We start from the raw sequence: 144179 nt of genomic DNA, 5'->3' as shown, positions 1-144179 counted from the left end.
TGTGGCTACCTTCAAACGAAAACTGGAGGCTTGTCATACTTGTGAGCGGTTGCAATGTATAAGCCGCTAAAACCCCCTTTGAAAATATTCGACAAGAAGAAGTTTGCATATTTTTAAAAATAGTTTATCGTCTCGAATTTGAAAATAGTCTAATTCGAACTTCTTGAAAAGTTGATTTGATAGGATAATTAACTTGATATCTATTTTAGAAAATCAGTAATTCAAATGGACTGATCGAAATACGAAATTATGATCTGTTATAATAACATAATACGCTTCTGCACTGACTTTAATTGACTATGTTGGCTTTGGTCACGTTACATATTGACGTCTATTCCCTATGTAACATATAAAACAATTAAAATTAAAATCTAATTTAATAATTTTATACATATTAAAGTTTACTGAACTTTCCTCGACTAATCAATTTTTATTTTTAACATGATATAACATTCAATGATGGTTTTAGTACCGAAGTTTTAATCAATAAAAAAAAAACTTTCAAAAGTTTTAAATGAACGAAAAATGAAAATACATTGACTTTTTAAATAACTTCATCTTGTTTAAAAAAATGTTATAAGAAATAAAGCCAGTCTCTGTGTGTATTTTAACAAATCTTTTTCTTGAGAATTTTCTCCAATGTTCTTTTATTCTCGTTCTTCTCGTTAAGAGGTTTTGCGAGAAACTGTACCGCGAAATGCGTATAACCAGAGACGCGGATTTAGCCAAACTGTAGTCTTTTACATCACGTATAACAATGTACAAATCCGCGTAAAGCTCTACAAGCTTTTTGGCCAAACGAAAGCTTTGGGTAACAGCAAAGCTTTGGTGATGAGTATATCAAAACAACCTAAAAATACGGGTCACAAGTTTGTAATATTTGTTATAAAGCAACGTTAATGAAAAGTTTTTCCGATACTAACAACTAACGTCAAACTTGCTTTGCGTGCAATTAGGAAGTACTGTCAGTACGCTCTACTTTGGTGCTCGATAAACGATTATGTGATAATTGAGAAGTTTCTAAATATTATTTGTCTACTTTTCATTTTAAAGTTTATTTTTAAAAATATTATCAAATTTTTGTTTTTCCTTCTATGTATACTTTTCTTTCTTTAGTTTCCTTTCATTCTCACACTTTAATATTTTGTATTTGCACTTTCTAAAAATCTTACAAATTTCATTTCTAAATATCGTAATTTTTTAAACTTATTAATATTAGTAACTGCTTACCAGTGCATTCATTACATGCATGTATTTAAAAAAAAGTATCAAAATCAATTTTTTGAAATATAGTTTTTGCTGTAAAATGGATTAAATGATTTTAGTATCGGCTTTATATATAAAAAAATTGTTAAAGAAGAAAAATTTTTGAAAATATTGAAAAAAAGTACCCTGCAATTTATTAGTTATATATAGTTATACAGTGCCGGTCAGCCACTTTTACCCCCCCACGGGCAAAATCAGTCTAACTTCAAAGTTTTATATCTCTGGTAGAAATTAACGTACAGAGACGCGCGTGGGTGCGTTTGAAAGGTCTTTCGGAGAGCTTTCAAATGATATGACTCACGGTTGCCATCGATTGTTTTTTTAAATTTTGCAACAATTATGCAAAATTGAAAATTCTGAAATTTTTTTATTATTTTTGACAATTAGCCAATTTTGGAAAAAAAATCGTACGAAAATTTGAAGTACACCATTTTTTAGCTATTACCAAGCCCTATCTGAATCACTCATCAAAAATTTATTTTCGTCAAATATGACGCGCGCACGGGCATTTTTTCCTGGAAGTGACAGTTTTTTTCAACATTTTTTATCTCCGTCAAATTGTAACAATCGAAAAAAATTTTATAGGGGAAAAAATGTTTGTTTTTTCACGTAGAATACTGCAATAATTTTTTTTTCGGTTTTTCGAAAAATTTTTTTTTTCGGTTTTTTTCAATTTTTTTTTCTCACAGTCGGTATGCTAAAAAGATGAGAAACCACAAAAAAAAATTTTTTTCCACCCATTCAATAATACTACATAACAAGTATCGTAAATTACATAAAAAAAAATCTTTTTTTTTTCGACCTTGAAAAATAATTTAAACCGAAAAAAAAAATTTTTCGAAAACCCGAAAAAAAAATTATTACAGTATTCTACGTGAAAAAACAAACATTTTTTCTCCTATAAATTTATTTCGATTGTTACAATTTGACGGAGATAAAAAATGTTGAAAAAAAACTGTCACTTCCAGGAAAAAATGCCTGTGCGCGCGTCATGTTTGACGAAAATAAATTTTTGATGAGTGATTCAGATAGGGCTTGGTAATAGCTAAAAAATGGTGTACTTCAAATTTTCGTACGATTTTTTTTCCAAAATTGGCTAATTGTCAAAAATAATAAAAAAATTTCAGAATTTTCAATTTTGCATAATTGTTGCAAAATTTAAAAAAACAATCGATGGCAACCGTGAGTCATATCATTTGAAAGCTCTCCGAAAGACCTTTCAAACGCACCCACGCGCGTCTCTGTACGTTAATTTCTACCAGAGATATAAAACTTTGAAGTTAGACTGATTTTGCCCGTGGGGGGGTAAAAGTGGCTGACCGGCACTGTATATTGTAATTTATTTTATTTCACAAATTATATTAGTTGAGTATCATAGCTATTACTAAATATATTATATAAAAATACATTTCATTTATTACATGGAATTCACTCAATAATAATAGCGTTTGTTAATATGTATTTTTGAACGTATACTTAAAAGATTTTGAAAAATACCTTTTCTGCAGTTTTCATAATAAAGATAGACATTTCTAAATTGTTATTATAAATAATAACTTTTGAAATACTGATATTATTCAATATAAAAAAAATTTATAATTAAAATAATTCTACTTAGATTATTTTCCAGAACTTTTTCTGTCTTGATTGATTTTGTAATTATCTTTCGTAAAGTAAATTAGCAGAGTTATTGTCAATCAATTGTCTTCAGCCACTTGCAAATTTTTTTGTAACTGTTTTTGCCCACCCAGTCAACAACTATCATAGAAAGTAGGACAAAACATGAGCTGGCTGCAATAAAAAAAAGACCATTTTGAAAGCACATGTTTATGCTCAGTGAAATTTTTACGACGTTGCGTCGAAGCCAGTCGCCAACCTATTTTATGTCCGTGCCAATGACAAATGGAGCGTATAATATAATTGAGAATTAATGCCGATCGAATTTGATGGTAATGCGTGAAGGTCATTGTGCTTAAAATAAATGCCTTGCCTATCCGTACTTGAGTAATTTTTTGATGCTTTAAATCAGGATTTTTCAGATTTGTATTTCAAAAGTTATATTTTATTCTAAACATCAAAATTTCAAAAATTTCAGTAATATGACTACAAACAGTGAATAGATTTTTTCTTTTAAACTCTATTAAATGAAAAAAGGTAGCTTGATCGATGGATTTTTCAAAACTTTTTTTCGACAATTGCTTTCTCGATATCCGAAGCTAAATGGGTAACCTTAATAGCGTTTCTTGAGATTGTCATGCTGAGTAATCACGGTTTCTTTAATCAAGCTTTGATTGGTTTTGTAAGATTCGACAAAGGCAGGATATTAAGAATATCGATTGCGATCTTTGACGCGTTATTGAGATTGACAATTCTGAATCAAATTCAATTTAGCGTACTGTAACAATAGTCATATATATGGCACACAATGCCTTATTTTAAATTTTAAATGCTTTCATTCCATGAAATATTTAAGTAAAATGATTTCAAAAATAGTTATCTAATCATGATAAAAATAAGACTATATCCAAATAAAAAGTAAGTATCGAAAATAACTTTCCTCAAAAGAACATAAAAAACGTATAAAAAATTATTACATCAAATAAGAAAGAAATGAAATTATGCAAATTATTATATAATAAAATTTCTTCAAGTCTATCATCTTCCGTATAAGATTGGTTAATTCACTGTCGAGCTTGGCCGCTCGTGCGTCGATGGAATATTAAGCCCGTGTTTTTTTAAGCTGTAGTAGGCGAAAATCATCCAGGTGCACGTATAGAGTTGGGGCTGCGTACAAGCATTAGCATAACGAGCGTACCGGGGCTTCGGAGCGTGCGCGCGCGCGCGCGAATTGTGTGTGCGCCAGCGCGATACGAGGCCCCAGAGGTGATAATGCAGCGAGCGTGACGATTCGTGGAACGTCATCGCGCTGCCACGATTAAGCGCAATAAAATGCAGTCGATGCATTCCCTGATAAATTATGCAAATGCCCAGCGCGCTCACGGCTCTCTCTGGTCCTGGGTTTATTTTGACATTGCTATCGTGCACAACCTATGTGTCCACTTTATCTTTATGCTAAAAGTTATTTATTTTCAGCCAGAAGATACCGAATTTTACGAGCATGACATGACGCTTCGTGTTTTCACTGTTAATTACAGTTTTCACAACGTCATGCTTATATTTAATCCGATAGTCACAAACAAATTCATATTCACTGGTATATTGATATCATTAGTTACATTATAAATAATTTTTCGTCTAAATAAAATTAATCTGTTGTTGAGAAAGCAAAAAATAAAACGTGAAAAAATAAAATAAATAATAAATAGTTGATTACTTTTTATTTTGTATGCTCACAGTGTTTTGTCAATTCAAACAATATGATCATTTTTCATAAAGATAGAAAAGACAATTTTTCACGTATTTCATTAATGTGAAATGATAATAACGGCAAAGTCAAGTTGTCTATGTGCTGTTTAATCAATATAATATTAGCATAAAAGCAGATTATATGCTATTAATTCATTAACTTGTATTTTTATGGTTGATAAAAAATATCATTTGAGTAAAAAATTAGTTATTATTGATAAATTTATTTAATAAAATATTATTAGATTTTTAAGTATAAATATGAAGTAGAAATTATCCAAAATTAACGGAAATTGAAAAAGAATTGATTCAGAGCAAATATATTTCGATTTTCGTACTATACAATGATACAAATGTTCCAGAAAGTCTATTTATAGTATAGATATTTAATGAAATTCACACTTTGCTTGATATATAAATACATAAGGTCATTTTTCACCGTTGCCACCACTTTAATGAATGGTTTTCAAGTTTTAACGAAAATAGAAAAGCGATCGACGAGGGCGGCCTTCCAATGTAAATTTGTTTACTTCACATTTATACCATAGCCTTATATCTCTTTGCGTATGAATATGTATTTACATACCTTTAATGTTTTCAAATCTATCATTTAAAGATTGTCAGTTGTAACTCTACTCTTCCATCATGATCTGTGTCTCACGTTCTTCAAATGAACGCACCAACATTTTTGCTGTTGCAGCTGGTGAAGGGGCACATAAGCAGGAAAAACACCAGTGGATAAACTCAGGTGTGGCGTGCTTGAAAATTGAACTGCATTCAATATCGCACCAAGAGGCTTCAATGGAAAATCCAAGCGTACGATAAGCGTGGCAAAACATGATGAAAAATCTTAGCTTGGCTGTCAGAGTGTGAAAGAAAATTCATCGAACTACGATGGGTTATGTGCAATCGCGTAAAATTATTTGATCCAGTCTCCGAGAACGTTCTACCATCACCACCACCGGCAGTTTTCGAAATCACATTTTCCATGCCACTAAATTCAATGGCTTCGAAAGACGAGATTATCGAGAAACTTGATTTTTTACGCCCATTTCACGTTTAGTGACGTGGCGCAATAAAAAAAATTTTCATGTACTGCTTTCTATTTGGACGGATTTCATTCACATTTTCATTCAGTTTACTATAAAGAAAGTGCCGTATAAAAGTGTAATATGAAAAAAAGTGACGCTTTATCGAAATATGATAACTACTTTCCAATTTCCATCATGTTTCAGTTAACGCAAATGAACATCAATTTTTAATGCTTTTTTTTATAAAGTCTATACAGGAACTACTGCATATTAGAAGAAAATACTGAAATCTAGTTAATCTGAAAATACGTTACAAAAAGCGTAAAATAGAGAGGAGCAAAGAGAAAGGACGTAGAAAATGCGTAATTGCATCATTAGACGTGCAAATTAAGCTGCTACAAAGGATAGTAAGGGAAAATTGGAAAATGAGAGGCGCGTTTAATTTTCCAGGCTAGCAGATAAAGGTTCAAGGCTCGCATTAATCATCCGTCGGGTACTGTAGTTAGGTCATAACGCAGACGCTATAAAAGCTAGGCGACGTTCGTCGGCTGCGTCCAATGATGAACCGTCCGAAACGTGTGTGTGTGTGTGTTATTTCAGGATTCAAGCTGACGGCATATATAGCGCTGAGTATTTATGCCGGATCCATCTCCAGCAGCAGCCGGCGAAAAATTCGGCAGAACGCGCGCACTAGCGTTCGGCGTTGTACTGTATAAGCGCGACGGGAATGGGGTGGTATCGCTTGCGTGTTTGTTTGCTACACTACTCGCCTGGCACTGTACACGCGGTAAACTGCTCGATGATTGAGCCTCTCGCTCTCGCGAAAAATAAACCATATAGAAAAAATGGTTTTGAACGATGCTTCCCGGAGCAACTCACCCGTTTTTTTTTCTTCTCTTTGTTCGACGATTTTTTTGTCCTCTCGATGTGTTAATGGACGAGCCGTTTGTTACGAGCCGATAGCATATGAAAATCCTTTTTCACGTTTATTTTCTGACTCGATTTTTTTACCGTGGCTTTTCTCCTTTAATATTGGAAATGACTCATCCAATTTGAAAATATTCTCTTGTGATAAAAATCGCAATAACATGAGTCTTCAACCAAAGAGATAGTAGTGCAACTACTCACTGCGGCTATTCGCTACTAAGGGGTTTTTTCTAAATTGTTATTTATGTTCGTTTTTTATTATTTTTTTTTAATAAAATGTGTATTCTTTGATTGTTATGAATGAAATTGAATTTGAAAGCTTTCGATAATTGTCTCTCAAAAATTTAATGATATTTCATGATATTGAATCGTATGCGAGTAGGAACGAAGAAGCTATGAAATGAATGAAGGAATTCAGTGGGGAATTAACGAAAATCGATCTGAAAAATTTTAGAAAAACTGTGTATAATTGGCAAGGATAGCAAAACTTATAAAACTTATTATAATTACATCATACAATTGAGCGTTTCTTAATAAAAAAAATAAAAAAATTGAAGATTCCCATATCAATAGAAATTAAATATAGGTAGTGTTTTCATTTGATTTCATAGAAATGAATCTGTTGAATTGTTAAAAAAAATCAATGTGTATATGAATCGAACGGATGTTTAACCTATAAATACGCGAAGTCGAGGATCGGGGTTAAATCAACCGTTCTTTTCGTATAAAACATATGCAGGCATCTGTATGTGTGTGCGTATGTGTGTGTGTGTGTACACATCTCTAAATAGATGTTTATAACCTTAGACAGTGTATAAAATCTTTTTCCTTCAAAATATACCTTTTTAGAAAGATAAAACTTATGCGAATAAGCTGCAAAATCTAGTAAAATAAGTTTCTAATCACTTAGTATATATATAATTTTTACTACATTATTAAATTTGTAGCTGTATATAAGTGCATAGAAATTGTAATTTTAATTGCTAGTACCAAACGCAAATTTTCAATAATTTGTATCGAGGGACTCGACAGAAGCTTGGTGCTCCGTAGTAGCAATTAAAATTATAATTGTTATGCACTTACCTGCAGCTACAACAATAATGATTTTGAAACTATCTATATCATAGAATAAGCAACTTGAGTAAAAGTTAAAAAAATCTGTTTGATTAATAATATAAAATTTCTTCGATGCTTTGAAAGTTACAATTCGTATACACTTTTTAATTTACAAGGATATTCGTGTACCACATATTGTAAAACAGTCAGTGGAAATATTTTAACAATATTTATTCGATGTTTACGTTCTCACAACAGACAATGTAAATACATTTTGAAAAATATCCGTTGAAGAGCAAATTTGTAAGAAAGATAAACGATGAAGTCGTTTTTTTTCGTTTACCTCGTCGTTAGATACGCATGACTAAACTACCGCTTGAATTTATACATCAGCACGGGTTATATGCAAGAAACAGTATCGTCACAGGTGAGCGTTTTTCGTCATTTATTTTCGGAGCCTGCTGCGCAATGCTGGCTTACGACACTGATATTTTTGTCTGACAGCCAACAATTTTTTTTCCTGAATGCAAGCTATTGAGGCTGCGTTTTACTTGGAAAAATTTTACTTGCGTTTTACTTGGAATAATTGAAGTCTGAATTCATGATTACCGTGGTGCCTTGTATGATTTCTTTTAACTATTAAACTATTATAGTTACTTCTGAGTAGCTTATTGTGAATCGTATAATTATTAAAAAATTTATTTTCCATCAACGTAAATATCTACATAAACATTCACATAAAAAAAGAATTATACAAATTGAATAAGAGATCAACCATGTGAGCTGTACTAACATTATGAAAATTAATAATATCAATGGAAAAATTATTCTGTTAACTGGTCAGTATGTTATTTTTATACGGAGAAAACTTTTACTTTTCTGATAAGCATTTTTATGCTTAGCTAAATGTTTTAAAAATAGTAATCTTTTTATGCAGTATTATAATAATTATTCGTAATATATTATAGTAATTATTATATGTTATGTATATTATATATTATAGTAATTGTTCGTAAAGCATCGTCTGTTGACTTGACTTATCAGTTGTAGTTTTCAAAATCGTCAATATGCATAGCATTACAAGGAAGTATATTCGCAATGAATTACATCCTTTAACAATTCATGTAGTTCCGAAATACGCATGGACCATCAGTAAAGTGACAAGTGATCTAATAAGTGATTTTACAGTCCTGTCACGAGTTTCGGCGTTAAAGGTGACATTTTGCTGAGAATTATTTACTTTTCGAGACTGGTTCCTAGAATGTCCATTCTATTTTTCACTTTTCTCTCTTTCGCCACGATTCTCCTTTAACCGTCGGCGTCGGTACAGCATCATTTTCCCGTCGTTCTTTTTTCCATTGCTGAACGAGTTTCGCTGGGATATTGGCAATTGCATTTTCCTGTCATGGGATTTTTCTGTATTTTCGGACGTAGATATAGGGAGTGGTATCGTGTGCCCGTTGAAAAATCGATGCGTTTTCCGTGCTGTCGAAACTTTGTAAAAGCTAGTGGTCATGAGAATTGTTTGTCCCAAAAATAAATGTGCGTCCGCTCGAGTGATTTTCAATCTGCTACTTTTTCGGATTAAAGTAAATTGAAATAATGTAGCTCGCGATAGAACGAGAAAAACAGAGTCCCCAATTCGTTTACGTTTCCCATTTTTCTCTATTGTGACACTTGATGAGTTAACGTTGATTAATGACAAAAATATGTATATTTTATAGAATTCCTGAGAATGGTATTTATACTAAAGTATTCTGACCATTTAATTAAATGTATTTAAAGAAAACTTACGAAATCCAACAAGTTATAAAAAGACATGCTCATAAAAATTCAATAGTACAATAAATTCATAACATTTATGCAATAAAGGAATTGTAGTATTCATTTATTAATAAACGCATTCTACGAGCTTGAAATATCAATAAAGAATTACGTGTCAGCTTGCAAATAATGTTAGGCGATGTTCTAAATTAAAGTAGATCTGCAATTAATTGATTGAAGCTCTAAGAGCTTATAAATTCCACAATATTTCTATTCTAGAAAAAATATATTGAACGTACAACTTTTCAATTATACACGCAGAATAAATTTATTTCGTATACAATTAAAACGCAGTATTTGAATAAACTTATAGCTAAAAAAACTTATTCACAAACTTACAAGTACAAATCAAAAAACTATAAAAATGACAGAATAAGTTTGCACGGAAAAAATAGTAAAAGTTAGCGTCTCAAAATCGGATTTAATATTCTGTACATTATACGACGCATCTCGCTAGGTTATAATATATCGTCAGAGAGGCACAAAGAGATGGTGAAGATATAATGTAGAAAGCACTGTATGTACGATTCTGTAATGTATACGAAGTGCACTGTTGAGCAAGTATCGATTTATCTTTGGTAGTGGCAAAGGTACAACGGAAAGATACCGAGAGAATATAAAGGTAGGATAGAGAGAATAAAAAACGATAGAATCGAGTGACGTTCTGGCCTCGGAGCTTACTACTCATCGCCGTAACTGGCACTGTCTCCATCATGATCGTTTCCGCGGCTATTGTGCACAGTCGCGTGGAAGCCATCCTCGTCCGCGTGATATTTGACTGTTCTGATGTTGCCATCTGGCTCTCTCACCGTGTATTCACCTGCCACTGCCTTTCCTGCAACAATTACGTGACAGTTTATTTTCAAATTTGTCATGTTTCCAAGGAAAGTGCACATTTTTACCTCAGTTTGAGATAATCCAATTATATTTAAAATGCATGAAGCATCTTAGTATTTTACGTGAGTTCTGCATTATAATTTTGCCATTGGATTATAAAGTTTACTTGATTTAATATCAGTTCCGATGTTATCTTACGATTACGAATGACCGAATTTTCGTCGAGAATGAAAATGACCCATACCACTGCGGTCGCGCATAATTGAAAATCGATCGAACTCTCTCTCTCTCTCTCTCTCTCTCTCTCTCTCTCTCTCTCTCTCTCTCTCTCTCTCTCTCTCTCTCTACGGCTGAAAATTATTTGTTGGCCAGGACCAATGGCCAGCTTCAACACTTTACTGAAGGGTACTACATCTCACAATTTAATGAGAATACGTGTGATAATGGAAATCGATTATAAGTATGCATGATGTTATTTTAGTGCAGATATAAATAACATACTTATAGGCTGAAACTTTTGATTTTAACAAATAAAGCAAATTAAATAATGTTCCTGGCGTATAGTCAGACGGAAATAGCGATCATATGGACATTAATGAAGTTTTTTCAATACATGAGAATCTCAATGGTTAAACTACATAGTACCCAAGAAAACATAAGCAAACATTATTACCGTCTCGGTGTTCCTTTTGACCGTGGTAGTCGCCAGTGTGGCCGTCCTCGACGCCGTAGGCGAATTCGTAGTGCGCTGGTGCAGCATAGTCCTGGTGATGTTGGCCTCGTGTGTCCACCCAGTTTACCTCTTTGTCATCGCCAGCGACTGGTCCGTGAAAGTGCTGGAATGAATGAGCGTCACCGCCTTCGGCGCTACTGATTTTCTCTGCCAACAGTAGCGTGATTGCTAGGAACCCAATATACCTAACTACCTGCAAGTTCATATATTTGGTTATGTGTCTTTTTAAGACCTTGTAGGTGAATTATCGCAAGATGAATAACGAATTAGGCAAAAATAAGCAGTTTGATAGAAGTCAATATGATTTATAAACACCATTGCTTCCAAATTTAAACTGATATTTTTAATGGTTGGTGAAAAATCCATGCCATGTTAATAAATAGAAGTCACGATAATTGATTTCATTTTGACGACTGTTTATCAACTACAACATTTACTAAATTTTCAAACTCTAATTAAATTATAACCATTTTGCATTTCGCTTGCATTTGAATCGTTGATTTAATTGACCCTCAATAGATTTCCAATCATAATTCATTCAAATAAGTCTCGCAAGAAGCAAAATATAAATTCAATACAAAAATGAAAATGAATTCAGCAAAGAGACGAAGAAAAAAATTAAAAAAGGCAATCTCTTCATCAGGGAGAAGTACATTATCAGCGGAAATCGAATTCGCATATCGTAACCACCCTTTTATTCGAATAAAAGTTCGCGTCGACGAGAGGGAACGAATGAAAAATAGTAAAAAGAGGACGAACGATAGAATCGATTAACGATCGTAACGGCGAAATAAAAAGGCCAATTAAGGAAGCCCGAGCGCTTAACATTTATCTATTTTCACATCGTTCATAAAAGCTGTGTTTTGCACGCTCATTTCCTTCACTGCACGGGAGCCACTCACTTTAACGGCCATCTCATGCGACTACTCCGCTGCTGGTTCCTTCTCTCTCCTACTCTCGCGCTTGCACTTTACTCTTTTCGAGGCACCTCGAAACTGAACAATTCGCTGGGCTCAGACGCCTCTTTTATAGATCGTTAAAAAACGAAAGAGAAAGATAGAGAAGCCAGAAAGCCTGCCTCTCTCACTTCCTTTCGCTAGAAACCCCTCTGAATTTCTCAGTCAGTCTCTCTCTCTCTCTCTCTCTCTCTCTTTCACTCGCTCACGTTCTCTCGCTTCTGTCGAATGTGGAAGTTCTCGCTCGGATGTTGTCTTGTGGATCGCGAAAGGAGCATTGTTGCAGAACACAATTACTCAACCAAGCGAATGCTAGACTGTGGGCGAGTTAAAGGAAAAACTCACGGGCGCGCTCAAGCGCGCGATCATTGGTCAATCGCTTTGCTTCGCCGCTGCTGACTTAGTTGACAGACCTGCCGCAGTCTCAAAGTCGTTGTTACTACATTTTTTTGTGGCGTACTTTGCATTACTGATATTATCCAATAAACTGCGAGTCTCATGATCTTTATTAACTTTATATTCTATCATTTTCAAATACAATCAAGAGTTTTTTCTATTTTCTTTTCATTTTGTGGTTATCCGTTGGATGCAATTTAATGCACTCATAAATCTGGCTTATGTCATAGAAACGCTATTTTCACGCTTATTAAAAAAGTATATATCTTTTCGCATAGTCACCGCAAAATAAGAAATATACTGACTACCTTTCACCATTTCTTCTCAATAATCATTTATGACAGAATTTTTTGTCGGCGAACTGATAATGCGCGTTACGCTTTTTTTGCTCATTGTAGAGAACAGAGAAAATACAAGTGAAAAAAGAAAGTATTTATCATTAAATTTTAACTTACTGTAAAATTTGAAAATGTCGATTACTTTCAGTGTCAGCTTTTAGGTTTAACAAATGGATTCATTTTTTTTCTAATAAACGCTGCTAAATATACATTCGGATAGAAATTTATACTTACGTAAGATTTGTATCAGTAAACAAAATAATTTCTATCCATGAAGTGAAAATCAGAATAACTTTAGCACTTTGAAAATAATGAGAAAATTATTAAGGATCAAGATCGAAATAAGATAGTAAAAACAGCCTTTTATTCATAGGAAAAGTTTGAAGTACATCAGATATATTTCTAAGAAAAAAAGAGTAAGATTTATAAATTTTCAGCTTCTAAAATCTACATACGGCAATAAACAACCGCATAATATGATTTTCGATTTTTACAATAACTTAATTTTTTAATTAGAAAAAAAGAATTTACTTTACAAATTGTAGATTTTTCAAGCTCCATAAATTAAAGAAAGATAAAACAAATTTTCACGTTAAATTGAAATTTCTTTTTGCGTTCAAAACTTAAAAAATGAAGTATTTCGAAAACAAATACCGACTCATCTCTGGAAAAAATAAATTAAATATTATTACTTTTAAAATATCCCTGTATTTTTTATGAATTTTTAAGGATGGCGGAATGACTTTAAAAAAATAAAAACCACTTGATAACTAGATTTTTCTGTTCTAGAATTCTCTTATTATAAAAACAATATCATTATTGTGTTCTACGAAATAAATACATAATAAACACGTATTACATGTTTCAAAATAACGTCATTCTTAAAATTTCTAAGGAATAAATCTCTATACTGTAATATCTAGGTCCATTAGCTTTAGCTGCATCTGCTGCATTTGTTCATATTATTTGATGTTTTTTAAACATGTCTCAGATGTTTTGGATGTATTTTCTCACGTAAAATACAGTAATAGTTTTATCATAGAATTTACCTGGAGGGAGCTAGAATTCAGAAACCGATTTTTAAGCGGTTTCCAATTGTTCATATCTATGGCTTTTAGAGTATATTTTATAGTAAAACTTATCACAGAATCGATACGAAAAAAAAGTCCACCGAGAATATTTGTTGTACATCTGAAGAAAATTAAATAATATCCACAAATCAGTTCATTACACTATTAGAAAGCACAGTAGGCAATGTACGATTTATGTGATGTTTGATTTCACAGAGTGCGTGTTTGTCTACTTGTACTCTGGCGTATATGACTTTTCTGCACATCCTCGTAAAGTGTTATGCCCTCAGCAAGCGACACAGAACCACATTGATTGTCAAAAAGTAAAGTACCTCGTGTACACGCGATGCGTTGTTTTACTGCTCAAGCCGTCAGGCGAGAACGGGAAAGCCACAGTAGGCTATCCATGTGATTTTGTGCTCCCTGGAGTTGGATTGAAGTCGTGAAAATGCGGATTGGCGTAGTTATGTTGACGCGATGTGATTGTCACGAATGCCGTCGTAATACTGATAATTGTTTTTATCTTGAAATTATTATTACAAAATAAATATATAGTTTATTTAATTGTTTTTACACGTATAAAATAAATAAAAGTATTAACTACATTATCTAATTGTCATTAAATAAATCGTTGAAGTTATTAATTTTACTTCAAAAGTCGAATGAAAATTGAAAATTGACATAAATAAAAAAAGTTTAATTAATTTTGTATAGAAAAAAAAAGAAAATAAATGTACGATTATGGTCTAGTCAACAACGGTTTTTAAGACTTCTTTTGCTATATCTATTATAAATAATTGATCAGCAAATTATCATGCAGTGCATATATTTATAAATAATATCCATTTATATTTAAAATATAAAAAAATACAAAACCAAAAGTAATAAGTGTAATATGCAAGAAAAATATGACAGTGATTCCATGTATACACCTATACATATAGAATAATATATACGTACATATACGTATATATTATTAACTATATACATATATAGTTAAAGCATTTATGGTCGTTTATACTAAGGCATCTGCTAAATTTGATTTAATAAAAAATAATTATTTCAAAAGTATTTGAAATTACGTTTTGACATGAATCATCCATAAATTATACTCAAATATATATTATATCTTCTCATGGCGCATGCATCATAATGTGTGCTAATATTAATTAGGTCAGTGATTTAATGTGAATAATGAAAAGTGGTAGGTCCCCCATACTCATACATTTTAAATGGATCGAAAAAAATCTTTGAACATATTACATGGCTTTGGCTGACTTTTTCAATACTCCTTTTATTTTTATGAAAATAGTGCAAAGTTGATCTAATATTTTATATCTGCGCGCGCGTGCATGCGTGTAATGCGTGTAAATATTTTTAAATTATGTTTGTTGCAAGTAAGTAGAAAACTTTTGAACTCCAGTACGTTTGATAATGATAAATCGTAAAAGATAATCAACTTTTTTATTAATACGATAATCATATTTTGAGAGTGACATTCATAATAAAATGTATGTTACTGCTCCCTATTGAAAACTCGTTTGGCATAAAAATTTTACGCTATAAAATTGTACAGTGAGTGTAATAAAAACTGTAACCGAGCGAGTGTCAGTGAGCGAGATATTTTAAAGCTAGTAAAACATTAAATCAATACGCTGTATCACATAGGTGACACCTCAATCTTCTCCAGCTCCTTGTGTGACAAAGACTTTTGTCGGGTATATCTGGTCTGATGAATTTGGTATTGTGATATAGAAAAATATGTATCCAATAATTGGCGAAATAAATTAATAAAATACTAAGTCTTATCGATATTTGTAGTAATAATTGAATCCTTGGTCTCCAATTGTTCGTGCACCTTCTTATCGCCGCCGCAGACAAGGGAGAGTATTCACAAGCTGTAAAGAAATGAAGACGAGCATGAAATAGACATCAAAGAATGACACGAAATTATGGGAGACTTGGACGTAAAGTAAAAACTACGTACCTGTAGTCGAAGCTCAGTATACTTTTATTATCATTTCCGTATCGTGGTTAATCCACTTATGCGAATGTATCATCGCCAACAGTACTGCCCCGTCGGTAGACTTGAAATCAATATCATAAATTATAAAAATGATGTTATAATATGGGTAAGATATAGAGAGAGAAGGCGAGTGAAGGACGGGAGAGACATAGAATTGATTTTATTAATTTTATTGGAACCTTAGGATTTCACTCTCTATGAGCAAAGCATAGGTATGTACGAGTATATATGTGTGAGTATGTATATGTGCGTGTGCGCGCGCACACCTATTGTCCCTATACGTATATTATTGTAAAGGGACTGCTAAAAGTATCTTTTTCTCCCTTCCCCACGATTTTAGTCCCTTTTCTACTTCTCACCTTACAATGTTGTAATATTTTTAAAGGAAATCTAGAAATTCATCGTGTTTCACCGTTTAAATAAAATTGGATTCTCCTTTTCTTTTCCACATTTTTAGATATTTCCTGATCTCTCTCCATTTATAATTTATGTTTTAAAGGACTTCTTATATACATGGATGTAAGAAAAAAATGCGCAACAATTCTCCTCCACCCCTTCACTACCTCTTTACTTCTATAGGTAAAATTGTTCCATTTTCTATGTTATTTTGATATTTTATTTTTCTCTTAAATCATCGTTTAGCTCCTCTACCCTCCCATCAGCCTCCCCTCAACCCTTCAACACTATGTTGTCATGAACTTGGTATAATTAAATTTTTTAATGATGGGACAAAATTTCTATTATAATGTGTATAACTAATTTTGGTTCATCCCGGAATTATTCTGGTACTCATTATAAAAATTAATGAGTGTTCTCCTATCCACCTCCTGGGGAGGCGAGATCCGCAACCCGACACCGGTGTGTATTATGCTGTAAAAATTTAGTAGAGATTAGTATATATAAATATATATTGTATTTTTTTGGTCATCTTTAAATCCAAAATGAGTTGAAAATGTCGAATATGTCGACAACATTCATTATTGTGTGAATAACTGATTATATACGTATGACGGAATTGTCGAGTGTAGCGATTAGGGGGAAGTAACTTCAAAGCGGTAATATCGTTAGATGACAATAATCAATTTTTGTTTAATATGCGATGTATAATGTAATTCAAAACGCTGAAACTATACATTGCATTATATATCATACGGACTGTGGATACAAAACAATATAAAGAGCACTTAAATCAACAGAGGAAGTTCTTCATTACAAACAGAGTACAGCATGATTTACAACATTGTCTTAGGATATTGCGAATAGATTAAGATTGAAAGAATAGAAAAAAAACGTATAACGTCACATGAAGTTCAAATTACAAAGTACATACTTACAAGATAATTAACTAATAAAATAACGCAACTAAACCATTAAAAATTAAAGACGTATACATAATCCAGCATATTAAAAAAGTATCAAATCTAAAGATATAAAAAATAAGGAAAAGTAGTTAAAATAAATTGAAGAGGTGTGAAGATGAATTGAAAGAATAGTCAATTCGCGAAATTAGACGTATTCTAATAAGTGGGTGGTGCATGTGTGATGTCGCAAATAAAGTTCATCGATTTTGTTTCATTAATATATTTGATGAAACGAGGGGTTATAATTAGCCGGCATAGAAAACCCTAGTGATGTGTGGGGGAAAAGCCATTTAAGCGCAACCCTTACAAATAGCACTTAAAATATCGCAAAAATTTACAAATCAGACTTACACTTTACTACGCCGCTTACCTAGTGCTCGAAGCGCTTGCTGAGGCAATGCTCCAGCACAACACGTGCGAGAAGGGGGGGGGGGCGTCTCCTGAAACCGCGCAGTCTTGATCACGGGCAAAGCTCGTACTACGCATCTCCTAGTCGGAAGAGTGGGTCAAGTAACCGCTGATTGGGTTGCCCTAGAGTCGAAGACGTCCCTGAGGTTTTGGTTGGGGAAGAGTGGGGGAGGAGCAAACACGTGCGGCGACAAAGAAGCTAAGGAGTAATAAGGTGATTTGACGGGGTGAGGCGCGAGCCGAGTATCAAGAAGACCACCTATTTTCAAAGGTGATAAACCCGTCGAATGCCAGTACTGATACCGACGGAGTTGATCATCAAGCGACCGAACTTGCTCCCACAATTCCACAACCAAGAAGCGTAGGCCGTGCCTGTCAGCTCTCACTCGTCTACAGCGACCGTAGTTTTGTTTAATAAGTACGCACGCTGAGTGAATTCACTCGCATGATTCCTAATTGTCGCGATGCGGGTTGGGCTCACATACGTTGTTTGTTTGTTGTACGGTAAATTCAAGTGATTATGTTTTGTTGGCGTAATAAATGGGATCACCTTTTATACTTTATCTACGGGCAATTTCTTGTACCAACCTCTAATCTCTCTTAACTGGTGCGATCAGTCTTCTCTGTGGAAGTCAACGCCGGCTTCCTTAACCGAGATAGAACCCGCAAATAATCATTGCAGAACCTGGTCCTTGATGTACAGTGGCCTGGCAGTCTGGCAAGGTCATTAATGAACACCGCAAACAAAAGTGGGCTCAGCATATTATCTTGCGGCACATCAGATATCGCACAAAGCTATTAAGATACGATCTCATTCTCGTCAGTGACGACTTGGATGCGATTATAAAGATTAATGAAAAATTGTCTCAGTGGAAAGTCGGCTAGGTTGAAATCACATAATTTCTTGCTAAAAAGATTCCGAGATATGTAGTCAAAAGTCTTGGAGAAGTCAAAGAGGACAAGTATAGTAACCGGACTCTTCTCAATAGTACACTTAACATGATAAAATACACCTAAAAGATCTATCTCGGTAGAGTGTTCCTTGCGAAAACCCATTTGCCTTCGATCAAAAAGATTATGGCTTTCAATATATCTTAAAAGGTGACTGTGGTCAAGATGTTCTAGGAGTTTAGAAGTCTCGCAAAATTGAGCAATTAGTCTTATGTTAGAGAGAGACTTGGAGAAATTCACCTTCAGAATTGGTCTCAAAAGAGTGCCCTTCCAGAAGCTTATAAAGGAGGCGCTATCAATTGTATCAATTGTCAATAAGTTGAGGGGGAGCAGATTCAGCTGAGATTGTGATCACCCTCAGCGACAAGCTATCCAGACCTTTCTTCCTGGAGATGGTTTTGGACAAGATAAACTCGAAATCTTTCTAAGTAGTAAGATGAAGGATGAATGACTGAAAATAAAAGGTGTGAATAAGAGGAGCATTTAAGATTTCTACGAAAGTATCATAGGTGAGCGGAGATGACCCATTAGCTATATTATGGAAAGAGAGAGAGTGAGAGAGATAGAGATGATATCAAGTTCGACGTTGATAGACTTGCAGTTCAGGTAAATCTGGGTATTATCTGTAAAGATTATGTATTTAGCAAACTGCAATATACTAAACAAATCATTAATAAAAACTGCAAACTGAAGTGGACCCAGGACACTACCCTATGACATTTTAGAGGTACGAAGTCACCGTGAAATCCTTTCCTCGTCATAATTAACAATCCGTATATCATGCACTAGATAGCTGAAAACCCGCTTTAGTGCAGTGTAGGCAATATTAAGACCACGTAACTTGTCATAAGCTAGGAGTGCAATATGCAATCAAAAGCTTTAGAAATGTTAAAGAGGACAAGCAAAGTAACTTGTATCAATAGCATATCTAACATCATCCCAAAAGAGTGATCCTTGCTGAAACCAGTCTGCCTCGGATAGAGTAATTTATTTCTCTCAAACTACAGCCAGAACAATGCTCATTCGAGTTTAGTGATAAGTGTGTAATATTGTGAAGTACATTAATTGAATTATAATAGTTTGCTAGACTTGATAGTTTTTGATTATTAAATTTCAAGCGGACTATACAAATATATTTTTTGTTTCATTACTTTTATTTTTATTTTATTAGTTTTAAGTTTAAGTATGTCCAGACCAGCAAACAGGAATACTATTTCCTCTGCTGGATTACACAATTTATTAATTGTATAATGTATGTATGTTTATTGTTACTGTGTAATTAATGTATATATACTCTGATAATAAATAATAATAATAAATAATCTATGTTATAGATTTTTGTGAGATATTTAGCAAGATTTACTATGAGAGATGCATATGCTAAATAATAAATAACGGCAATCGCAAAAGAAGAGCAACCGATAGCATATTTACACAATATCGCTAAATTCTAACATAACTATTTTTGAATTTTCGAGTGTGAAAAATAATTTGAGTTTGGCGTAAAAATTTGCTTTATTCTTTATTAGCTCAAAGAGTTTGAAAAAGTCTACAATCTAAAAAATTTTTTTTCTTATTAAAAAATTAAGTTATTGTAAGAAATAGACAATCACGTTATGAAGTAGTTTAGGGCCCTAGGTGGGTTTTGGCATCTAAAAGTTTTGAAGTCTTACTTATTTTTTCCTAGAAGTATGATGTACTTTATATCTTTTCATTTAACTTGGTGGATTTTGCAATGCTACTTGGACCACCTATTTTTCTAAACCATTTGCTCTACTATGGAACAGTCGATATCTTACATAAATGAGTGAACTATAGATTTAGGACGAATGCATTGATAGCCTGATCTGCTAATTAAAGAAATGGATAAGTAAGCTATACGTTAGCATATTAATTTTCAATACAGATAAAGGGAAGCTCCACTTGAGTTTCCAATAGAGGTTTTATGTACAGACGCATCAATCTACATATTTCACGCGAATTATATGCAAGAGAAGTGGCGAGCTTTCTAGAAAACTCTTGACAAGCAAGCGAAGCTGCTGTTGCTGCTGTACATTCAAGAGACTGTCGGTGCCTGCACGACACAAGCCGACGTTAATCTTCAGATTTATCCCAGAGGATTTTTCTTTATCCTACGATATTACAGTTGGATTTGAGTATGAGCGTCGTCGTTGTCTCTCTTCTCTCTTCTTCTTGTTCTACTCGTGATCGACAGAAAGCGAAACTTTATATATATTTTACCTGAGCTTCCTTTACTAGGCGCTCTGGATGGCTTATCGCGTTTGTATTTTTATTCTCATCCTGCGTACGTACATATGGAGTCTAAACTATTGTAGTGCGCCCAACATTATTATCTTTTTGTCTTTTCTTCTACTCTAACTTGGATTTTCAGAAACGTATGATATTATAAGGCAAACTAGGGTATACTTTTGCATGTTTTCAAAATAAAGAATTTTGAGTATACACTGAAAGTGTGCTATAATTCTGCATTTTCAACGATACTACATAATATCGTCATAATTGGTTTATCACTAAACTTAAAGAATTTCATTTTATAATACCCGTGTTTTTTATTTTGCTATTTGCAATTGTTTATGAAAGTTATTTAAAGTAATTACCAAAAAAGTTATTGTTTTTAAATCTGGTCATATTAATTTTCCTATTAATTTTCCGCGGCAATTGATCCTACGGAAAAAAAATATGTATAACATTTTTTTGTCAAACTTCAATTTATCATGAAAAATAGCTATCAAACATTTAATTTCCGATTTTGCTTGGAATTTGGCGCAGACACTAACTGTCGGAGCTGCGATTATTTATTGCCGTTTTATACTAATAAATTGACATCTGACAAAAAAATGTTATACACATTTTTTTCCATATTTTTTTCCCGTAGAATCGATTACCGTAATTAGATTTAAAAAACAATAACTTTTTAGGTAATTTATTTAAATACATTTTTATAAATAATTGTAAATGGCAAAAGGAATAACATTGCTTTTTTTATCGATTTGCCTATGAATGTCACAGTTAGATTGGTGCTATCTTATTCAGTTTTGGCATGGGCCTTGATGGGTTCATGTCGTTAGCAAATTGTCCCTCGATGCGAGGATAAATACCACCTATAAATGATAAAATTTCCTATGAATGTCGCCTCGATATGCTACTTGATTAACTGGTGCTGCAATGCATGTGCTTCGCGTGGTTGAAAACGTGTGCGGAAAATCAAGCAAGAGCCAAATCGAATTAAATACATATTCTTAGAGTAAGCATTGATCAGGCAGATTTCAACAATAGGCAAATGTCAAACGTGATTTAAAAAAAACGAGAGTCGAGTTTATTGTATTTCGTAGTAATACAGCGATGTTAAGTGGCCGAAAGGAATGGTTGCGCACAAGGACAAACTCTTGATCGCGCCAACTGAACACAATAGAAAAAGTGAGACAAGAGAGAAAGGGAGAGAGAACGAAACAACGTATTACTATGTTCGCGGATTACGCAAATTAAACAGGACACTTAAACGAACGAAAACAATGTTCGCAATAAGTTAGCTGGCACCTTGCTGACGGGCACTGCCGTTGCAGCCGATAATGCCATTGATGAGGAATAAACAAGAGACTGGAGGTGCGCACCTCTGGAAGCCGGTTGCTGATGCCGTTGCTGCGCGTGGTCATCCTCTCCGCTCCAAGGAATGCCGCCCCAAAGTTGTTAACACTCGTCGTACCTGAAAGATGCCGAGCAATCAAGTTCCTTGCGACTGGCGACCACTGGCTAGGCACAAATCACGAGGTGCGCTCCGTGCAACCCGTCTCTCTTTCCCTCTCCCCCTCTCTCTCTCTCTCGTATTTTTTAACGCAGTCTCGTACTTACATACACGGTCACATTAACGAATCTCTATTTGTCACATTAGCTTTCAAAAACTAATGTGGATAGAAGAATTTCAGTTATGAAATAATATTAATAAAAATAATCAATGCATAATTTATACATCAAATTGTACTCTGGCTTATTTTGCATTTAAGAATGACATTCGTTCTTTCGCTCTTTCTCTCTAGCCTCTTTTACTTATTCCCTCGCTTTTCTCTGTGTTGTGGAAATGTCACAAACATTTTTATTGTTTATTTCAATCCTTCGATCTTCTATTGTTTCGCAGAGTTCAACTTCCCCATAATTCTTCGCAAATTACCTATTCCATAAACCATTACAGTTGCCCTTCAGACGAAAGTGAATAACCAACGAGTCGATAAATTCAAATCAGGAAAGGCTGATATAATTGTCATATTCGAGCATTCTGAACACAATGGAAAACTGAAAGTCAGAACATGTAAAAAGTGAAGCAAAGAAGTAGAAGCGACAAGGATTATCCAAATCAGAAAGAAGTCGCGCGACAGCGTTGGCGCCATCGGCGCCGCCAGGGGCGAGGGCGGGGGCGCTCGTGCGTGCAAAGCCTGCGCTCTCGGGTGCGAGGCGAAAATTTGTTCAGACCTATTTTGGATCCTCGTTCTCGCGCTTTCGCACTCAGAATATTCGCAGCATAGTGTCGGAGGAGCAGAAGAGAGTTTAAGCTCCTGCGCTATGATTTTTTTCTTCCTCATCCCTCGTTATATATTTTGCAGGTACTTTGTAATGTGTACTGTGCGCGTGAGACTGGAAATAAAGTAGATGGAGGCTTATAAGGAGGAGTTGATTTAAGATAGTTTGCTTTCGGAGAGGCTTTAGACTTTCTTTTCTGCGGAGAAGCTCCGGTTAATAACCAGATTAAACGAGGTGCGAGAGCCTGTGGAATACAGGTACTAAGTTACTTGCACGTGTGTGAGCCCGTTTGAGTTTAATCTTTCTTCTTCTCGTCAAATTTGTCAATGAAATATCAGTTTAGTGAATATGTATCATGCATTTATGCATAAGTTGAATTCATTTTGCATACATAGCTACCAGAATATTTTGTTTAACAGTTTTAGCTGAAGAATTTTATTTATAAAGAAGTTGAAGCAAAAATATATACCGAATTAATGCATAACACGGATATAAATGTGGAAGTATTATACAGAATATTCGTTCAATAATATAATATTAGTATCGCGTAGAGGATTTGTCGGTACTCGGAAAAATTTCAGAAAATATTTAGCTAGATAAAGACGAATAGTTTTGTTTGTCCACGAATTTCGTGCGAGGTTTGAAAAAAAGGACAGAGAGACAGATATAGAGGGAGAGAGAGAGAGAGAAAGAGAGAGAGGTGAGAGTAGCAGGGGAACTAGTATGTTGAAGAAGTAAGGACGTCTCTTTTCGTTTGGAAACCGTAGCTTGGCGAATTCATTTTATGGGTCACGATCTTTTCTCGGTGCTCTAAGACTGGTAAAGAAGGATAAAGATATATAGCAAAAGAGAGAGAGAGAGAGAGAGAGAGAGAGAGAGAGAGAGAGAGAGAGAGAGAGAGAGAGAGAGAGAGAGAGAGAGAGAGAGAGAGACTAAGGAGGAGTTGAAGCAAGAGAAATTTTTCTCCTTGCGTGATACTTAAACCAAGGCGCGACTGCTTCTTTATTCGTCTTGACACTCATACTTCAGATGGCTATCCCATTATAGTGCATAAATAGTATAGATTTTAGTATGTACTATATCTATACTTTAACTTGGGAATTTAAATTCCTTAAGTTACTATGAAAAAGTTTACTGTTGATGACCTCTATTTCCTTGAATATTCGGTTCAAAGATGTAAAATTTATCTATTAGTGCAGTTATCTCTTTATGTTAATAACTGGTTACTAATGAGTAGGTTGAACAAAAATGCTCGATTGAAAAACTGTTTGAGCCATAATTCAGCAGTATGTCTTAAATTTTGTTTTCCGGTTTAGTTTTACTATTTAATGATGCTATCGACGAAATGCTATTTTTTTCGTTTCCATGCGGCACAAAAATATATTAAACTTGAAGAAAAATATTGAGATCTAAAGAGAAGAAATGTTTTCAATTTAGAATTCTATAAAATTTCCTGCAATTCTCCAGAGCAGCTGCCGTAGTTTCCCGAAGAAAAGATTATAAATTGATTGCAAGTTGACGTAAAAAACCAGGCAGGCGTTTTCAATCTTAGTGTTTGACAATAATAGCATTAGTCGAGAAAACATCTACAAAATATAAACATGGTATATAAACTGAGGAACAGTAACCGTACATCATGCAATCCAAGCACTTCTTGCGTGTTTTTTGAAAGAAAAAAAAGGCAAACAAATAGTTCGGTTTTTCGCATCTCTTTTTCGCTTCGTTTGGTTCTGGCAACCTCTGTGCTCGCTACTTAAACTTTACTAGAACAAGGTAAAATAATAATAAGAAAATGCAAAAGCCTTAAAATTTAATGGAAAATCATACCATATTGGCTGATCTTGAAATATAATAAACTTGTAGTTAACATGATTGTTATATATTTTCAAAGCTTTCCAAACTAACGTTCTAGATTCTAACACCTTCTTATGCAAATACTTGATAAAATCAGCAACATAACAAATTGAAAGTATTTTTTACCAAGCTATAGTACAAAAAATTTTTTTAAAGTTTGTATAATCTTGTAAATGCCTTAATCTTATTGTAGTTGTACATGAATAGTATATTTTGTGCTAGTGTATGATATCCTAAATTTCATAAAGTATACAGAAAAAATTAAAATAAAGATAAATATCTATCTTAAAGTATTCAGTATACGTCTGGCAAGTCTAAAAATTTAATAATTTATCCAGACACGTAACAGAGAGACGCTCGATAAAAATATTATTTTGTTAATCTTCTTCACTTCTCTCAGTAGTGTTGAAACAAAGTTAGGATAAGCCAATGAGAATGCGCAGGTGGATACAATGAAGATAAAAGAGAAAGAGGAAGAAACTCTGGCGACGTAGACAATTGGAGTCTCATCCTGCTTTTGGGAGAAGTAGTAGGTGCATCCTTGACGCTCGGAGCGTCGTCGTCGTCGCCGCCGCACCAAGCGTTGTCCGCAACTACTGAAACGCTTAGTGGGCCGGTCGCGCGAAGCGAATCGTCCTCACCCTCGTTCATCTCCAATTCATATGCAAATGAGCAAGCGTCTATTGTTCCTGGGCCTCGCCAATGTCCCCAGACTTGACTTACTATTCGAATTTCCTGGAAAACTCGACGCCCTTCGCCGCCGGGTGTCCTTCTCTCGAGGAACAGCCGTGTAATTGATACTTAGCCCTCGAGTCGCAAGCGCTCTCTCCTTCCCTTCGCGTTTTTTTTTTGTTTTCAACTCTTTTTTTTCCCTTTTCATTCTTCTTACACTCATCCGGTTCGAGAACAATGAAGGACTTCTGTAGTATGACGAGGCAAAAAAGTCCGGAAGCAAGTCCAGGGATGGTTAGAGAAGAAGGGTTGAGAAAATGAATTTCTTCCTTGTGTGCTAATGACGTTTTTAGATGCAGGCGTCTTTCTTTGAGTGCCGGATAAATTAGATGCAATTTATTTTAAGTTTGCGGCCTTTCATTAACTACTGATGTTATGTTATTTCTCTTCCTTTCTCTCTTTCTTTTTTGTCTTTATTTCAACGCTAGGTGTCCACTTACATTGTTTAAGTGGTTGCAGCACGCTTCTCGAGATACCCTTTCGAAAGACCGGGCTAAAAAGTGAAGAGGTCGTTTTTGTCGTGCACTCTGCCAGGCGGCGTTTTAATTTCCGGCATTCTTCGCATTTTTTTTGCTACGTCGGTCTTGTGCGAGATAAATACTTCGAATTCTTTTAAAAGACAGTTTGACCTACTTTGCTTATGTTTGAACAATTTCAACTCCATTGCAATAAATGAATTTTCATTTTTGTTCTAGATACGTCCACACTGGTATTGATGTTTTGAACTAATCGAATACTAATAGACTTTTTTATCATTTTACATTCGAAAATAACAGTAATTATTATTATTACGTATGTGTAAAAGAAGCATGAAAAACTCGTTTAATAACATTTTAATCTATAGACGAAAGAATAGAAATTCTTAACAAGTGAAATTTATTCCAAGTTTTATTTACGTAACTGTTCTAATGCTTTTCTTTTTGTTCTTATTAAATTTTGGATGTTATTAAATTTAATAAATTCATGAATTGCGTCTAAAAAAACACACTAACTCAATTAATTGTAACTGTCGCATACTCGCTTACTCTTAAAAAAGGTAAAGAAATTCCAAGTTATGATTATATGCGTGCCCATTGGTAATATGACGATTTTCGGTATAGAATGCTTAATTTCCAAAGGGCATACCATTCCCGACGGTCTAATTAATTTCACACCTGCATAACTGTACATTAATTTCACAGGTATGCCAATGATAGTCCTTAATGAAATTGCTTTACATTCAGCAGGGTGTATTAATTATATTGCAGAGTTCATTGTTTGTTGTCCTGTACGTCGTCTGCCACTTGACCTCAACCGAAATCCGTGACTTTAATAATTTTTCCTCTATATGTAGCCATTCATTTGTCTTGAAACTTTGTGAATAGAATTACGATACAATTAATTATACAAAAAATTCCCGAGTGAATTCACCGATTGCAATTTTTCTATATAATTGCTGGGGGTTTAAAAAAAATAGATATTTTGAAAAATAACACTTCTTGATTAGAAATAAGTCTACACATTCTTTGTCAGCACTTTTATTGTGCCTTTATTTCTGTATATTCTGTCAAAGCGTCAAAGGAAGTGCCTCCTCGTTAGTTATTAACTTGATCAAAAGATCTTAGCCAACGACTAAAGATGACATAAGAAAAAGTAGTGAAAATGATGCACTGGTAGACAAGTTCAGCCTGTTTATTTTTCTACTAATAGTTTTTCAGAATTCTTACTCAATATCTTTTGTCTTTTGCTTAATAACGATACTCTTCACTGTTATTTTTTATTTATTTGTACTAAACGAGAACAACGAATAAATCGTTCTGCTTGTGAATTCAAAAACTTCGATATAATGTGCTCAATAATAGTTGTCTCAAAGAAACATTCAGAATCTCGCTCCTATTTGTTGAGAAGTTACTCAAATTAGGTGAATAAAAATCAAATGATTGTTGAAAATAAGTAGATCATAAATTGAATTTAGTAAAACTACACTCAATCAACTAATAGTGCTCAAACGAAGTAAGGAATGAAAAAAGTAATGTCACAGAAGCAATAAAGCTTTTTATTGTGTAATCATTGGAATACATAGCGCGGTTAATAGTGTATTATCAAATGTACAAAAAAAACTCTCGGATAGAAAATATATAAAAGCTACATAAAGCGTGTGTTAAGCTGGTGACAAGAAAAATAATTTTTTTGGTTTTCACAAATGAAAGTGCGTACATATCGCGCGGCTTCTTACAGGCAGAATTCTGAAATACTTTCGTGAATAAAAAAAAAAATAAACAAAAAAAAAGAAAAGAAATGTGAACGAGCCGCTATTTGGTGAGTCAGGACCAAACCACTTTGGCACATGAAATATATGCTTCAAAGAATTTTTCTCGACTGCAAATATAATACCGTTGAGAATGTGCATTTTTCCGAGTGAGTTTCCATGTACGAATAAGACCGATGATAGAGCGGGAATTTTATCAAGCTGCGCCACCCCGCACGCACATATGCTCGTTATATGCTTTTTCTTTATATTGTTTTAAAAAATGTAATATCAAATGACAAAACTCTCAGAGAAAAATTTATAATTGTTATTATTGAATAAAATACAGTGGTTTGACATTTGTTTGTCATTTTCTGCTGATATCAAATTTTATTGTAAATGTCATATATACAATTTCATGATTTTACTGACAGAATTAAATTATGATTTATTTTCAGTTCTGATATTGGGATATTATAAAGAATTAAGATTAATATCGTCTTATAAAAAATCGATTTTTTATGTATAACAAAATAAAAGAATAATATTAATTTATACATAATATAAGATAACATACATGTAATTAAAAGCAAATACACATGACCGGAAAAATGGTGTAACGCTTTTATAAAAAAAGAAGATCAGAATCTGATACACGCCGAATTAATCGATACGCTCACTATCGGAAGCAGAAAAATTGCACAAAGTCTGACAATAATTCACCAAGTAAAAGCATGCGCTAAAGCAAACAACTCGCTTTTAGTATCGATAAATAACTCGCGACAATGTAGGACAGGAGCATAAAAATAAAGTTTTATGCGAACGCGAGCGCGCGGGCGCACGAGCCTGAGCGGCCGAGTTTAAGTGGTGGGGGGGGGGGGGGGGGGGGGAGAGGCTACCGCTGGTGCGAGCGTCACATTCCGTAAAAACCTTTCTTTATATCTTGCTGTCATCTGGTTGGCTATATGTGTATATGCGCGGGGTTTCCAAATGCAACGACCTATACACACACTTGTAACGACAGCAGAGTAGTTAAGGTGGCTTTTCGTCTATCGCGCGCGCGAGTTCACGAGGGAAAGAAAAAAAAAAATAAAATAAAATTTAGCAATCTACCTGGGCCCTCTTTTTCCGTCCGGCCTGATAAAAGCAAGCCTCGCTTATCGCCCGCGACTCTCCTCTCCTCGTCTTAACGATCGACTTTGCTAATGAGTCCGCACCGCGCGCCACATTGCTTACGGTCACGCAATTTCCTCGCGCGCGCTGTCTCACTGACACTCGCAACTCCTTTTCTCCTCGCACCTTTTATGCACGCGCACACACAAGGGCACGTTATACCTACATATTGCTGCTTATAGTTGGCTCATCGGTCTGTCTCTGCTTTTCCTCATTTTTAGTGTAGTACGAGGCAGCACAAATTTATGCTGTGCTTTTTATCTCTGCAGCATTAGTCTTAACGTGATTTTCATTTTGTTTGCGCACTGCTAAATGATTGCATCTCATTCTGTTTTTTATGGTTCCCATTCACCTCCTCGTCCTACGCCTCCGTTGAAACACTGGTATAATTTTGTGTTACTCCGATTATTCAAATTTCACTGCTCGGCGTTGTGATTGATTGCCTCGTAAAAGTCTGTACTGACATATATTTTTAAAAGTTAGAAAAAAGAAAAGAACGAAAAGAACGTTTAGAAAGCTTACTTTTGGTTCGGCGATTTTTTACTTTGGGAAGAAGCGTCAAGGAAATTGTTTTCCAGTTACCTCTCGATATAAACATTTATTCGAGAGGAGGTAAGCTAGAGATAAGAAATCTTGTTTCTCGTTCCGCTTTCAGCGTCTAAGTGTGAGTACGACAATGAGAAATTCTTCCTCGCAAAGTTTGCGCTACGCTCGTTAATTGGAATCTTCGAAGGCGATTGATAATCGGATCCGAAGTGGATCTGTCGAAGTGGGACATACGGCGAAACCGCAATGGATGTACTGAGCAACCGGATCACTTCACGATCATTCACGCGAATAAGAGTGATTCTGTTGCGTGTGATCACGCGCTCTCTTGTTTGCTTTATACGTCTGAATTAAGTCGCACCAACGACGCGTTTTGCTTTGAAGGGATTTCCATTAGATTTCACAGCTTCCTTGGACTTCAATCTTTTCAGTGTATAAACAGTGCATTACAATATTGATAACAAAGAATAATAATGAAAATGACATATCTCGAACTATGAATCGTTTGGTAAACAATAACTTACACCTTTTCAAAATAGATGTCAAATCCTTACTGTTTTTGACGAAAGTCGTGATTTACGGCCCGACCCTGGAGAAAACCAATCCCATTTGACCGACTAACATTTGATATTATTTTCAATTTCTTTACTAACGTGCAATTTTGTTGAGAGACACATTCTCGTGATAAGATTCACAGAAGAATCCCTCAAATAATAGTATCTGAAAATCGTCAATTTTCATCTTGGTATTCCACAAAATTTCTATTTGGATTAATAATTAAGAGCTTTTATAGTAAATATAACTTGTTCAAATAAAAATCTCCTGGTCCTCGTGGCGGAAGGAAAGAAAATAAAAATTTTTATTTTTTAGTTCTAAATTTTCTGACACTTGCTTTATTATATTAAGCACACAACGCTATGTGTGTGCAAAGGAAATGAAAATATGACTTAGCCTAGACAAATGCTTCCTTAGCTGTCGTGTGTTACGGCATGCAAATAGGTTCGTACAAGCCCCGTACGCTTGTCGCGTTGTCATGAAAAGTCTTCTTTCTCCCTTCGTATTTCCTTTTTTTTAACGGTTGGCTTTAAAAAAATTGTTACGATTTCCTTAATGCGCGCAGCACTCGTAAAAAAGATTTGTCGTGCGCGTGGTTAGAGAGAATCCTCGTGTATTCGTTATTGCGACCAAAGAGGAAATTACCAAGGGTTTCAGAGCTTCCAATATTATAAAAAAAAGTAATATTAGAAAAAAAAATTTCATGATGTCGGTCACGCGAAGCAGAAGAAGGGCAGAGCAAGCGAGTTTTATAAAATAAGCAGAACTATTTCCGCGACTCTCGTGCGGGTAATAGCTTAATCATCTTCCCGCGGTAATTTAGTTGCGGAGGGTTTGTAATTATGGAGCAGCATGCCTCCTTCTTCACGCTTTCGCTCCTCGCAAAATGTATTACATTGTTAAACTCATCCAAAACACTAGTCACTGATACTGAGCACGCTACCGACGAAAAATTTCCAACTGGAATATAATGCCTACTGCCGTGCAAATCTAGTTATGTTTATATGATACTGAGCAACGAAGAAAAGGTAAAACTCAAAGATAACGTTGTAAATTAGTTTTTGTACCGCCAACAGTTTATACAAATCCGAATAGATGTAACAGCAGGTACCCTATTTATGTTCAGCTATTTGCAATCATTCAGACAGGGTCGACAAATGTTTTTAAAATTATACGAAGGCCGACAATTCAATGCTAATTATATCTTCAAAGGGATGACTGTGGTGCAACTAATAACATGAAAGCAGTAAAAGATATAGCAGCTTGCTCGTGCAACAAGTTACTCTAATTTTCCGTTATCGAAAATCAACGTACATTTTCATATCGATTTATTATAAACTAAAGGTAATGAATTGGACATTTGCATATAAATATAAATGTTAATGATCTTTTTTATCAAATGTTGAAACGTTTATTATTCATAGTAATAGTAATTTCTTATAATACTTTTGAAAATGTAATCTATTATTGCATTTGAATCAGTCACAAATTACAGTGATCTGCTTTCAAATCACATTCACAAAGACGGTCTTTACTTGTTCAAGGCTATTACTGTAAGTGGAAACATCAATAATAGTCACTATCAGTTAGAGCTTTTTGCAGATACAATGATCGATACGTAAATATGTACACCCATCAGCTGGCATACAAATATCGATACGATATGGATACGGCAATAGTAAACACGTGTACTTTTCGTTACCGTTTGAAAAAATATTGTTACGATTTTCTATGATTTTCCTTCGAATCATTCTTTTCGTAAACTGTCTGCAAATCAAATTATAATTATTAAATTTTAATGTAATATTTCAATCAATTAATCGTGTTAATGCAAATATCTTTCATTGAAATATTGAATCACATTCTGCGTAAAATATTTCATCAATATTTTTCCTTTCTAGTTTAATATACGTATTATAAAGAAATATAAAATAACATTTTAATTAAAAATTCTCTTGTACATTATAGCAAAATTTTATGAAAAGAACCTAGATGAACTTTGATATCAATGTTCATTCGAACATACAACTAAACTTACTCATGTGATTAGCGATTCATACAAATTTTTATATCTATTTATTTTACTATATTTCACAATTTGGAAGAGATTAATTACGAATGGCTTAGTTTGCTTTTGTTATCTGTTTAAATTTAATTCCTAGATTTATTTTTACATAAAAAAGTAATGGCCTACTAAGTAAAGTTATTTTATTTTTGATCGGATTGACTGAAAGGTAGTCACGTGAGTTACTATCATTTAACAGCGCGTATGTATGTGAAAGCAAATTGGAAGCAAAAGTAGCAAATTGCTCCTAACGAATAGTTCTAGTCGTTTTACATCGATTTATTAAAGATTAAAAAAATAACTCCCATAGTCACTTAAAGACCTAAAGATAAAATAATACGGTAAAATTATGCATTTAAATGAAATTTCTTTTCTGGACATACAAATTTATTGAATATTTATGTTATGAAGTTTATCTTTGAATAAACATTATCAACAATAAAGAGAATCATAAATCGATAAATTATTTCATATGAAATACTGGGGCCATTTCAGCTTATATGGTGCAGTAATTTATTGAAAATTAAAAAAAATTAAATTTATAAATGTAAATATGACCTCACAATTATCACGGATAAATAAATAAAAGATGACAATTATGTTGATTGCTGAAAGTGAAAACTTTATAATTTAGTTTGTGAAAAACACTGTACCAAATTGAATCGAAACTGATTTCCAGTATTTTTATCGAAAAAAAAATATCTATTGATATAGCGGTATCTTACAAAAATTTCTGAACCATAGACAAATACGTGAAAAAATAATAAAAATAAAGTTGTTAGGCACGGATGACGGTTTGATTTATTCAGACAAAAGAAAATAAAAAACGAATTTGATGAATTGCCCTATTCCTAAAGCTAAACATCTAAAATGCTGCCGCGTTATTAGATTTAAAATTATAACTAAACATGCGAATATCAACGCAAAATTGGATATTATTTGCCGATTAATATCGATAGATGTTAAGCATTTCAAAGCATAGCATTATTTTATGCGTATGGTGTATTTTAGAATTGTTCATTTCGCCTATAATAGTTTTAGATTAAAACTCAATGATAATACAAATGATATATAAGCGCTTGACGATACTACCATTGGTATAATACAAGTCATCATGTAAAATAAAGAAATATAAATGTAATAAAAAAAAGAAAATATAAATATCGTTTGTTTAAAAATTCTTATTTATCTTAGTTATTATTAATCATAATAAATCTTTGCAAATGCAGCGAATCTGAGTATTTCTTCAGTCAATAGTACTTATTGTGTTTGCATAATTATAATTAATAATACATTTTAGTCATGTAGATTCAAGATATCTTTACATATCGATTTGAAATGCTTAGAATTCAAACACTATCACACTGTTTGTTAAAAAACAAAGCATAATACAATTGAAAATAACATGATATTTTAGTATAAATTACAATATATAAAACAAATAATTCATTGTTGACGTACGAATGTAACTATAATAAAGTAAGTAAAAGTCTTTGTTGGAATATTTGTTTTAATTATTGTATGGTTATATAATGAGCAACAAAGCATTACAGGAAATTTCTTACTTTTCACCAAGTCTATAAAATAGACTGTAACCGCCTACGCCTAGTTTCAAATTTTCAAATTATATCTGACTTATAAGAGCTTACTGTCAAAACAATATCATTTCTCAGGCCGTTATGAAAGTTTTATTAAAGTGGGGTTATTGCTTGCGTGTATGTATGGATATTTATTTTAAAACCTCTTGCCTACTTCCCTGCTGCACTAGTTTTACGTAGCTTGGCGTAAATTCGAACAAAACAATTCGGATTTTGCCCCTCGACACTATAACGAACTTCCGCCAAATGCTTTTCGCCAATAACCCATTAGCGCCTCATACGTTTATAACGTACTCTGTTTCGAGCGTTCAAATTTATATGTACAGCCAGTTGGCCTACTCTTGACGTTTTGTTCCAAATTTTTAAGCGAGAAAAGGAGGCCAATTTACTTTCTCGCTTTGTTCTCTTCACTTTTTAATAGACAGTGCATTTGTCCACTTCGTCCGAAAACTTTTACTGTTCATTTTTCAGACCATTTATTTCTTTTTCATCTAGCTCTTTTTCTCACTTCCACGGCCAAGCATTTTTAAATAAAAAAAATTGACAAATTAAATCATTGTAAGAACTTTTTAACGAATTATTCATTTAGATAGAATGTTATACGTATCAAATAATACACCAGAGGACATTATATGTCTTTCTTATTATCTCCAATAGTCATTCAAACTTTTCGCGAATTGCCGAATAAGGGAAGTACTTTTCAAAATTAGAAAAGTTAAGCAGAGCTTTCAAGATCGTAAATATATTACAAGAAACTTTGAGTATATTAAAATCGGAAGGTTAAGTTTTTATGAAGCAACACTGATTGTTTCACTTTGCTAAGCCATAAAAATCGGACTATTTTTCAATTTTAATATGCCACTAGGGATAAAGCCGTTTTTAACTTTTTCTTCAATATTATCACGTCATTCATAGTTTACGAGTTATTAAAAATTCCTTTACATATATACTTGAAGATGATCTTGCGTCTGTTTAATGTGATCATACAAGGAGATTTATCTTTAATCCTGGCGATCTGTGATATTTACTCGACACACTTATTCCAAAGAGTATGGACACTCTTCTATTAGTCAATCAAGATCGATATACTAACTATTACGAAAGGACGAGAGTGAGAGTGCGAACGAAAGAGGCAGAGCGGAGTGAAACTGGAAAGTGAGGAAGAGGGTAGACAAGAGAAACCGAGATAGCTAGAGCAAATTGAAATAGGACTTTAATCTGCAATTTAAGTTTGTCGAGTGTCTCTCGCGCGCGTACAGGCGTGGCGGTTCTGACTTCGCTCTTCTTTCTCTCTACGCGCTTTCCTGTGTTTGTATTGATTTTGCAGTTGGCTCCGCGATGTCCGTTTACTCTTCCGAACGCCAACGTGCAGCCGAAAAATTAAAGCCTGCCCACAGTCGAGAACATTCCCGAAAAGAAACTACTTATTGCCATGTTGCTATGCACGAGTTTGAAGTCTACTTGATGACGTGAACTGTTAATGAAGCAAAGTTTTGATAGAACTTATCTAACTCTTGTTTCTTGCAATAGGAGATACGATTTTAGACTAGCAAGTTAGATAAAGTTATAACGAGTCTTATAATTTATGAACTTATAAAGTGAACTGCTCAAGTATGTTTTATTATCTCGAAGTATATGATGTTCAAAGTTACATTCTATATTATTCAAACAAAAAATAATTGAAAAATACCTTCATGAATATTTTAAATACAAAAATTCATTAAAATTTTTCGGTTGCGAGCCATATCTCGTTCGTTGTGTAAACGAACGAGATGCGGGGATAGATCAAATTAGATACGATAATGGTGGTTTTGCGTACAACCATCGCTGCTAAAGTCAAGCGACGTTTCATGCTATGTATTCATAATTTATTCATCAGGAAAATAGGGAGCGAGAGAACGTGTGCTCTCTAATCCAGGTTATATAGGCGTTATACCCAAACGATGCCCCTGGCAGCCACTGCGTCTCTCTCTCTCTCTCTCTCTCTCGTTCGCGCGCCTAAATTCCGGCCAATTTCTAAAGGGTCAATTCAAATCGTTAATTGGAAACGCTTATCGGCATTCGGCCACGTTGCCCACGAGAACACAACCGAACGAATGCAGCGTCCGAGAATTGGCAGGGTGAAAGCGCAAGAGAGAGGGGAGGGGAGAGAGAGAGAAAGGTGAATCTAATCAAAGGATCGCCGGTAACACGCCAGGTGGTCTCTCGATCGGCGATGCTTCATTAGCACTCAATTAATTGACACGGAGGTCCCGCGTTCAGCATCCAAAGCTTATCTCTGTGACTAAGAATTAAACTTTAGTGCACGCCAATTGTTGAGAATGGGTCCGACGGGACAGTTATTTGCATAAACTCCACTACGACTTCGCTACCACCAGCTAATTAAAAAAAATATATTAATGCGCGAGCGTTTCATCCTATTCCGCTAGTCGGACTCGTTAGCGTGGCTATGAATGAGTAGACCTGCCATGTATGCGAAAACTTGAGTGGATGCTATCCGTCCTGGAGCCCTAAGTCCAATTATTGTCCCTCGAATGCTCGTTTTCGTCGAAATGCGCGTCCGCTTTTTCTTTACTCATTTCAAGCGAATTTTCCGTCCTTTGCCCGCGCGCTCTCGCGTTTCGCAATTACGGTCTTCTCGTCGCGAACTCGCCACGCGCGAATATTCGTTTTTAAAATGAAGAAATGGCTGCCGTTAACATCAATTACGATTGTTATTTGGCATCGGCTCGTTCCAGTTTTAAGCGTTTCAAGTAATCGAGACGATATTGGATCTTTCGGAAAATTAAGCATGCATAGTATTTTGATTGTCGTTTTACGAACCGATTTGTTTACTGTTTGTTTGTTTCGATTTTTATTTATTTATTTATTCATGGAAATTTGAAGGAATTAAAAATGTTTACGTATTTTTCAAAGTGATAAAGAAAAATTCTTGAACTACATTTGTAACACATAAAAAAAATCACCGTTATGCAGGCATGTAATAAAAATTATGATTACTTGAATAAAGGAAGTGCTTCATGGCTCAAAAGCACGTTAATCATTCTAGCGCTTTTAGGCAAATTAAGTGAGTTATTGGAAAAATTAGCTGGATCTGGTAAAGCTGTCGGAGTATGGCTGAACTGCGTGAAACTTTTGTTTTCAAGAAAACCTTTTGAGAGAAGGAACAGATTTCCTGGAAAAAATATATATATATATATTGCATCGCGTAGGGAAGCGCAACATACTTTCGCGGAGTTGAGGGTATCTTCTGCCAAGATTCGAATCTACTTTTTTTAAAAAGAAAATTATTGTATAAACTTATAGCTTTCAGTAAATGTGAAAAGGTCATTAAAAATTGCACTTAGTTATTCGAAATTATAAAATTTTATTTGTAAGTATTCTCTGATAATTATCCACTCTTGTATATAACATCCAATTCCATTAGAATCTCATTCCAGTAAGGAGATATTATAATAATACTTTACTGGAATGAGATTCTAATTGGATCGTTATAGGCGAACTTCATTAGAACTCTTATCAGACTTTGACATTAATCGATAGTAATTTGATCGACTATTTTTCCATATTCCAAAGTGTTAAGAGATAAATTTAATGAGAATATTAATATAGTATATAATATATTTTGCTTGAAAATAACAATATTCGTACAAGCCAAACGTTTTACTTTTCGCATAGGGGTCTAATTTCAAAAGATTTGAACGCAGTCTTATTATCATAGCTACCTATAAACATGTATAAATTATCCTTTTTCGCAAGTATTTCTAGAACTATTCAGCTAAAAGAAATACTTTGAATCAAATCAGAAAATTTGTCATTAAAATATTTATCAATTATAGCTTTAGTATTTTACTAATCAATTGACATTAAGATAATGGCAAAGTCATTCTGTCAAGGATCGAATAGAATATTGCATGTGTACAACATATTCCACGATAAAAATAATCCTTGTAATTAACTACTACTACTATTTTTACAATCAAAATTTTTTCCATGAATTATTTCTCTTAACGAAATAGCGTCCGATCCCTTTTATTTCGTAATGCGCAAGGTAGTACGTTTCGGACCATCTAGGTAAAACCATAAAACGTGGGTGCCAGTAGCTGGGCAAACGTGCCACTTTACAGTAGCGTTAGTCCAAGCCATTCCTTCTCTCATTCTCCTCTTTATTTCGTTCTCGCTTTTTTTCCTCCCGACTCCTCGTTTCTTTTATTTCATCTCCATCCTTCTTGGCACCCCTGAGCTTTTCAGCCATACGGCCGGTCATCTCACACGGGAGCCGTAAAGTCTAAAGCGCAAATAGCGAGATATTCGAGGCATGTACGCGCGAGCGCGCGTGAACCTCGACCAGCTGCTGGCTCTGAACTGAATTTGTAGTTAACTCGGAAATCTAGAGCACGACTGCTTGTGCTTTCAGTCCTCCACGTCGTTCATCTTTCGACATTTCACAACTCGTTATTATTTTCTGCAGCACATAAAAACCAGTGACATGAAATATACGTGTATATATCGGTATGTATGTCGGCTTCGGTGGCTTCTAAACGTTCAAATTATGTTGAGTTAAGTGAAGATCGCGTGAGTAATCTTGATCGTTAAGTACTGCTCTTGGGCGATAATTTCGCGCGCGCCAGCGCGCAGTTCTCTCGGTGATCTGTGTGGCATTGAAAAATTGTTATACTCCGAGCTGCTATTTTAAGGCGTTACAAATATCGTTCAGTCTGTTAAAATAATGAGTACTGTGTTTACTGCAACGATTTATAGGATACTTCGGACGATGTATGAGCCACTGATTTTCAATTCGCACGAGCTGAAAAATTTATTCCGGATAAAACTAGATTGCACTCGGATCTAATATAGATCAAAGATACTACTTTCTCAAAATTTATCGTGATTTATTTTTCTAGCAGAATATATATTTATTAGCAAGAATCCAATAAGATTAATAAACATGTGGAGTTTTCAACAAAAAAATGTTTGAATCAAAATCAATTTTTATTAATTTTCACATTATAAAGGAACATCTACTGTATATGTTATAAAAGTTCTCATTACGTTTTTATGAATATTAACTAATATGTCAAAATTATATATAATTCAAATATTATGTAACCGATTTCCTGACAACAGTAACAAACATCTGCTGCTCGTTGTGTTTTCTCACTCACGTGACCTATACATTATAGAATGATTTTAAGTTCAAAGATTTTCCCTTGATGTTTGTCATAATAAACAGGTCTCAACTAAATTGATAATGTCCGTGCACAGAGATTTAATTCACCAAAGTCAACTCCCTCTGATCATCCATACGCAAGTCCCATGTGATTGAGCGCAAAGTCAGCCGGGAAAACACGTACATTTTCATCACCAGGAGCAAAGGGCGTCACTTTGACGTCAAAGCCAAGTCGATGCATCTCGTTGAAAGCATGCCATATTTTTCTTTTAACGCGCGACCGTACTGATTGCAAAATTTCACGTCAACCTCAACTGTATCTCGACGTTTTTCAAGTAGTGTATAAATTAAAAATAACGAGTTTCAAAAACTTTTCCCACCAATACTTTCAATAAAGCTTTAGAAAATTGTACGACTTTACATAGAAGCGAATCTCTGATAAATTTATCTCTGATAGATTTATAAAACCAGTTTTTGTGTGTTTACGTTTTTCTAGAGTACTTTTTGTTATTAAAGAATGCCAAGTGGAAGAACAACAAGCTTATAAAATATAAGCCATATGTTAGTGAATTGCGAATATTTTCGAAAACTATTAAATCCATTTGTTTTTGCAAGTTTTAAACAATAGACCATTATAAGAAAGGAATGTTCCCCCAAAACAATAGTTTGAAATTCTCTTCCCGTTGCTTTTTCTTTGTTTTGTAAGTGATGTAATGCTCCAGTTAATCCGAACTCAGTTTACTAAGTTGTTTCATTTTTGTACATTTTAAGAATTTTCTTCTTTGTTTCCTATTTTTCTTTCTCTCATTCCACTTTAGGTGTCTACGTGTATCTAGCTACTTATACTCCGTCATCTAACTGTATTCTCTTGTGATTTCTTTTTCACGTAATTGCCTTTCAACTTTCTTTGGCTACGGTTCTTTCTTGTCTAATGGATAATGGTCGAAAAATAAACTTTTAGAAGATATAAAAATATCAAAATTGAAGTTATATTACGCTCTTGCAAATCATGTTATAAATTATTGATTTCATAACAACTCAATTTACAATTAGTGAACACAAATTCTTGTCTCGTGTGAGAGTTTACATTAGAGCGAAGTGAAGGTCGGAAAGCACACGAGATTACGAGCACTTTTTTAGACACCTTAAGTAGAGTCTTTTTTAAAACGATGTGTGGAAAGCTCAAATTGTACCGCACGTTTTTCATCGAGCTTGCGGAAAAGTTGCGTTGAAAAAATGCATATAGTTGCACGATTATTCTATTTTTCAAGACATTTTATGTTTTACATGAAATAACGATATAAAGTTCCATCGCGTACTGCACGGCTATGTCCCCACTAAGAAAAATGGTCTTGCTGCTACACTCAAAAAAACAAGTCCTCTTACCCAAGAAGATTATCCTGTTGGCTTGAATACTATTGTAGCAAAAGGCATTTATCGTGTGATAAGAAGAATTCCTCTTGCGACAAGAAAATTCTCCTTGCCGCAAGAGAATATCCTCTTATTTGGAGCGAAAATTCTTTTCAATCAATATTGTTCTATCAAGAAGATTTTATGCCTGGAAAAAAAATCCGTTCGCGTCAAGAGAATTTTTTCTGAGCGCAGTTTTCTTATTGGATCCTCTTATAACAAGAAGAAATCTTCTTTTTGAAGAAATCTTTAGATGCAACTCAGAGAATATTTAAAAGAAATCTATACTATTACTATAAGAGGAATGTTTTAGGTTATAAGAAAAATATTACAACTTAAATTCACAAAAAGACAATCTGCATAATGTAGAGGTGAACAAAAAAAAATGAAGAAATTATTTTAATTGTCTCTAATAGAATTGAGTCTTTTCCGAAAATATAAATTTCATATTTTATCTTAAAGCAATGAAATTGTAATATGAGAGTTTTATTCAAGCTATACATATATATATAACAATCACAAATAAAGTAAAGATAGATAAGACAACTACGAAAAGTTGATATCTAGTTATTTTTATGCGTTTCTTGGCATCGTAGGTGTAATGACCCAAGACGAGAAAAATTCCGAAGATTCTCTCTCTTTAGCAGTTTGTTAGCCTTGCTGGTACTTGTCTGGAAGATGGCCAGACCATTGTTATTGAGCGAGCGGAAGGCCACCGGGCATCTTCTATTTCCATAATCTTTTGCTAGCAGTCGAGGATACCACTGCCAACTTGATTCGACAACGAAAGAAGAAGAAAAAATGGTCTCGCAGAATAGCCTTATAGTTTGACAATTTAACAGTCAACAGCAGTTAATTGAACAGTTTTTTATTACTAGGTTCATTGAAATTTTTTAGAAGAATCTTATTATGATTTATTAGAAATTGAATTTGATCATGTATATTATAAAATGAAGGACGCTACAAAAATTAATCAATTTAATAATAAATAAGAAAGCACAATAATCAATAATCAAAAACATGTTATAGTTATCTAAGTGAATTTACAAAATTTTGTCCGTTTTAACTTAATCGATTACACTGTCGAGATAATGTAGTAAAATAAGATGCAAGCTTACTGCCTTTCTTATTCGAAGCGTAGTTCTGACCCAAAACTAACAAAGCTCACGTTGCTCCAATCGAGTTTGCTCTCTGGCTCTCTCCAAAACAAGGATAATTCTGTCAATGGAAAAAGAGCTGACGCCAGTGTCTAAATCCTCCCGCTCGAGTGCGAGCTTCGCATTTCCTAATTTTCTCACTTCTCATTCCGCTCGTGACGCTCTAGCAGAAGCACATATAGGCTCGGAGGGATTCGGGAAACGAGACAGAAAGAAAGACCACCGCGAATTCACGCTGGCGCGCGCGGCGAAAAGTTTCGAGTGCGAGACCGAGCGAATCGAATTTCAAGTGAAAATTCAATTCGAACAGTCCAATGGCGGACGGGCGAAATTCGAGTTTGTTAGGACGCTGTCGTCCGTACAGTTGAACCAATCCACGCGTTATTAATTTAATGTTTTTAATTTCTTGCCTTTCCTTTCTCTTCTCACACATCCACACGAATATTAATGCTTTGCTTTGCACGCACAAGTTGACGGCAAATTCGTGTTATCAGCAATTACGAGACTTTTAGACTGTGATAGGATTGGACATTTTAGTAGTCGCCTCAATATAGAAAATCATATATCAATTATATTCGATTTCTTTTATTGTTCTTACATTGCAATAATTTTAAATTTTGTGTTTTACATTATAACGACTTGAATATGGCAACATGGACATAACGACGAATTTTAAGTATAATATAATACCTGCAAAATATCGTCGACCTGAAAAATGATAAAATTAGTCAGCGTAAACATTGATACCTTATGTTTTTAGTTGTAAATTATAGAGAATGAACTGGTAGTTTTTGTAACAAAGGCGTCATTGTCAAAATTAGTCATCGCGGTAAAAATTTTACGTAAATGATTGTGGAAAATTTTACTCAGATTTTTCATTTATTTTTATAGAGTATTATTAACAATATACGTGGTAATAACAAATTTATATTAATGAAAGTAAGAAATAATGATTATTTAACACGCACTGTATCGTGAAAAATATGTTTAGAAAAAGATAAAGGACAAGTATTTATCAGTGTAAATACAAATTCAGATACTCTCTGCACTGCATAAATGTGCTTATTTTATGTATACAATAAATTTAAGAACTTTCGTATTAAAGTCAATCGTTATTTATCGAACACTAATCGACAGAAATTATATGAATCATTCATCCAGACTACTTTTGCAACTCCTTAGTTTTGAAAATTTCGTTTCTTAAATTTCTTACATACTTATTTCAAGAGTAAACCGTCTTAATATAAGGACTTTTTCTTGAAATATATAATTTGATATATAAAAAGTACCCTCTTCATTATTGGCTAGTTCAATTATTTTACAGTAATAAATAAATAGAATCTGTACAAAACTAGAAGGTCAGTGAAAAAGCAACACTCAGTAGCAAAACTGAATGAAAACATTAATTAACCGAATTTTCTTCAATGGAAAGTATGATATAGTATAACATCAAATATCCTTTTTGTTAATATTTTATTCGTTTGAAATATTTTATTCGCTTATTATAAGAAAGTGGAAGTGGTTCACTTTTGTCAGACCTGTTGACAGATTTTTACTCGAGCTGTATAATTAATTCGACATCTGAACTCCTTCCCTGATATTTATTTTCACTAATGTACTCACTGGTACGAAATCTTAATTGAAAAAAATTACTTTTTACCTTTCTTGGAGATTCTTTTGGTTCAGTCACAACGGGAATTTCTCAACCCAATAGATTTCCCGGGTGGTTCGTATGAAAAAGACCATTGCGGTTAGTGCGAGAAAAAAGAGCTGAGCCTGCGACAAAATGGACCGAAAATTTTCTTCTCGTTCTTTGCGTCTTGCTTTATTCAAGACCAGCTAGCACTTCAACACTGATTGAGTTCAACGAAAGTGTCGAGCTTGAGCTTTCTTCACGAGTTCCACTCGATTATATGCTAACGACGAAAGGTTACCCAAGCGAAAGTATAGTTTGGTTTATTTTCTCAGATTTGCGTGGTGAACGACAGTTTATTTTATTGAGTTAATAATATTAAAATTTATGAATGAAAATTTGCTGTTCAATTTCATAACAATCTTCAATTTTTATCATTAATAACAATCAAATAAGACCTTGTGCAAACGACGAAGATTAATAACATATCGGTTTGTTAATTTTTCAAGTACAAATTCAGCTTCTATAAGAATCAATCAACTTTAAAATATTGTATTTTTAATATTTCTGAAAAGAAAATAAAACTTTGAAGATTTTGATAGGAATATCGTATTAATTAAAAGAGAGAACAATGATCCAAGAGTTTACCATCGAAAGTACTTATACTAGAAAGAAATAAATCCAGAAGGTAAAAACAAACTTGGCAAAAGCACGTCTTTTTCCAGTGGACACTTTGTCAACAACTTTTCAGTAACTCAATAATACAGGGATAATTCAACAACATCTAACGAGTTTAAAGAAACTGCAAAACTTCATAATACGCGTAACAGTATAAAAATAATGAGGGAGAAAAGAAAGAAAAGAAAGCGAAGGGACCTTCAAATCTTTCCTTTCATTTCTACGTAACTCATTGAACATAACTGAAAAAAAATGAAGGCTACACAAAAGATTATAGAAGATTAGGATAGATAATACCTCACAGGCGTCTCTTTATACAAATTCTAGGAAAGCCTTGTGTCTGGTGCGTATATACTTTTTCTCTTGTTGCATTTTACCTCGTCCATGTCGGTGCGCCCGTGCTCTCTCATTCCTCGTTTCTCCCCTTTGAATAATTTGATACTCGCGCTGCGAGCAACGTTTACTCTAGCCACAATTTATGATACAGGTTCGCTCTCTCTTCCTGTGTACAGCATCCGTGTTTACCGAGCTTCGTCGTCGCCGGGCGACGAGGACGAGTGTCGACGTGGTAGGCTACTCGTTAAGCAAGGACGTTTTACCCGTGGTGTGCGTTCATACGTGCGTACAACTCTATGGAAACTTTCATGCCCAAGTCGCTTGCTTTGAAAATGAAGATATAGAACAGGCTTTCATGACCCCTTTCGCAAATATTTCCTGTTTTTTTCTTTTATTTTTACTCTTTTTTGAGAACATTGATTCATGTAAATGTGCGAATTCCTTTCCAGGATTGAAAGGTATTATGAATATTTAGGTTATTTTATTGGCCGTAACTTCGATTCGTAATTGTTTGTAAAGTAGAATTCATTTATTAAATATAATTATGCAAAGCACTCAATCACATTTCAAATGTCAATTACAAAATCAACATACAGCGGAATTGATGTAAAATAAATACAGTCGTTCATTTTAGGATTCTTCACTGGCTACGTAAATTTCTCTAGCTTTCGTTTTAATAACAAAAACAGCGTAATAGACTTTTGCAGTTTATTTTCGTAGTAAATGTGCAGGATTCAGGTCGAGCTGGAGAGTATAGCGGCATCGTCAAAAACGTTTTAAACTTTCGAGGATTCCCATTTTGCTGGTTGAACTTAACTGGGCGTGCATGCGAATGGACGCTCACGCGTGTTGGCGAGAGATCTTGCCAGGAAGGGCTTGAGAGATAGAATGGCGCCAGTGGCGTTTATTGAAACGGAAGAGGGGCTGTTAATTATTCACTCCCGACTGCCGGACGCTCTAGGCGCTATTGCTACTCCTGCCTTTTTATCGTCCCGGAGAATGAATTCGTATGGAAGGTTCAAAATAATTTTTGCAAGGGGTTGGAGCGAGAGATTCTGCAAGGATTAAGCTTTAAATCTCTTCTTTTATTTTAACCCCTCTATCGGCCATTCAAAAGTACACTAGGGTTCATTTTTTTCATTTATAAAGAAACTCAAACGTTTCTTTATAAATAATGCGAGAAATCAGTAGATGTAATATTGATTAGCTTGTCTTTTAGTCCACGTATTTGTATTATAGAAAAACATTTTGTTTTTTGCAATATCAAAATTTTTTCTTACACCAAAGTTTGCCATATTAAAATGCTATCTTTATACCAAAGCGGAAATTTTTTATGCGGAGCAAACGATGATAAATACGATATCTGCTAACGTGGCGTTTTTCAGATTGATTTTTCGAAAGTTGCTGGTGTCATCGAGTTGGCGACTTTAAAAAGTTTTACAGCCTTATTCTCGAATTTCCCATGGATCGTCAAGAAGACAAGCATTTTTTTTTCTCACTGAATCTTTTCATACGCTCGATCGTCATGGTAATGTTTTTTGAAAAACATCTGCTAGTGTTTCATATTCATAGAAATTGAAGGGTACTATTGATACCATAGCGTTTTTTCAATATTTAACTGCACTCTTAAGCTTTCGGAAAAACTATTTCTAATTTGAGAAAGAGTACTATTAAATTTGTGATAGTCACGCTAATAAAGGGATACTTGCATTAGTTGGGAAATGAAAATATCTAAACATTAAGTTTATTTGGCGAGGACGTAAACATAGAGCTTTGGGTTATAAAATCTTAAACATCAGATGAAATTACCGCAGCCAATTAAGCACACCTCGTAAATGACGAAATTGTTTAATATGGCTAAAATGCAATAAAGCCAAAAGGATAAATCTCACGTGGTTTCGTAAATAATTAAACCTTTATCATCGGCATCAGCAATAAAATTCGATAGGTCAAGCGATTCTCGCGGCAACGATGACATTAATCCGCCCATCGACTGCAGTATAGCTCATGCTGCGGGTTGTCGCGAGCGGAGGGACTGGTGAATTTTTTAGTGACAAATCACGTGGCGCCTCGGAAATGTCCATAAAAATGATAATAACGTTATCGCGACATTTCCGCGGAAGCCGCCGTTTGACTAACTCGGAAGCCACAGCGTCCGCGGCGCATTTCCGAGTGGCACTGTGCTGTACGCGCGCTGCGCGCTTGGTCGTGCAGTTTCATCGTGGCGTCGAAATTCGCATTAACACTTGCTCGACGTGCTAGCCCCCGTCCACTCTGCTACTGCTCCTGTCCAAACGACACTAGCTATAAGTACATGCTCTCTCTGCTCTCAACCATTTTTTCGTATATAATTTTTTAAATTGATGCAGACTTGACAAATAGTGAGGTTCGTCGACGGCCTAAAAACTAGCGGATTATGGACAATGCACTTCTCGCTTTTGCATGAGAGCCCATTTTTTTCTTTTACGTCACTGATTCAATAGGTATGCTTTTCTCGATAATGGAAAAGCTATAAGTTTCTTGAGCTTTTGGAATAGTTTAAAAAAAATTCTTATGTTTTCACTCCTGATATTTGATGATTTTATTTTATTAAATTTCTGATCTTAGGAGTTATCCCTGTTTTGGAATAGTTACTGATTTAATTATCGTACGTGGAAAATAACCAAAATTTTATTAGCTTTACACGCTTAAATTTTATCTTGAAGTCTGATCTATGCCCTCTTGTTTGACATTTTTTATAAAGATTTTAAAAGAGATAACCTTTATAATTTTATATTTGTGTATAAATCACAAATGTTTCTTTATAATATCACATTTTGTTCATAGTTCATGCATTATACAATATTCGATGGTTTATTTGTAAACACAAGAAAGACGTCGACAATGTAATAAAAACATGAATAAATTGGTATTATTTTTACAAGTGTATCATGTTTGGACTTGTATGTGTATACATCTGTGAAAAATACTGATACTTTAATGTTATTTAAAAAAGTTATCAAATATTCTGTAAAAGACGCTATTACTAACTTGATTTTCGTGGTATTCATGAAGAGATAGGAATAGCAAACTATTAATATTCCATCGAAACTTCATACACCTCCGATGTTTTTGTGATATGGCAGAGACAGGTGTAAGCACCATTAGAAATTAAATTTTAAAAATTCTGCAAATTCGTAGAAATAAATTGATCTATGGTGTCATAGTAATAAATAATCATACAGAAACCAATTTTTTTAGATTTTAAAAAGGAGCTAGCTCTAAGGGCGCAGCCATGTTGGTAATCATTCTATTCGGAGTGTGATTGGTTGGAAGCGTGATGGGAGCGTGAGTGCGAAAAGACGATAGAGTAGGGACATGAAAGATTTGAACAGCTTGATTGATTGAATTGAAGTTAGGACGGAGCAGAACAGTTTGTATTTAAATTTATAAATTTTAAGAGAGGGTGCTTTGCAAAAAAAGTGTATAGATCGTGGTTGACAAAAAAAAAAGAGAGGTGGTGGTCGTTAAAGAGAGAGAGATTGATTGATTAAGCATTTATTAAACCTTAGGGTATAACTCCGTAGGCTACAGGCAGTGAGAACGCAATACATAAAATTTACAGTAAAAAACAAGCACTGAAATATAAGGCAATAGAAGTTATGGAAGCACAATCGAAAAGCAATGAACTTAAAACTAAATAACAAAAGAATATATAATAAAGAGCAATAAGAAGCGGAGTAAGAAGATTTACAATGAGCAGTGAAACTCAACACTCACGAACAAAATAAATAAAATAAAATAGAGTTTAGAATAAAATCGGTGAATAAAACGCAAATAATTAATAAAACAAAAGAGTATTAATAAATAAAAACAAAATGCAACTAAGGTGTACATGAGTCAGCGGAGAGAAAACACGCATGTAAGACAAGTAATCATACAGGCAATGAGAGCATAATAAATATAAATATAAGCAGCAGTTTAAGAACACCCGAAGAAAAGTAACCTGAAAGAACAAAAAGGGAAAACAATAAAGATTAACAATGATATGATAGAAGGAACAATTAATGAAGTGAATTAAATGGAGGAACATTATAGGCAAGGTAGGATCCAAGGTTATGTAGATAATTTGAAGTGGAAGTAAAGGCTGAGACATTCAAAGGAAGTGAGACGACTGATAGCTTTAAGAAAGACGAAAGACCTGAGAGAGATTCGGATCTGACTCTATGATGAAAAAGCTGCTACTCAAGTACTGTGAAAAGTGAAAAAAGCCAGAACTTGAGTTCATCGTATCGGTCCATATCAAAGTTAATGATCGACAATTAATTAAGAAGGAACATACAATGAATTGAAGCAGAATTGTACTAGGCCTCAATGCGAGGTGCCGGATATGAGAAAGCCACAGGTGAATTGCGAGCAGAATGTTTAATGTAGGATTGATTCAGAGTTTGCAGATAGATAGTGAGATATATTGGGTGTAGGGAACAGACAGTTTTATAAGTACGAAGAATAAGTGAAATGTGTCGATGTGTCTCAAGAGAGAGCTAACCAAGTCGAAGTCTGTTAAAAGTTACATGGGATTCAATGTTTGAAGATGGAATGAAGGGGATAAAACCAGTTACAAAACGAACACATGCATTATGAGCGACTTGTAGCGCCTTAGATCTAGTTTTATGTAGTTTGTGAAAAGTCTAAGAAGCGTAATTAAAGTAAGGAAAAAATAGTATTTGAACAAGTTATTTTCTGGTAGAGATAGCTAGGGATTTTCTGTAAAATTTAAGGGAGTTTAGATTAAGATAGACCTTTTTAATGATACTGTTTACATAAGTTTTCCAATGGAATGTAGATGAGATTGTGAGGTCGAGGTTCCTGACCGAGAGGGAGAAGGATATAGGATTGTTATCGACAGTGATCTGCGGAAGTGAACTAAGGTTTAAAGATGAAATATAGGATTCACTGCCAATAATGATATCATTTGTTGCAGCAACATTAGGCTGGAGACCATTGAGCCTGGACCAATTATCAACAGCCTGCGCATCAAATTGGTGCGAAATTTATATCACCTACCGGTTAATTGATAAAACACAGTCTTTTGCAGATTTTCGCATTAAAATTCGCAAAAACGAATATAACCTCAAACAAAACAATTGTCGCTTATTTAAAATAATAGTATGCTTAAAGTAACATAAGTAAAAACAATAGATTAAAAAGTATATGACGAGAACAACATGACGATACATAAGGAGAACTCATGTAGAGATAACAGTAATGTAAAGCAGTATAAAACACGCAAACAAATGACGGTTTGCTATTGCGCAACAGCATATACTCGCAACAGAAAAAGAATCTCTCACTCAAAAATAAAACAGGTGTAGCGATGTAAATGTGGTTCAGTAATTACTGTAGATGATGGTCCAATGGGCAGAGAAGCGAAGTGTTGTAGGCCATAAAAACAGCAGAAACAGAAGTATCCAGTAGTTGGCAAAATCGAAAGCGACAGCAAGGTTAGGTGATGACCTCGAGAAGGCAATGCAATATCCAGGGAAAAAAGCATCGAAAAAACGCAAGAATCAGCACAAACCTGGTTGCGTAATGGAAATCGCATCACCTGGAACATTTTGCTCGAAAAGTCGAAACAACCTATTAGTAATATTGCAGAAAAATCAGAAACTGTTGAGAAACACGTCTGATGCTCACCAGAGAAAGAGAGAAAGGGAGGGAAAGAGACGGAGAGAGAGAAGTTGTAAGATAAGAGCGCGCAAAGCGCGTCTGACGTCACTAATATAAAATTTCTTTTAATATAGTTCCTATGGCGTATACTTGTTTCCGCATATCACTCAAATATTTATGGTATATTAGAGTTGGCAAAGTAAAGTTTTTATTGCTAACTCTTCACGAAGACTATAAAAACTAGATTAGTAATAATATATTTTACAGAATATTTGATAACTTTTTTGAATAACCTTAAAATAGTAGTCATTTTCATGGATGTATACATACAAATACAGCACAATGAGCTGTCACTTTGTGTCTGATATGAACATTTATTCCACATACTTTTTCCAGATGTAACTATCTACGTTGAGCCATGTTAAAATTCATGGAAAATGACTGAGTATAGTCGCAAGTCGAGATTGAGTAAGCTGGTTAAGAGCGTGGAGAACGAAGCATCCAGAGTTTGCATTTTCGTGACTTGAACGACGAAAAGGTCCGGGGGCACAGGCGAACAAGACAACGAGGAGGGCGGGTTGCGATTGCCTTAACCTGCAGGACTATATGACCTCAAACAGCGTCAGCTCGCCCGAGCACTGCTATACGCTCGCCAATATGACCGAGAAGAAGAGAGAGGGCTATGGCTTCAACTACTACTATTGTTATAGGGAGCTGCAGGATTTCTGTTCATAAAAGAATTTTATCTTTTCTTAAACTTTTACCAAATTGGCGTTGGATAAAGTTTTGTAAAAGTTGTTCCATCATACGATATCAAACTTGGTTATATGGTAATTGTAAAACTTAATTTTTTCCTTTTTATTCGTGATTAATGAAAGTTATATTTGGTAACAGGATTCCCTAACTTTACAACTTTAAGAAACCAATCGAATAGCCAAGTTTGACATCGACTCATAAATAACTTTTACTAAACTTCATCCAACGTAAGTTTAGCAAATGTGTGGGATAAGTTAAAACCTTCTTACGCATTCTTACAAACATTGAACATCATTTATATAATACTGACAGACGCTATAAACTGGCTAAAAATACCAAATCATTGGTACTTACTTTAGCCTTATTATGAATTCTGAAACCCAGGTGGGAATCAACTGTAATATATACTTCTTAAACATTGAAATAAAATAGACTATTTTTATTAACAAGAAAATTGTCACCATGTCAGATTTACGCTATCTGTTGAATATGTTTGACGAATTGTGTCTGTGTTAATAAAAATATGTTATTCAAGCTTCAATTTCCAATTATTTACTAAAATCCAATAATTTAGCGACGAGCATAAATGGTAAAATATAATGGAAAATGTAAAACAAATCTAAAAATACTGTCTTAAAGGAAGAAAGTAGTATTTTTATTGACGATTTTTTGAACGAAAAAAAAAAAAAATTAACGGTACAAAGGCTGGCAGAGGCTATATTGATTTGATTTCTAAATACGGTACGTCAAAAGATTGAAAGCTATGGTATGGTAGATTGGAGCAGTTTTCCGAGGCTAATGATGTCGAAGATAAAAGATTTCATTATTGATTACTTTCATTTGGTAATGTTGCGTAAAGTAACTTTTTGAGAAATGATAAAGTATGAGGGGGGATTAATAAGAGTTCGTGTAAAGGAGGTGTGAACGTGCAAATGAATGAAACATGTTTAGCCAAAATTATAAATAGCAATTAAATTTATTTATGCAGGCAAGTAATAACAAAATGAAGATCGCACCTGGCCGGAATAAAAAACCCCAGTTTTAAAAAGGGGAAAAGCTATTTAAGTGCATCCTTACACATAAAAGACGTACATATATATTTAAGCGAACGGATACATGCGCGCACAAATCGGATTTGAGTGCGGCCACTAAATATTGCGACAATCGCTTGCCAGCCGAAACTTGCATACTTGTGCAAAGGAGGAAGACGTCTCCTAGAACAACACATACTTACTCTCGCTCGTCGTGTAGAGGGGTGGGCCGATTGATGTCGTCCGGGCTGCCCTGTGGGTCGGAGGCATCTCAGAGAGTACCAGTTGTGCTCTTCTACCAGGTCGTAGGTTGCTGCTGGCCCTGAAGTCGTCACCGAATCGTCGTTCCAAATGCCTTGGACTCAAGGTCTCGCAGTACCAACGGTCGCAACGCTGTTAGATATACGCACGCAGGGAAAGAAACAAGCAATACAAAAAAAGGCAAAGACTAGGTAAGGGAGAGAAGCGCACTTGGTCACATTTCGTGATGAACTGAACCTTTGCCTCTCTACTCTCGAGAAGATAGGGTGCGTCGCGCATTTTGTTGGGGGCCATCATATCAGACCCCTGAGCAGCGATGACAAGGAGAAAGTAGGCCTCGACCACATGTTTTTACCCGTTTTTCCGAAACGTGAGCTGCATATTTCGGGCCCCTAGGTTTTCCCTGACATGTGACGCCGGCTCGCTTTTATTATTGCCGGGGTGGTCCCTCGCAGACTCTCCCGCTATCTCTCTCTCTCTCTCTCTCTCTCTCTCTCTCTCTCTCTCTCTCTCTCTCTCTCTCTCTCTCTCTCTCTCGCAGAATAGTTGGTATTCGTTAAATTCGACGAAATATATTTGTGTTAATAAAATGTTAATGTTGAACTTTTCTTTCAATTTGAAATACAGCTTGTGAAAGCTTAGAATATCTTATTTTTTAAGCCAGGTAGTGTCACCTTTTAATAGATATTATTAATAATGCTGAATTATATTTAAAATGTACATAAAAAATTACAAAAAGCGATAGTATATCGTGACTTTCACTATTGGCCTGTATATTTAAATATACCAAGGAATAAAGGAAGCTACTTAAATTCTGTTTGATATGACTAAATCTCATAAATCGAATTTATTATTTATCGTTTAATTTGAGGAATTTTATTACTTTGAAGAAAAGAAAGTAGATTGAATTTTTTCAAATACCAATTCATCAAACTACCAGCTATAAATATAAGTTTGAGATTAGAAACAACAATGAAAGATGTGTACTATACCTGTAAAATAAAGAAAAGAACAATTCGCATTCTCGTATTGCTACAGTTACTTTGGGTGCAGGGCTTTTTTGTAAGCAAAAATTACTTGAAAAGAGCTTTTTAAAGCACGTACAACGAGGTACTGCGTGTTTGTAGAATAAAAGGTATATACGCACCCCAAGTCTCACATAATGAGTAGAAGCCCAGACGTATATATAGTATAAGCGTGCACGGCGGCGTTGCGCTGTGTGTCAAGCTGTTCTTGTGCAGTATTCCCAGGCTGACACGAGCTTCATATTACATTTTGCTAGGCGCGACACGAGTGCCGGCCTCTTGAATTTGTTTGCTGGCGCGTCGTCAATATGCCTACCAGAGAAGAGGCCAGCCGTTGCCGCCGCCGTCAAATATCTCGAACGATTTAACGCCTTTACGGCAAGCGAGTGTATGTACACACGTGAGGCGACGCAAAAGGCGTGACCTGGTTGACCTCTTCGCTAGTCGTAACCTAGATCGTGACTCGAGTGCTCGCTCATACTCTGTTCTCGCGCCGATTAAAGCCTTTATATTTTCCTCTTATTCTTATTTTGAGATTCGTGCTGAGAGTTTGCAATCACGTGTGTACGTGTACGCTTGAGAGCGAAGAAGAGTGCACTGGCCATTAAAGCATCGTCGTAAAAAACAAATATTTTCCAACAATATTTTTATGGCTCTGTATAAAAACGAACTGTGTATTCAAGAACGAACTATAAAACTGGGAAAACAATTCGTACAAAGATATGCAGATTTCATGATAATTCACTTAATATAACAATGTTACGCATGTGTATATCTGCTCAGTCGAGGTGGAATGAGCATTATTTAGTAATAGCTTTAATGGAAGTTAGTATTTGCACTTTCCAATATCGCTGTAATAATAAACGTGAAAAAAATTCTTACTAGAAAATGATCATTCATATTTTATGTTTTTGCTGAAAAAATTATGTAAGCGAAATTAGCTTTTTTCAAGAAAGTAAGTCAAACAAACTATTTTACTGTCTATTTTGTAAGCTCTTAATCTTTTAAAGTATCATTGAAAGAAATGTATATAAATATAATTATATTTATATTTTATAGTATATCTTTCAATAAAACTTGACATGGCTAAAATCCATCGAACGAATCGTAGTGAACTAATTTGTTTTTCTTTATTTATTGGAAAAGTCTAACTGTTATCAGATTATTTTATAAACTCAACATTTAAAACTGAGCGCGTTCATCTATATCACTACTTTATCGTTTCATTCGGACAATTTGTCTTGTATTATTCCACTTTTTGCATGGAAATTGATTGGACTTGAATTTCGCAGAGATTTACTACATATCTGTTTCAAATGAACGCAGTTTATTGTTTTTAACGAGAAATTAGTCTCAAGAGTAAAGAGTAACAAGGGACTCAGGTGCGTATGACTTAATAAGTAAAGTGAGATTCAATCAAATGAGAAGCCGTTTATTTATTAAACTAAAAATTAAGAATATTGGTCCAGCATAAAAACTCTAGTCGTGAGTAGGAAAAAGCCATTCAAATATAATGGCTACAAAATTTAAATACAATTGATGATTAAAACTTTAAGATAGCGTGCTAATTTTAAGGTTCACAGCAGTGAAGAGACTACGCAACAACGAATACAGATTAGGCTAGGGTTAACCGTTACCGACGTGATGATTCAGTGGGCACTCAAGACGATGATCGTTTACCAGCATGACACGCAAATGTTAATGAGGAAGGTGTCACGGTAATAAGGCGTAACGCAATTCCTGTGGCACTTCAGAAGACGTAGTGCATCCTCTGCTAAGGCAGCGATGTACTCGTCTTTAGACCTCGATAAGCGTCGCTGGTTTCGCAAGGAGACACAGTACACGATTGCAGTTGATGATGTACGCAGCACTTTATCGCGGCAGTGATAGATTTACTAGACTCTTAAGCGATACAAGTCAAGGGGTTTTCATTATTAGAGAGACTTACTTCGGTGGATTTTCAAAAGGAACTGAACTGTGAAGATTCAATCATTTGGTAACTGGAAAGCGGATGGAAAGTGGCAAGCTACACCTTCTTGGCGGACCCTTAGGAGCAACCAATCAGAAAAGAGTGAGGGAGGTACTTCTAAGATTCACAAGGCCTGTCTCTCTGGTTACCTGAGAGCGAACGGGCATCTATATACACTTTTTTTATGATGCGGACGACACGCTGAACACTCCACTGGGCATCAGTCCGGGAAACTCCAGATTGCCGACCATCACAAAAACACGCAGAGTTCGTTTTGGGTTTTTTCAAATTACCAACATTCTGACCGATAGTCCCAACAGTCGTGAGGAATCTCCCTAGACTGTGACAATAAATCAAGCGTCTCGACGACGCGCTCACATTTTCTTTAGAGAAGTGGCAACAATGATCGCCGATGTATCTCGAGATAATACAATAACGACTCTCTCTCTCTCCCTGAACCTAATCATTTTATTCCTATTGTATCTTCTTTTTTGTTATGTACGCTTGATGTCTTTCTCTCTCTCTCTCTTTCTCTCTCTTTCTCTCTTGCAAGTTTCCTATAAGAAACGTAATTGACGCGAACAATATCTATTTACTTAAAGTGATAGGTGAGTAAGCGTTGATGTACGTATGTCTATTACTGGTAGATAATAAAGGAGCCAAATGAAAGTAACTAATGTCCTATAAATCGCAAAACAGACTAGAATTCAGTGAATGTTGACAATCATCAGTATTATACGCATGAGTACTCCTCGATACAAAATGCGCTCAAAGCACTTGCAAAACTATCCAAGTATGATGAAATCGTAGCCGTAATGAGAGAATCGTCGCTAACGCAGAGGCCAATGGGTAATTACACTGTCGGTCAATGTTTAACGTTGTAGTCGAAAGCAATCGTTCCAACGATTTCAATTATCTCATTACGGAGCTCCAAATCCCGTTTAACGGAAAGCTTGTTTACATAATATCCTTGATCAAGATACGGAACAATAGTTGAAATCAACATATAAATTGAAGCAATGCCTGGAAAATGCTCTTTTAATCGAATTAAACCATGTACTCATGAAAAAGGTAGACAAGATCACAATGGTTGTGTACGATAATGATAAATGTAATTATGCAACACTAAGTAACTGAACAGAAAACTGTTAATGAACAGAACAAAATTGATTCTACAATGAAAGTTCGACAGGGCGTAGACCATGATCACTGAATTAGTTTTCATCAATATTTAACACCACTCTTATAATTGGACATTAATTAGAATAATGGTGGTAAAAACGTCAGTGTAAATTTGTATATAATGCATTTTATTTATAAACTACACCTTGAACCACGTAAAATACGTAATGATAAATAATGTTGAAATTGGTGATGTTATGTGGTGCCCTAAAATAATGTTTATTATATTTTCATTTTCTTAGTGATTCATGTATTACAACTATTATTCGATTATTCTTTTAAAAATTTAAAGTATATCGTATTTGATAAATATTTGCTGCTATATCTACAAATGATTATTTAAATACATTTCTTTACTGAAAGAAAAAATGGCAGAGTGAGGTATTCAACGCATCAAATACTTCACCTTTTATCATATTACAGATATGAAGATCAAACCGTAGTGAAAAAAGTTTACTCAATTGTATTCTGACATATGTCGAAAGCAGAGGATACGTCAGTAAGTCCGGTTTCATAAACAAATCCATCAGAACAATGCAGGCGGGATAGCCGGAGAGTGCCAAACTGCATTATATCGTACGATCGATCCATCCAGCGTCGGTTCTGAAATGGAAAACCAAAGAGAAGTAGAAGAAAAAATTTAATTGACCTCGTTTTTCTCTTGTCGTTTTTTCTTACATATTTCAACGATGCCAGGTCTAATTTATCACACCGACGAGCCGTACAAAAGAAAGTGGAAAATAAGAGATCGTCAAAATTGCAACTACACCTCATGCGATTTGTATTGAATTTTAATTTTTGTCACTTATTCTATGGTCAACTGATAAAACAAATAAGTAGCTACGTATGTTCATAATTGCCAATAGAAAAATATTAAAAAAAAAACATTTTAAAATGATTTTATTCCGTTTCTTTATCGCTAAACTAGTCGGAAGCTTTTAATTACTAACAAACTAATGAATTTACGTAAAGAGAAAATAACGTAGAAGCGTTTTTGTTTGCTGAACTGAAACTTTTCTCGACATGAGTTTTTTCAATTGTATACAATTTTGTACTTTAATTACTTAATACCAATCACGAAGTTATTACTAAATTATTGTCACGAAAAAAATATCATAGTGAGTATGGTCTATAATGTGTCATCAAGTATTACATAGTATATCTACATGAAAATACAGTAGTGTAATCCAGGAAAACGATGAAGCTACGTTTTATGTGCTCGTGATACGCGGTCTACGTGTGTATGGTCTCATTACCGAAACTGAGCTTCTTGATTCTTGTAATAATAATATCAGGACTCTACACTCCCAGCTCATCCATTACTGTAGCATTTATTCTTAAAAATAAAGAAGAAAGAAGATAGCTGGGCAAGATAATTGGCAGCGATAATTTGCATTACTTACGACGTCAAGCTTTTCATTGTACACCGCAATATTGAAATATGTTTAATGGTTCTGATATTAACTGATCAATTCTTCATTATATATAAATGCAAGAAACATAATAATTGTAAATGTTGCAAAAATAGTTAATGAAACTCAAATATAAAATAAACTGCTATCTCTTTAAAATTAAAAATCATTTTAGACAAACGAAAAAAAAAAGACTTTTTTATTATTATAAAATCTTTTATTCATATACATTGTGCAAATCATAACATACATCAACTGTTTATATAATTCACTTCAACATTAAAATGACAGACATTTTTCAGTTTTGTATAAAACAAAATTTTATAGTATTTGTTGCATCAGTAGATGAGTGATTTTTCATAATACACGTTTATTTCTCTTAATAATATTAATAAGATTAGCTAATATTATCACAATTTTAATTAATATAACGATTACTCAAATCGAAATCTCAATAAAAAAAATTTATAAATTAATGTTTTCAGCCTAAATATCAATAATTTTGATCAAATCATCATCATCACAAAACATTCCTTCTCTCTATTTGAAATATATCATTTCAATTATATGGATTCTTTAGTATTTACAGTAGTTTCAACGTAAATTGATTTTCATAATAACATTTTTGCTACGAAAAATCAATTGGCAGAATTCGCTTATCATTATATTATAATATACTTACAGTATCCTAAGACTATAACTAAATTGTCATTATGTATTTATTTACAGGGTAGTTATATCATATAGATGATTCTCTAAAGCTCTTACTTCGATTTTCTGCAATACAACTTTATTAATGTCTTCATAATCATTATTAACAGAAATATTTGATAACGAATTTGACATTATAATTTAGTCTGATAATTGTTTTGTTAATATGATTAACACGTAGCAATAAAATAAACAGACATATTTTCGTTTTGCAATAAAAATGCTTAAATATGTCAGATAATTTGATGAAACAATTTTTTAATTTCAAGTATATTTACATATATATCAATAATTTCTTTTTAGCTAAATTATCCAGCTGGATTAATTCAACTTATAATGATTTATTTGTTAATTTATTTAAGAAATCATGCATTAGCTCAGTCTAACAAGGTTTTTTTTTCATTTAACAATTTAATGTCAGTATCTTTGAAATATTTACAATCTGACTGTCGATTCGTTGGCCATATCGTATAATAGAAGAATAACAGAATACAACTTAAATTTATAAAATGTGCATACCGAGCATTAAGAAGATATTTAATTTTTGTTTTGCGTACATACTTCTCCGTATGATATATATAACCTTTTATATTAATTATGATTCAACCATAGACCCACAAAGTTTTTGTAGTCACATTGTGACAGCTATCAGAAAAATTTTAGCGAGAAATTCACACCAGTAAATGCCATAATCAAACCTGTAAGATAAGAGCTTATTCAAGTAACTTATTTATTTTTATTCGGTTTTAATTTATGTTGATTAGATAGCCTATTGCTAATCCAAATAATTAGAGATATTCCACTAAAAGACTTTCAAATATTAACGACCATGAATAACATGAAATTGAGTTATTGTAATAAAAACTCAATCAGTGTGTTATTGATGCAAGAAGTATACACAAATGTAGAATGTTCATTATTCTCATATTTTGGTGTGAATTTCATGTGAAACCTAATTTATTACTGTCATTCAGTGACTCAAATGAAAATGCTGAAAAAAAACGAAGAAAAAATATATATACGACACCCACGCATCTTATACAAAAAATATACATCACAATGCAAATCCATATCACATAAAAGGCCCTGGAGTAGAACGGCCTGCGCACTCATCTCAAAGTCTTCGCGTATGCATGCACGGTAGTGTTTGTTATATGTATAAGTGTGTATCCTCTATATACGACGAACGGGACAGGGTATGGCGTTATACATGGCAGAGATATATCGGGAGATACGTTTGTGTGTATGTATAAGTTGCGTGTACAAGTAATTAGATATAGGATTTTTAAGAGCCACTCTACCAAAAGCATTGCCTATGCCTTTGGTTTTCTGTTATAAGCTCTGCCTCCTTTCATATATATCCCTCTTGTTAAACGCGTAGAATCGCCTTAACGAAATCTCATGCGATATATAACTATATATTTGTTTACTTTTCCTGTTTGTTCGTTTAGATCGTCGCTTGCTACTTTTTTTCATTGCTTGCGATGCACTTTACTGTTCGAGCCTCATGTCTCACTTTTTTAAGGTCATCGAAGCTGATTAACACCACTCTTCGTTTACTACAAAATCTTTGACTGTCTTTTATCACTTTCGGGCAAATATCAGTGAGTTCGTTTGCGTTTTTGCTTTTTTTCTGTCAACATTGATACTCGTTCATTAGCTCCTGCGTTTTACATCGAGGATATGTACAAAATTATGAGAGATACCAATAAACAGCTAGATGATAAGATAGGTCCCGCTGTGCCAGTTTGCATTGCCTCCGGACGCTCGCCTGTAAAAGAAGGAAAATGGCTGGTTGTACGTCACTCGTTAGTCGTCGATATCATGTTACATGCGTGCAGTCCTTTGTGCTATAGGCACTGTTATATTCAAGTAATAGAGATGCGAAAGAATATCGAACAATGTCCCTATTATTATCCTAGCAAGGGACATCTTTTCCAGTTTTTTAACAATCCACTACGTAATAATTTTAATTTCATACAACAATGGCCATGACTCGGGAAAATTTTATAAATATTAAAATCTTGGGAATTTTCAACGAAATAATATGTTATTATACATTTGACCGAAACAACATTCTTCAGTTTTAGACTAATAATAAATTTTAATGTAATATTGAAAGTCCTAGGAAAATTTTTTGCGATTTTCAAGAAACAGAAATAAAAACAATCATTAAAGAGTGAGACATTGTCTAGTAATATTAAAGTAAGTATAAAAATAAAAATGATAGTGTAGCTGAAAATAATATCCAAAGTTTTTTTTTTTCCCTCGATCGCAATATCCATAGCAAACAAGGAAAAAGTCTCTTATGAATTCAATAACTCTTAATGTGTGTCCAACTGTATTTGATAGAAACATTCGAAGCGACGATATATTATTATCGTATCGAAAAAGGCAGTGAAACCCGCAATAAAGTTTTTTACCCTATATATTTATGTTAACTCTCACAAGTTTTGCTAAGCTTTTGAAATCTCAATCAATAAATAGCGAGACTAAAAAAATGTGAAATAGAGCAAACATGCTGTTTGTAGGAAGATAGAAAACATGCAAACAGAAAAGAAAAAAACTAAAATAACAGGACATCGTTGGAGTCGCATAAGCGAGTCGCGCGGTGTGAAATCATTGAAGTATCACATTCTATTTTTTACTTTTGCGCTATAACGTACATTCGCATTATGCTAATTCGCAAATTCAGAGTCTGCGAACAAACTTTACCAGGCATGACGTTTACCTAAGCAAATGCCGTAGCCTTAGCGCGAATCGCCGTCAAATCCATTCGCCGCGCTTCTTCGCCTCCTTCTCTTTTCTGTCCTAGTAACTTGTTCGCGCTTTAGCACCCCACTCTCGTGAGTGAGAAAAGGGAGTGAGAGAAAAAGTAACAGCCTAGGGCTCGGATAAGATAAGCGAAGGGAATTGATATTGCGTGAGATCAAGATATACTTAAGAAATTTACATAAGCTGCTTAATAACACACACATACGCCGACATGTGCGCGCACACATATATATAATTTACTTTTACGAGCCATTGTTATATGTCGACGAGAGAACCATTTGGAATATATTAGACTCTTCGAAAAATTAAAAGATAATTTATTGAAATAATGAAAATTCAGATTAAAGCACAAGACAACTTTGTATGCCTTCCTGTATTTACCGACGCTGTGTATGTTGGAATAACTCATGCTCAACCTTATTCGTTATCGTAAAAATTATACATTCTACCTTTACATTCTCCATTTCAAGCAAAAAAAAACATGTTATCACGCATCCCTTAACTCATACAATTGAATAAAAACGCAGCATTTTTCAGTATCGTATCTATGTCCACAAAAAGGGGAGATTAAGACATTTTCGCACTGAAAATAAAGCTCAAAAGGACTAACAAAGTGGCGTGACACAGTCGTGTCAACGCGGGGAAGCCGTTGTGCTACGAACACTTTGTAAAAGTGAGAGAGAGAAACGCCGCTGAAATTTTCTCGTTCGCCCCAGCAGCAGCATTCATACCACTTGTGGCAGGCAAAGAAGAAGCGTAGAAGAACAACAACAAAAAGAGAACGCGCATAGCGGTGTATACAAGGCGAGCAGCAGCAGCAGCTTTCTTTGGCGAGTGTGCTCGCGGCAACGGTGGCACGTCTTTTCACAAAAGCGAATCGAAATGCAATTTCCGGCGGTCCTTTGCTCTGTTGTAGTATGTACAGATATACACGTACATACAGATGTGCGAACACGGGAGTCGTTCACGTGCGGCTAGACGTCGTAAATCTAATGTGAAAATTCCGCAACGTCTTCCCGGCAGTAGCCTTTTTTTGGCCTTTGACTGGATGCTTGCTCGTAGTCTTTATGCGCGTCATCGAAAATTTTACGACCGGCTCTCCTCCTTACCCTTTCTGTTACAACTTACCAACATTAGATGCTCGATAATGAGAAAGGATGCGCTGGCAGTAAAAAGAGGAATTTTTTTCATCGTTGCCATTGTGTCGGATAGCGTATTCATTGATTCTTTTCATTGCAAGACGAAGAAGCCTGCGGACTCTGAAGAATCGCAGCAAGAAGGGTACTATTGATTACAGAATTGGATTATGATTCAAGACCGATTTAAATTTTCACCTTTTCGAGTCATTTGTAGGATTCCTTTCGTTCATTTGAAGCGGTCGTTATCAAACGCTCTCCTCTTTCTTTTTCACATTTTACGTACCAGCGAGAGAATAATAAATCGTTTTAACCAGCAATATAGACTGGAAAATAATTCAAAAGCAGTTATACAATTATCAATGAGAATTTTTGCTTCATTTCCTTCCATCAAGGTAATAACCAAGAAATAGAAACTTGTCAACTTTTTATTCTAGCTCAGAGCTAAATTATACTAAGTCTCGTCTGAAAACAATCATACAGAAACGAAGGAAAGGGAACATATGCTAAAAATTTTCTCCGTCACATCTATTATGCTAATCCCTACGATGCGTCTCCATACATGCGAATGCAGTGGTCTATTAGCAGAAGCATGGCACGCGACACGAACACATGCGGCGAAGTAGGCTACACGAAAGCTTCCAGTAAATAATCAGCAGTCTCAGAAGAGTGATTGTACGGATCGAGGCAAAGAGGGGGTAGCTTAATCAGCGCGGATACTCACCGTTGAGAACATGCACTCTGATAGAAGAGGAGTTGGCATTGCTGGGCTTGCACTTGTACTCCCCGGAGTCAGAAGGCTGTGCCGCTTGTATGAGTAGCCAAGAGGTCGTAACGTCATTGCCCTTCTCGGTTATGACGGACACACCACCCCTGGGACTGTCATAACTCATCACCACATCGTTGTAGTACCAGAAGATGTAGGCAGGTGGCTCCAAACTAAATTGGATTGCGCATGTCAGGTTTATCGTGCTGCCCGCGCCCACGTAAAGCTCTGGACCACCAAGTATCGTCGCTGTCGGCACTATAACAAAATCCACCCAGGTCCAAATCTTTTATACGGCCAATACTACAGAAAAATGGATTAATTTATCTCTATTCTAAATGTTTATAAAGCGCTCTCAGTAAAATTTAAGATAACATGATGTTAATTTTTTTATTTTATAATTGTATGCAGTACTGTATATCCAAAAACAGCATGGTTCTTTACTGCACATAATTGTCATTCATTTTTGAACGTATAATCGCTGTTATCGATAAAAATGGAAGCGTGTTTTCTTATAGATTTTTTATAGTTTTTTAGAATTTAATAAGAACTTTGTGGAACCTTGCACTGCTATCAAAATTGTAATACTGTACAAAATCTCAAAACTAATAAAATTGCAAAACTGACGTTTTTGACTGAGATTTGTATATCTTTTAAGATCTAGAAGAGTCGAAATTTTAAGATAGATATGCTTTTCGACATATTTTGACGTATAGAGTTCGAATTTAACGTCACACTAATACTATAATTTTTCGTTTTTTAATAGATTCGAAAAACAAAACACGAAATAACGTGTACTTTTCTCAATCTATTTTAGGACTTCTACGAATAAAAGAGAGTATTCCGAGAATGCGCAGTGAAGAGGACAAGTACTTTTTAGATTCTATCACAATATTGGATAGAAAAAATAAACGAATTTGAAGCGTACATTTAATGTGGAAATTTACCAAAAACCACGCTGAAATAATGTATTTTTTGTGAATTTCAACATATATATATGTGACATCGTCACCGAGTGTATCTAAGTAGCCGTTTATATATACATGTGTCTACCCTTACTGGCTACATGTCAAAACTTTATACGGCAGTCCTGAACCACTCCCCATCTTCTTTGCCAAAGCTTGTTGTTCGACAGTTTCCGTCAACGGTAGCGTCGTTCATTCTGTACAATTGCTACGTGACTGCTTTTGCCAGGGCATAGAGCCTCGAGGAAAGATTTTCCCGACTTTTCTTTCGTTCACTTTCAGATTGACGCTTATAACGTTGACGTTCAATCAGAGAATTGAATTTTCACTTACTGGTATTATAGATTTAAGAATTGTTTTATATTTATAATATAATATAAATTGAGTAAGCAAGTTGAGTGGATGCGCAGAATAATGATATAATCGAGTTAGGAAATCGCTAAAATATGTACTGTAAATCTATACATATTCTTATTTATTATCTATGAAATCGAATACAATAATTACTTTGAAATTATGAAACTATCATTGACACCCTAGCTTTTACACAAATGCCAGATTGTTCCTACAAAAAATTTGTGTACTATTGTAATATAAATCTATAACGAAGTACCAAATATGATATTCAAATCTTTCTCATAATGCTATAACTAAAGTTCATTTTAAAATATAATATTGTTTGGTCATTTTATTGAATTGATAACCAAAAACTTCAATCTGTCTTACCAACGACATTCAAATGATATTGGTGGGATTTGAGTGGAATTGTCGATATCTGGCACTCGTAGATTCCCGCATCTCGCACTTGAGTCCATTTTATGCATAGAGTCCATTCAGACCATTCATTGTTCGATCCTGTGTTTGGTTTGTGCAGCGCTTGAAAGCGCTGATCACTTGTATAAGTGTAAGCACCAGCAGTCAGAATGTGAATATCTCGATGTCTCACCCAGGACACCTATATAGAGAAAAACATATTAACACCATGATTATTTTTATGTTTTAATGCAAATTTTATTCAATACATAAATTATTGACTCTAAATATGTATTCATATTCATTATTCATAATTGTATGATAATGCTAATACTTTTACCAATAAATGTTTTCTGGAAAATCATTGATACAATGAACAGTATCTACTAAAAACAGTTTCATGATTTGAATATAATCAATAGTTCAGATATATAATATACTTCTACTCAGATTGATAGATACATACTGCTTTCGTATTACAATAACATTTTATTCATTGCGATTTTTAGAAAATTGACCATAGGGTATCCGACTTTACTGTTCAGTCAACATAGGAAAGCTGGTGAAATCGATGAGATTTTAAACGTTTATATCTTACTCTTGTGTTTACATAGAATCTGTGGCATACAGTGGATGTCTATATCGATGTACTGATTTTAGTGAAACGAATACACCAAGATTTTATCGACTTTCTTTGAACTGTCGTACTGGATATCTCTAGTATATTGGTGTTCTCAAGTTTGTCCTAATTTCGCAAGACGAGAGCAAGACACATGCATCATAAATTTATATATCTATAGCACACATAATCTACGAAGAAAGAATATTGACACAGTAAAGGAAATATATTACATTCTTGAGCTTGACACTTTTAAAAGTATACCATTGGTAGGTATTTTTCTCTCATGCTCTAAAGCACAATAAGAAATATGTAAAATCACAATCTAAGGTTGAAAAAATAGGATCGCAAAAAATTATATTCAGTCTTATATGCGAAAAAATTAAATAAATTACAACAAATATTAGGAACAAATTAATTATTTATGTAGATAATATTTTAGAGCTATTTATTTGTGTATAGATTTTGTAGTTGAGTGAAAACTTTTCAACAGAACGAAGAAAACATATAAAAATAAAAGAATTATTTAACTATTCTTCTTGATCTAAAGTCACAAAAAAAGTCATAAAGTTTATTTATGCCGTTTTTCTAAACATGAAAAGCTAATGAACTTGATTTGAAAAGAAGATAGAAGTTAAAATAACTGAAACTCAAAAAAAGTTGGAAATTTTCTACTTTCAACTTCAACTGCATCAGATATGGACTTTTTTGTTTTTCCTCAAGACAATTTGTTTGCCGCTCGTTCGTAATTCATAGCTTTAAATTTGCACCAAGAATGGAAAGTTTTTCGAATCGTCTACGAAGTAAAATTGTCCTTACGTCTTCACAGGGTCACAGGACAAGCGAAAAACTAAGACAAAGACGGATGAATTTTTGTGTGAGTCTTATGCTTTTTCTATCTGCAAAGTAACACCGTATTATGCAGTTGGTTATAGATATTTAGAATGTACCTAGTTTAATTTTTTGTATTTCGTGGTGATAATAATTGAACGTGAAATTAGGAAAATTTAAGATGAATAAAAAATAACATCAAAGAAATAGTGGACAAAAGAAAACTATTCGCTGGGAACGTAAAGCTAGATTAAAAGTTTCAGCGGAAACTTGGATATGTCGTCTAAGAACTTCAGCCAAGAATTTTCTATCTCAGAAATGCCAGCACTCATATTTCATTTCGACTATGTATGTTCTTAGCAAAATGAATTTCGCGAAAGTCTAATCCGGCAATTAGTGGCCTCGCGCTACCCTACAAAATTTACAAGAAATAACATGGTAGAGGACTAAATTAAAGTTAAAGCTAAATGTTACACCAAGTCTTAACCTTAATTAAATTCTTGTCAATTCAAGATGATAAACAAGTGGAACACCGCAACTTTGTCAACTTCGTCGTTAATTTGTTACTAGTACTTGGAATCTTTTAAATAAAATGAACTACAGCGCAATACTACCAGAATTTTGTTTATCGTATAAATAGCAAAGAGAAAAAAGCCAAGTAATAATGCCGAGATAAAGTAAGAAAAAATTTTACTTAGATTAGCAAATCCTGTCATGACAATCGATTACGCCATAACTACTGACGCAAAAATCTCCCATGATAGAATTTACCAGTCAGTGAGTTGTATAAATACAGACGTAGAGAGATAGAGAAAGATAGGTTATACAGCAAAGGAGATCAGTGGGTTGTCGCTTTGCAGCCGCATCGCCGGATCTCCGAATCACTCGGCCGGTTGGACGTGCCCGTTGTACAAACTATTAACACTCACAATGACCAGGCGCGATTGGACGTCTCTCTCTCTCTCTCTCTCCTCTTTAGTACTTGTAATTTCGTCTCGACATGCGTCCTTGCATATTCAAGTATATTCTGTCTCTCTTTCTCTCTCTCTCTCTTTTGCCTCCTCGTCTTTTTCCGCTTTGTTTCCAATTGCAATTAAAGCCATTCTCTTAGTGGGATCGGTTTAGACGCGAACGTGACTTTAATCATCAAAAGCCGTCGTCACCGCCAACGCTAGAACTGATGCAGCTACTTTTTCGTCCTCCAAATCTACAGATTTGCTTAGTTGGACTTTTTTATTCTGTCGTTTGCCATTTCTTTTTTCGTTTTAGTTTTATAACTAAATATTGTGATTTTAACTTCGTCATTTAACACTTTAAGCAACGTGATTTGTCTTTATAGAACAAACTGGATTTACTTGAGCAAATTTGCGTTTCCGCGTATGTGAGCAATCACTATTTTATAAACGCAAATATGAACTACTACCTTTGATTATCTCCTAAATTCAGAGTACGATTAATTAAATAGTTTAAATTGCTCGAAATTGTAATTCACTAATTAATACATGCAAATTCGAAGAGGATTAGGATGTTCAATAGTTATATTCCAATTAACATCATTTATTTGATGTTATGTAATATTTGTAAAGAGTAAAAGTTGATTTGTGGGTTGAGGTCAAACATGTATTTGACCGGAATGACATTTCTATAGATTGCGATAAATGTTATACTTGTGAAAGTATAATCATTAAAACAAATATTCTTCTATGCACTATAAGAAATTCAAAAATAAATAATTTTATGAATCGTTTTGACTGAAATATCCAACCGGTATAGCAATCTATTTATTATAAAATTTTTTTGAAGTTAACTGAAATGTTTGACTAAAGATTTAATTAATAAAACACTAATTTAAAGGGAAAAAGTCAACTGGCAGAAAAAACTTTTTTTATTAAAGCTATTATACAAAGTAAATCACAATAATCAAAGCTCGAATCGTATAAGTGAAACTGGCGGGAAATCGCACGTGGCCGCGAGGTCATTACAAGTTGGAAGAAACAAAGGCTACCAAGCTTATTGTCTCTTCGTATAATTTTAAATACATTAATTCACACTTAATTTTGTACCCTACATACATACACACACATACACACACGCACAAATTGATAATCACCGTCATGGATGGTAAAGTGATTCACAATGAATCAATATTTAGTTTTTCTTTTCAAGCGACATTCATACGTTCACGAGTGTAACAGCTTTTTTTTTTAAAGAGATGGGCGGAGAAGCCTTACACGCTTAATGCAATATTAGTTGACTACCCACCCTTATCAGCATGAACAACTGATCAAGATCACAGTTGGTCCGTCGTAAGTCGCCGCCACGAGGCTCGATTTGGGCCTCACACATTTTAATCCGCATACAATTGGTTCGCGTGCAAGCGCAATTGAATAAAATATATTTGCGATGCAACAGCTTATATTTTTTTTAACTATAGGACCTGGGAATTTATGTCGTAAATAATAGATTTCAATTTTTTTAGCAGAATTATTGCATGTAGTTGAATGATAAAAATGTAAAAGCATATCATTGTAAATGCGACACTTAGTCTCAGGTGAATGTTTTTTTAAATATGAGTAAATTCACCAAAAAAATATCATAATTAAATATTGTTTTTCCGAATTTGAATGTACGTAGCATTTATCCAATGTACAGGCTCTTATTATTTTCATTTTATTCTTTTATAAAGTATGGCTTATTTGAAAATAATTTGAACTATCTTTGGGCATGCTGCTGATACTTTTTTTGTCCGTAGAATTGTTCGTAATATCGTAAATCTGAAATAAAATTCGAATTTTAAAGAAATTATATTCTTCATAGAGTTTTCAAAACATAAATATTTCGTAAAGCTGTAAAATTTACAGTATTATTATCAACGATATTGCTATACAGTTTTCAAAGCCTTGTCAGGATCCAAATTTTGAATGAAATTTAAAACACGATATGATTGATCCGTAGAATTCTAATTTGAAGACAGATAAATTCGGTTTTTATCAGAGTTCTAAAAATCATTGTAAATCACAATTATTAATCTTCTTATTATTGTTATTATTATTATTATTATTTTATGAATAGAATCGTATCTCTTTTATAGATAAAAGAGGGTTTAAGAAGTATTCCTGAAAATGGGCTTATTTCTGTTTAGTTTAATTCAGCAGATATCTCATAGAATGATAAAATGAAAGAATTAGATACCTGCCTGCTATATTTGAAAATTTTTAAATATCGTGCCTAATTAAGGTAGCTTTTCATAAAACTGTCCAATATAATCTAATAACTCTTCTGTTTGTTTATTGTTTGAATATTTTTTATCATTAATGGATGTGCATTAGTAATAACATTTTTGATGGTTTAGATAATTGAGTATGATACGAGTGTGTCATGTAAAGTACGCTAATTATCATGAATATTTCTTTTCACGAAAATAATTAAATCTTATTATCTGAATCCAATATATAATTTAGTATTTTTTTAGTAGATTTTTGAATTCAATGATGTAACGTACAAAATGGCAACTTTTGATTTAATTCTGAAAAAAGAATATTCTGAAAGTCATTAATTACTTTCAAAAATAAAAGTAAGCTTAAATTAAAATGAGAATTAAAGTTCTTATCACCCTGGAAAACTTGAGAATAATGCAGTTAAAGTTGTTTAATTACCTGGGTCATACGATGCTGAACTCGTTCTATACAATATGCGTAAATTTACGGCTCACGCGACACGATGTATATTTAAATACAGTAGGGTCAATATTACACGTGGCTGTATATCGCGCTTATCAATCTCGCTTAAGAAAATCAATGCAATTATCCAGTCACAAGTTTTATCACTGATAGAATGATAACATTCATCAAAAATCTTTTTGAAATCTCTACAAACTCTACGAGTTTGAAAAGACACGATAAGCGAGTGAATAAGACATGAAAAATAGCTCGTTCAATTCACTTGGAAATCGCCTATGCCTGAGACTCTATCTGTCCATTTAAAATGCACTTTCTAGTCTATCAGTCATTTCGACCTCGTGAAAATTTGCATTTTTAGCGCAAAAGTGACTTCTCACTCGCTCGTTTTTTCTTTTGGCACCGCGTAATTTATTGATCCGTTTGGTCTTTTCTCATGAGCACCGCCCTATCCTTCTCACTATAGCGTCGCCAGACAGAGTTGTCCCGGATGATGAATGTCGATCCCTCGCACGAGCCAATCTCCACGCTTACACCCGGAAGCAAAAAGATGCGCAAATGGCTTTTTATAAACGCGTTGTTCGCTCGGATCCCACAGCCAACGTATGTGTCTCGCGGCCCTGAGAAAGCTAGATCCCGCTCAAGAAATAACCAACGATATTACCTTTTTACTTTACGACTTATATAACGAAATTAGATCTGTAAATAAACTCCGGTTGCATTTCTTATCTTCATTTATCGGATTTGCATCTCTCCCGGAAAATTGATTTTCATGTTCGAGAAATTCTTTAATTTTTTTCTCGTTCATCCACGTATTAGATTTAACGTTTTACGATGGCTTCAGAACAAATGGTATATATTCATATAACAGCATTAGTAATCGAGTGTGTATATGTCAGAGAGATACAGAAGTTACAGCTCATTCAAAAATAATTTATTCTTCAATTCAATTTTGTTCTTTAATTCTTGTTCAACAATCACTTTTGTTTTTCAGTAATCATATTATTCACGATATGATAGAGAGGTTTTTTCGTTTCATTGATTTATAAACTTACGCTTGTAATATTTGGATATCGAAGACCGAAACTCGTATATTTTGTTAGTGCTATTGTACTCAAAACGTCAAGCTCTATTGTACGAACTCCGTGCCAAAGATAATGGGATTCCGATAATCGTGCGTGTTCCATAATTATTTTTACTGGTATACGGGTCGTTATTGATTTTTTCATTGTCTTTTTTTCGCTAACCCTTAGTAAATCTCATTCAATTTGTAATCGTCCTAAAAATTGGTGTAATAATTTCATTTTATCGACAAAAAAGAATAAGAAATTTCAAAAAATTGTTGCTTTCAATATTGTATGGATAACATAAAAAGAAATAAATTTTAATTCTTTTTGAAAGGAAAGACAACATTTTGCAACATTACTATTTATATATTTACTCTATATATTAGGTAAAATAAGAGTACATAATAGTATTGTAATTAATTAGATTACATTTACAACTTTTGAACGCAAAGATAGGAACGAAAAATTGCTCGAATAACTAACGAAATGCTGTTTACTTAACCGCAACAAACCCCAGAATTTTTTCCATTTTCAAACATTTACTCACTCAATTTACTTGGCAATGCGGAGGCATAATAATAATCTTCCACGAATAATTTCAAAAATGGAAGTTGCGCTATATAAACTTTTTACCTAAGCTTTTCCACTACAGCCTTCCCTGGAAAAACATAGTCATGTGGCATTGGACAGCAGAAATGTCCTACTCGCACAGTTGGGCGCGTTTATGATAATTTTTAGCGATATAGGGAGCTTAGTTCCACTCTCTGTGGCTGACCTACATCGCCTGTTACTACTTACTTGCTTGCTGCTGTTGCTACAGCGCTACTGCGTCCAGCTCTTGACACAAATCATAGCACACACATCCCTTTCCATTTCCACCCTCGCCCACCCACAAAAAAAAGAAAGAAAAAGGGTACAACAGATAAAGTTTCTTTTTTCGGCTGATTTCGTAACTGACGTGTAAATACATATTTTTGCTGAAACATCCAAGATTTACGATTAAAGCTCTGCTGGAAAGTGCACAAAATATAACGCTCTTGTCTTGACCTTTTTTGGAAGTTGAGAGTGGAAGCGACGAGAAAAAGAGAGTTTATTGTTCACTGAGAAAGTTTGACTCGTTGAATGATAATGAACGAGCGTTGGAAACTGAAATATTTGACGTCTTTGAAAATATTAAGGACGAAGATATCGCATTAGAGTGAAAATTTCAGAGCTTATACTGCTATTTCAATTAAAAATATTGTGAACGCTACGATTTTGTATTTGTCGCGCTAAGTAGATTGAGCGAATACGTTCCTAAATTTCGTTTATTCGTCTCGTTTAAATAGTCGAACGAATGCGCTCCTATCTTTCGTCTGTTTGTCGCGTCTAAGCGGTTTGAGCGTGTGCGTTTACCATTATTATATTAGATATAGTTTCCGTGTATTATTATTGTATCGGTGACAGTGGCGTAATAAAGAGATCGCCTTTTGTAATAATACCGGCTTACTTCTTTCACCTTTCCCGTCATCGCATTTGATTCGCGCTCGTGGGAGTTCGCGCCGGCTCCCTTTACCGGAATAGAGCCCACTTTAAATCGCAGAGACACAGCATTGGCGTAATAAGCTGCGAAATAATTTCCCTCTTTGCATTTTTTAAACGAAATATGCACGATCTTTTTGTTAACGCACAATGCGCATGCGTGCACGTCTAAAAGGGAGAGCGAGAAGCGGGGACTTCTCGGGTGTGAACTCCGCAACTTTGTGACCATAGTTATCTCGACGAAGTGGTCCAGACAAAGCTCCTAGGCGACTTTGTTGGGTTTCTTCATGACTTCATTCTCAAGAAGCATAACCACCCTGAGGGTCCACCGAACGACAGCTATCAAGCTATACATTGTCGTTCCAGAGCGAAGGCTGATTCAGTACCAAGTCGTTAAGGCGTTGGTACGTGCGTAAATAGTGAGCACCTTCTCAAACTTGGGCACGTGTGCGATTTCATGATTTTTATGTAAGGTAAGAGAGCTCTCTTGCGTCACGTGGTCTTCAATTAATTTAAGTAGGTGAGCCTAAGATACTGAGTTCTTTTTTTCTTTGTGTTTAATAATTAGCGAATTTATAGACTTATTGATACCTCGATGTAAAGATTTTTTTAAAAACATTACTTTTTTTGAAGCTTTCCCCTAATTTATTTTACTAAATAAATTGCTGTTTATTTATTTATGTTAAAAATTATTAATGGGTTATTATTTGCTGTTTGATACGTGTGTATCCATCTCCTTTTTGTTCTCTTATATAAGGTTTATTATTAAACTGTATTATTAAAAATATTTAATTTAATTATTAAAAATTATTAACTTTATTATGACGTTTAGATATAAATAATATAATTTTTTAAATTTCATTTTCCTAGGAATAATTCGTTATCATATCCAACGTAACTATGACAAAATTATGCAATCTTCTCCACTCCAGTATTATCTACCACATTATCTTTCATCAAATCACCAATGAATATTCATGTCTCTGGATTCAACGATGACGTCTATTTGAGCGCTATACTAATTATTACATAAAAGTCCAAAAGTATCTAATGTTTCTTCTATGCTCCTATTTAAAAATTGACAATTTATTTGTCTAATAAAAAAATCAATTTTTTTATTCTCTAGGTCGTTCCAGTATTTTAATCGATGATTATTTATCTAAATATATATATATATATATATATATATATATATATATAATATAAGGAGTTATCAATACCTATTCATCTATCAAAGTTTACCTTCCTTGAAAGATGTGTGTTCGCGCTATATGAGCTCCTTGCTCAAATTGTTTTTTCGTGCGCGATCTCTGCTATCACCAGTAGAAATTTTAAATCTCTCAATCAATAGCCGAACACGTATGGGGAAACCCCCAAAAAATCCAACATGTGTCACCGGGTGCATGACAGACAAGGTGCACGCTGGTGTCATAAAAGCGGGGACTAGTCGACGGTCGCGTCGGTTAGCCGAGGGCTTTAGTAAGAGAAAGGGTAAAAAAGGTCCGAAGTCTCCGTGCAAACCGAATGGAGGTAGGATAGTGCGTCGTCCTCTAAGATCCTGATTGGTCCTTGCATGAGACCCCAAACGAGAAGGAGGAATTTTCGCACACTCGATGCTGCGGAAAATCGTGAACAACAGTTAGTTGCCTCTGGAGGATAGACAAGTCTGCTTCGCTCTCTCTTTGCGCCCATTTTTTTTCGGGCCGATAGACTCTTGGATCTATGTATTAAGTTTGGTGTGTGATTTTGTGTGTGTACGAGAACGCTTTTGTTCAACAAGCTTATGCGAAGCTGTATCCGACCCGGTGTCGTACCTCGAGGTCTAAGGACAGGACTGCCTGCTGCCTTGGGAGAGGACGTGACGCGTACTCTGGGGTGTCCCTAACCACGCGGCTTTGCACATTCTCTTCTCGGTTACGACGTAGCGAGGGCTGACCCGTTACCGAGACGTTGGAGCTACCGAGTGCCTTATAGCATCCTGGGGACATCTTCCTAATCCATCGTCTGTGCGTGAGAACTTCACCCGGGTAAGCGTTAATCATTTGAATAGCCATTCAACTGCGTACTTATATAACCTGATCGAGTCTCATTTAATTAGTATCGTGACATTGCTCTGTTTTACCTTTGGTTCTGTTTATTTTTATTATTTGATTTATTGTATTTTTATGATTGTTTAAATGGCTTTTTCCCCACTTACGACTGAAATTTTTTATGCCGGCTGACAATCATTGTTTATTCTTTTAATAAAAGTACTTAATTAGAGAATGATTGATTCTGTTATTAATGCATAGTAAACCTAAGCCTTATTATAATAGTACGATATTATTCGGACTTGTTAACAAAGGTAACATTATTCATTTGACTTTGCGTATCCGATTCGTACTTGCACCTCTATCAAGTATACAACGTGTAAGGAAGGAGTTATAGAATAGTTATAGGGTGCTTAACGATAAGTATTGAAAGGATCAAGCGCGTCCGGAAAACAATGTTTTTCGAAATCAACCTATCGTTATGTGGTTACTACGCTAGAATTCATTATTTATTTCGTATTATCCCATTCGTGACGAGTTAGTGCAAAGATTAATAAGCTGATAGATAGACAGAGAGAGAAAAGAAATGTCACCTAATTTCGCGCGAGCTTTTTATGACTGTTATTTCGTTTTCATTTCAAAATACAAGTAGTGATGATAAGAAAATGGAATATCTACTGATTAAAGGAAGAGAGGTGAGGATTAAAGTCGAAGCTGAAGAAAAACGTTTAAGAGAGAGAGAGAGAGAGAGAGAGAGAGAGCGAGAGAGATCATCGTGCTGAGTCGACACTGGGCCAAGAGAGCTAGCGGAATCATTCCGCAATTTCGTAAAGACCACAAGCTCGAGCAAGTCGTGCATTCTAAATTCGCAACGGTGCAGACATCGAAAATTCGGAGGCACACGTGAGAGTAGTAGGTCTGCGGAGTAATTGTACACCTGGCGAGCGTCCCTCCTCTCTCCGACCTTTTAACGCTTTGGAATGTAAGTAGTTCTATATCGGACATTCCTCTGGGGTTAGGTCCGCTCATTCGCTGAGTGCACACGCCGAGACTGAAGTACTTACTAATGGAAGGGTCATATAAATCGAGCACCCAGGTCACGTAAATGTAATGGATTCCTTTTATTCTTCTTCTTTTCATGTATTTTCCACAAATGTGCAAGCAACGTAAAATACTCTTTCTACTTCGATCTTCGATACTTCGACTGATAAGAAAATCTTTAGAAATGGAATTAAATTTTTCATTACTGTATGTTGTTTTTTTTTTACAATCTTGTGCGAATCAACGAATCTATTAAAATAATATGTAGGTAGTTCGCATATATTTCAAATCAAACTAAGCTATATCTCTCTGGCTAATAAGTTCTTGATTTTCAAGTACAATTACTAGTGTTTATTCAACGGAGCATCGAGTTGGAGTGGAATTTGTCGGTTGATGAATTTGGTAAAGAATGATAGAACAGCGTGAACGATGAGCCTAACTTTATGATAGCTGATATAATGAAGTTTCTGCAGAACGTAAATTGCGGGATATTTATTTCAAAAACTTTAGCTCAGTAATCAGCTACATATATGCAGTGTGTAATTAAGGTGAATTAATTGAAACCACTTTGCTAAATTAAACAACTGAATTTCGATAATGATCTAATATATACATGTCACTTGATCCAATTACAATGATTTACGATTCTTATACCCTGGAATTTGAAAATAAGCTGTTATTCAAACAATACTTCAATAACAAGACTTTATACATCCCACAGCGTAAATTGATCGATCAAGATACGAATACCTGGCGATCTAGTTCGAAAAGGCAAACAGATGCGCTGCCCTCGAGGCAACGTGGATATTCGGCATTTTTCATCGATTTCACGCATATACACTCACGATATGATAGTCCTGGGGGGAACGTGCATAGGCATGACGGGCATAGATACCTACGCGTACGCAAGAGAAAATCAAATTGAGTTTCGCCGCAGTTGCAGACGCGCGCGGTCCGCTTAACGTCCCAATTGACCTCCCGAGAAAACTCGATTATTCCTCGGCAAATCGTCGCTCACCCAACTCCATTTCTCTCTCTCTCTCTTCTCTCTCTCTCTCTTCTCTCTTCTCTCTCTCTCTCTCTCTCTCTCTCTCTTCTCTCTCTCTCTCTTCTCTCTTCTCTCTCTCTCTCTCTCTCTCTCTCTCTCTCTCTCTCTCTCTCTCTCTCTCTCTTCTCTCTCTCTCGCTCTTCTCTCTCTCTCTCTCTCTCTCTCTCTCTCTCTCTCTCTCTCTCTCTCTCTAGCACTGTGTCTCTTCTCTATGGGTCTTTATAGAACGGATGCGACACCCGATGGGATATACGAGTACGCGCGACGATTCCTATTAGCCGAATTCAATATAAACGGAATGTTGCAGTATAAACTCGTGGTTGATTTGTTGGACCTGAGCTTATTCGCCTGTGGAATATTTTTTTATTTTATAAAACTAAAATCCAGAACAATTTCTTATTCGTGAATCATTTCATGTATAACCTATAAGTGTGTAGAACCAAAGTTAGTACATTTGGGTGTCCTATTTTCTAAATAGTATATATTGTAAATTTAATTTTTTTGGGAAGCAACACAAGGCCTGTTCTCGAATAAAGCACTCAACTCGATTATAAATTAACTGTCAAAGTATAAGCCTCATAAAGCCAATTAGAGCTACGGAAATTTCCATGATAACATTAAATGTTAAGTAGAAGTACGAAATAACAAGTCGATTCCCGTGACAAAGGAGCTAATGCAAAGGGCTTTTGTAGAAAGTAATTTTCTGCTTGCAATGCATAGTACACATTCAGTACATCTCTTTGTAGCATATCGTGCATTGACGCATTGTTGTAGAACGTAAGGGAAAGAGAGAGAGAGAGAGAGAGAGAGAGAGAGAGAGAGAGAGAATAGCCCAATCGAATGTTCGAATGATAGTATATTTCTCTGCTTTTTTTTTTATATTTCTTTGCTCTAAAAGACAGTTATTTTCTGTACTCGGGCTAATTCTATTTTCTCTGACTGCTAATATTTCTGCAATACGCATTGATCGGTGAGGGCACATTGTATATTTTTGAAATAGCTCAACTGATTAATAAAGTACTGTGCGTACTAAGAATAAAATATTCGTTCAATTATGCACGAGAGTAACGTAGACGTAACGTATATAGAAAGTTCTCCTCGAAATTGCACATCGAAAGAGTAAGAGAGAGGGAGAGAGAGAGAGAGGTAAAATTGCTGCGTGCATAGGAATTTCATCTAAATATTTTCTATACGAACGTGTGCTTGGTAAATTAATTACATTTTGTACTATAATGAAGATTTTTTTTCTGACTATACATAATCGACTTTGATATTACAAAGCAAATTCGTAATTGCAGCGGAATGGCATAGTTTGCATAACTATGTAATCATTGATGACTGCAGGTCACGATCAACTTGCTTCGACAGTTCCAATCATTTGTAGTTGCTATAAATGATATTGTTCTAGATAAAGAAGACCTTATCAAGTTAATATTTACATTCGAAATTGGAATATATTAAGGTGTTATTAATTTCTTCACCTAACAAATATTTCATCAGAAATTCCGTGGTGATCAAGAAAAAGGGCATAGATGTAATTTTTGAGAGATTAAAATAAAGTGGAATATGTTCACTCTTTCCTTCTTGAAACATCTACACATCCTTTTACATTGAAATATTGATTTTTGTGGTAGAATATTCAATTTTTAAATAGCTGTAATTTTAATGGGATATCTTTAAACTGGATATAACTATGAAAAATATACGTTCGAACATTTCTACATAGCTTTTCAGTATACGTTGTGATTTCCGTCCGAGATTATATTGCAAGCTCAAAATTTGTAATTCAAAATTATGTTTGAATAAAATAATGAGATAATATGTAAATAAAAATAGGGGCACTTATACAGATTCAGACGGCAAGCTCAAAAACATTTGCATGTAGCTTAAGTTTATTCGAAAAATCCTATAGATACTTTCATTTTGAGAGTTAAAAATGGCAAATTGAAAGCCTACCGTTTTATCACCGAGATTGTGTACTCTGCAGGTGAGATAGGCAGACTTGCCGACAAGTGCTGTAACATTGGTCGGTAAGCGGAGATCGAAGCTGGGCTCAAGTTTCGTTTTGGCATCTGCTGAATTGTCGAGCAGCTGCTGCCGGGGTCTGTTCGCACTTGAGTGCCTCTCGGCATTGTCCGTTGACCGATCACCGAGGCTCAAGGTGTCTGTAAACACATACGTCCAATAGTCAATAGAAACATAAAATATATACATCTTTATTTTGAGCTATTTAATATGGAAATATTGTTGTAGATATTATATTCCATTCTTTTACTTTATGAAAATTTTATAAAATGTTCATTTTAATATCGATTGGTATTTGGATAAACTTTCTTCCGGATAGACAGCAGTCAACGTTAGTATGTACAAATTTTTTTTTTCTTGAAAGGAGAGAGAGAGGAAATTCTAACTTTGCAATATCTACGCGAACGGTTGCGATGCATTTAGTTAATCCTCAATGTGCAGATCATAAATGTATAAAAAGTGAAGAAACAAATTTTTTTGTATGGTAATTTAATATCAAGCGTTTACTGAAACCGGTTTATTGAAGATTTAAAACGAATGAATACCAGACGAGTAAAGGTTAGTTTGTCACTTTCAAACATGTTTAAGATAAAAGACCGAGTGTAGTGTGCAAATATAATATATAATAAATAACAAGATGTGCTTTCGAATATTTTGAATGTGAGAAAGAAGACTAAAGTATGCACATTTTTGTATATCGAATGAGAAATGGATGTGACAAAGTGTGATGCAATAATGCTCGAACACAGCGATATAATGAACGAGAGCTATTCACGCATACTCGAACGCTCATATATCCTTTTGTTGAAAGAAACGCGCAGCGTACACATGTAATGAATCAATAAAGAGATGCCTAAGCGTCACGATGCCGTAAGCGGTCCCATGGTGAAATGATCGAAGTCCGCGTAAATGCGCAATATGAGCGACGCGGCTATATACCCGTGTATGATATGTATGCATGAGAGCTTGATAATGTATTAAGAGGATTCATTGCAGTGCCATCACATATGTAGATCGAGACATCGAGTTCCAAAAGCTGGTAAAGAATTTAATTCCCCTTTCGGTCAGTCACATAAATTGGACGGCCATGTGGATCGTATTCAAGAACGTGTATTAGTGGATCAAGTGACAAGCGGGAATAGACGACATATCATTGGTGGAGGGCTTGGAAAAGCCCCATTCCAACCTTTCAGGAAAAAACTAGTTAGATAAGTTCCGGCTTTCGAATTTGCAGATCGTTTGTATTTCAGCCGCTTTATTAGGGTCATTAAACTGTATTTTTCCTGAAACTCGGGTCATTACAACGAATTTTGTATTTTTTTTGTTTAAGGTAGCTCTTTCGCGACTGTGTAATCCAATTGAGTGTATATTTTATGGATTTGAACAACTGTTTCCATTATCTTACAATTATTAGTTGTAAAATCATAATGCAATTTTTACGAAGTATAAAAAGTATTATTTTTACAAATTAATTAGTTTCTACAATAAAGATATTATTTTGAGTACATCCTTTGATTAGATTAATGTAATTAGAAGTGCGACAACGTCGCATCATTGCATTAGTATAAAATGCTTATACTAATTATTATATTAATGCGTTGAAAAGAAAGAAAATAAGCAATAACAGAAAAAGGAAGCACAGTCTTCTAAAATTCAAGAAGAGAAAGACTTTGTTACAAATAATTTTATAAAAATATTTTTATTCTATCATTGGCAGGTCGAAAAGACGACGAACTAACGACGGAGAAGAAAATAGACAGCTGTATTTAAAAAATTTGTATAACTTGCACGCAGGCACACATCTTCAGATAGTACATATACTCGTATGAAATATTAATTATTAGTACAAAGAATAATTTTTGCAACTAGAGTCGATCATCTGCGAGTTCTATTGAGAGAGACTTAAAAAATTCTATTATAATATTCTGTATAAAGTTTCCTTAAATATCTGATTTTCATGATAGTTTAACTCTTTTTTTATCAGTTTTAATTCTTTAGAAACAGTATCGTTCACCTTTTCTGGAGACTTATATGCTGTAACCTTAATATTCGATTATTGATGACTTATCAACTTGTAAAAGTAATAGACTTGATAAATAAACATGATAAAAGTAAGCAAAGGAAAAACTCGTTGGTAAAGTTTACTTATTAAAATATAGTTCAATAGATAACTTTCAAAATATTAACTAGAAAAAAATACTCTTTATCGTGATGATGTTCATACATAAAAGTTGGATTAATCTTGTAAAAATGTACTATTAGCAAATCGAGTTCAGAAAATCTTTTATTTTGATAAAAGGTTATCCGATGCGAATGAGAGCGATAGTTAAGAACAATAGTGAAGTAAGCGAAAGAGTATAATAAGAAAACTCAGTCGAAGCTTTGATTACAATGAGTATCGGATAGTAAACTAGTAATAATTCGAGACGATTCTTGTTCAAGAATCAGCGCTGATTGGAACGACCACATTAAAGGAGTCGAGTGTGAAGAAAACGATGCTGCCAATGAACGCGGCACAAAGAAGTTATCCGGATGACTTAGAAGAGATAAAAATAAAAGGATATCTATGGGTGTGCCTGTGTGTATACACATAAGCACTTTATGACATACACATGCGCGCGCGCGAGTTATAAAGCATCCTTAGGAATCATCGTTACAAGTTAAGAAAAACGACTTTCCAAATTTCCAGATTCAACGTTTTTCCATTGTTCTTTTTACGTAACTCAACAAAAAAACTTAATATGTGAATTTTTATTATTTCATCTTATGAAGCTAAATGTTTTTCGAGTCTTTCCAACGTTGATCTTTAATTAATTTTTTTAAATTCTTAGACATTGTTAATTAATGTTAAGCTTCGTAATAAAACCCGGAAATTTAAATTTACAAAATTCTCGAGCATCATCATAACGTGCACTGGTAATAACAAATACCCAATATAATGATTACAAAAATACTAAAACGGCAGCAAGCAACAGCTCTACAACGCATTCCTCCGTTATGCGAAGTTAAATTTGTGTTTCTCTAGCTGTGGTCTCTTGAAACAATCCAAATCAGCTGTCACAGTTTATCGCACGTAACTTCATTGAGAGCAGAGGTCTCGGTTCATCGGTAGGATACGATCGGCCAGCAGCAGCAGCAGCAGAAGAGTGAGAGAGATGAGACTCCCCGAGGCACGAGCTGCAAGTTCAGATAACGAGCAATCGCCTGCGCGCGATGCGTGCAAACCTCTTCCCTCCTTTATTCCAGATATATTACAGTGCGCGGTCATGCCCGTGCTCGTTCAAAGTTCAGTGCGCAGTTGGTTCGTATAGCTGCTGAACTGCTTCCGTGGCGCTTTTGGCTTTGTCGCGCGCTCAAACTCTGCGATGATGGCCACCGCTAGCCGAAGCATTTCAAGCGAGCTCAAGCTTCTCTTCATCCCATTTTTTTTCTTCGTCTCATTTCTTGCTATGCGAGCGAATTTTTTCTTTTTGACTATTTTCATGAAAAACTAACAAAAAGAGCTTGTTATCTTTTCACACCTGTATTTGCCTATTCTAGCCTTTTAGAAGTGGTACTGGGTTGATGAGTTACTGTGTGTCTCTCCATTTCGTCCCTTTTTTTGTCGTTCTAACAAAACGGAAAATGGCGCAAATTGAAACGACTGAAGTTTCAGTGTCTCTATCATTGCTGAGAGCAAAGTTAACGAAGGCTTTTGTTAGAATGAACAAGAAGAAAAATTCTTTTTGGCTGCGGGTGATTATAAACACAGCAAAAGATGCAAAGTTATAGATAGAAGTTTCAATAGTACAATTAATACAAGGGGGCAGACTGATCCATTTGATATTCAAAGTATACAAAGAAACAATTTTAATTAAAATAGTTTGAGAATAATTATGTATTTTTGCAAAATCAAATCATCCGTGCATTTTTAGACTATTAGCTAAATTCTAAAATGTACAAACCAATCAATAACGATGGGTGAGTTTACTATACAACTACCGACTGTTTAAAGTCTTTTATTTCGACTTTGATGTCGATCTTAAAAGTGACTTTACATCAGCTAATAAAATAAAATGAATACAATGAAAGTACAGAAGAAATTTCAAAATGAAAATATCAATAAGATAAATATAATCTGTGAGATTATGTAATTAAAATGAATCATAAATTTTGCAGTTATAATATATCATAGAAATTCTATTTAATCATCAGTCACAGAAGCCACAATAGTGGCTACCTGATTTCTTTTATTTTTTTTATTTTATTACAAATTCTAATATCTTTTGCATTTTTAAAACATAAGAGACTTTTTTCTGAATCTATAACATTTGTTAGTTTATAATTATTTATAACTGTTATAAACATATTATATTTGCACTTTAAAATTGAAAAATATTGAATTGTAATCCTTTCAGAAACGCGATTCAATCTATTTTCGAAGTACAAATGTACGGTCCCCTCGTATTTTTCGACACTAATTCTGAATGCGATGTAAAAAATAAAATAATTTCAAAAATAACTCTTATAATAAAGTATAATCTACATCTATTTTCATAATATTAATTTTTTTTATTTATTGATTTATAAATTTTTTTACAATTATTACATTAAAATTTTTTGATTTAAAATTACTTTCTTTTAACCTTTAACACATGTGTGTAAGCTCTATAGCTACAGGTGTATCATATGTTTGAGGAACATTGTTGAATAGACAAAGTGGCCGGGGACATTCCTAATTTTCCATCTCTAACGTTAGAAGAGCCGAATTGAATAATCACTTCCGCGCTTGGGCCGAGGGGTTAGCTTGAAGTATGCAATCACTGCTAAACACGGAGACAACTAATTGGATTACGAAAACGTTTACAAATATTATATTTGTGAAAAACTGTTTATGAGATAATTATTCATAATGGCTTTATCAATTACTGTTCATTTTTAATTTTCTATTTTTAGGTTATAGATATATTTTATAAATTTTAACAAAAAATTTATCCATAAACAACAAATTAAAATGTATATTCTTATCTATTTTTACAGCTAAATACAAATTCGACATTATAATTTCTTCATAAACCTTTAGTTTTTTGATACTGTAAAAATTCACTACAAAAATGAATTAGGTTTCGTGTTGCAATATTGAAAGCCTGACAATCAGTAGAAAAAGTTTGAGGTTAAATTTATGTTTAGCCAAAACATATAAGAATGCGCATGTGGCATGTCTTTTGATGTGCTGATATAAAAAATCGTCACAGCACGATGTCGGGCCAGTTTCACCTTTTATATAATACCATGTAATTTAACCTTTCATATCTCCCAAAATATGTCGATTTTCTAAAATATCTTGACACCTACTTCAAACCATTAAGGATAAATTTCTCGCTGACAATTGTTCACAAGTACAATATTTGTTAATGTTTGTTTAATCCGAAAAGTTTGTTCCGAGCTCAGCAGCGATTACATACAATAAGCCAGCTCGACTAGAGTGTGGAAATGGTTATTCGTTTCGGCACTTTATTTTGACGCAGCCAATCAATCTAAAAACATCACAATCGAAAATCATCTGAACTAAGATTTATTTCTGTAATTTTCCAACATAATCTTTCAAATAAACAAATTAAATGATGTCGCATGAACATATTATAGTAAAGAAGCTTTATAGCATAAATAAATAGAATTTAAGATAATATCGTAGATATTGCTTATAACAATGAAAGTTTCTTTTTATTTAATAATATAATAAAATTGATCAGATAAGTATCACAAAAAAAAGAGAAGCAATAGATATGTTGATTTCTATGACAAATCAGCTGTAACAGTCATAAAAACATTTTTTTTGTACCTTTATGCCGACTTTAGGAATGGAATTTAGGCACCTCATATGAGTATTTTATGATCCAGAATACTGAATTTTAGAAGATTTATTTTGGCAAATAGCTAGGACGTAAATTTTCATACTTTCCTTTATAAAATGTATTATATAATTTTCTATGAAAATTGTATCACTTTGAAAAATCTTAAGACAATATAGGGTGATTAGAAACCAAAAAAATTTCAAATACTTTCATGTTACTCTCGTCAAATATCGAATTTCAAAGAAAGAAAAAGAAAACCAAACATTGATTTATATTAAGGGAGGCACTAACGAATTTAAATTAGTTTTTCTCAGTGAATTTTGGATCGATCAAGCATAATTATAGTTTAAAGTAAAGTCGTTATTCCAACTGCTAGTTGCTCCCCATAAGAAATGAATTTTCGTAAATTGCCCTTTGAATCAAATGATAAAAAGCACAAGAAATTCAAAATGGTGAGAAAAATTTATCAGAACAAAAGGAGTAAAGAAAGTCTGAGAAAAAAAAAGATAAGAAATATTAACAAAATTGAATTGCAAAAAGCGCAGCATCTTCGGTAGTGTTTATTGAGTAAATAAACGAATAATTTTCAAATATTCTTATAATATTTTATTTTTAAGTGGATGATATTTTATCAGTTCGGATTTTCTTACTTCATTTGGTATTTCATCAAGACTCCAATCAACAAAATTTTCAAAGCAAAATTTCTGAAAAAAGCAAACTAAGCATGTCAAGAATTGAAAATTGAGACTTATAAATGAAATTAAGATGTCAAAGAAAATATTTAGCACAAAATTTGATAAATTAAAAAAAGACAAACAAAATTTTGCAAAGAGTGTATCAAAAAGTTGTTACTCTAAATTTAATTTTGAAAAAAAAATCTTATCACATGTCAGTTATCATATTGTGAAAACGCTTTCGTGAATTTAAAATATAACAGCTTCTCTCAAGATATCTGCCAAGAAACAAAGTTAAAAAGGTACTGACGACTGAAAAAAGTATTAGAAATAATGTTATAAGTTTATATAATAAATACTATGCCAGTAAAATGAAAAAGTAGCGATGACGAAGAACAACAAATATAAAAAGTGAAAAGTAGAGCCTATTTGAAGGATGTATTCAACATTTTTACAAAATTTAAGGTTTACAGACATCATTTTTAACTCTCAACAGTCGATTTATTTAATAGAAATTGACTCATTTGTCATATGTTATGTGATTTTTAATATTATTATTGCCGTTTTAGAATAATGAAAAATTATGATGAGAGCCACAGAACAAAGCGTAGCGTGTAACTCAATTAAATCAATTGTAGGAGGGCTCGTTTAATCTCAATCTTGTTTTTCTTGTTAATTACTACGAATACATTCAGCACACGCGATACTTAGAATTTTTCTTTGCCAACTCACTCATTAAAATAATGTTAACTAAGTACGTAGGCGCATAATCATACAGCATTTATGTTTACCTTTAATTTACAAAAATAATTCCGTGAAAATAATTGTAGCGGAATGTACCAGATATGGTATAAAATGTTTGGAATTTCAATGAAGGAACAAGTGAAACCAAATTCTGGATTATTTATATCTGTTGTTATTAAACTATTTCTACAACTCTTTAAATCGATCAAATTATTAGCATGGAATTTGAAAACAAATAACAAAAAATCTTGCGTTTTATACAGCGTACATTAGAGAGTCGACTGAAATTGAATTTTTCACAACGGAAACCTTTTTCTAAAAAGTTGCATCATATCTCGTAATCTTTATCTGCATTAAGCCGCAGGATCAATCATGTAGCCATATAGTGAAACCGGCAGTGTAATATTGCGCTACACACGCGAGTGAGAGAGACAGAGCTATGCATGCATTTCGTTATCGAGGTTTGAGAGCGCCAGCGAGGCGTTTACAATTGTGACCTGGATGAGCTGTGTCGAGAGCAGGTCAAAGCGGGTGTCCGATTAATTACAGCCCAGGTTACGATGGCACAGGACTGAGTTTACTGGTTGCCCGTTGCGCGACTTTAATTGGACACCATCCACGATCATAGAATTGCGGCGGCGACGTGGGCGCGGACGCAGAAGAAGAGTGAGGAAGAGAAAGAGAGAAAGAAAAAGAAGCGCAGTTTACTTTCTGTGCTTTTATTTTTTCGCCTTCAGTAAACGACCTCGACGACGGGACCGTAATGAACGACGTTTGTGTAACGTAATTGCAGCATAGAAACCTTTGCCAATGTTTCTTTCTATAATTGCCAGGATGGGATTGATGAGCTCTCTAAAAAGTTTCACCGAATCGTTTGGTATCTCTTCTTTTTTTATTAAAAGTCCACGTATGTACTAATTACATTATTTCGAATTATTGTTGTAACAAAAGAAGTAAAAAAATAAAATATTCTGACTGAGTAAAAATGGATTTCAGAAATACGTTTAAAGAACTTGAAAAAAAAAAGATGAATTTAACAGTGCTTTATAAATAAAAAATGCAACGTTGATCGAAAAACAGTTGTCGATTTGTATCATAATTAATCGGATGCATTTTGTGTGAACAAGCGATCTGCGTGTAAAGCTCCCTAGAGTCCATAGTGAGATAGACATATTCAAATGTAAATCCATCGCATTGGCGTTCTCTTTCTCTCTCGTTTGGTGTATCTACGAGTGGCCCCCTGTGTACGCACGCGAAATCGTCGACGCTTTGCTCTTTCTCTTCGTGTCTCTCGTGACTTATGGCGGAATAAATGCTATTTGCCTTTCAACTAGAAATTTGTTCTCTTATCGCGCACTGTCTCGACATGAGCCTTATTCATAGCAATGATGTATATTCAAGCTTACAATATAAATTTACATCTCATGGATTGTATCATATTCATACAATTGCATCTAGAAAATAAAATTGGTATCTCTATTCATTTTGAATATTAGTATACATTGCACCATTCCTACAAAATAATTTCGTTATTATGCAGAGTAGAAGGAATTCTATTATTACAATAACATTGCGAGAACAATCACATTCATGCTTTTGAAAATTGAATGTGTTCATTGTATACTTGCATAATGTTAATAGCATGAAGTTGAATCCATTTCCTTCTCGAAGTTACAATTTGTTCGCTGAAATTTTCCATTTAAGTGAAGTACATCCGTCATAGATATTAGAAAAATATGCATAAATGTGAATTATTTCCAAAAGTCTTTTATCGAAGCTTACGTAAAGCGAAATTATTTTGTAATACTTAATACGTTATTGTAAATAATAGTATATTGTCAATTGTATCTCTAAAAGCTTGCACCAAATTGTATGAGAAACTAATCACGGATTTGTAAAGTAACTCACAATCACGTCGGATTTCGACATATCGACAGTTATGACGCTGTATTGACGTTTTTATTTGGATATATATATGCATTACAAACGCAACTGACTATATGCGAGCTCTGTAGCTCGTTCACGGTGTGATGCTATATCGTTTTACGCAGCCTGTGTTGCGAACGATACACCAATCATTTTTATTCCGTTCCATTTCTGCGATTAGTGAGCTTGGGGCACGCGGATGGATATTCCTGAAAAAATTATTGGTTCGCCGGCTCCGTGTTACACAACCATATAGGAATAGCTATGGATATCTGTATCTTGTCAAGAAACAAATTTTTTTTTATATGGCATTGTATGTTATAATAAGAAAACTCGTTAAACTAGATTATTAGAGTTTTTGGAGCAAGTAAAAAATGAAGAAATAATAAATATGGTTGTGAACGCATTTTTAAAACATTTCGAGAACGACTAAAAGTAAAGTGCATACTTCAACTGAGAAGATATCGAGTGAAACTCTAATATACAGCTACTCACCACTGAAGAAAATAATCGTCAAAAATACATTTTTTATAACGATAATCATGAAAATTCGAATCATGTGCAAGCGATTAAAATACCTTTTGATACACGCGTAAATGTGTAATTAAAAGGTATACCTGTTGTTTAAAATATTTCAAATTCAAGTCGAAATATAATGAGTGCAAATTGTAATTTTTTCAGGAATTAAAATTCCACTCTTGGGTATTTTGAATAACGCGATTGAAAAGATGTTGTCGAGTAAAATAAATCTGAGCTCTAATAAATTGACAGCAAAAGCTGTACCTGAAAATAATCTTACAAATATTTATACTTTACGGGAATTTTAATTGTAAATAATACACATTGTTATGTATTCCAACTTTAAATAGAAGGTTGTGTGTGAATCGCTATCGATAGCGGTTGTTAATTATTGTATATTAGATCGGATTTCATACGTTTCCAAAAATACAACTATATAAACGAAGCTGATCACGGATTCATTATTTGGCGGTGTAAATACGTAAAACGAGAAAGTTTTTAAAATCAGCATGAGAATCCTTAACCGTGACTTAGCATGTAATTTTGAAGCTGTGGATAAGCCCATTATTTGCGCCGATATAACAAGTATATAAAAGTTGAATGGGTTGATGAATTACCCCATGAAAGGACGTCAGAACGACCTAGTGTCGGCAATGTAATAGATGCCAAGACTGCTAGTCAAGGGTAATCAGTATTCAAACTACAGTAAAATCAATGTAAACATCGAGCGTGTAACAGTCTAGCTAACCTAGTTTACTCTTAATATTTTTAATTATAGATATTTACTCCTTTTACTTCTATTAAATGAAATTTATTTTTATCAAATGTACAAGAAACATGAAAAATAACGATAAATAATGATTAAAACACAGTACAAAGATGAAGATCATAATAATGATATAACTATTTTCGCCAATTTTCAAATGCAAACATTTGAAAAAAAATTTGTGATTCCATCAATTTTAAGTTTTTCGAAGTATTAATTAAATGCACGATTCCGAAGACGTCTGGTTCACACGGATGTTTAAACGTATTGTTATATATACGTTATATTCTCTTATTTTCAGTTTTTTATCTTCAACGATAATTTTATTTATTCTATAAATATCTCTGTCAATCAATCAAATATTATCTGGTGCTACTGATCGGAAATTAGCTTGTTTCAATTTGACCTCAAACCCATCACAGTTATTGTTGTCTTTTGCAGTTATACGCGAGCTTAATGATCCATTTGTTAAATAATCAGTGAAAAAAATTTCTTTTCTTCAAATACTAATATCGTTGTTTGTATTTCATGCAATCTTCACAATATTCGTACGGGTATTAATTTTAAAGAGCAAACTAAATATTTTAGCTATCCCAACAAACTTTCAAATGGAAATATCGAAAAAGTAGATAATGGAGTTGGAAAATACTCGATATCATCGACAACATATGTAACATTCTGGGAATTTATTACTTGCGTATTTTTTAAAATATTGTATACAAAATTTTCATATATGTTCTGATAGCTATTAGTATATTGTGAGTGAGATATTGCCGTTACTGAACTAAATTCGATATAAACTCCGAGAAATAAAAATAATAAATGTTTATATATTCTAGTTGAAATAAATCTTTTAAATAAAAATGGAAATGTACAAAATAGAATGAACTGATATTGAGTTATTTAAAAATAACAAAGTTATTTAGGTAAAATCGTTTTCTCTGGATTTCAATTCGTATATCAGAACTTATACCTTAATTTATTTAATTCAGAATTCTGTTTCGCGCTTAACTTATTCGAGCTGCTATTATCTATGAATTATTAGAAAACACTTTTTCGAATTCCTAATGTATATAAATACATTGGTTTTGATAAAACTTGTTTTACAGGGTCAAAATTAATGATATTTACTAAGGGAGAAATTACTTCTTTTTTATAATGCTCTTTTTGAATTTCATATATCAATGACTCTCTGACGCGCAGATTACAATATAGTTTCAGATAGACTCTCCTCCTACTTATTCTTAACCCTCAAGTCCGACAATCATAATAACATTCTTCAATACTGAATACGTAATATTTGTTGGCAATTACCAAGCCTTGTCAAATCAATCTATTTGCTTTTTCAATAAAATGAAAGTATATCTTTTACTGCAAATTTTGATTTGTGACACAAACAAGAAAGTTTATGCAGCGGTGACCTTTTTGCGCGTGAAAAATGAGCAGGGCGTTACATTGAAAATTATTGCTGCAAACGCATGCTTTGCTCCAAACCATTATTTATTGCGACACTGTAAAATAATCCATTGTAACTTAGATTGTCATAGATCATTTTTGTGAGAAATCGCGTTCGTGAAATTAAAGAATTGTCCAATAGCACGCGGAGAATAGCCGGTAAACTTAATCCAGCCGATCTGCTATCCCGAGACTACCAAGCAAGACAGCTATATGATTCATGTTCGTGAACCGACCCTAGGCTTTACGATATCAAATGCAACTAGCCAAAATTGGATCATAAAGCTAATACTTATGGAATAAATAAATAACTCAAAAGGTCACACGCAGCTCAAATTTTTGTGATAAACGTTGAAAACTGTATTCGAATATAATTGATAAGTTTTTCTCTTGTAATAAAGTAATCAGATTATTCACGATTATTAAAAGATTTTACCGTTTTAAAATAAAAATTGATAATAAAAAAAGACAACTTTTAAATTTCGATGGTATGCGTCGTTTAAAAATCAAAATTTTCAAGTGTAACAATAGTTTTGAATATTTGTATCCAATTATTTCAAATAGTAAACAAAAAGTAGTTGAAATAATAATACGGTAACATCATGAAAAAATATGCGATGACTAAGTACAAATTGTGACGCAACAATTGAGAGAAAAATTTCGGATCTTACGTATGCGATAGACAATACGTTCGGTAATTTTAAAGTGTGTTTTGGAAAAGGATGCAAAACAAATAAAAGCAATTCCGAGAGCGGTACCTGAACATCGCATAAAAGAAGCAAAATTGATCAAATAACTAGAATAGATTTTTGCAAGATCGTTGTTTTTACGCGGGCAACAGACGGTCTGAATTTGGTTATACGTATACACACGTTGTATACCGGTCGATTCATATCGAGCTTGTAGCATCCTTATCTACTAAGTTACTTTTAGGTGGTTTTTGATGATTTATTGTTAGACGTAGGTCAGCTATTGAACATAACAACAATGGAACGAATTTTATTGGCGCTGATAACACTTTTAAAAGCTTGAATTGGTTCGATTTTGGAGTTTAGTTCTGCGAAGAGAACTGAATGCAATTCAACCTGCATTCTACGGCGATATTTTGCGTAAAGTCGTAGGTAAAATTTGTCTTACTTATGAAGTATCGACAATAACATTGCAAATAGACATTAAATTCAAGACCCCTCACTATCTTTTCAAAGATTCGAATGACTTCAGAGTGCCTGCTGTATTTTTGACGCGTGACATTAAAAAATGTCATAAGTCAATGTTTTGATTTTATTAATCAAATTGATATAAAGTTTAGATTTAAACACGAACAACAAATAAGGGAATATTTGAAAAAAAATTTCTTAAAGTATATTTAAGTCAATTCATAAATTAAGAAAGACAAGATAAAGGATTAGGAGAAATAAAAATCTCAGATATAGTTCTCAGATATCATCAAGTCGATTAAAGGTCGAGATAAAGTTCTATGCACTGTGGTTGTACAAACAAAAGAAGATTAACGCGCGATGCTGATCTAACATCGTTACCCACTTAAAATGGCAAACGTTAGCGAAGATAATGCATGTGCTTTACAAAAAAGTGTTTGAATGGAATTGTCATCGAAAATAAACTACATCGAAGATGTATGTAGAATGTAATGTTGGTAATGTAGAATGTGTAAAATCTGGAGATTCTTCTATTTAAGTTAAACTGGAAATTTGAAATGGTAGAATAATTAAAAAGGCCAAATTTTATAATTTAAATAGTTTCAAAAAGTTAATTTACATTTTTGTTAAATTTTTTGTAATTCAACGAACGTAATTTTATTTCAGATACATTGAGATTTATTGTTTCGTCGCGATTCAATACTAATTAAGAAAGATCCGATAAGTCTAACGTCTTAAGGTGGGTAGATGTTCAAGGAACAAATATAGTAAATGCGGGTATAACGAACGAGAAGGTGCACCGTGATTAGCCATCGAAGGCATTGCAGTATCGCAAGCATGAATTCGAAAGGAGAGAAACTCACAGAGAGTAACATTTATGAAGACATGTACAGCTGATTAAAGTGTAGTTTTTATGTTAAATAGCCGCTTATATTATTGGTCCAGATTCTCTACCAGACCTTACTAAATTATGACACTGAATATATGTTATGCGTGAAGAAAATGCGCACCTATTTTAAGCAATATTGTAACGTACATTGTTTCGGAATAGTTTATTTCAAGTAGATATCAGTTAATAACACAGTTTATCATTTTGAACAGCTTCTATTTTTTATATTGTGCTTAATTAAAGTGAATTAAATTGACTTAGTGAATTTTCGAGAAATAAAAGTCATCAATCACTTAGTTTCTTTTGTCACACTCGTAATTGTAGTTGATGTTACGATGGATTCGATGTCTGATTTTTATTTTATGGATTATTCTGTAAATTTACTGAGCCATTTTGGAAATAAAATAGTCAAATAGTCAACGTTATATTTGCTAATAATGACGTTCCTAGACATATATGGTTCAAAATAATTAATTCTTGTTTGTTAGTTCTCTTATATTATTACAGTAGTGTAAATGTGATGTGGTAAAGTCACACGAATCGTCAATTTGCATGAAGTAATTAGTGCGATTGAAGATATTAACTCTAAAGCGATAGACTATAAACTACTTGATAGGACCATTACCAATGTTAATAGACATATGCATTATATTTGGGAGTGTGTAATAAATGACGTTTTTCAACATGAACGCATTTTTATATATTTTTTGTAATTTTCTAGAGTTTTATGGTAGCGCCGCAAAGAAAAACGAAAACAAAGATATATTTCTATCACCAAAGTTCACGTTTCTAGTTTATAAAAAAATAATCCATAGAGATGCACTGAGATGAAAAGCTGTTACTTCTGGCTGCGCGGCGCATATACGCGGAAAAAAGTGCGATCACGGATTTAAAAACATCGCAAGAAAAGTTACTACTGCAGATTAAGGTGAAAAAATGCGCTAGATAAAATAATTATATTAATCAACGGAAAACTTCTATAATAGTTGGAGATAAAATACTCATTTAGATAAAATGGAATGTTATATATGATAAAATAATAATGCATTGGTTGCGTTTATATATACCTTTGAAGCTTTTTATGTATGATTTTTATATAAGATACTCATAGCCCGAATTCCAACTACTTGAATACGTAAATAAATTTTAATAAATACACAAAAAACGAAAATTTGAGTCCATGTGCAATGTTTATTTGTTTATAACCTACACACAAAGAACAAACTTAACCGGAACATATAGAATTGAAAAAAAGATTTTCAATGCTAGTATATTAAAAAGCGACATTTTTACGGTGTTTTACACTTTAAATTATAAACTTAAATGCATTATTTTATGATTTATCAATAAGCAATGAATTGTGACTATGGCGAGATTATCTTTCAGAAGGTGATTATCATTTTACGCCTAATGAATTCTAAATTAATCCACTTATCTAGTTTGAAGGTAAGATGAAAGCGAAGCTTGAGAGAGCAATGCAATACGCTGATCTCGTAAACCCCACAGGGAAAAGGTCAAGTTTCAGGAGATTCCCAATTTGCTGCCAGTACTAGTGTTCGTGAGCTTCAAGTTTTCGGTAGATAGGTTAATTTCATAGAACGTATAGCTACATACTTTATTGGGATGATCTTAAAAACTTGTACGCCTTGGCTACATAAAATTGGATAAATTATGAATATACTTTACGTTTTCATTTTAATCCTTTCTTGTATATTATTTTCATGCACTGATGGTACATGCAAAAAAATTGTAAGTATAATATAAAGATGATTTTATTTATTTGAAGCTAGTATAAAAAGCTGTATCACTTTTAAACAATGTTCAAGCAAATATGAGATAAAAAATATTGTTGTACTGACATTTGTTTTTATTGTAATAAAAATACCAATTTCTCTTTATACGTTCAAGTATTTTCTTTTCAAAAGCTATACAATTTAAACAATACGTTATGGTATATTACCCTAGGTTACCTCATGTAAGTTAATAATATATTAAAAACCAAACTTACGATGATGAGTTTTATATTACAACAAAGTATTGAAGTATTCCAATCTTATCGACTCTAAACTATATTCTAGTATAAAATAATATTTGACATATATTCTCTATGATTATCGATTTTCGCCACTTAAGCTATAGTTGGAATGGGCTTGAAGCCACCATCGATGGAAAATAGGTCACTTTGACATGACATGTTTGCAATCTTATCACGTTTTCGTTTAAAATGCCTCACTTAGTCGACACTTATTTAGTTCAATTTGAGCACATAGTTAACACTGCAATTGAAACTAACGTATTTTCGAGGCTGCGGCTAAGTCAAAAGAAGACTAATAGCGGGCTTTGAACGATTTCGTCGTGAGCCTCTTTAAAATTAATTAAAGCCGGCGGGTAAATAACGAGGGCCGGATTCGGAATTAATTCAACAGAATATGCGCTCGCCCGCGTATCTTATGCTCAAGTAATAATCTCTAAGTGAATTTTCTTTCCAAAGTATACGCTTACGTGTTTATCGCGTGATTTCGCGCTGCTCATGTTTATGCAAGTTTCTCTCTGCTAGCTGCTCATATCGCGTGGAGCAGTCGCAGCACGTGAGTTACGCGACATTTCGCACAAAAAAGGAAAAGATACCCGTCGAAATTGAATGTAAGAGTGAAAAGTCCGTGGAATTAAAGTGCGAGTGGGACATCGTGTGTGTATATATATATATATATATATATATATATATATATATATATATATATATATATATATGCCCACGAGAGGAAAACAACTGGAGCCATAGAGTCGAAGTGAAGGCACGTAGTACGCAGACAAAGTCATTTTTTACATTTTAAATTTCTGTTTAACTTTTTAAGGCGCGGATCGATCCAGACACTCGGATACTCTAAATGCAAATTGTCGCGCGAGCGCTCGCTCGCGTTCTAGTACGTTCTCTCTATTTGCTCACGGTGTATAACTTTTTTACCTGTGCGCGCGGCCGCTTCGGGAATGGTAAAAATTGTATTTATCCCGATGTACATGCGTATACGCTCAAAAGCCTGCCGCTGTGCGCTGATTATGTAAATATTATGTATAACAACGTGCAATCAGCTCATTCCGAAAAACACTTCTTGTTTAAGCGTCGTCGCGTTAAGGCCCGTGTATATTTTGCTAATTACCATATTCATGGCCGGAAAAATTTTGTTGTTTTAACCAAGAGAAGTAGAGTCACCTAGACAAAAGTTAATAAACATGTAAATTTCCTATTTTTAAAGTCGATTTAGCGATTGTTTTTTATCACCACTACCATTCAAATAGACTAGTTTAACAATCATGCTGTATTATATTTTATACACGTGCTTTATACGTATGACATTGTATAATTGCGCCACATTCAAATTAAGTGTACGATTAAAGCGGAACTTGCAACTGATTTGGTATCTCGAATATGTGGAATAGACGTCGTTGATGTACAACAAGTGCAAGTGCATAAAGTTCTTTCTACCGTTCGTATACGGAACAAAAAAAAGAAATATTTAGAATAATGCAGAGATGTCATAGTCACGTGACGCGCGCGAAGCTCGCATAATCGACCATTCAGTCGCGGGCGAACGAGAAATCTTTCGCTAAATTTTCTTCGGGACTCGAGCACATGCATGCGTGTAGAAAACTGTTGTTGCGCGAACGAACGAATTCGTATGCGTGCGCCTGTCATATAAGGCGTTCGGCCAACAGATCGCAGTAGAGAAAAAAGCATTGCGCACGCCACACGGAAACGTAAGAGGGAACTCTGCTTCACCGAACGGGATATCGAGACGGAATTCGTGGCTGCAGCAAGCTTTCTTCCTGCCTGCGAATCTGTGCCAACGCGAGCAAAAAGACTGCCACGGGTTCTCAACCAAAAAGGCGACCTACCTAGATGCTCGTCTGTGTGTTTGTGAATAGATGTGCAAGTGTATCAAAGATACAGCGACAGTGAAAGAGAAGAGAGAGAGAGAGAGAGAGAGAGAGAGAGAGAGAGAGAGAGTGAAAAAGACAGACAGACGTACAGACAAGAAGACTTGCTGGAGACAATATAACACACTAGTTTTTTTAGTGATGGCGAAGGAAAATACTGACGTGGTTAGAAAAAACATGACTCGAGATAAAGGGAGCGAGAGAGAAAACAATGAGACAGCAGGACGCGTGCGAACGACCGAGGACGGAAAATAGACTGAACAACGGATCCTGCGGGTGGTGTTAGCTGGTGTATTGTATTTCTCCTGAGACTGCTCGCAGAAAGAAAAAAAGGCTGAGCTTTGAAAATTCTAAAGATATTGTCAATTTTTTTTTCTACAGTTCCTCTTATTTTCCTTATTTTTACAAAGCTACATTTATTAATTTATTCTCTAATTATACTATATACTCTTGATAAGTTTTTTTTTCACGGTAAGACATGAAAAATATGAAGATTCATGAATTTCTGTATGAATTTCGAACAATAATGTATGAGTTTGGTTGAGTTATTAACTTCACATTGTCATTCAATAAAATGCATTCATTTACGATACATGACATCTGTACATAAATAGCTATATACACATAAAATTCATAGAAACTATAGCAGTCTACAAGAAAATGAGAAATAAAAATGACAAAATACACACTCCCGTGGCATTACAGCACTCTTGAACGCAAACAGACTTTTAAATATGAAATTTAGTTTTTACTTTTCGCAACTGCTCCGTACACTAAAAAAAGGATAAACAAATAATAATAATTTTTAGCTAATATTATATTATGAGCCACCGTGATCACCGTTATATATTACTCCGTATTCATATAAGATTCAAGCTTTGTTGATGAAATAAACGATTATACATATTTCCTTCCTCTTTGAATATTGACTATGCGCTAACATTTGTATATCAACGATTTCTATTTCGTTTGTTTCGATTTGATGGTTTTCTATCTAGGTAGAGATGTGAAATAGTAATAAGAGAAATCTGCAGATGAAAAATATAAAAAATTGCAACAAAATAAAATAAAGAAACAATCAAACAGGAAATTAATTTTTTGATAAAAGGGTCGTCTACGATCTGTAGGTATAATAAAATTTATTTAAAAAATTCATTTTTCTTGGGTCTAAAATGAAATATTCTTTTCTTTTTCTAAGTGTTCCGAATTTTTTCTCATATTATTTAATTTAAAAAGGTTCACTGGAATTAATTTTTTCGGTATTTCCACATTATTGAAGTAGTCATTGTAAATTACTAAAAGTATGACTAATTTCTTTTATTTATATCTTGAACTGGTAGTTGTTTATTTTTTGAAACAAGATACCCTAAAAAGTAATGTAGAAATCAAAAAATTCAATTTGACACCTTGCACGACTGAAATTAAAGATTTTCTACTGAGATAACGTCAATGAAAATTCATCATAAAAATTGAATAAAAATGAATATATTGAACTTTTGAGAGGACTCTGTAAATATCACTTTTTTACTTTTAAGTCACTTTTAAATCAACGGCAGATACGTCAAGAGTTATTATAATATGAAAGTCGAAGAAGAGATAGCAACATATGTATACCGGCATCCGATTCGATATGCGACTATTCTCTGTAACTAGGTTGGACAGTGCGCAGCTTTCGTCGAGTGAACGAATACCAAATTTAATCCCGAAAGACATGAGCGCCAACTTTTTGCATTAGCTGGGATGCAAGTAGGACTCTTTGGTCTTTTCAGCTGAAATTTTTGAATCTCCTAGCGCGCGCACGAAAAGCCGCTTAACTTTTAAAGAACGACTGCGGCGCTCTACGCGACATGACCAGATGTACGGTTATGAGCCGCCGTAATCGCCATCGTATATTACCCCGTATTCATACAAGATTCAAGCTTTGCTGATGAAATAAACGATTGTAAGGATTTTTTTCTCTTTAAAATTAATTTATGTTTGCGGTGCGTATTTAAAATAACTAAAAATTAATTTCTAGTGTTTATTCGATTTTTTTTATAAATGAAATTTTGTTGTCATTAATTCACATTCGGTTGGTTGTTGAAAATAAATAAAGTACAATTCGTCGATTAGATCGATAAATTATGTAAAAAAGTTTCAATACTCTTGTTAATTATCCTCTACATTGGTGTATTTCTTTAACAAGGATATTTCAACGAAATTTGAACAAACTGAAAATGAGATGTTTTTGAAAATATTCATATTTTATGGATTTAAAAAAATAGTAAGAACGGAGTTGTAAATATTAACCGATGACAAGTTTAATTAATATTTAATGAATTCATTTGCTAAATTAATTTTGGACTTATTGTACCGTTTGGCTAACATTTCTGTACAGTATAATTACTATAAACTTTGAATTGAATGTGGTTTATTCAATAATTATAATAATACTACTCAAAATTAACAATGTACTCTATTTAGTACAAATGAACAATTCACAACAACTAACGATCTTTGCTCACATAGTTTTCAATAATTTTCTCTTTCCTGCTTACAGCGAGCAATTAAATTATGCATGATTTTCTCAAAAAAGGTTTTAAATTCAAATCCTTTTTACATGTAATTCTGTGGTACTATAAAATGAAATTATAAACAATATAGAAAAGTCGACAACGCCACGTTGAAATTATGAATCAGACGTTGTATTTTCCAATTGAATTTGCTGTTTCAGCAAATGAAAAATCACACATAGACGGGGTTGAACCACTGGAAAATATCGAAATGCATTTCAAGTGCGCAACTATAAAGTGTATTGCTGCTTTGCTTTTCTCGCGATCTTATCAAATTACAGGGCAATAAGAACGGAGGGAAGGAGATTGAGTTTGGTTATAAAGTTGAAGGTAATCTCGCGGGCGAGCTAGGAGAGAAAAAATAGTCGTTTCTCGCGTCACTTTACACTTCGTTTCATTGCACCTCGTTCCAACAGCTCTGCAAGAAAGAGCAGCCGAGAGGGAGAGAGCGAACGACTTTCGTGGCACCGCTAAACATAATCACACGAGCGCCTACAGCAACAGACTCCGGCGCACTTAAGTTAATTCGGCGAAGTGCGAACATCTGCGATTCAGTGGCTCTGAGAAGGGGAATGAGGTTTCCCGCTTTATACATATGCGCAAGCTTTTTGCGACCGACTAAAGTTTCCGTCACGTCTTTAATTTGCGTCTGGTGATTCATCTTAATGCTACCGTATATAAGAATAGTAGAAATATATGTAGACGTATTTATGTTTTTTTCGAAGATTTTCTCTTTTTAATTTCGTTTTACGGTTGAATATTGTTTCTATAAGATATTTTAGTAAACAATTATTTTGGTTAAAATTTACTAGCTGTTCGAAAAAAACATCATTTCTCATATCATTAGACACATCATACACGCTACATGCATCCATTAGTGTTCAATTTACTTATTTGTCGTCAATAATTGGCATTCGAATTCTAAGTTTAAGTCGAAACTGAAATCGATAAAAATATATCGAAAGGATCTTTCAATACTGGATTTTTTTCATAATATAGGGTAAATACTAAGCATCGATTATTGAATGAATAGTAATAGCTAAATTTGGTTATATACTAATTACTTAATTATAAATGATGATGCCCTGCTCAATATGTCGAGGTATAAAATGTGTTAAAATAGAATTATAAAATTCATTTTTCATATATTACATTATAACAAAATAATTGAAACTATTGATGTTCAAGCTTACACTATAAGAAGTGTTTCATGTGTTAACGTCTTATTATTTATTATTTATTCCATTATTCATAGATCAAACGGATCTTTGTTAAAAAAATGTCAAAAAGTACTGTATATAGTATATATATAATACTTTCAGAAAAAGTTCTGTGTATAAATATATTCATATTAGCCCGGGCATGTCTATTTATTCAAATTTATGTTTACTTTAAAATTATTAGGAATTGAATTGAACTGTTATAAATTAGCGAAGAATTGAACAGATTTAAATCAAGAAGGAAAATAATAAACAAAGCTTTCTCTCAGGCAAATCATGTATAATTTAATTTTACGCTTTAACCAGAAATGATGATTTAAAAGCGTCTGGAAAATATTGAAAACTGAGCAAGTGCGTAATAGAAAATGATGGGGCGTTGGAGAAAAGGACGGTACTCGCGCGCAAGCTGAGGGAAAAAGTACAGCTAGTTTGAATATTGAGTTTGCTTGAAACACTGCGAATCGTTGAAGTCTTTAAAAGTTTTCGCTGAAGATGAAGTATTTTCACACTTGGGAAACATGGCTGTACGGATAATTTTTGAAATTGGATTTATGGCCCTCTTAACGTGGCTTATTGTTTTTTTTTTTTTGGAAAAGCAAATATTTCGAGATATGTGAAAGGAAGAAAATGGAATATTCACGATATTTTAATTCCTCATTGCTATGCAATTTACCACCTTCTATATTTCACCAATACGAGCATTAAAATATTTCCGTCAATACAATTTTAAGATATTCTCTCCAATATAAATATTCAGTATTATATACTTTTTCTAATTATTACTAAATCACATCTTTAAAATTCAGATTTTTTTTACAGATTTTTTTTTACAGTGGAGTTACCCTCGAAATGTGTTGAATAATACGAAGGCATTACTTGCAATTCAAAGCTCATTTGTAATATCAATTTATTAAAAATCATCTTTTTAAAATATCGGACCAACTCAGTAGGGAATTTTAAGCTGTAATGCATTTATTCGACGATAATCCCATCAATCAATTTTATGAATTTCAAGCCACGCATGAATGAATACGTGTGCATAGCGATCGTACAATAATCAGCTTAATGTCGATTCGTAATTGAAAGCAACAAAATAATATTACACGTTATTATTAGTATAATTGTTAAAAATAATTATTCGAGATACACGTGCTATTATGGAAATTATTGTAATTATTGTATTGAGAATAAATCTAATTTATATGACAATTTTATTAGAACTCTAAAACAAATGAAATCAATAAGTTGTAACAATGTCTCTCAAGAACTATACTAATTCTGAAAAAGCACCAATCACTCATAATTGAAAGTAAATCAGAATCTCTGTGCAAATTTCAAAAGCTTTATAAGCTTGAAAGGTTGCTTGTCTCGTCGAATAAAAACAAGTTGAAGTGTTCAAAATGTGTTTACTGTCTGGCCCAATTCGCTTGTTTCCGCGTATCAACAAAAGAACTTTCAAAAATGTCAAAAGAGAATAATAGCTCGCGGTGTGAGTATCAGAGAGCATCAGAAAAACTTTTAATGAGTGTGAGCCCGCAGTCATTGGTTGTAACAAAGCGGCATACTTTGCTAGTCGCCTCCGCCACAGCCGCAATTGAGGCACTTAGTGGTGGTTTGGGCAATTACCTTCTGTGCATATGAAGAGTATGGCAGCAATGTAGAGTTTGGCCTGCCATCTCAGAGCCATATTTCACAAGGATCTTGGTGTTGGTTTCTAATTGGCTACTCGCGATACTTTGAGTCTACCTTGGCTCGCTGTAGTACTCGGACTTGCAGATCATCGACTAGACGTCTTCTTGTATGAGATTACATGGATCGAATCGCACGTGCCTGTCGGAAGAGCCATGTCTTTGGCTGTGCTTGACGTTGGACAATAACAACAACGAGGAGTCAGCTGGATAACAACCTTTAGTTCGACGACCCTCGGGGTCCATGGAACAGTAGTGAATACTCGTAAAGATGCAAAGCAGCAATGCCACCCACGACGTACAAACTTTCTGCTTGGCCAAGTTCCTTCTCCTTGTTTACTGCCTTCTTTACTATCTCTTTCTTTCGGCTATTTCAAACTCCTCTGAGGGTAGGGAGTTGTTGGAGACAAATCGACTGATTTTATGTTGGACTTCTTGTATATCTAGTTCTGCTATAAATCGGCACTCATCTCATCGCCTGGCACTGCCGTTTGAACGTCGTTTCTGTAATCCGATCGAAAGTATCGAAGTTTGCTATGCACTCGGCCCTCATTAGGCCAGCCAGGCCCGTTCCAAACTCCCAACCGCGTGATCTCAATTTATCGCACTGCGCTGTCCCACTAATTATAAACTTTCGTGAAACTTTCGAGACAACGCGCTTCAACGGTTTTATAATACCGCGTTCATTTTATAATCGACCAAATCTTTCAATAGAACAGAAGCACACTTGATTAAACGATCACACGAATTATTTATTATGAAAAAAAAAAAAAAATAACCAGAGAGTTGTGTTAAAGAGGTCGCATTTCACATGCACTTGTGTGACTCTAACTCATGGAAGTCGACTTTACTTTTATCACATACAATAACACACAGTTGGATGAGAGAGAAAGAGAAAGAGAGAGAGAGAAACAGAGACAGAGAGAAAAGAGCGCGACGAGGGCAGAGATGGGCTGCGTCTCGATACGGCGGCGGACTTTCCCTGACTGGGCTGATTCTCGACCGTAGGAGCATGCGCCCCGTCAGAGCTCTTCGGGAGAGGGAGGCTGCCGTTGCCGCCACCACCGCCGCCTCACGCGCACGAGTGCGCACAGACGGTACGAGCATGCTACTAACGCACCCTCGCTCGTCGACCGGGCTCTCCTCGTTCTTTCTGTCTTCTCTCTCGCGCACGCTTTTTCTGTATTTCTCTCGTAGGTTGTATACTGAAACCTTCTTTATTTTTCAATGAACTTATATATACTTATAGAGACTAATTTTAGCAGAGCTTCCAACGTACTGAGATGGATTTTCATTCAACTTTTTTCTTATCTCATTAGCGTCCAAAGTAAAGACAGAAATCTTGTTATTACAGCCATAAATTGAACGAAATCAATCATTGGATTGGATTTTTTTTTTCATAAATTATTGAGCAGAACATGGGACTTTGTACGCTAAGTTTTGATGTAAAAATACGAAAAACTTCCCTTTTGCTTTCTTTGAAAGGAAATGAATTCGTGAATGTTGAACTTTTCATGATTTTGCTCATTGATGAGATTGTGTGAATGTGGTTATGGTGTAAGATAATAAGCTGACATACTATTTGGAAATTTTTTTAATAATTACTTGATCCTAATCAGTACATGAATCGAAAATAAAATTGATTAAGATATAAAACAAAAAAAAATAAGAAATGCGACATGAGTGAATGGAGATAGAGTTTATCTGTTTATAGAAGTATAAAATATAAAAAACATTCATGTAAACTAACATAATGTATGTTTCTCACTTAGTTTTATCCAAATGCAAAAAGAAAACAAATGAGCAAATCATGCGTGTTCGAAATAATCATTAAACGTTCGTTAAGACGACCGAGTAAATATAAGCACACGTACGTGTAAGGGGGTGCTGCAGCACAACCACGAGACATATATATATAAAGTGCTCGTGTAGCAGTCTGCATTTTCCCAAACAACACGATAAACTCAACTGCAATTAAGATGGCGCCGGGCAACAGTAGTATATAGTGGCGCACGCACGTGTATACCCCCTCCTTGCGGTCGCACATGTTCACAAGCCGTTTTCGCGTATCAGGAAACGAAGCTCTCGTGTAAACGCTTGTCGTCACGACTATGTACACTCACACACATACGTGCACGATTTCTGGCGCGTTTGCGACTCGACCTCCTTCTTGAAATCTGTGTTGCCCAGCGTGCAAAACTGCATGTTGTACACGCAACTTAAGACTGCGCTTGGTACCTGTCTTAGTTTCAACTAATCAAGAATAATTCAAAAAAATAAAAACTGTCACGTATATTTTTTTATCTTTGGTTCATCTTTACCCTAATGTATTTAAATAGATATTAATCTACATAATCATTCAAGAGAAGCATTTAAGTGAAAAAATAACTGATAAGAACAATTGTTTTTTTTTTATGAAAACATTCAAGTTAATAATATATTTACGTAGAATGTATCAAATAGAACGAAGTATGAGCTCAGGTATAAAGTGACTTTAAACAGAACTTGAAGAAGATGTACAAAAGTGTACGGTAAAAATAAAAGAATGAAAGATGGACAATGTAAAGGCGATTGAAGCCAAGTACTGACGAGATCAGAGTAAGAAAGAAGGTACGAGATTTGTGACTACAGTCGTCTTCGTTGTGCTACCGTATCTAACGTTTCTTTAGTAGCAGTCCGAAATCGGAAAACAATTTCAAGCGAAAGAAAGGGACCACCAAAGGTATAATAGCAGAAAATGAAGAAAAGGAGAGAGAAAGATCGCACGACTGGTACGACTGCAAGAAACAACGCAATGAAAGAAGCAAAACAACGAATTGTGCTAGTTCAAAGGATAGAAAAGAAATGAAAAGAACCACAGAACGGTCAAACGAATCGCAATAAATAAATATATAATAGCCAACGGTTGACTTGCTGTTGCGCAGTGGGGAAACAGAACTGGTGATTTTCCAAACACGGTACGAGAAAATTAAGAAAAATCAATTCTTCGACGCTGCTAGGTGCAAAAAGGGAGAGATATATAGATAGATAAACAGAGAGGGAGAGAGAGACAGAGAGAGAGAGAGAGAAACAGAGAGAGAGAGAGAGGGGGAGATAGAGAGAGAGAGAGAGAGAGAGGGAGAAAGAGAGAGAGAGAGAGAACTGCTCGATCCTTTGGGAGAAACGAATTACGTTGGCTCACAGATGATGTTGATTTTCCGTGCAGAGTAATAGAATTCTACTTTTTCACTCGTCGTTAGGAACTTAATAATTTTGCGGAAAAGGGTGAAAAAAAACTTACAATTATCACTAGTCAAGTGGTTCTTGGGTTCTTATCATTTGATTGTACTTACTCGATCACTTATTCTGAAAATAAAAAAGAACAAGTCCACTGATATGTATCTATTATATTTTGGAAAACACAGTTACAACGATACCGTGTTATAAAAATACAAAAATTATAAAGCTTACTCCATAGGCGACAGTATAAAACTAAATAATTTGCATAATTTTTTATGGATTTACCGTTTTAAAACTTAAAGTTTATAAGTTTGCGATATAACCAAAAGTAGCACTGAAATTAATAAGAATTTCTTAAATTTTAATAATCTTACTGTATCATTTCAAACCCGTTTTACGTAGCTATTTATCCTTTAAAAAAAATGTAAAGTAATCAATATTCAAGTTTGTCAAAATATTTCAACATTGTACTCGATACATATTTCAAGAAAAGCTGTTGATGCATCAAGGAAATCCATTTTTCACGTCCTCCCGTAGCTTCAGTGACTAGGTTTCATCTATCCTTGCGAGATTCCTTCCTGCATGCAAATTCATCTCTTATGCTCGAAGAATTTCTCGTCGCAGTGAATTAGAGCAACGATATCTCTCATCTTCCGACTATCGCCGTGAAAAATAGTTTTTAATATCGAGATAGTAAGCAAACTTGATGGAAATAGATTAAATTCAATGAGAACAAGTACGAAAAATATTAATAGTACATTCATTCTAGTTCAGTAAATGAAACAGGAATAAAAAGTGTATACGAAAAAATTGAGAAAAAAATTCGATGCAAAGAAAATGTCGAATTTTTTGTTTAATTGGCTTATCAGCACAAAATATAATAATGAAAAAAATCGAAAAAAGCTACAACGCTTGTTCTCATTAGATTAAATTATAAAATAAAAAAATGGCTCAAAGGGAACGAATCAAAGAACTCATGTATAACTCAGCCAAAAGAGACGTTGCAAGTATTTTCTGTTGTTGAAATTAGGCTCACGCCTTCGTCTTGGCTGGGGAAAAGAATCCTCTAGCAAGTCGGCAAAACAAGCTAACGAACTTATCCAAGTGGCACGAGGGATCAACGTCTACTAGAATAAAAAAGAGAATACGAGAAGGCAAAAGAGCTGAGAACTTCTAACGAGTAATTCGATAAGAAAAGATCTGCAGTCTCATCCATTCATTTCGTTGAATGAAAAAGAAGACGGTGCGGACGTGAAAAATAGATTGAACACAAGAGTTTCGCAATTTTAAGATTGGAATTTATTTATATAGCATGCTTGTCAGAAATATTGAAATTTACGTACAAAAGCTCCAATCTTCAAATTTTGCTGTTCTTATTTTGATCTGTTTATTTATATTTTATAATGAGTCGTTCAAACTTCATAAAAGAAAAACGAAGGATTGCTAAGTTGATAGTTTTATTGTTTATCGGCGAGTGAGTCAGTTGTTTGATCGTCATGATAGCCAGTCGTGTAGTTAGGGTTAATAAAGTTTTAATATATATATCTATCATTATTCACGTGAATGTGAAATTATTATATTTTGGAATCGCCATCCATAATCAAAGAAGCTAAAGAAGACATTTTAATAGAAGTAGACAAGAAGCTAAACAGTTTGTGATTTTTCACACCGGCAAACCAGTGTTGACAACATGCGATAGCGTTGTTGCTCTGAAGATTGCTTTTCAATATGGATATAAACTAGCTAAATCAACTTTTATGTTTAGCTTGATTTTCTTGTTAGATTATTGGCAGCATAGTAAGAAAAATTAAATTACGTTTAAGGGTACTAAAAAACTTATTCTCAGTTAAACATTTTTTTTATTCGTTCAATCCTAAAAAATCAATTTAATAATAGATATTTTCCAACTTTATTCTATCAAAGTAACTTTTCTCTTATCTACAAATAATATCTTATAAAATTCAATGTCGGTTTATTTATCCTGAGTAGATACAAAAAATACATTGAAATACAAAAATTAAATAAAACTTACAAAAGATTATGAAATCGAATTCTGTGAAATAGGAAATATTTTAAAAAGAGAAGTAAAAACTTTGAAAGATTATGGAATCATTTATTTATAATGTACTTCAAAATAACTTGTAAATTATCCCATACACGTAATTCCTAATACTTTCAATATTATTTTTTTACGTAATTTTAAAAATTCTATACTTTCAAAAACTGATCTGCGCTCTCATTGCTCAGCAAGATCAAGACAAGAGGAGTGGATTCGTAAACAAATGGATATAAAGCTCTGAAAATATTTGGTTTGCGTGCGACTGGTTACAAAGTAGCTGTGAAACTACGGGTGCACGGAATACTCATATATACATATAGCAAAATAGCAATCTCGGGCTTCTGCGAAAGTCATTCTATTTTTTTCTAACTTCCACTCTCTTAATATCAGTGTTTTTATCGACTAAATTGAAAATCTACATTCCCGTTTATCATCTAAAAAAGACTAATATCAAATTCTTATTTTGCTACAAGCAATTAGTATGTGCATATATACGTACAAAAATTGTACGTAGTTCAAAGTTAACCCTTCGATAGTCATAATTCAAATTATAATTTTTATATTTAGGTGTATATATACTAATTGTTTGGACCAAAAAGAGATTTGAAAACAGTCTCTGGACACTGGCAGCCTACTTGCGTAAGTTATATTACCATTCGTAAAACATTTTATTTTGGAATCTTGTGAATAGTTATTTTTAATCATAATTCGCTATCATGTTTATTGATTTGATATTATAAAAATGAAAAAGAATCAAGATAAAAATGTTTTCCTCTTGAACCATGTCTGACATAACGTAAGCTAGTACTACTTAATATATTGTTTAAGTATGAGTTGTTTTAATAACTATGTATTTTAAACGATAAACTTGTATTTATTTAATATGACTTTTCGTATTTTTAATTAAAAAATGAAGTTATTTAATATATTATTGTTATAAAGTAAGATAAACAAAACATTCTTGCGCCTAAACATCCAATGATAAAGAACAATAAAACGTAAAATTTGAAGAAGCAAAGCAATATTTAACTGCAATAAAAAAAATACGAGCCACTTTACAATTTCTGAATGATTGCAAAGTCTTTGTCGAAAAATTCACGAGCAATGAGCTTGATGCTTTGAAGAAATAAGACTGATCGTATTCAAACGTGTTCGGCCGCGCGATAAGGGTCGGATTGAAGCATGGAAAAAGTAAAAAGGAGGTTCGAATAAGGAGGAAATCGTCAAGACCATCCCGTTGAAAACAGAATTCGCGTAACGTATTGGCCGGCCGCCAAACGAAGATCGCGGTTTGTCAGCGACGTAGCGCCGGAGATGAGAGAGCAGAGAGCGAGAAAGTGGAAAAGAGAACGGGGGCAAAAAGAAAGGGTACAAAACGGTATAAAATAAAATGAAGGAGTTGAGACTCGAATAGAAAGTTGCCATGGAAGCGTGTAAACATATAAATCTCTATCTCCCTCCGACGTGTTCGTTGGAAGAAGATGAGAGAGAGAGAGAGAGAGAGGAGAGTGAGCCACGAAGTTAGCATTTCTCGCGTGCTATTTTCTCTGATTCTTTTGTCTCTTTCTCTTTTGCGTAGTTTACTTCAGCGAAATCGTTATTTAGTGTCCAAATTAAGTCAATTTTTCACAGTATTTCCCGTTATCATATTAGATCCTGCTCACCTATTTTCAAACTCGTGAATAAAAAAATATTTTTATATCTTTTCTTAGTATTTTAATTATTTTTTAGCTTACTGGTATGAAATGAGACAGTGTTTGAGTAATTTTAATAGAAGTTTAAAATATCTTGTTCGTTCATTTTACGCTATGGAACAAATTAATGAATAATTCGTTACTGAATTATTATTACACGCTTGATGAATTATTAATTTCAATTCATTTTCTATTTCAAGCGATTCGATATTCGTCGAGCGCTCAGCAATCTCCATTTTGTCGTCATGAATTGCGCGACTTGATCAGAGATTAAATCAAAACTGCGCAGAAAATGAAGACTAACGGGAAATAGAAGTTCGCTCTGTCTCTGTCTCTCTCTCTCTCTCTCTCTCTCTGTCTCCCCCCCCCCCTCTCCCTCTCTCTCTCTCTCTCTCTCTCTCTCTCTTTCTCTCTGCGTTTGAATATCGCCTGCAGCAATGTAACATGAGATTTCGTTGATAACTCCGATTTTAGAGTCTACATGCAGTTGTATGACAAATAGAATGCATTTACCGAATCAATTCAGATATTTTGTTTACGGTTTGATCCTTTTAGTTACAATTCTCGGCTCTTTTATTTTTATTTTGTAGCGATTTTGAAGGAAAAAAACATTTGCAGAAATTCATTTCATAGATCCTTCTGTATATTCACAATATTTTTAATATCTAACAATAAGATTTTATTCACGCACCGTTGAACGATATAAAAAGAACAAACGTTCACATGAGTCTGTTTGGTTAACAATCTCTAAAAGAATGCAATATACAATGTACTTGCCGTTTCGGTAAATATAAAAAATATAAAAAATATTTAACATACGAGTTGGATGCTTCGTGTATTGATATTGGAAATTTTACTTTTGCATGAGAAATTTGCAGGAAAACAATCAAATGGTTATCGGTTCGTCGAGAATGTGCGCGCTGTGCCGTGCATCTTGAGGGTTCCACAACAGAGGACGCACGAGATAACGTTTAATATTGCCCGCATTTCTGACTGCGCGTGGAATTGTCTGACGGCACTCATGTGTGGTCATCCACATACGTGAGATCCTAGCTGACTACTAGACATGTGTGGATGTAGAAAGCTATGAAAGTGCGAAAGTGCATTGGCTGTTTGAGATTACACAATTCGTACTGTCTGGTATTATTTTGACGAAAATATGTACGTTTGAAATTGTTTAAGAGCAGCGCTATCAAATATGTATGTACAATTATTCATGCATGTTCCCAATGGACGTGAGCTTGTATATCCAAGCTATGTGCTATATAAATCCACATAAAGCACCGTATATTACCGAAAGATGAATACATATTTATTTTCCTGTATGGTACATTTCATTTGGAAAAATGCATGCGAATCTGATGGAATCGCCACGTAGAGCGATATAACATTATGTGGAATAAACTTTTGCTTTACCCAATTAAGCATTTGAATATTCACTCGGTAAAAATGTGATAAGTGATATCTTTAATATGATTGGAAAATAAATTAAGAGATATTTCATTAATTACACGTACTTTACGTACTTTACATCTATTTAATTGAAACAGCATGAAATAAATTTGATCGGAATAAGCTTATGTTTACTCAACCCCACCATTTGGCTGACCTAGTATATTAAAATGTTTTTCCAATTGAGAAAAATAAGCGTGATTAAATTTGACGTATAAATATCACTTGGTCCATAAATATAGTTCATTTGAAATCATTTAAAATATTATTCCAACAAGTTGTACATCACTGTATCTCATTAGTCACCGTCGCTTACCTATACTTGAAAGTAAAGTAGAGAGCATTTTAACTTGAAGAGTTGTATGATAATTGAGGATTGGAGCTAGACCATTTTTTCGAAGTATAATAATCAAATGAGTATGTTGAAATAAAAAAAAATTACGTTTCTTGTAGTAAATTGACCTGATGTGATTTCATAATAGTAAAAACTTGATAAAAATAATTCAACAACCACTTGGCATATGAATCTATTAGAGATCCTTTCCTCTCAAAATATAGTTCTTTTATCAATATTAGATTATTAAGATGAATAACCAAAACTATAAATTTCAATCTCTAATACTACGAAACAACACTTATTTTTAAACATTAAATGAATAATCTTTTAATGAATGAAGAACTTGATAAAATATATTTAATAAAATGTTAAGTACCTTATTTATCTTCTGTGAGTTCTCAGTATCATATATTTATTCTAAAAAATTTAATAAGCTATTAGTGATATTAATTTAATAAAATGATAAAAAATTCAGCCACACGTCTTAGAACTTGAAGATCACATAAATTGGCACGCACCCGCTATGCCATCGTATCAAGGGTTATAAGGGACTTCACATAGACTAGCAAGCGCACGTCTAGAATCAAAAGCGATCGCTTGGACCTTCAACGTGATTTCCGTTAAATGGAGAGGAAAAGGAGCTAGGCGATATTTATGGCGATTTTTTTTCTTGTTCCGTACCTCCCAAGTTATATATTAGTTGGGTTGAGTTTACTTTGAACTCCTACTCTTAATCTCTTCCTTTTTTTTTCTTGTTCGTAACATCGGCTTCCATACGCGTACTTTAATACACACATGTAGATAGTTTGAAATAGTGCATCGAGTTACTAGGTTAACTGGTAAGTTACGAGTAGGCCTGGTAAAGCGTTTTCCATGGCTTCCTCATACATCATCCGTAGGTCATAAAATCGAATCAGTAAACTTGTTCTCCCAAAGTCAGCGTACGCACGGTTAATGAGATTGCTAGTTGCACTAACAACTCGCTCATTTCGCCTAACGAAAAGTTTGTTCGACATCTAATTCAGTATACGTTTACTACTTAATTCTTATTATTTTAATGGAACTATCTCATCAATACTTATTACGATAGACGAGACAATTAATGAATCGATTGCATGCGACCTTGCGATTTTGAACTCAACACTTGAAATACTGCAAATAAACACAACGAATATGCATGAGTCATTGTTATGCAAGGATGAGAGAAACAGATAAATAGTCCTACGCCTGGCAATTAGGCAGACCAAGCCACACGCGCCTGCTTTAAGTTGTGGAAAATTTCCTTCGTGTCGTGGAAATTCGAGTCGGATATGCGTGTACTCCGGTGAGATTATGCAGGATTGTAGGCAACACTATCACTGTCGTTGATATATCCTGGGTCGCAGCTGATCACCACGGCTCCACACTCGTATATAAGTAGTTGTTTGTATACATTGTGTTGCGAGCATTTATTCTACGAAATTCTTTCTACCTCTTCGTGTTTCGGACCGAAAATTAGGAAATGCTCGGAAAACCAAACGAGCGAGCGCAAAATAGCTGCGAGGTACGTGTTCCACCAAATTCTCTCTCGACGCGCCGCGGTCATAAAAGTGTAAACTTGTAGTCGGACTAACGCCACGAATTTACCAACAAAAAATGTTTCGAATTTTCGGCAAATGATTTCATAACCCGAAATAGCGTCGAGGCACGTTCGGGACGTGATGTCACCATAGCTGTAAATCTTTCACGTGTGCTCTCAACTGCACGACCTTCCTTAAGTTAGATTTAGTTATAGCGATAAAACACATGTACACGCGTAAATATAAGAAAATGTACAATGCGTTAAAATGTTCTTGTGCGCTTTTGAAATGATTCTAGACATACGAGCTCGATGACCATACGAGAGCCCTGGTATTTTCCGAGCACCCAGAAGGATTTATTACCACAGACAAAGAGAAGCGAATCTCCGCGCGTAGAGTAATCGCAAACGCCCATCTTCGTAACTCCATGTGTGCGTGGGCGCATTCACGAGGACCTATCTACTACGCCGTTGTCTCAGATCCGGAAACAGATGGTTTTCCGAGTCTGAAGATTAGGGGGAGAATTAATTTTTCCTGGTGATCGAAGTTGCAAATCGAGAAGTCAGGCGGGCACCGGAGCCGATTGACGGAAAGGATAGAGAAGAACCAGGGAAAGCGAGCTGAGTGCGGACCCAGTACACAGGGCTCGGGAAACTCATTCCCATGTTTTCAGGTCCAAAAAGTGAAATTTTAGAAGAGGGACTTGGCAGATTTTTAGTAACTCTTGACGAGTTAAGACAAACGACGAATAGATGAATCGCTGGAGTATGATGTACGTTTCTTGCGATCACTTATTGTTATCTACACTGCACACCAAGAAATTCGTTTTGTTTTCGACACAAAGCAAAAGAATGGGAGCAAGCTCGAGTGCTTGCCGATGTCGTACAAGCGCGATTCACTGCCCAGTGGCGGTATCAGTGCCTTCGACTATCGCTTTTGTTTTTAAAGCTTTAAAATTTGTGGATTATGCCCAGGTCGATCTGAAGTGGAGAGGACTACGTATGTTTTTATATCACTTTGAAAGTGACGCTCACACAATTATAATAGAACTTCACTTACGGGTAAGTTCTTTCTCTAATTATATAAATTTTCGCGATTTACAGCCTCGAACAACGGGTCACATAATACAGATCATCAGTAACGAGACGGCTGTTAACCTTGCAATGAACATCAGTTAACAACGGAAGATTAAATAATAAATAAATAATTTATCTCCTTTCATACTGTGAATTGTAATATTTTTCTTGACATAAATTTTAATATCGAAATTGAAAATAGAACGTATTAAGTATTTCATGACTTACTATGTATGTTCTCAGTAGAAAAACTTAGTTTTAGTCAGGCATATATTGTATTTTGAATTTTGTAGAGAGTGGTAATTACAAGGATATTTATTTATATGCACGAGATAAATTAATTTCTATTGTAATGATTTCGTGTGACTTCATATATTCATTCACCTAGAAGTTGGTTATATAGTTTCATATAAACCTATAGAATCAAACTACGATATCGTGCGGAGTACGATGTATGTATACTTTTGTATATTAAATCACATTAAACAAGCTAAAACTTCAGTAGCAGATGTTGAAACACTTAAGTAGTGGGAGAGAGACAGAGAGAGAGAGAGAGAGAGAGAGAGAGAGAGAGAGAGATAGAGAGAGAGAGAGCGAGAGAGTCGAGTGAAATTCAATTAACGTCAACAAAATTATGACACTCGACTTAATAACACTTAAACGGAATTTTCTGACAGAGAAGTTATTAAAACGACATTGCCGTTCATAATTAAAACTCCAGCAAGCGCCCTTACATCGCACCAAATCCGGGAATAATCCGCGAGCGCTTGATATAGAGATAAAGAGAGAGCGAGCGAGAGCATGGCATAGTGGCATTCGGTCAAGTGGGCGCGCTCTCGACTCTATATATACGTGTATGTGTGTACACAACGGGCTTTTTGTCACGCCCGCGCTCGCGTGATTATTAATTACCACTCGGGTACTCGCACAATAAGCGAGAGAGGTGCACATGGAGGCGGAGGAAGAGGGAGTACGTACGTCGACCCTAACGGCAATACACTGGAACGTATATAGCGTGGAGCTGGCCCCAGCGAAATAATTACTCGGCAAGCTTATGATGCCAACGCGTTTGCGCGCCTATCGCGAAAGCGCCCAATCGAATGGGATTACCCGTCAGTTATCCAGCGCTCGCTTTCTCGCACGTACGAGTATTAGCTTTTCGAGGTAGAGAGAGAGAGAGAGACATCGAGCGACTCCAAGCTTAGCATAATCCCATGTCTCTAACCCTCCTCTCGAATTAAATTACTTACGAAAATTCCTGTCAATTTCGCTTATTAATCGGCCTTAACGCTTTGCTTGCAAGCCTTCCTCGGCTTGTACTCAGAGGCGGATGTATTTTGAATTTGACTAGATGACCTGATAAGTACTGATTGAAAAGCCGCACATCGTCGATATAACACGCTGGATTATTATTGTTCTCGTTTAATCTCTTCATCAATATGCATGAGGAATTGAACGTGATAATTCAATGCATTATTGACAGGGTGTTCAATCTAACACATAATAATACGTTAACTTCATTGGCAATCAGTTTGTACAATATTATAATAACTACTATAATAAATTATTATAACACCGTTTAAACTTATTCTCAACACCGCAATTTATCAGTTTAAAGTAATTATTTACTTCTGATATATTCACAATAACACATCGATCTGAGAAACTGTTTACATCGATATTACATGAAATTTCGATTAAATCTGAATTTTTTTAATTAATTTGCATATAATTGATATGATCCATCGTATTTAGAATATATTTACTACAAATACTAATATCAAAGCAGTTGAAATCGACGCTTTGAATGTTTTCCACTCAATGATATACAGATTCCATGTCTCGATATCCTTGAGAAAATAAATTCTTTATCACGCTGTCCTTACAATGAATCCATTGTTGATGCACACTCTCCTCCTTATTTGACTAATAAAATCTGTTGACCATTAATTCTATGCGGTGACAAAAGATTGAGGCAGAAGCAACCATAATTTTGCGTTTCCAAGACTCATCTCGAAATGGCGATCATCAGGCCGAGAATTTATGTGCTTCTCACGTCAGCGCGCGGCTAAAGCTTCCAACGACTATTATTGATGAGAACGGCCTTCGGCTCCTGTACTCGCGTGATTCTACTGTATATATATATATATATATGTGTGTGTGTATGTATGTATATGTCCATACGCCACCGTCACGACCGATCAAAAGGATGGGCTGTTGCTTGGCTTTTGCTTGTACTACAGCTAGCCTATTACTACGCATACATCAAACTCATAAATCATCTACGCCGATTCAATTTTATTTTCTTCTTTTTAAATTGTATATTCAGCTTTGATTTCATTCTCTATTATCTTGTTGAATGGTAAAATCTAGTAATTTGTAGTTTTGTTTACTTTTTATTAGAATTATTAATCTAGTTTATCAAGTGTACATGCCAAAATATTCAACCACTTTTATAAATATGGCCTAGTAGATTGCATATTGACAACCACTTTTTTCTTCACTGGATTGCAGATCTATTATTTGCAAACTTAACACTTACAAACATTAAATGTGTCCACATATATTAATTATGAATGATAAAAAGCTTAATAGCACAATAAGCTGCAATACTGCTCAGATTTCAAAGAAATAATTTCGTAAAATTTATGCAAATAATTAAAGAAAAATATCCATCAGGTTTCGTTTCACTTTCTTAACACTGACTAATTGATGCTTAATAACAGTTATATTTTTATGCATATACCAATCGACACCTAGTCGATTAGTGTATCACGATAAGAAATACCGTAGTTTTTTCTCAACTGTCGCGTCGTTACGAAACTTTTTAAAGTGGTCCCACCCATCAACTTATATTACGACTGCAGCCCCGAAAACGCAACTTAAACGGTCGTATCGTGTTTCAGCCAATTTGATGGTGTCGGCTAAATGTCGTGCCAGGCAAGGGCGACACGTAAATTCCTTCTTTTTTCCCAGAGGATATAACTTTCATTACAGTAAACTCTGCCGAGATTAGTTGTGAATCTATAGATGAAAACGGACTAAGTAGCGTGCCCTTGGAGAATTTTTGGACTTAAGATACTTCTGTCGTAGCGTGCTTTTAGTAAATTAAACACGAGTAATGCTATCACGCACGAGAAGTGCTATAATCAGATTAGATTGGAGAAAAAGTTTTTAAATTGAGGAGAAATATAATGTGACTGGAAGAAATGATCTTTGAATAAGATATCGCCACTAAAATATGCGAGTTATTATATTACATATTTAAGCGATATTATCAAAAAAATTATTCGAATTTTAGCAATTTCAATAAATAAATGTAAATTATTTAACGAATCAATCATCCAAAAATTACTAAATATTCACATAATGAAAACAATCGTATTGATGTGTAAATGTAACATCTGCAAGCTAAAGAGTTCATTTTTGAATAAAAATAGTATAAAAATGAACTAAAATGTCTTTTTGGAGATTATACGCTCAATCAGACATACAATATGACTTGATCGCAATCGGTAGCTCAAGGTTTTGACACAGTATGAAAATTGCGAGAAAATCTTTCGATTGGAAAAGGGAGTTATCTAGCTTTTCAGCAAATACCGCAGTAGCAGCAACCTTCGAGTGGGATATATTCCACGGGGAGGTGAGCTAGCTCAACCAACAGATCAGCTCTCTCTCTCTTCCCCAATATAGCCAGGTCGCAATATTAATTACCGTCATTAATGAGCCGTTTGTACGGGCGTGGGAAGGAGGCTGTGCGAGGATAAGCCTCGTGAATTCAGCACGTGGATCGTACTATGGGGATTTCACGAGTCGCTCCATTGGCCAATTATATATCGTCCGAGTTTCCAATCTTACGCCGCCGTCGGAACTCGCGTCGCCCGTCTCGGCTCTCCCGTTCCAGAAACCACATTCGCGTTAATTGGAAATCGACGCACTCGCCGCGTTAGAGAGAACACACTAATTACTACTTAATTATTGAACGTGTTTACACGGCTGCCACTTGTTTCTGTTTCGTTGATCATCTCTCGCTGATACCGTTTGATTGACATTGACACCCTGCGTTCGATACACCACTTTGAATTAAACTTCAATTCGAACACCTCGATATTTGTAATTTTATCAAATAATGTAGACACATGGCCGAAGTGATCAAATTAGAAAAAATTTATTAATATATAAAGTTTAATATTCTATTGGTCCTGAATATATAAAGTTCTAAAACTAATTATATCATAGTCGGCGATATTAATAAACTTCAAAAGTGAAGAACTAGGTTATGTGATTTTTTCAAACCAAACCTCCGATATAAAATATCGCATTCACAACTTTTATTTATTTTACTCCCTTTAAATGTTTTGCGATGAGAAATAAGTTAATGCGACTATTTAGTATTTGTAATTAGAAAAGAATAGAATGAGCAGAAATACTTTTTTTTATAGCGAGGTATTTTTGAACTTGTTCCATTACTCGATAAATGAAAACGTAAAGCTTTGCCTTACCACACATAGAAATTAACTTTTCTCAGTCCACGGAGAAAGACCGCTGAAAATTCTTTCCTATTTACTTTTGCCGTCACTGTGGACTTACGGAGACTACTTTTCTTATTGGGCCTTTTTTGCCGAATGCATTTTTTCTTGCTCTCTAGCTTATTCTTCCACTCACCAGTCTTACGAACTACTGATCAACTATGCCGTTTTCCTTTCCTGTCCTGAAGTGACCTACAATCCCCGAAAGCCGAACATCCCTCGAGACCTAAATAGCTTCCAGGAGATGTATTCTGGAGTCGAAAATCGACTTCATGATCATAGCAACACGTTTATACTCCATACTCAATGAGTAGAGCATGAAGCTACAAAAGAAGTACGATAACTAAGCGATACTATTCATTTTACAATGAAGATAAATATTTGTTTGGATGTCACTTCGAGCATGAAATAGACGATTATTTAATATATAATGCCCAAAATCACAGTACATGTGATTGATATAGCTATGTTTCTTCGGTAATTTACAATAAATGATGATTACAACACATTATCTTTAAATTATATTATCAGGCATTTGTTGTAGCACACACACATCAGTGTGTCTGTAAACTGTCGTTAAATGTCTATTATATTTTCATTGAATTAATTAATCTATTTTATAAGTCGTCTAATCTACATTTATAATATCTAGAATTGTGTTTATATACTTTTCGAAAAATTCCGTTTAGATTTTTTTTGTCACTGAATAATAGACGAATATAAGAACATCGCTCACTTAATATTGTACAATATTTTCTTTATAGGAATCTGCTTATAATTGTGCTTATAATTTGTAATGTTATTAACTTATACTACCCTGTAAATACTTTTCATAACTTTTAAACAATAATCATATAGATCAATTTGTGACTTTATTCATTCATATACAACCATTATTTATAAAATATGCGCGAGCAACTTTTTTATAACATTGTAATGCGACTAAGATTCAAATGACCTAGTAATAAATTATATAACAGAAAAGTTATTTGAACAAACCAACTTGGTTATTCTTGAATAAGCAGCTGAGCGTAAAGTAAAAAAAAAATGTCACCTCGTACTGTCAAAGATGTAAAAACAAAACTCATTTTTCACCCTTACATTCTCATTAGCGTTGTTTCTCAAGTAATAAAAATATGCTTTGTCACAACAGCCTGCGTATGTACATTTTATTGCAAAACAAAAATAACTGCTGAATAGTAAAAGTAAGTTCGCAGTAGTAGCACTCTATTTTAAAATGAAGTCGAGTGTTTGCCCGCTGAGAGTCCAAAAAAAGAAAAGCGAACTAAGCAAAACACAGCAAGAAGCTGCATCAGCGTAATGGCTCGTTCTACTTGAGTTAGTAAGGTAACGCAGCTATTTGTACTTCTTAATATTATTTTTCTTGGGGATACTCCTAGAAGAGGGAGAGGGAGAGGGAGAGAGAGAGAGAGAGAGAGAACGAGCATATTGCCGACGATGCACCTTCCTTCAGTCCGCTCGGGTAAATAGAAGCCATCGCCACAAGTGCCATAACTCCTTCGAGCGAGGCCACGGCTGGAAGTAAAAGGAAGCACAGAAAGCCATGCTGTGACCAAGTTTTCCGAGAGCGTTGCTGGGAGAGGAACAGAGTGGGCGCTTTACTCTTCCACGAGCTCTTATTCCCATTTTCCTCACTCCTTCTCTTAAATATATCTTCGCTCGTGGCTTGGCTTTGCCTTGACCATTCTTACCAGCTACTGTTATTGATCAATTGCTCGGCTGATACTCTCTATGATTGATTTCAATAGGTGACTTGGAATTCTATAAAATTTCTTTTGAAGGCTTATTTATATTCTGGCATAGTTCTGGACTATAGTATCAATATCTATCGTAATTTAACGGATTATTCTACTCACTTATAGATAAATTTTATATTTTCTTGTTCATTTTACTTAAAAAATTCTTATGTATAAAAATAACAAATATAATTTTATTAAAAGAAAAACTATTAAGCTGTTAAGCGATAAAAAAGAATCAAATGCAGTTACCTTCGACAGATAATAACCGTGAAAATTATTTTAAAAAGAAGTCACATTTTTAAGCTCTCAAAGGGACGTTACAACTAATCTGTTTGGGTTGATAAAAAGTACGTGAGAAAGTTGCACGTGGCTGCTGTGTAAAACAGCCCGTCACCGGGAAATCTCCACTTAACATGCTAAACTGACTAAATCACTGGTATTAAAAGAGTAAACCGTGTCTAATCCAAGCGTTACGCGCACTATCGCGCAACAGTTTCTTTAGGGCTATCAGTGAAATTAAACTCGCGCTATAACGTGCTCCTTGTTAATAGCTGAGGTGTACGAGCAAGACGCTCATTGGATTAACATACCTAAACATCGAATGAACTTCTCTTGTTATTACCTTCCGTCGAATTTAAAAGCTGGATTATCCTCCAATGAGCCTATTTTTTTTAATTGCTAAGGTGACTTACTCGTATATAGATTACTATAATACCCTATTATTCGTTTTTTTTCTTTATCATATTTGATTGTATGACATATGATTATTGTTGAACGAATAATTGATTAAACATGTAAATTAAATTGAATAATTCCTTTCTTCGAGTTGCACATTTTGTTAATCAAATTATTAAAAAAATAAATAATTTAGATAATATAAAAATAATGCTACTTAGGTTCGATTATAGAAAACATTTATCTCTGCAACACTACACTAATCAATCGAAAAAATAATCTAGGTAATTAATCATTAGATTAATCTTAAGAAATTATCATGCGTTTTCCTGACGGTAAAAACTACTCTGAAAAACAGTCGCTGAAGTCAGAATGAACGAGATTATCTCTGGTAATGCCCATAACGTTAGTTTGGCCATATTATAGCTGGGAGCCGCACTCAAGACGGTTAGCAAGAAATTAATTCCCGTTTAATGCAGTCTCTGTTTAGCATTGCAAATCTCGGCCGAGCTCTTGGTCCTTTTCACATCTTCTCTTTCTATTTTTCTGTAATCCTCGTTCTTTTTCTGCACCGCCCAACTGCCTTCACTCGACTTTTAAAACTCTTGCCTTATCTTTTTCTCCGTGCTTTTGACTTTAAGAAATTAAAATAGTTAATTGAAATTAATAATGTTTAGTAATCGAAACTCTATTCGATGATACATAATAAAAAGTATTTGATTGATAATTCTCTCTTAATATGCAATACCTAATGGTTATATTTATCTTTTATTATATATATTTATATTATACCTTATTTAAGTTGACAAAAGTCTTACAAATGCTAAATATTTGAATATATTCTGTTTGTTAGAGAGTTACAATAATTTGATTAACTGAGCATCTAATAATAAGTTAAACAATGCAATGCTTCATGTGACATACAAACCTTAACCAAACTCATAGAAAGAGCGTAATAAAATTGATAATTAACCAGAAAGCTACGCTTTCACTTACTCTGTCAACAAGTTACATTTAATTAGTAAAAATGATGAAAATAGCTATTAAATTTGTAATTTATAGCATATTATGGATACGTATCTCAACATCGATAATTGAAGTGTACTTGAAAAGCTTTATTGAAGAAAAAATTATTTTAAAGTATAACTACGTTCTATATTTCTGTTTATCTTCTACTGTTCTGCAATTTTATACATAATCAATATATTACAATTGCGTTTAAATCATCGTTCAACATTTATGTTATATCATTTAACATGGTTAAACATTAAAAAACAATAATAAATAAACCGTAGTATTTAAACTCAAATGTCAGAGAGCCCTTTTCAAGTGACCCAGATAGTTTCGCTTCTGCAATTAATTCGCTACAAAAACGAGGTTGCTTGCGAAACTACCTAATAGATAGCCTAATCGAGGACGAATAGTTTCGTTGCGATAGATACAATACCCTTTATTGTGCATATTCGCGTAACGGGCATACACAAGCCTCGAGTTACGAATTGTTAGTGAGAATTCAAGGCCTATGCGTAGCTAGTGACGCTAATAACTCCTAACATGTAAATCTTTTTTAGATTTAGTTTACGCATGGTTGTCAATTTACTGATAAAGCATACATAAATAATAAACTTAATTGTTGTAAGCAGGGAAAAATTGCGTATTATTATTACGTTTAATATATTTTTAAATACTAAACACTTATCAAATGAGATACTGTATTTTAATCGTTAATTCGTGGTTCTAAACAATTTTTACTGATTTGAGTAGTGTTATAAAATGTCGAATTGATAATTAAAATGAGATTGAAGTTTTGTGACTAAATATAATTAATTATGATACAGCTACTTTCATGCATAATAAATATTAACTAATAGTATATTTCAAGATTATCATTTAATAACTAGACATAAATATACTCATAAGGGTGAAAGTAAATTAACTACTGCGGGGATATATCTTATAATTGATGAGCACAAAAACTAAACTAATTATTTGTAACTAGCACAACTGTTTATCGAGCTATAAAATTATCACCTATATTAAAAAAAACTTTTCGACTGTTGCCGAATTGAACTTTTGCTGATGAAAAAATACAGCACATCTATAAAAAGATATATTTTTGATGGTATCCAATTGTGATTCAACTAAACATTACTATTTTTATTCAATTACTATTTAATAGAAATATATCTAATGTAGCGAAAAATATACTTTTAAGAATGAAAAAGAAAGAACTCTGTAGTTTTTTAAATATATCTCTTTTATATATCCAACTTTGAAATTCCTGTATTCGAGACGCCATTTCTTTAACTGGCTATTCAAAAGTTAATAGAATCGTGTAAAACAATATTGTTATGAAAATAATAAAATTTAACAAGCATCGAAGTTTATGTGTCAATAAAATTTTGAATTTTACTGGCTTTAGTACTCATTCAGATAATTTGCTGAATTCAACCGTGTAGTACAGTTTCACCTTCATCTATGTAGTCCATGATGACTATTTTATTGAGTTTGATCGATAAAACCATCTGATTATCTTAAAAGGCTACTTGTGTTAGAGGCTTAGCTTGCCAATTAATTACTGCTCAATGAATTGGAACATAACGGATTTTCCAACTGATGATTGCATTACAATCATGACTAAATTTGATTTTTGACTAGATTTTTTTTTCTGAAAGTAAATGATAAAAATAAAAAATATAATTATTTAAATTTTTTATTTGTTACTAAAAATTAAATTTTTAATTTAAAATAATTTAATCACCGATTTACATGCAGTCACAAAACGAAACCTTTTAAATTAGAACAATAATACTAATGAACCTTGAATCAACATTCTTAATGTGATATTTTTCTTTAGGTTAACTATTTTAATCATCCCTTCGTTTACGAAAATAGACTTAATCTACTTTGTTCTCTGTCTTCGTACTCTACTATCTATTCTAGCGATATTTCTATCTGGAAGCAAGCGAAACGAGACAGATATCCCAACGATTCATCCACAAAAAGTGCTACCGTACGATCTCACCGCGAGAAGTGCAAAGTTTGCTGGTTGGAGCTGTTTCAGCCGAAAAAGAAAAAGTCAAGTACCATTAGTTGATATCCTGCGAAAAGTAAAAAAAGAAGTAAACCCAAGAAACTATGGTAAATATATCACTATGTAAGGATGTTTAAAGTTTTTGGCAGTAACGTATCGTATAAGACGTGCATATAACTGTTATGATATGTGTAAACAATTTATAAAAGTGTAACAAAAATCGTTGTATATGGAATTGAATAGGGAAATCCAAGATGACATGATTATCATAAAATGAAACAGACGTAGGTCAAATGATGTCATTGAAACAAATTAATTATAGCTTGCAATTATATACAATGGATGGAACAAATTAATGTTAAAAGCCTAAGCAGTTATTAAATTTTTGAGCAAGCAAGCGATTAAGTAGATCAGGGTCGAGTGGGGTAAGACAAAGTACTCTTGGTAAGAGAGTGTAAGGTGAAAAGAAGAAGCGAGAGGTTGCAAGAGCAGGGCTAAAGTGATAAACTTTGCCCGGAGGAACGACAATTTTTTCGCTCTCCTCCACTCTCGGGGCGCTCCCTCTCTCTCTCTTTCTCGTATAGCCGTGCTCTTCTTCTACCCCCCCCCCCCCCCCCCGCCTCTCTTTTTCTTTTCTATGGTCATAGACAAGAAAGAGAGTTTGCTATTTTAACAACAATATATCTTTCAAAAAGCGCTAGTAAAAATAGTGTTAGATGTTTGAATAAAATATCAAGCTAACTACAGTGAGACCATATACCAAAAAATTTTTATAACGCCATTTTTACTAGATTCAATAAAGTTTTTAATTTGAACCCAATGATTATGCAAATAGAGATTTAAGTTCGTGTTAACACGACGTGAAAAAAATTTAAGTAAGTTGGCTTTAAATTTGAAAAAATGTCAGATGCTAACACACATACTGAAAATAATATAAAAATAAAAATGGTTTTGTAAGCTTCGCATTCGTTCAATTGAAGCAACATTTAGAAACAATATTATTTATTACATACAGCAAGTTGAAATATGCTAGAAGAAAGAAATTATAGTTAAAAAACATTATTTTTTTCAAATCGCCAAAATAAGACTTTCCAAATTCTGAATTCATTTTACATCTATTAACACGTATTGTGTTCCAATTATGATCCACTAGTCTCCTTCTTTATCTTCTCTGTACCTCTCGATGATTGATTCATAAATACATGATGTATCGGCGAGAAAGAAGCATGTCAGAGTATTTTAATTTAATGAGTAGCTTAGATAAGACTAAAATAGTCAGGCTTCTGACAAAGAGAAATAGTTCTTGACTAAGAGTCTTAAGGACGGTTTGAGTGCATACACGGAAACATAAGCAGACACACTAAAACTCCTGCTGACAAACTTTTATGACTTTGTCAGGGAAGAAGAGGTACATGGGGGACATACGAGGGCAGTAAAATGAGAGGACTTGTGAAGGAAAACCACGGTATATACTAGAACCCCGGAAAAGGTAAAATTAGCAATAAATACCTTGGAATCATATAAAACATCGATCCCTGATGACATCTTTCCCAACCCAATCCAAGATGCTACAGGCAGGATGTGAAGGTATCCTAGGACTGATTTAAAGGATATTTAGAGGATGAATTAGCACAGAATGTACACTAAACTTTTCGAAAATATGTGTCATTCATACCGCAATTTGAAAGAAATAATTACTCGACTATGAAAAGTTTCAGGCCGATCAGCCTGATTTCGTTTATGTTGAAAATGGTGGAATGGTTGATCGATTTATATCTCAGATAAGACATACTAGTAGGGTGACTGCTTCATCGTAGTCAACATGTATACTTTATGCAAAAATTCAAAAATACCGCTCTTCGTTCCATAGTTAGTTACATTAAGAAGCCAATGGAATCACAAGAGACTGTTATAGGAGCCTTTTTAGATATAAAGAGAACTTTCAGTAGTATCTCTAGGAATACCAGGGATAATTCCCTGATAGATTAAGATATATCTGAACCCATCGAAAGATGGATTAAAGAAATTCTCAGCTACAGAAGCGTATTTAGTGAATGGAAATGTAAAATAGTACAAGGCATAATCAATAAAGAATATCTTCAGGGAGAGGTACTTTCATCTTTTCTGTGAAATCTTCTCGTGGATGAATTTATACGTACACTTGATAGAGGAGTCACCACAATTGACTATGCTGATGATTTCGGAATTTGTGTCAAAGGAAGGTACGAGGAAATACTACCTGACCTTTCACAAAAAGTTCTAGGAAGTGTTCAGACATGGTGTCATAACATGTCTCTAGCGGTTAATCCCAGCAAGACAAAAATTGTCATCTTCATGAGCAAACACAAAAGTAAGATAAAAAAACAAATAACCTTCTACGAAGATAAAATACTATTTTAGAAAAGGTAAAATATTACCTATATAAAAAATGTAACTGGAAGCAGTATCTACAGATGCAAAGTAGAAAGATAATAAACATATTCATGCAACGTAAATCAGCTATTGAAACAGCTTTCAGGCTAGACCTTCAGAAAGCTCTATAAATATACAAAGCTATACTGACACTAAAGCTGACCTAAGCTGAAACACATTCAGACTATCATTTTAAGGGAAATTTAGCGACTGAGAAGAAGCACACCTATCGCGGCCGTCAGAATGATGCTGGACATTGCGTCAATGGGTTATATCAAGGGGTGTTTTGCTAAGTCAGCATATAGATTGACATGCAGTAAAAAGTAGAAAGTCAATTAGATGGGACATACGACTATTCAAAGGATATTATCCAAAAAGGCCTTATTTGATTTACCCTAAGATAGAATAATAAAACATACCATATTCGAGATACGTTTCAAAACTAAATCCGGACAGAAGAATTGAACGAAAAACGAGGCTCTTGAACATAGAAGCATTTGGTTCACATGTGACTCCACAGCAGAAAAAGATACTGAATACGGAATTTATGGGACCAAACATTAACTAGACATAGCCTACAATTCGGAGAAGTACAATACAGCGTTTCAAGCAGAAATAGCTGCTATTATGCCAAAAACTTGATACAGTGCAACGTTAGGAACAGAGTAATTAGAATATGTACAGATAGCCAGGTATGAATAAAAGCCTTGGAAAATTCGTGTACCAGTTCAACTTCAAATCCACCTTCAAAAACTTAATACAGCAATTTATCTCGAGTTCTAATTGATTTTTTAAAATAAAATAATTTTCATTTCACTTCTCATGTAAATGTGAAACTAGTGCCTATAGTTCCAATCATAAGGGATACAACCCTTATTTTTTTATTAACAATTCTACCATTTTTGTACCTATTTTTATGAAAAAAAAATTTTTTAAATGAATAAAAAAAACTGAAAAAAATATTACCGTGGAGTTACAATAGTAAAATTGAACTGTTCGAGATTATTTTTCAAAACACCCTTAAAATGAAAAAACCACCTCGAAGAAAAATGTTTTTCAATATTCTACAGATTCTAATTGATTATATTGCGTATAATGGTAGAATTTTTAATAAAAAAATAAGGAATGCATCCCTTATGGTAGGAACTGTATGCACCAGTTCCGAATTTATATGGGAAACGAAATGACATTTTTTTATTGTAAAATATTAATTAGAACTTGAGATAAAATGCAAAATTCATTTTTTACTTATTTTAGCCATACAAGAAAAATGAGAGACTAGATAAACTTGCTAAATAAGGAGTATAGTCAACCGCTCAACCCGACTCGAAGATAGGAATGAAAGAGGTTGTAGCGTTATTGACAGAAAACTAAAAAAAGAAAGATGGACAATCTGGAGACAATCTTTGGGGTGTAGAAGATCTTTACTTGGCTAAAACATCAATAAATGAACCAAAAAGATCGAAAACATGAAATGCAACGCTAGCAAAATTCTGGGTTTATTATCAGGGCACTGCGAGCTGCAATGTTACATATACAAAGCACAGGGCTATAATTACCAGTGTACGTGGTGTAATGAGTAAGAAAAACCACTTTTTACTTCCTGTGTACCTGTCCAGCACTGATGGCACAATGCCAGAAGTGTCCGGGCTGCGGGATCTTAAATCCTAAGCTATTTAGTGTGGTGGCTCTGAGAAACGAACTTACCCTTAACAAGGTCATATAGGATTCGAAGAAGCTTCCTGATGTACCAATAGAGGTATAGGGATACAATGGTTTCTACTAAATGTCCCTGTGTTTTACAAAGCATCGAAGATTATTTTTAATAATAATAAAATATCACAAGTCTCATGTAAAAGACTTGAACTATTTGCCTTTAAAATTAAAAAATATATCAAAAGCTAACACATAGAAAAAACACAAGAAGCAGATAACCAATAAGAGTGGTTTTATAAGCTTCGCATGCATTCGACTGAAGTAATATATAAAAACCATATTATTAATTACATGCAACAAGTTCAAATACATTAGAAGAAAAAAATAACGTACTTAATTATAAAAACAAAACAAAAATAAAGCTTTCCAAAAGCTGAATTTATTTTACAATTATGAATACGTGTTGTGTTCCAATTACGATCCACTAGTCTCTCTCTTTATCTTCTCCTCCGCGTCTCTCGATGATTTATTCGCGTGCACGTGACACGTCGGCAAGTCAATGAGGCGAAAAGATTATGAACGTCACACAAACTCGTACAGTACAGAGCCGAGTGCACGATTTTGCCTCGGAGGCTTCAGCGACGCGCATTCGACTGCATGCATGGCGCGCAATTTTCCTCGTTGCCTAATGGCCCATGACCTTTGATTGAGCTGTGTTTACGCGGCAATTTTACTCCGTTGTCAAGAGCGCACGCGCACACTTAATGAGTCACTCCTATACCAGAACTCACGGCTCGCTGCCCCGCGACTACCGCGCGTTATTTTCGCCCACCCGCCTGCGAACATGTTTTTTGTTTACTGCTCATTTAATGATATCCATTTGAATCATTTACTTAATCTACTGATTAAGTCTTTAAAGTTTTAACACTTGCGTTTACGTTTGAAAAAAAGATGGAGATGGATAATTGGTAAAATCTTCGCTCCCCCGAAGTTTATCTAAAAATGACCCTGAATATGCAAAATCATATTTTTGGATTTACTAAATCAATCATTGTCGACTCATTAGTGACTGATAAAATCTGTAAAATAGCAGTTTTCTCATTTTTTGCTGAGCTTAAAATTTTCAATACATCTTTTCTCACTCACTCAAGTAAATTTTGTTCAACGTGCAATATGTGTGAATAGTCTTTTTATCTTTTCCAAAAAAATATCCATGTAATTAATCAGTATTTCAACTTTGAAATCTTACTATTAATATTATGTTTAGACGTACCGAGATAGTTTTTATAAAAAATTGACTAGGACAATTCATCTCGCATGAAATTTTCAAAAATTAGAACCAAATGATCTCCTTAAAAATTACCTTCTTAAAAATGAATTCTTAACATTTGAGAATTATAATTTATCATTATACCACTCCATATTTCGATTGTTATTTTGCTCGGGCATGGATGACAAATTAAAGTTCTTGATTTTATTGTATCTATTATTTTATTCTTCTAAATTCCTATTAATAGATTTAGATTCAAAAACATAAGAAGAAAATATTAATTTTTGTGATTTTTTTACATTCATGCCTGCACGAACAACTTAAGGCATATAAGATGAATTTAATATTTCATTCAAATAGTGTAGACCACCATCTCGTAATTTTCAAGAAAATCGGAAATTCGGTAACTGGGCACCTTTTTTGCAATGATAATAAGTAAGATTAAAACAAGTTTTTTCCTCAAAAAAAGCTAGCAAGGAAGTAGAAAGAATTCCAGTAAATTCAGTCATGTTTCGTAAATTTCTTATCAATTTGAAAAAATCCTAAATGGTAGAATTTATAGCATTAAAAACAAGAAAAATGCGTACATCATCTTAAATCTAATTATTTTATTGATAATTCACCCGAAATTGAAAGTTCGAAACTTAATCTTCCCCCGATCACCTTCAACGGTTATATAAACTGTATGGGCTTATTAACAAGTTCGTGTAACTATATACCCATCAAATTAGGCCAGGTTGTAATTGTTAACTATGCAATAGAGCTATTACGCACATAATTGTTATTCGAAATAGCATTTGGATTTTCACGCGAACTACAGTAATAATATTCTTTTAACAAATCTCACGCAATCCCAGCAAATAGCCGCTTTGAAATAACAATTTCGCAGACGCAATAATCGCGCCGTACGTTCTCGGACTCCCTCACTCTAGGCTTACGCGCACACGCTTGCAGGGTATACATACAGGATTGTAAACGACAGAATAACGGATGCCAAGTGTACTCGTCGCGAGCAATTAATCAGGACATACAATTCGCATTGTTGCCCGATATAACACCTGAACGTGCACAGTGCTGGTTTGCTCGCTCGGTTCTGCGGCCTGTACTAAACGTCAAGCAACGGACAGAGACGACAGACGGACAGCAAAAGTGCCACACCCGAAGTGCAGATAGCCCATGGCTATTTCGAGCGTTGTCACAGTGTTTTTATTTTCGTTCTATTCGTTTTCACTGTGGTTTTTGATGTACTAACCGATTGGAAAGGCATTGTCAGTTGCGCTTTTGATAAAAGGAAAGACACGAATATATTCGTTCTCTATCGAGTAAAGTGTAAATATATAAAGTAAAGTGGTAAATAAACACGGTGCTTAGCTAGTTTGAACTTCAAAAACACTCGATTATCAAGAGAAATCAGGTGAACCGAGGTTGCACGTTTTCGATTGAAAAGTTAATGATATCTTACAAAATATTTAGCAGGTTAATAACAGAAAGCTATTTACGAAGTGTTTCTGCCAAATAGCACCATCGCACGAATGTCAAAGTATATTGTGTATACTAAGCACATGATTAACCGTCACGTGAGCAATAGGATGGCATGGAAAAATCTATAACTTGAGTAACTAGTTTTTGTCGTTTCGTGTAGTTATTAAAAAAAAGCATCGAATCTCGACATAGTAACCGGTATATCTATTATCACATTTATTATTCTCTTTTCTTTATTTTATTACAAGATAAATAAAGGTTTAACCAATTATTTATTGAAAAATGATGCAGTAACACATTCTGAGAACGGTTTAATAAATTATTATTTCAAGGCTTGACGTTTATAAATGATTTGACAGGAAACGGTTAAAACTAAGAATATAAAGAGAAATTAAATTGAATTATTAGCGATTTTCAAAGTTATTTAAAAAAGTTACTGAATGTAAACTAATTAATGCGATTGGAGTACGCAATAAAAAGACGGTTGTCAAATTGTATTTTCTTATGCAAGTTTGGTGAATGACAGAAATGTTTATGAATATAAATATACTATTTCAAATAAAATCAATGACAGAAATGGTGCTTACATATATTATTAACACGTATAATAAGTGATGGAATCATAAAAGTAAACATTCTGACTGAATATTTGCTAAAGAGCAATTTAAATAATTTAGGAAAAAAGCGAAATATAAAAGAGAATAATTGCTCATATTTTCAACGCAGCCTATATTACTGAAAGTATGTATTATCAATATCAATATCGGTAAAAGTCATGTGCATGTTAGGCTTGGTGAATTTCTAATACTCTTAAGTCATAACTATTGTACGTTAAACAATATTGCAGTACAAGATGTATGGAATTTCAAACAACTTACGAACTTGTCTTGTGCTAACATTCTTGGAAACTAAAACGCAAGTTTAGATTCCGCTATGTATATACTTTGCCAAGATGAAGAAAATTCGTCTCTCTGATTTTGTTACGAGCAACTATAATAACGATTCAAAAAGTATATGATTCGATAATTTAGTATTGTATGACTGCATTGATTTAATTGTTGCTCGCTTAATCAAGCTGATTTTTTAAAAATAATTTTTGTAACTTCACATTTAATACATTAATAATGAATTAATGATAGAATTTGAATTTGATTTGAAAACTTTACTAATATTTTTTATTACGAAATAATGTAATATTGAAATTAGTGATAAAATTAGTGTTTCGATAGTTGCGATGGTAATCATATTTGTTGATTCATTTTTTAAAGATTTTTTTAAATATTTGTTTTCGGTACATACGCTTACACGTTAAATCTAAACACTTGTACCCGAATCTTGTAAAATCATTCCAAATATTAGTAATTGTAATGAGCTCTGACATTTTCAAATATAAATCAACTCTTTTTATTCGAGAGATTAATTTTATTTTACTTGGCCAAACAAATAGGAAATGGATCTATTCTTGCACGAACTCATATTCGCATACTAAGGAACGTCATCAAAAGCTTATATTTTGGTTGTTCTGATAACTAAACATCAATAGATCTATTAAAACAGTTTATACTTATAAAATTTTCCATTAATATATGGCTTCCTCTTCAGAAAATAAAAGCAATTACTCACATTTTTAAAAAGCGCTGACTGCATGCTACAGACAAGAGCATAAATATTAATTTGCACCTTTAGAAATAAAATATGCAAAATTTATTCTTGTTGCAGTGTAGTATTAGTAATTGCCTGGTGGGTAAAAGTCACTGGACTTCAACTTCGTGTCACTTCTCGTGATAACATAATGGTCAACTTCCCGAGAGTCTAACGGTCACCGCTTCCCGTCTACGCTACAATATCCTATATATATACACGATAATCGCGCTGATTTAGGGCCACTTGCTTGCTACCATGCAGGAAAACCCTTACGTGTAGATCACCATCCCTCCTCCACAGTACAAGGACCGCATTTACCTTGAAATTGAATGTACAATAACACGCACCGAAAGAAGAGGTAAATTGAAACATAAGGAAATTCAGTAGTGATTTTCATTGGAATGGATTCCGATATATGATCACATTCTTGAATTTTAGCTGATTAGTGATCATTAATATTTGTAGAGAAACTTATTAGTAAAATGATGATAAGGTTTTTTTATTGCTATTAAATATCTACGATAATTTATAAAAATCTATACTCTATCAATTAAGTAAATAATATTTATTTAGAATGCATCATTAAAAGCTAATGTTTGGTTTCTACAGCGATTCAATAAAAAAAGGAAATGCTTGAATTTATGTGAGATGTATTATGTTTTCGGTGGAAGATAAAAATAAATACGCAGGAAGTTGAGCGAGATTAACATGACATATTGCCAGGTGCTTTATCCTACTATCATACTGACATCATTTCCTTTTTTTCAAGCATACATGCGATTAAAACACGCGATGTAGTAAAGACGAAGTACTTGAAACATATTAACTCATGGAGTGATTTTCTGACATGATAATTTATGGACGTTAAATAGAAGAACTTCCGACAGGTAAATTATAGATCTCTACGTGGAAAGATAAATTATTTAACCATAATGGTTTTACATATAAATACCTTTGACAAATCGCTTTAATCCATAAATTTATATCTTTATATAAATACTTAAATGTAACAATTCAGCCGTGGATAGTCGAAAGATAGAAGAATCGGTCAACACAGCGTAACATTGCACGCGGGCTTGGCGTGCCGTCGGGCAATATTCGGTAATTTCAGATAATTTCGAGCTTCCTGTCCTAACGTCCGGACTCCTTCATGGCAGCGCCATACGCGCAAAATTGTCGCGTGAGCTACGTCGTTATTACATGCCCGTAGAGTGTTTTTTCTTTCACCTTCGACGCCCTCCCAACTCACACCCTACAGTAATTACTTTGTTTGATGTTTTAATCGATTTATCGGTATCCATTTTAAATTGCACTGAACTTGCTCGTTTGTCGAATAATTGTTTGAATATCACATTTTTGAATGATCAATAAAATGCAGGTATTATTTTGCAAATCATCAGTGAATCTTTGCGTTAGTTTTATTCTTGTAAATTGTTATAATTTTCTATTTATTTTCCTTTTCAGAAGTTGTAATACTTATCTTTATATGAATCAGTAAATAAAATTAAAAACTTTTAAAGTTTGCTAAAAGTTGTATGTGATTCTTAAAAAGTTTCAATGATGCAGTAACTTTTTGAAGCTTTAAAATTTGCATTGAATTTTCTTTGTGCGTAATTCTTTGGAATTATGTATTGTAATAAAATTTCTCATACGTAAGTTTGAAAACGATGACGCTAATATACACGCAAAAGTATTTTATAGAACTGTTATTTTTTACTTGAATTTTCGGAAGAATTCATTTTTACCGAGATGGTTGGCTGTTTTCTTAACACACTAGAGAAGTGTGATTCAACAATTTTAGGAATAGGCTTCAGGTTAAGATATCATTTTAACTGTGTTATAAAATTTACCTATGAAATGACGGAAGAAACCCACAACTGAAATGTAGGTCGATATATGGTGAGGGAATTGCCTCTCGACCAACTTCCGCGAGCATGAAAAATATGTTCTCGTTGAATGGCACGAATAAAAGTAAAAGTCATCGCTTGCTCGATATTTTGCTAGTCATTGCGAAAACTCAAAAGCGAATAGAATAGAAACCACACAGAAATGCAATATTGGAGGTGAACCCTCGACTGCAGCTTAATATAGATACAATGCATACGGTTATATGCTTCAAATTCCATTCTATAAAAATATTCCGCATTTATTATCTTTATTTTCATCGACAACATCAAGATATTGAAAAATAAAGATACCACTACGTGTTTATTAAATAAGATTTGAACCAAAGAGTTGGAAAGACGAATTTTTTTAAGTATATTGATGGTTACGGGATAATTTTCATGTGGTGTTATTATTATTATTATTTTTAGAAAAATGGTTATTTTTGAATTTAAATTGTACATTAGTAGCAACCAGTATTCAAATACTTTTCTGTCAAGTTGACATTCGTGCATTCCGTCGCATGTTTCGTAGTGTAATAAGGGAGAAACAATCGATAACCCATCCATCGTGGATGCCAGATAACGAAGGATTCGGAGTCGCGCACATCGAAATTCTTTCCCTTCGCCAATACGAAAACTCGCAAAGAAACGATCTCGTATGTGCAACTTCCCTCCTTGCTTCGGCCTCTTTCTCTCCCTCCGTCTTTCGCTTTACTTCGAAGTCGTAAAAACGATACGAAGAAATATTCAATTCGTATGCCAATCGCGGAAATATCGCTCTCAGTCACGTAAAGCTTGATATAGCTCCACCAAAAAGCTAAGTATTTTCCATCGTTTTTTACGCTGTCAAACATTACTATTGAAAGTTGTCAAACTATTTGCATGAACTTTCATTCAAGATTTTTTCAAAATATATATCCATTATCCATTTATAATAAATGTAAGTAAATGTTATTAGTTTAATGCAGTTTAACTAATAAATAGTGTGAAATGAACAGAACTGTCTTTATACGTGCAACCTGTCGAAAAAGAACACTAATTAATTTAGTAAATGAAATTCATTTTCTATGGTTTTATTACGAAAACTAAAACTAATTATTATCTAAATAAGATCATAAACAAAAATAATTTTATTACAGTTTATATTAGAACATATGTTTCAATACACTGCAATCAACCAAATGTAATCAGAAAGTTTTCTCTGAATATTACCATCGATACAATAGGTATACTAAAGAGCAGTAATTAAGAGCAGTCATAATTCAATTAATACATGATTTTGCGATCTAGGAATAATTATGTTCCGTATAGCAGTGCGACCTCACGGATGACATAAATAATTCTTAGTTAGTAAAAAAAGGAGATCCATTTTAAAACCGTAAATTCATTCATAATTAAGCTTTTCATAATCGCTGTAGCACCATTAATGGTTTATTGTAGCGCAGACCTACTCATAAAGCACTCACGTATTACATACATACTACCTCTTCGCTTCGATCTATGTTCCTTTATAAAACTTCGTGGGCGTTACGTCACTATATTTCTAAGAAAAGCACTCTTCTGACTATAATAATAAAGTATATTTTATTCTGATAAAATAACGGACACGCGCGTGTATGTGTACTTAGAACACGTTGAAATATCTAATTTGATATGAATACGTTACTAATTTGTGTCTACTATTATTTATATAATATATTTGACCGTACAAGTTCTCGAAATATAATAGAGAGAATGTTTAATGAAGTTTTGAGTTATACTAGCTATTAGATATTATTTTTGCATTGTTAAGATGTTATATGAATAACATGTACATGTACACACATGTATAGTGGAATTCATGTATACATCCGATGAATGCATATTGTTCAGTAGAACGATCGCAATATAGCGAGATATATTGGCTTTTAACGTTCTCAGGCAATCGGATTCTCAGACGTTTATATCGGGATGTAAATTTGCAAGTATTCCCAAATGCGTTTATGTCTTGCGAGCAAATGGTCTATCACGCCAGGGGAGCATCAAATGGCACAGGCAGATTCGCCGTAAGGCCGCAGCCGGAGCATCATGCACAAGATAGGGAGAGATGGGGTCAGCAGAGAGCGAGAGACATGAGGGGGCATAAGGGAAAGGCATATAGTGCGCAGGGGGTGAGTCCTCGTGATAGGCGGGAGAGAGCAGGATCGGCGACAATAGACGAGCCGGGAAATTGAGTTGGCACTGATTAGACATTGCGGGCGTGCCGTCATGCCACGATGCTCCGTCGGAATTTGCCGACATACCAAGCACACCCCACATTATTACTCGGCAATAAGAAAAGAGGCCGTGCGCGCGAAGGCAGATTACTCGGCGTTGCAAAAAGGACAAAGCCACGAGAGAGATAAACAACTGAGTGTATATATCTAAGCTCGTTAATTGCTAACGAAGGCTTCGATTGTACGTCTTAATGACAAACAATTGGTAGGGCTTCTATTATAGTGGAGCGTTAAAATTTACGGTAATCAAGCGATGGAAGAGGCATGGCATGGCATTTCAGCAACGTATACAACTTTTCGACGTAATTGCAAAGCGACTCTCTTTGCCAGTTTTTCAAGTGCCTCGGTATTTCAGAGTTTCGTTTAATTCAACTTGGAAGTCTTTAATAATCCAACCAAATAAATCGGATAATTGAATCGTTTGAAGTTTGAAAAATCTATGGTAGGGGTTTCACTGAATGGAAATGATATTTATATCAATGTACTCGTTTTCAAAGTGATTTTAATTTATTATATGAGATACGATTACACGAGACTTAATGTATATTAATTAGTTAGTTATTCTATTATTTATGTTGTTAGCTATTATGTTTACTTTTTATATGTTCTTTTAATTGTTTAATTCAAAAATTGCCTTTACTGATTTATATATTTTGTTTCGAAGAATAGACTGTATCTTTATAAGATAGAAATATAAATATTAATTATTGTCAGTAACTAAATTTAATGAGAAATTTAAGTGATAAATACAAATACTTGTCTTTTTCTTTAATTTTTTATGATTGAAAATGTGAATCATAAATTGATCGATGATTTAGAGTTGCGATCTATAACAAGGTTTTATATATAGATTTTAAATGATATTTTATAAATATATTCAATCATGCATCTATAATCACATTTTAGATTTTAACGTGCAGATTAATTTTGTGGGAAGAAAGCAAATCCATGGAGGAAATTCTAGAACTCAAAAATTTTCTAAAACTCATAAATTATATTATCTTATAATAAAACTGAATAAAAATAAATCAATTTTTTATACATATCTTTGAACTTCTTGGTGATAATTGGTAATGATTTTTTCTACCTTTTAAGATATTGATAATGTGCAATAACACATGTGAAAAATGGAATTTTCGTTTAATAGAGATAAGTATAGATATAAAACATCTATCAGACTCATTATTATCATAACATATCATTACTCTACTCTAATAATAGAACACGTTTGTTATCATCATCGGAATATGAAATTGTAGGAAATTTTAGCAAACTAAATAATAACAGTACTCCGATATAGTTGTCTCTACAGAAAAAAAAATGGCAAAAGTAACAGCAAGATAAACAAAAACACAATACGCCACATCAAATTAATATGAACATGTGCAGTACAGAAATAAATAGCATATGAGGCGAGAAGCATATTGTGAATTGATTTCCGAACACTTTATTCGTATGTGTAGCACGTCAAACAACGTATCGAATTCTCTTGCTCCCGGTCCCTACAGATAGTATGATAACACGGCCCTTCCCACAATGCAGTCGAAGCTCGTCTCCCTCGCACATGGTGAATTCGCCTCTCACATAGCCATGATTTTAAGCCATGATAGGGGGTACCTAACGCTTCAGGGGTCTATATACATATCATCATGGCAACGTCGAGAATAAGCTCGTTATTACATGAGACCAAGAGTGAGAAATTAATTTGACTCCATGGAGTAATCGGCATTGCTGTTATCGTTGAGCCACCTACATTATGACTCGATGCTACTGTGACGTGCACATGCGTAGCGTTGTTATTCGCGCTTTAATTGCAATCATCTTCATCAGAATCAGCGCCTGGATTAAATACGTTATTAAGCTCTTGATTTGTGTACGTATCGACGTAATTCTGAAAAATGAAAACTGAAACTAGTCATCGTGTTCAACATTATTTCGTAAGTTAAATAAATCGTACGTAATTTATAAATCTTTAAACATCAGAAGAATTAATCAATTTTTTATAATATTTTATAATACATTCTCAATACATACGAAAATACTATATTATACTTTATTTAGTTTGTCAAATAAATGTAGCCAATGCACTTTTTTTTACCATAGCTAGACTTCCTAGACTTGATAACCGTGGAATAATTCAAATATAAATCTATAATAAAAACAAATGTATTTTATAAAAAGTAAAATTTTATATAAACAACTTTTTGGAACTATACTTTATCATTTAATGAGAATACTTAAATCAGGGCAATACATAATATTTCATTATAAAGCTTTCACAATAGTACATGACTATAAATGAAAACGTTTAATAAAATATTTTATAAAAAATAGTAGAAAAATTCAGTACGTATACATAGAGAAGCTAGAAATACACCAAAAATATGTTGAAATAGTACAAACAGTAGTACTACTAATCGTGTGCGCTCATTTTCATATTTCAATACTCTTAGCACCTATATGAAGGCAAATATGTAGACCTCCTGGTAAGTTGGGTGGTGGGCGTTCACTTCTTTCTCCCGTATACTTTGACAATACAAAAGAAATGAAGTTCACGAAGATTTCTGAAATATGCAATTTAATCTAGACTTAACTAGATGTACGAAACTATTATGGCGATAATGGAAAATGTGGCGGTGTAAAGCTCTCCCGATCGACTTACATAATAACTTAGTTGATTAATCAGTCTTAAGTTTTGTTTAAGCCGATTATCCGGCATAATTATACAAGATATACGTTGAAAATTGTTATATTATTTTATGCGGTGACAAATATTTTGCTGAAATTTACAGATATATAGCTTTATTTCTGAAACTATTTAACAGAAAAAACGCACACAATATTATATCTTTTTCGGGTAAATTTGCAATAGTAGAATACGTTTCTACTAATATTTTTTAGAACAAATTGTAAAAATTGTAAGTAGTAAAGAAATAAAGTTGTGTTGAAACTCTTCATTTATTCATGAAAACATTATTTAAAAAGTAATATCCGTCATATATAAAGCAAACTATAGATTTCTATTGGACCAAATTCAGCGCTTTCTTTATTGAATAAACTTTTGTGCAAAAGATATTCTCTTTTTTATCACTATTTTTAATAATCTTCTAACGATGTGCAATAAACTAATATGAGAAATATTTAGTAGTCACATTACGAAAAGGTTATAATGTCCGATTCTCTATTTCATTGTAAGTTATGCTTACAGTTCATCCTCCACATTCATAAGATTTTATAGTCATAAACATAAATTATGACATTATCAAGATACATAAGTAGTCCTCGATTGGTATTATTTCTTTCTAATATCAACAAGGTTTTACAAACTAGAACTATTTTTAAATCAACAATGAGATGAGTGGCATGTTCGCGGTTGAATTTTTAAAGTTGGCACTAGCAGCGCAGCGGTTTCTGCATCGCCGGATGAATTCTTGCTCTTGGCTGACATAGCTTCTAGAGCAAGTGTGTGCACGGTGGTGCAGCGAGCACACGTGCGATCTGATATGTGCGACGCGTTATGTACACACACCAAACGACCCACCGGCCGAGTAGGGGTGCGCGGCGCGACGCGGTTTGCTTCCAATTTTCCTGCCTATATGCAATACGCCGCGATTTTAATCCCTCGACGATGTCAAATACAGCGAATCGATACAGCAGCAGGCCAGAAATGGAAATTGGGTGACAGCGACAGAGAATCAAAGAGAAGCTTGCTTTTTTGTTTGTTATGTGTGAGCACTTTTTTTTGTTTTTTTTTAACAACTTTCAACTTCGGTTCGTAAACTTTTTTATTTTGTTCACCTCTGTGCGATGTATCGATAAATCGCAAAATATTGTTTATACCCGGCTGCGTAGACATGTTGACTTCATTGAAATGGAAAACGTATACCACTACGTAAGTTATGTACATATTTGCATTTGAATTTTTTTAACCCGCCAATTTGAGTTTTTGCTATTACAAGCTACATTTTTATAAGGATGTATTTACGAACTTGTAAATAAAATGTTATAAGGTAATTCAAGTAGAAATAATTTCATAATTTATAAGTCACAATCGAAAAAATCAACCCTTACTCTTATAAGGTTTGTTCTTCTAAAATGATGATTGGACGAGTCAAGTTTTATAAGAGTAAAGGTTGCTCCTTTCAGTCGTGATTTACAAAATTCTGTTACATATAACTATATATATAACTTATACTTTCCGAAATTCTGAAAGGATTTAATTTTTTGCAGATAACTCATCCTTTTGTAGCAAGTAAAAAGCTTCATTGTCTTCCATTATAAGGATACGGAATTAAACCTGTCTTAGTTGGAATAAGTAGCCAACTGAACTTTCTTCAATTATCAAATATTACACGGAAAGAACACGTGTTCCTGAAGAGATCTGCCATCAGTTTCATTTACGAGCGTGTAAAACTCGGAACTCTTTTATCTTCTCATCGTGACATTATCCTTTCGAAGGTAAAAAAGTAATTTCCTCGCTCTCCATTTGAAAAGCTTCAAATTTAATGTGAAATTTCGCGATCCTACAAGTCTTACTTGGTTTTCAAAATCGACGACGGTGTTTGTGCGAAAAAGAAAAAAGGGTCTAAATTTTCTTCCCAAATTCTCAAAAAGAGAGTAGGAACAACTTTAGCAAGCCCATCAATGTCTTTAAATTAATCTGGTTTTAGAGCGCCGGTAAAGTCGTTGAAACATTAACTAGTCGTGAAAGTCGGAGGGGCTGGCAATGAGGACGAGGAATAAAAGAGAAGGAGAAGAGAGCGAGAGAGAGAGAGAGAGAGATAGTAGTACCATCTTTTACATGAGGAAGATAAAGTATTCTGAGGAAAAAAAGAACTTTGATTTATACATTCTCTTTGGAAGAAATTTGGTCCTCGTCCACGAATTAGTTATCGAATGATGTAGAATTGCGTTTGTAGAAACAACTCACGCTTCGGATAAATCGGAGAAGTCATTACATTGATAATGCCATTCTATTTACAGCTACGAGTAATTATATAAATTTTATATATTTTTCTGACACTTAATTTCTTCGCTACTCTTTAGATATAGTAAATAATAAGACTCGAACAAAGATACTACATCCAATATAGATAACTATTCCAAAGTTTTAATATCCACAACTTCGATAACAAATAAATCTATTATTCTGTATCTCTGTAGAAGTGAGTTTAACAACAAAGAACCGTTAGTCGAGCATTAATCTGAAGTTTCTCGTATAAACAAAGAAACTTGGTTATACTGGGCAATAAACAATTGAATATAACTTATTATACTCATCAAAATGCGAGTAATGTTCTGAAAATAAAACGCACTAGTATTTGCCGTACATGTTTGCGTTTTCAAGTCTTCCGAACTAGAGAACATATAAACATTTCTTGCACGGGTAGTATGCGACTATTACAAGATCCTATTTCGAAAAGTTATTGGTAACGATAACACAACTGTATTAACTTAAACTAGCTAATAATATTGATGGTTCGATCAATTCATTCGCCCATTAATACTACTGATTCTTAAATTAATTAAATGTTTGCGACTTACTTTGATTGATTGAATTCGTTTATAAAAAGGAAGACAGATTGGATTCGGTTATCGGTAATAATTGCGGATCCCTTTTCTTATAAATTTCAATTTTACAACTAAGAAGAAAGTTTGCGAAACTTGCAAAGCGCCCTAATAACGTCCTTCAATCTGATAACGTCTCTTGTCGTGAAAGCGCGCGGTAGTTTCCGAAGGAGCGGTGTATATTTAACGATCGCGCAGAACCGGCAAGTTACTTGGCAGGGCGGAATGGCATAGTTTGAAAAGAGAGATAGACGACTTGACGGGTTTCTTTCCCTCTTCGCTTCTCTTCAAACCTGAAGATGACACTTTACGTGGAAAGCTAACTGCGCCGATGAGTTTTGAACACTTGGCGGGCTATCATTTATGTATTACATGAATATAACAAGTCTCTCTCAACTGCGACCCGTATATGCGTATGAGTATGGGCGACATTCTCGGACCGCAGATTGGCGCACGAGCAAGCGAGCACCGGCTGCTAGTAACTTGTTTCAGCTCTGACAGCTCTCCCCGTCGCTATTACTGCGTTATACTACTGCACTGCTGCTTCGGTATTAGCTTGCATAATTGCCCCACCGAGTTAGAAGTAATAACACCTCATTTGCCTACATATTTCGGTACAGATCCAACTTGCTATCCGTGCCGTAGGTCTTCTCTTCCCCCTTGTATCCCCTTTGGTTCCTCCTCATTATTAGCTTATTTGGACTCATTTTCCAAATTTTATTGGCCTATAGTGTAGTCAATAGCTATTTTAACGCTTCCACGTTTGTTGAAATGCATATTCAGTTCCCAAGTGTTAACATACACTCTATGTACTTGAATAACATCAAATTAATATCATCATTTGCTCTGAAATAGTAGGTTCGTGTATATCAGTAATAAATATGACATATACTTTCATTCTTAACTTTTTTACAACTTTTCTTTGTAATGAACGTAAATATATACAGAAGATAATTAAAATTAATTGTAAAATAAAATATACCTGGCATTTAGTGATATATTTAAAGTATTAGGTTATAATTAGACAGAATATCCTTATTGAAACATTGATAATCAATTATCTAAGATTAATATTTACTGAAAATTTAGCACATTTACTTTTTGCTTGTCAATTGTCTTTAATTAAGAATATTAAACTGTTTTTCCAGTTAAAAACTTATCGTTTTATAAAATTTATCTATTGCATTATCTTTCAAAATAAATTTAATTTCAAGATAAACTTGAAACTATAATTATTTCAGGAATTTGATTGAATTAATAAATTTTGTAAAGTTCTGAGTCTGTCACTATGGTTGCCTAAAAGATATTCATATTTTATTGATCATTTTTAAAAAATGAAAATTTAGTTTCTAATTCAATATTAGCTCAAAGTAAATTTGGATCGATTATTCCAATTCTTATTCAACAATAATAATTTATGTGTATATAATGTAACATTTTTTATAATAAGCAACATTAAACATTAATTGAGGCTAAGTTTTTCCTCGATATATTTTGGGTAAATTTTTATTTTTATTCCTAGCTAAAAACGCTCATATCTTTATGAAAATATTTTATTAGGTTTCTAAACAAATATTTCTTATAATTTTAATCCTATCTAACTTCAATTTCACATACTAAATACTAAATACTTAAAAATACTAAATACTGAATACTAAATACTAAATACTTCAAAATACTAAATACTAAATACTAAATACTTCAAAATAATAAATACTAAATACTTAATACTAAATATTTATATACTAAACAAGACGTTAGAAAGCGACTATTATCATTGAGAATTAATATAAAGTGGTCATAGATAATTTAAATACCTATCGGGCTGATTAATACAATTCGACAACCCAATTATTTCTGAATAGCGATTACATATAAATGTTAGACATTTGTAACCATTTTCATCTATTCTAACAAATATACGGCTGTCGCAGCATGTTCAAGAGGGATTTTTTTTTCAATCAACGCGGAAATCGTAAACGTCGTCGAAAAGACGACGACGCGACAGAAAGGGGTAAGGAAGAAGAGGGAGAAGTGGGTGCGCGGGAAGTTGTATACCATGGTGTTGAGAAAAGTGCCAACCAATCATAATCAACGTGGACGGTTAGAGACGTTTATGGATTTATGAGTCAGGTTTACGACTTCTGGCGACATCGCATAAATGGATTTGTCGATTCGCACGGTGCACACGTGACTGTTCCCTTCTCTGGAGATCTATCGGTTGAGAAATAGTCTCTCTTTCACCTTCTCACTTCTTCGCTTCTGTCGATAGATACAGATGCCGGAAGTTCAACTGTTCTACGAGCTTGGAAAATTATATGAAGAGATAATACAAACTACTCGCGCTTACTAAGTACAACCTAGAGTCATTTTTTAAAGGTTTATTATTTTTCCTGTTGGTTCGTATGCTTTTTCCTGATATATTCATTTTTTCATGCAACTACATCTACATCAATCTTTTGGATCAACTATATTGAAATATTTTAAAAAATTTAATAAATTATATTTAGTACTCCATAATCATGAAAATAATAAAATACCATTTTTTTGGTGTTGACAGCACTAAAATGTCTTACCATAGTTTTGCCTCAAACACTCGTGTATAAATATTATTACAAACCCAAGTTTTTTTCAATTTACGTACTTATATCTGTCGATGTTGGGAAAAACAAAGAAATAGTCTATGCAAAGATCATATCGGGAGTAAATTTCTTGATGGAAATTGTTTCAAGCCATAACAAAGACTCAAAATTTAAGTGGATCTCACGCGTCCATATATTAATATGAAA

General features: G+C 33.9%; 2 protein-coding genes across 2 annotated transcripts; both read right to left on the bottom strand.

Moving 5' to 3' along the window:
* Positions 1–9885: 9885 nt before the first annotated feature.
* Positions 9886–11245, bottom strand: LOC131668417 (cuticle protein 19-like). Its single transcript, XM_058942550.1, has 2 exons — positions 10981–11245; positions 9886–10305 (listed from the first exon to the last, which is right to left on the bottom strand). The coding sequence occupies exons 1-2, from the start codon at positions 11243–11245 to the stop codon at positions 10151–10153; spliced, it is 420 nt and encodes a 139-aa protein (XP_058798533.1). The 3' UTR covers positions 9886–10150.
* A 46493-nt stretch (positions 11246–57738) lies between these two features.
* On the bottom strand, positions 57739–102791 carry LOC131668353 (hemicentin-2-like). Its single transcript, XM_058942445.1, has 5 exons — positions 101762–102791; positions 78395–78603; positions 64578–64806; positions 62845–63144; positions 57739–59980 (listed from the first exon to the last, which is right to left on the bottom strand). The coding sequence occupies exons 1-5, from the start codon at positions 101820–101822 to the stop codon at positions 59880–59882; spliced, it is 900 nt and encodes a 299-aa protein (XP_058798428.1). The 5' UTR covers positions 101823–102791; the 3' UTR covers positions 57739–59879.
* Positions 102792–144179: the final 41388 nt, after the last annotated feature.

Source organism: Phymastichus coffea, unplaced genomic scaffold (assembly GCF_024137745.1).
Source record: "Phymastichus coffea isolate CEN01 unplaced genomic scaffold, Cenicafe_Pcof_1.1 PCOF00077, whole genome shotgun sequence".
NCBI lineage: Eukaryota > Metazoa > Arthropoda > Insecta > Hymenoptera > Eulophidae > Phymastichus > Phymastichus coffea.
The sequence above is the reverse complement of the archived record's forward strand: the minus strand, read 5'-3'. Positions and strand labels throughout refer to the sequence as shown.

Coding starts and splice junctions, on each gene's coding strand:
- LOC131668417 (XM_058942550.1), bottom strand. CDS start 11,245: ATGAACTTGCAGGTAGTTAGGTATATTGGGTTCCTAGCAATCACGCTA. Junction 10,306..10,980: donor TCAAAAGGAACACCGAGACG/GTAATAATGTTT, acceptor TAATTGTTGCAG/GAAAGGCAGTGGCAGGTGAA.
- LOC131668353 (XM_058942445.1), bottom strand. CDS start 101,822: ATGGCTCTGAGATGGCAGGCCAAACTCTACATTGCTGCCATACTCTTC. Junction 63,145..64,577: donor ATATCATTTGAATGTCGTTG/GTAAGACAGATT, acceptor ATTTTGTTATAG/TGCCGACAGCGACGATACTT. Junction 59,981..62,844: donor CAGAGTGCATGTTCTCAACG/GTGAGTATCCGC, acceptor CTTCTTTTACAG/GCGAGCGTCCGGAGGCAATG.